Source organism: Dysidea avara, chromosome 4 (assembly GCF_963678975.1).
Source record: "Dysidea avara chromosome 4, odDysAvar1.4, whole genome shotgun sequence".
Classification (NCBI taxonomy): domain Eukaryota; kingdom Metazoa; phylum Porifera; class Demospongiae; order Dictyoceratida; family Dysideidae; genus Dysidea; species Dysidea avara.
In genome coordinates this window covers 5,688,567-5,822,571 of record NC_089275.1, presented here as the reverse complement: position 1 = coordinate 5,822,571, position 134,005 = coordinate 5,688,567, and the positions used below count along the sequence as shown (strand labels likewise).

At 38.2% G+C, this 134,005-nt stretch overlaps 10 protein-coding genes and 1 long non-coding RNA gene across 14 annotated transcripts; 3 read left to right on the top strand and 8 right to left on the bottom strand.

Moving 5' to 3' along the window:
• Positions 1 to 7,298: 7,298 nt before the first annotated feature.
• LOC136253357 (uncharacterized) lies at positions 7,299 to 10,619 on the bottom strand. Its single transcript, XR_010700089.1, has 2 exons — positions 9,700 to 10,619; positions 7,299 to 7,869 (listed from the first exon to the last, which is right to left on the bottom strand). It is a non-coding gene; the product is annotated as an uncharacterized lncRNA (long non-coding RNA).
• Positions 10,620 to 12,851: 2,232 nt separating this feature from the next.
• Positions 12,852 to 14,235, top strand: LOC136253158 (TNF receptor-associated factor 4-like). Its single transcript, XM_066045789.1, has one exon. It carries the CDS (start codon positions 13,089 to 13,091, stop codon positions 14,148 to 14,150), a length of 1,062 nt encoding a protein of 353 aa, XP_065901861.1. The 5' UTR covers positions 12,852 to 13,088; the 3' UTR covers positions 14,151 to 14,235.
• Positions 14,236 to 17,466: 3,231 nt separating this feature from the next.
• LOC136253014 (TNF receptor-associated factor 4-like) lies at positions 17,467 to 27,258 on the bottom strand. The gene is made up of 2 exons (XM_066045601.1): positions 27,107 to 27,258; positions 17,467 to 18,960 (listed from the first exon to the last, which is right to left on the bottom strand). The coding sequence occupies exon 2, from the start codon at positions 18,943 to 18,945 to the stop codon at positions 17,617 to 17,619; it is 1,329 nt and encodes a 442-aa protein (XP_065901673.1). The 5' UTR covers positions 18,946 to 18,960; positions 27,107 to 27,258; the 3' UTR covers positions 17,467 to 17,616.
• A 13,664-nt stretch (positions 27,259 to 40,922) lies between these two features.
• On the bottom strand, positions 40,923 to 41,666 carry LOC136252857 (ryncolin-4-like). Its single transcript, XM_066045432.1, has 2 exons — positions 41,271 to 41,666; positions 40,923 to 41,213 (listed from the first exon to the last, which is right to left on the bottom strand). The coding sequence occupies exons 1-2, from the start codon at positions 41,664 to 41,666 to the stop codon at positions 40,923 to 40,925; spliced, it is 687 nt and encodes a 228-aa protein (XP_065901504.1).
• Positions 41,667 to 50,522: 8,856 nt separating this feature from the next.
• Positions 50,523 to 51,422, bottom strand: LOC136252969 (fibrinogen-like protein A). The gene has a single exon (XM_066045552.1). The coding sequence runs from the start codon at positions 51,379 to 51,381 to the stop codon at positions 50,644 to 50,646; it is 738 nt and encodes a 245-aa protein (XP_065901624.1). The 5' UTR covers positions 51,382 to 51,422; the 3' UTR covers positions 50,523 to 50,643.
• Positions 51,423 to 53,298: 1,876 nt separating this feature from the next.
• On the bottom strand, positions 53,299 to 72,351 carry LOC136253191 (TNF receptor-associated factor 4-like). The gene is made up of 2 exons (XM_066045819.1): positions 71,888 to 72,351; positions 53,299 to 55,182 (listed from the first exon to the last, which is right to left on the bottom strand). The coding sequence occupies exons 1-2, from the start codon at positions 71,890 to 71,892 to the stop codon at positions 54,507 to 54,509; spliced, it is 681 nt and encodes a 226-aa protein (XP_065901891.1). The 5' UTR covers positions 71,893 to 72,351; the 3' UTR covers positions 53,299 to 54,506.
• LOC136252856 (TNF receptor-associated factor 4-like) lies at positions 53,595 to 54,491 on the bottom strand. The gene is made up of 3 exons (XM_066045431.1): positions 54,488 to 54,491; positions 54,205 to 54,443; positions 53,595 to 54,128 (listed from the first exon to the last, which is right to left on the bottom strand). The coding sequence occupies exons 1-3, from the start codon at positions 54,489 to 54,491 to the stop codon at positions 53,595 to 53,597; spliced, it is 777 nt and encodes a 258-aa protein (XP_065901503.1).
• Positions 62,930 to 65,958, top strand: LOC136252695 (uncharacterized). The gene is made up of 2 exons (XM_066045265.1): positions 62,930 to 63,091; positions 63,167 to 65,958. Exon 2 carries the CDS (start codon positions 63,184 to 63,186, stop codon positions 65,956 to 65,958), a length of 2,775 nt encoding a protein of 924 aa, XP_065901337.1. The 5' UTR covers positions 62,930 to 63,091; positions 63,167 to 63,183.
• Positions 72,352 to 78,378: 6,027 nt separating the features above from the next.
• LOC136253081 (uncharacterized) lies at positions 78,379 to 97,783 on the bottom strand. Of its 4 annotated transcripts, none has more exons than XM_066045683.1 (8): positions 97,506 to 97,783; positions 97,223 to 97,307; positions 95,465 to 95,567; positions 87,964 to 88,270; positions 85,488 to 85,648; positions 79,399 to 79,482; positions 79,201 to 79,288; positions 78,379 to 78,544 (listed from the first exon to the last, which is right to left on the bottom strand). In XM_066045683.1, exons 2-7 carry the CDS (start codon positions 97,285 to 97,287, stop codon positions 79,202 to 79,204), a joined length of 807 nt encoding a protein of 268 aa, XP_065901755.1. In that variant the 5' UTR covers positions 97,288 to 97,307; positions 97,506 to 97,783; the 3' UTR covers positions 78,379 to 78,544; position 79,201. The 4 variants fall into 4 exon arrangements, with proteins under 4 accessions (XP_065901755.1, XP_065901754.1, XP_065901753.1 ...); XM_066045682.1 differs by having other exon boundaries at positions 78,379 to 78,541; positions 97,223 to 97,386; positions 97,451 to 97,782; XM_066045681.1 differs by having other exon boundaries at positions 78,379 to 78,541; positions 97,451 to 97,782.
• An 8,595-nt stretch (positions 97,784 to 106,378) lies between these two features.
• Positions 106,379 to 108,283, top strand: LOC136252770 (TNF receptor-associated factor 4-like). The gene has a single exon (XM_066045335.1). It carries the CDS (start codon positions 106,414 to 106,416, stop codon positions 107,995 to 107,997), a length of 1,584 nt encoding a protein of 527 aa, XP_065901407.1. The 5' UTR covers positions 106,379 to 106,413; the 3' UTR covers positions 107,998 to 108,283.
• Positions 108,284 to 115,268: 6,985 nt separating this feature from the next.
• Positions 115,269 to 115,938, bottom strand: LOC136252855 (angiopoietin-related protein 2-like). The gene is made up of 2 exons (XM_066045430.1): positions 115,755 to 115,938; positions 115,269 to 115,708 (listed from the first exon to the last, which is right to left on the bottom strand). The coding sequence occupies exons 1-2, from the start codon at positions 115,936 to 115,938 to the stop codon at positions 115,269 to 115,271; spliced, it is 624 nt and encodes a 207-aa protein (XP_065901502.1).
• Positions 115,939 to 134,005: the final 18,067 nt, after the last annotated feature.

Genomic DNA, 134,005 nt, shown 5'->3' with positions numbered 1-134,005 from the left:
GAATGGGAGATGCCCTACCCTGAGGAAGCTTCCACTGCAGAAATGGTTAATTATATCATTTCAAGCACTATGAAGTTATAAATACATGAAAAAATTTTAATTTTGATATTTTATTATTCCCAGGGTTACCATCACCCCTTGCCACTACCCTGACATCGCAGAACTATATGACATTACTCCTTCTAAAGAGAGATTAGGAGAACAAGTCTGTAAAATACAGCACTGAGCAGCATGACCCATACACCCTTTAATGTTGAAAACACAAGTGGGTAAAAGAACCTATCTCAATTTCGTTGTTCATACTTTCATTGTTTCTCACATTAAAAACGTTGATAAACTACGGTGAGGATAACTACTTGGGTAGCTACCATGATATGAAGGTGCAATAGCTTTAACTTTGACATAAAAAATTCCTTCGGATGTTTGCTTACCTCCCCAGAATCCTGAAGCATAAATGTCTACACGAGTTTCATCCTCATTATTAGCTGTTGCATATTGAAGGCTGGGTCTCACCTGTAAAGAGGCTGCAACAGTTGCATGAAAACGGCATTTTCTGGTTCCATAAAACAAGTATGTTGCCCACCCACACTGGCTGTACTTGGCCGCACGACATGGCTGTATCCTTCCATAATTTTTGTAGAATGTTCTAGAAAAATCTAGATTTTCCATAGGTAGATCTATGAAATTATGAACTTGACTGTTGAGTAGATTTTAGCTAGAAATTTCATTTATAAAGTAGAAATAAAGTGAGATAATCAGCTGTGATAGCAGCGGTTCAGTGGTTAAGGATTTGGTATGGAGGTTCTTGGTTCGAATGCTGGTCACTAACTTTAGAGTATTTTGACTCCACGATTTCACAGTTGTTTGGTTTTTGCCTTGTAACTCTGTAACTGTCAATGCGATTTCTTTTTAACCACAAAAGGTTTGAGCTATTATGGTTAACCTATATGCATACCAATTTTTAAGTTATTTCCATAAGTGGTTTACCCTGTAGGCATGACAACAAGTTGTCCTTTTTTAATGCAAATAATTGTCCATAGCTCTATGAATATTAATTAGATTTGCACCAAACTTGATATATGATTGTGCTGCAATACGCTCTTAAAGTGTAACAAAGCTCAAGACAATTGAGCTACACATTTGCATTTTACAATAGCTTTGCAAAGTGTGTGAAAAGAATAATCTAAGCCCCCCCCTCCCCCGAGCTCCCTAAACAAAGAAAGAAAAAAAAATGAAGAAAGTAAGCCAAATTTTGAAGGCTTATATTTCATGATTGTGTTAAACAATCTTGCTCAAATTTGGTATGTTGGGTCCTGAAGGTGGAGGGCGTTTGCAGTATAAAAATGATTCCAATTCGAGAAGAGAGCACGGAGCTACATATGCAAGAAAATCGCATTTTGTTTCTTCCTGTAAATATACTCATGGTGTGGCTCCAGCTTTCTTGGCTGCACAACACACTACCATGTGTCTTGATTAAGACTGGTGGACCCACGCATACCGTTACACAGCAGTACAAATCAAGAACTGTTTGAAAAGCACCTCTGAAATCAAAGTAGTCACTATGAAAAATACAGATGATTTCCGTTACGAAGAGAAGCCATCACATGCTACTGCCAAATCAACACTTTTCGCTGTCAAGGAGGACACTGGTAAGTACATGAAGAATGTATTGTACATACTGCAATATGTCAAAAGGCACCTCTCAGGCCGAAGCAACGTCAAACAACGAAAAAATCAAGCACATAGCCTTAGCCATTAACAAGTTATGCTTGTCTGAAGACATCAGTCAGTCAGTTACTCAGTCAGTCAGTCAGTTACTCAGTCAGCCAGTAGAAAATTCCATTGAAAATTAAAAAAAAAAATTCGGTAGCAACTTAATGAAAGCATTTTGGGTCGATCTGAAGACTTGCTTACGCTTAGTTTTATCTACCTCATCGTCATCAGGGAAAAGTGAGGATGGTTTTTGGGTGATGTTTTTCATGGGCCACACCCACTCCTTTGTGATTCCTACTATACAGTACTATCATACTGTATGATGAGTACAGAAAACTAAACGGCACACTCTCAGCATAAAATTTTGGCTATAATCAGATGAAAAAATGGCTAAATCTTTAATAATGGGGAAATACTGTACATGCAGCAGTAAAAATACACGCAAGCACTGATGATCATTAAATCTTGGCCTAAATAACATAACAAGTATTTTTATTCTGTATTCTCACGGAACACTTACTCTCTACCAGCCTTTAAGTCATATGCCATCTACATACTTGCTTCTCTCTAGTTAACATCTCAGCCAGAAGAAGTATATTATGCTTTGACTAGTCTAGACCCCAACAAGGCTTCTGGTATTGACGGCATCAGCCCTGCACTTTTGAAACACTGTGTCAAAGTGGTAATGAAACCTTATTTATTCTCTTACTGTGTTTACCATTGTACTCTCCCTTAATTCTGAGTGGAAGGCTCACTGTATTATTCTGTCTTCAAACCCGGCAACAAAGCTAGTGTGATAAATTACCAACCTATTTCTCTACTATAATTATGTGTGCCTTAAGATACTTGAGAGAATCATGTACGAGAACATTATATTATAGCATCTGTTTGTAATCAAATTCCTATATACTCATTATTTTGGTTTTATGAAAGGGTGATCAACTTTACAACAACTATTGACTTTTGTTAATGATATCTATGAAAGCACTAAAGCACAGACAAATGTCATCTATCTTGACTTTGCCAAAGCTTTTGATCGAGTCCCCCACAATGAACTATTTATTACTCAAATGTTTATTACTGGAGATCTCTTCAATGACTTCTTCAATGACTTCTCTTTACACTGACTTCTATCTTACCAACAGAAGTCAGTGTGTGCTCCTCAACGGCTCAGTTTCAAGTTTTTTACTGGTTTTATCAGGCATACCACAAGAAAGTATCCTACGTTAGTCCTCAGTTATTTCTAGTAAAATTAATGATCTGTTCTCCTCAATACATTGTTCTAATGTCTTTTCTATTGTTGATGATACAAAATGCTACAAACTTATCCTGCAACGTGGTCAAATTCTGCTAAAACCTACAAAACTTTTGGTCTACTTTGGCGTGCTTTTTCACATACTGCAAACATTATGACTAAAAAGTCCCTTCACGTAGCTTTAGTAACACAACTTCTTAACTATTTCCCACTATGGCATACCTTACTTGAAAGAATATAATACCGTGCAACTAAATATAATTATGCTGAATGATTTTACAAACTCATCTTATAAATCTCAACCTGTTACTGCTACTGTGCACACTTGATCTATGTGACATTATCTTTTTTGTAAAATCTATCTAAACCCTTTAGAATCCTTCTACATCAGGAACTATGTAACTTCTGTCAGCTCTCTACTAGTTGGATTATCTGCCAACAACAAACTAAAACATGTATTATTCTCATCTACCAACAGGCAAAGTAATTTTTACTTTAACAGATTTTCAAGAATCTACAATGCCTTATGTGTCTTAGATCTGAACCAATCTTTTATCACTAACAAAGCACACCTGAAGTCGTCTCTTTGGAGTCATTGTACAACCCACTTTACACGTACTTTAAACAACCCACACAACTTTCACTTTGTTTGTCTTTGTTCCCTCTGTTCAAAGTATCCATGTGCACCCAACTTCACTTCCTTCAACTTATCTTAATCAAATAATACTTGTAATATGTATGTAACAGTGGTGGATGTAGGTGGATTTCTGTGGGTTAAACAGAAACCTCCTTTAGCTCTAACGTACTTTTGTATTGACATGCATTGTAGCAAAATGCTATTGTACTGCAGTGTTTCAGTAGCATGCATGCATGCAAATGTATTGAAGTAGCATTCATTATAGCTGTTAAACCCTCAACAACTCTTCAGTTTCACCTCCCACTGATTGAGATACTTTAATAGAGCAGTCAAGTAACTACTGTAGTAGAATAGTCAAAGCTATGGCTTGCTCATGATGTTTGCCCTACAGTTAGTTTGCTCATTTCATAGTTTAAAGCATTGGATTTACTGGGATTATTTAATTAGCTTAAATCCAACCTCAGTGCTTTATCAAATTTTCTTGGCTATGCTCTTGGACACCTTATTCCATGGCTACTATATTATTTTTCAGAAACACTCTTTTCAAAATGCTAGATCCGCCACTGTAGTTAATTTTAATGTTGTTGTAAATAATTATAGTTTGGTAGTTAATTTGAAATATAGCAGGTGCTGGTACAAGTTACCAATTACCTTAAAGGTGTAAGTGTGACTTCTAACTACTCACTTCAAGCGCAACATAATCTTGTATCTGTATAGGCTATATTGTATGTTGCACTATAAAGCCTATTAATAATTTTAATAATATTTTAATAAAAGTTTACATGCTTTAAATTGTATAGGAGATTTCTAGGAATTTATGAGAAGCTGCATACTAATCCATACACACACGCAAAGCATTTTTCCACTTGAAGAGACTGGGAATCTATACAGCTCACATTAATCTTACAGGAAAGTAACCACAAACAGATTTGTGGCTTTCTATGAAAAGCTAAATTATTAACATAATTTGTAAGTCGCTCTACCCCGCCTGCACCATTGCTTTCCTTACCGTGCATCAAGGGTAAAAGTGTACTAGATATTATTGTGCTTAATTAAACCAATAACCTGCATAACTAATTTAAAATCAATGTAACTTTTATGTACTAATGGTTACATGTATTTGTGGTCAAAATATTCATCATTAAACTGTCTTTATAAACCATATAGAATATTCTACAGAACAAAACACTTTATAAGCATTTGATTAATCATTAATAAGTATGCATAGTAGTGAAGTCTTGCAGAGTACATTTTCAGAGAGTTTTGCTACCCCCTAAAACTCAAGATTCATGACTTTGTAGGGCAGGAATCATCCCTTTGCCTTACGGAATGGATGGCTCAAATATTACACTATAACATACTTGCCATATTAAGAAATGAAGATAGCTAGCATGCTAAGACTAAGCGAAATGTTTGTCACCTGCCATTAGCTGTATACAATACATTTCTTGACTTACAAAACTCAAAGTGTGTCAAGGAAAGGTTACAGTTGCAATGACCATGCCTTAGGCAACCCATCTATAGGGGCCTACTTTCTTAATTTGTTTCAGGCTTCCTAAATTCTCTCAACATGCAGCCATGACTAAAATGGTGACATCAGCCATTTGTTGGCTGCCACCTTTGATTTCACAACTTTTTCACGCAGGCTTTTAAGGCTGCACTTTTTTTCACAATTTGGCAGTTTTTGTGTGGATATCACTTCTTTTCGTAATTGCAAATTCCAAAGCCAGCCTACGGTTGGCCTTGATAATTCCTTTAACTTTTTTCCCTTTACTACAGGGATTGTTGAAGACTGCGTGGCTATATGAAGAACTGAATTAAGACAAATTTTGAAGGAATGTATAACTCAATGATAGCTGGGCAGATTTTACTCAAATTATAAATGGTAGATTCCCTACCCTGAGGAAGCTTTCACAGCAGAAATGGTTGATTGTGACTGTGTCTGGGGAAACCAGTCTTATCGCCCATGTCAGTGGATTTGATTTTTCCCTATTAACACAAAGCTACATGAATTAACTAAAATTTCATTACCAAAATTAGCCAGACTTGAGTGGTCTGCTTTTTCTAGCTGCTTTTCCCAAGCACAGTGGCAATCTGTATGAGCATTCTGGGGCTCCAATGGAGCTCTGGCCATTTGGCTGCATGTGGCTGTATAGCACCGTGGTGTTCAATAAAGACCAGTGCTGTGAATGTGCTATCATTTTAGGAAGTTTTGAGACCTGAATGACCCATAACGTGGCAGAATTAATTCATACCTATGCCTTCCTTTTCAAATGTTTAAACAGCCTCTTGCCCTTCTTCCGGGCTCCCGCCTCCCTCCCTTTTTGGAGCTCACCTAATACAGTCAACCTCAGTTTAAAAAATTATCTAAAATGGCAGGAAACTTAGCTGTTGGCTACTTGCACAGTGGATACTCTGAAAGGTAAGGAATTGGTGTAAAATGTGTGAAAATTTGGTACACATAGCTTCAACCATTAGACCATATCTATTTGATCTTATTTTGCATGGGCAAAATTATTTTAAATTGGGTAGGCAGGTCGGTTTGAAAATGAAAACGATAAAAAAGTTTAAACAAAAGCATACAAAATGTAAACAATTAATGTAGCGATAATAGTACAATATTTTACATACACATGTACAGTTAAAAATCTAGGTTCATATTATTAGACTGCCTGGCTACAAGGCTCTAATATATTAGTAGAATTACTTATTACTAATTTAATGAGCATTCAAAGTCTGTGAAATCTCCACTTCTAGTATAGTATCAGATTTGAAAATAAATCTCTGAAAGAGCTTTCCCATCATAATAATTATCTGTACAATTTTAGAGTGTTGGACGATCTTCAATGGTCTGTTTTAGACTATAACACAACAATGTTGACACCGTGTTGTCTTTAATTAAGAACACGTGGTCCGTACACATGATTTTCAAAATTATTTCATTTGAAGAAAAATGCAGTCGTCAGGCCCGCGCAACATAAGATCAAATTGGTATAGCCTTAGCGAGTTACAACACACTAAATACCTAAAACTGGTACTTTATAAATTGGCGATAAGACCAGTTTTCCCAGACTGGGTCACAATTGTATTATTCAAGCACTATGGACCAACGGATACATGATTTTTTTAGATTTATTATTATTCCTGAGGTTACCAGCACCCCTAGTACTAAAGATGTTAAAAGTGCTAGACAAATATTAAGATCAAATTTCAATCAATGAGCTGGAGCCACCTGACCCTCAGCTAGTGCAAGGTCAAGTGCTCCTAGTGAAAGTGGACAGCCATCTAGCTCCTCTCAAACATACGTATATAGTGGAGCGTATCAAAGAATAACTAATCTTGCAATGCAGCTATGATATCACAGAACTATATGTACTTTTGAGCTAATTATGCTTTGAAAATTGCCTATTATGCTTTTGAGCAGTGCTCAAAAATCCAGCCTATTATGCTCAAAATTATGCTTTCAAAATCAAGATTATGCTCTAGAGTTGGCTGTTTTATTAGAGTACTAGCTGTAGTACCTGCCCTATCGTGCAGGGCAGTATGTACAATGACATGGAAATTAAATGAAATTACAGTTGGTAATATACTATTATAGATACTTTATAAAAGACTAAGGAAACAATGTGGTGTAAGGATTGCATGAATGCAATAATTGTGGAGAAGTGCACTCTTATTGGAATATTTTGTGACTTAAGTTGCTCAAATTCTACCATCAACCAAACATACCATGAATTACTGTAATCTGCACTACAACGATTCTGTTATGACAAAATATAACGGCTTTATAAAATATAACAGCATGGGCACAGAGTGGGGGCTAGCAAGAAATAATAATAAATGAAAACAAAAAATTTTGAGTCATCCAGCTCATGGAAAAAACCTGCCAGCCTTTTCTTTTGTTTTGCTGCACAGGAAAAACCGAAAAATGCTCCACTCTGCTTTGTATGCATGTGTAGAAAGAGTTCAAATCATTGCTGCAAAGTCTATAAATAGCTCCCATTTTCACAACGTGCCCCACGTTGTGAAGAACAGTCTGCCACGGGACCGTGTCATTTCACTGTGTAGCTGCAGTCATCCCTCCTCCGAGCAAACCATCCAGGATATGCATAAAGACAAAAGAATAGAAAAGATAAATAGTTTCACACATACATAAATATACAAAGCAACCATCTGATACATTTTTTTATCACAATACCTTCCTTACCACCATCCACAGGTGCTGATCCACAATATCACAAAGCAGCAGTAGCAGCAGACAAACCTAACTAAAGTGCATGTGTTTGCCTATCTAAAAACCTCACTATAGACTACATTACGTGTTTTGCAATCCCCTCTAACTAAAAGTGTCAATCTATCTGCTGAACCTACCCTAGATAGTGCCACATAAAGCATGCCGTGTGTGAAGCTTTCGTCCGTCAAATCTAATCCTACAGCCTTAAAAGTTTGGCCCTGGCTTTTGTTAATGGTCATGGAAAAGCAAAGTGCAATTAGAAATTGAAGCCGTCTAAATTCAAAAGGCAAAACCGAGTTACTCGCATGCAGGGTGAGTCAGGGTTGATGCTCCCACAGGCCCATGTACCATGTTGGAAATCACGATCTGATGCAGCTCAGGATCAACCATTGGATCAGGGATCTCAGCACAGATGACGTCATCAATCTTATCTGGAGTGATCTTGTGCTCTGGAATAAGCCATTGCAGCAAATGGCAATGTGGCAAACCGCGCTTTTGCCATTCTGTTGAGTAGAGCCAAGCCCGTGGTTTCCCAAAAATCATCTCCTTTGTGAGCATCGCTAACAATTTCTTCACCTTAAGCCTAAACACACGGGCCACTAAGTCTGGACGGTCCAGAGGTTCTTGACCTGGTAGTAGATTGTTCCTAATCTCTGGCCAATTAGGATTGGTGGTCATGGTGATAAAGAGGTTGGGGTGGCCATACTTCCTAACATAGGTCATTGCATCCTGCTGACGCTCATGCATGTAGCGTGGTCCACCAGTAAATGACGACGGTAGGATCACCCTACGACCAACATTCCTGGGGTCACCATCCCCATCTACCATTGCATCCCGCAAATCCTGGTAGCAATCAGCACGTAGTGCCTTTTGCTCACGCCTGAGAAACTGTAAGCGCTCAGTTTCAATCTTACAGTAGGCGTCAACCAGGAATTGCTGGAAAAGCCTTTTAGCCTTAAGCAATACAGGCACTTGCTGCCTGACCATGATGTGGTAGCGGTAATACACCATGGCTGTCAATTTCCTACCATCAGCCAATTTCAGGTTGATGTGCCATCCATCGGTGCCATAAGAAAAGAGTAAAGGATACTGTAAAGGATCATACCCCCTATGAAGTTCAGAAATGCGCTGCAAAGACCCATCCCTATAGTGCAAAACTATGTCCCTATTATTTACATTATCATTAGGCATTAGCACTCCTACCTCGTCACACATCGGGCTATTGTACCTCCTAGCATGCTCTCCTACAGGCCGTTTGTTCTCATTAATCACTACCCTAATATTTGCTGGCTCATCATGCTGCTCAAATATTTCTTTAGCTACCTTAATAAGTTGAACATAGTGATTATCGTCATGCAAAAGCTCAGTAATACCCCTAACTATGTCAAGCCTTAACCCATCAACTATCCCACATCTTGTAGCTACTTCAGTTTGCTGGTTGTCGATAAAATAAATTAGGGAAAATTTAGGAGACTCACCTGTTGATGGAACTAAACTACCTATACGATGATAGACTTGACCCTGTACTCTAAAAGAAGGATTGAAGCCAGCCATAGTTATCTCATTACAGCCAAAGCTTGTCATTTGAAATGCACTATTATACTTACGTATGCTAGCTAGAAAATGTTTACCTGCTGTGTTTGTACCTTCATACAGGTGTCTCAAGAATGACTGGGGCTGTGGAAATGCCTCTAACTGGACATTACCCTTCAAGCAACAAAGGGATTCGGTCTCCTGGGGAAATTTTAATGCGCCGCAGTGTGTGCATTCTACACTAAGTGTGCCTACATCTGTAGTGTTGAAGAAGTTGTGTGGCTGATAGTTAAGCCCCCTAAGGCTTGGGTGTGTGCTTGCACGTACCTGTTGTCTGCGTGCTGTGTTAGCCTGCTGCTCCAGAGCTCTGTAGAGTGGATCAGCTCGAGCTTGTTGATGGGAAGCTGTATCTTGTTGTTGCTCCTCCCTCCTTGTTACTGGGTCTTCACGCGCAAGTCGACGGGCAGCTGTTTCACGCTGCTATTCTTCTTCTCTGGTGGCCTGGTCCGCACGCACAAGTCGACGGGCAGCTGTTTCACGCTGCTGTTCTTCTCTGGTGGCCTGGTCCGCACGCGCAAGTCGACGGGCAGCTGTATCACGCTGCTGTTCTTCTCTGGCCGGGTTCGCACGCGCAAGTCGACGGGCAGCTGCATCGTGGATCCGTTCCTGTGATCTTCTTTCTTCGTCCTGGCGGGCCACACGATGGGCTTCTGCGTCACGTTGTCGTCGTCTCTGTTTTGAGTCCAGTTCACACCTAGCACTGGATGAGGTGGTAGCTCCAGTTGAAGCCTCCTGGCGGCGCAGTATTTGTCGTTCTGCTTCTTCCCGTCTCTTCTCTGGATCCAATCTTTGGTTCTACTTGCGTCTCTTTGCTTGAAACGCACAAAAAGTAGACGATCGTTTTCGCTTAGGTGGCATGCTCGGGCATGCTTACACAGCACATCAAATGAATTTGAATTAGAAATATCACGTGTGTACAGTTGGCAAAAACACATGCAGTACAGTGCGAAAAAAGGTGTACTGAAAAGGTGCCCAAAACGAAAAAAAAAATTAACACCAGCTGGACTCGAACCCACAACCTCGCGCACGTAAGACAGGCACCTAAACCATTAACCTATCTACTTCACCACATTGTTACAGCAATATTTTTGTCTTATAAAGACTTGTACAAATGGACTGAGATAGGTGTTTGCATGCGGTTTATAGAAAGAATTCAAACGAATTTTAGTCTACACACCTGCCTTCAACGGCCCCTAGACGACTAACGATAGCTCGCACGAACTTTTCGAAAGCGTCATTGTTGAGCTCAATAATCAGCGCTTCCGTCACGCCAAAGACGCTTCCAAACGCGCAGCGGTTCGAGAGTACAATGCGTGACATCAAATGGAATGCAGACAGACAGACAGACGGACAGACGGCTTTTCACTCTTATAATATAGATAATACATTGACTGCTCTATTAGAATAAGTGACTGCTCTATTAGAGTATCTAGATATTCCGTGAAGTGCGAATAATAATAATAATAGCCAAGAAACAATAATATTACCACATTTCTTGATATGAAATGTAGTATTAAGGTGTAGTATCTACTAGTATCTTTATGTTTTGTGTTTATTGGTGCGTGCATTGTGTTAATCTTGAAAATCGTCCTATTATGCTGGCATAATGCTTCATGTTTTTGTTAGACTATTATGCTTGAAATTATGCCGGCATAATTGGTGCAAGCCTAACTATAAAGTACACAAAAAATTAGAATTTTCAACTAGAGTAGGGACCATAGCACATCGATAAACAAGTTGGAGTAGTCATGATATTAAGAAGTGTTATATCCCTACTGTGCTCAAGATAGCTACCATAATGGAAATGCACAGTAGGGATATATATAACACTTCTTATTGTTTTACTGTGGTTTAATATCATGGACTATAGTATGTTCACGTTGAGCTGAATCCTGAAAAACAGCTAAAAATTAAAAGTGGATTTTTCTCTCAACAGAGTTAACATTTCAGCCAACCAGATGATTATTGGTAACAGCAAAGGTGGCAACAACAGACACGTACGGTTTGGCTCCATTACAAGTTCAGGAAAGGGCTGTAATGGACACTGTAGTTATATGGCTTCCCCATAGGAAATGTATTGTGAAAAATTTGATTGACTGTAAATACTATGTCAAACATTTGAACAAAAACATTTTGAATATTTTTAGCGGGTCAAGCAGTACTACAAATGAGCCAAATTTCAAGATCATGTGTAATTGCATCCATGAGTTATTAAATGTTTTTGAGGGTTCAGCTCAACGTGAACATACTATACTTCAACTTGTTTCAGTACTTTTTATTGATGTGCTATGGTCCCTACTCGAAAATTCTAATTTTTTTGTGTACTTGTTTGTTAAACTTTTTTTGTAAATAATTATTATGGCTGGTGAACCCACGCATACTGCATCTGAAATGGCGCTGCATGTTCCAGCTGTATCAATTATCATCTGAAAAGTGAAGTATTCATTGCGCTTCGTTGTCAGCTATGTTCAACCCGTTACACAGCACTACGAATCAAGAGCTGTTTGAAAAGCACCTCTGCAATCCATGCAAATAACTTGAAAATTGGTGTGTACATAGACTAATAATCATAGCAGTGCCTTTTGATGGTTTTAAATGCAATTCAGTTACAGTTACAAAATTATAAGCAAAAAACCAAACTAGTGTAAACTTGCAGGATCGAGATACTCTAATAGAGCAGTCACCATGGGGTATATTTTTAAAAACTTACCAGAGTTTGAACCAGGGACCCCCATACCTAACACCCACATCCTTAGCCAGTGAACCACTGCTATGCTATCTTGGCTGATCACCATTCTAGTTTAAATCTGCTTATAAAAGATCTACCTAATACAGTAGAAGTACTAGATTGTTCTAGAACATTTTATGTATGTTCTATTAGAAGTCCTCAAAACTGTGCACTCTATCAGAGTATTACAATAATATTAAAGTAAATCATGCAATAGATCTACCAATGGAAATTCTAGATTAGAAGTCCTCAAAAAATGTGCTCCCTATTAGAGATATTACCAAAATAATGTTGAACTAGCTAAAGTACAGGTAGCAGCCTTTTAATGTATACTGTATTATTTTATATTTATTTGCCTTATATAATGGTGACCAGATTTGTGAAAAGGGGTCTTCCACACACATCCAATTTACCAACTTTGACAATTCATAACTTCAGTTTGGGAAATGTTATTGCCTTCAAATTTGGTCAATAGTGTGCACCAACATAAGTTAATGGATGGTGAAAACTTCAGGCTTGTATCTTTTTTGAACACATGTACAACGTTATGGTCTTCCAAATTCATAGAATTGGATGTGTGTAGAAGACCCCTTTTCACTAATCCAGTCACATTATTATTATTATATACACAATACTATTAGTGTTGTTGTTGTTTAGCTACATTATGGAGCCCGGTGGGTATCATGACTACACAGAGCCCGGTGGATATAATGAGTACACATTCATGGACACCCCAGATGATTGTCATGTCTGCAAAATAATGTCAATTTCCTAGCAGATATCCACTCTTAGTTTATGTTGCGGTCATACGTTTTGCAAAAAATGCCTGCAAAATGCTGCAAGTAGTGTCTGCCCATTATGCCGCTGTGAATATTTTTCTTCTTGTGTAAACAAACAAATTCAGAAAGAGATAGGGACACTTCGTGTGATGTGCTTCAATAAGGAGGAGGGTTGTAAGTGGAAAGGTAAATTGGAAGACCATTGTTATCACATAGAGACTCATTGCATGTATCAAGAAATTAACTGCGATAAGTGTTACAATATGTTACAACGACAATGTATGCTTGATCATGTTGAGAATGAGTGTCCACGTCATGAAATTAACTGTCGGTACTGCAATGTTTCAGGATTGCGTCAATTTATTGAAGGAGAGCATACAAAAAAATGCCTTAAGCTTCCCCTACCCTGTCCCAACAAGTGTGAGATAGGGAGTGTCCCTCGTGAAGACACAGAAGCACACAGGAAGGAGTGTCCTCTTGAGATGATCCAGTGTGACTATGGATGCTTAGATTATATACCTCGCCAGGAGCTGGAGAAACACACTGAAGGTAATATTAAACAACATCTTGCATTAACTAAGATGAAACTTGACAATGTTTTAAAGCAGATCAACATGCTGATGACCCTGGTGTACCAGAAACAAGAACATCATACCAACCACACAGTTACCAGAGATTCTGCATCAATTATTTCAGCTGCAAAATGGACCACCAGTTTGGAAGCCATGGCATTGGTTATTCAACCAGGTGATCAAGTATGTCCTGTAACAATGAAGATAACTGGATATAGTAATAAAGTAAAGGAGTCAGCTCTATGGTACAGTGCACCCTTCTATTCCCACAGAAGGGGATATAAAATGTACTTGAATGTTTATCCAGCTGGCATTGATGATGGTAAAGGGACTCATTTGTCGGTGTACCTGTCCCTCATGAAGGGTCCTTATGATGATGAGCTAAAATGGCCATTGCCGGAAGAGTTTAATGTGAAATTGTTGAACCAAATCAGTGACTCTGAGCATCGTTTTGCTAGAGTGATGATTGGTCAAAAGGAAAGGCATAGAATTACCAATACTGACACACACAAACATATGTCTGTTGTTATAACTCCAAAGTTTGTTTCCAATGAAGATCTCCATATTGTCACTCCAGCATGCCACTACCTCAAGGATGATTGTGTTTTCTTACAAGTAATTTGTAAGAAATGTAATTGACCAACATTGTTGTTTTAGAACACATTGAATTTCAAACGTTATTTATAATAGACTTAATGTGATGTACCATGCTATTAAATTAATTTTTTTTAAACCTTAACTTTGGTTGGTCCAGGGATCTTTCTGTCATTCAAATATATACATATATATGTGACCCAGCCTGAGAAAACCGGTCTTATCACCCATGTCATCAGATTCACCCAGAACACAGAGCTACATGAAAAAACTATCTAATTTCACAATCAAAATCAGCTAGACTTTAGTGGTCTGGTTTTGCTGGCTGTTATCCCAAGCCCAGTGGTAATTCATAAGTGTGGTGTGGGGCCTTAATAGAGCTCTGGTCAGGCTGGGGCGTGTGTGTGGCTGTACAGCTCCGTGGTGTTGAATAAATACATCTGCTGTGAATTTCTTTTTAATTTAGCTGATTTTGAGACCTGAATGGCCCATAGCTTGGCCTAGTTCATCCCTATGCCTTCCTTTTCAATTTTTTGAACAGCTTCTTGCCCTCCATCTGCCCCCCTTCCCTCCCCTTTTGGAGCTCTCCTGATACAGTCAACCTTGGTTAAAAAACTATCTAAAATGGCAGGAAACCTAGTCATTGGCTACTTACACACTGGATGCTCTGGAAAGGTAAGGAATTGGCATAAAACATGTGAAAATTTGCTACACATAGCTTCAACCATTGGCGAGCTACAACACACTAAATACTTAAAACCACTATTTCTCGATACTTTTAAATAGGCAATAAGACCGGTTTTTTCAGACTGCGTCACATATTATTAATGTGTCAACTAAATGACACACAAAAATTTGACTGTTCTATTAGGGTGAGTATTTCAACTTAAACATTGAATTATCTTTGCAAATCTCAATAATTCAATTTTTTGAATATACTCGTCTGTTTCTGGAAACCTTAGAAACTCTCCTGGAACTGTCCCTGCATTTAATGACATCAACTTAAAAATTTCATGAATTTTGCATTATATTTTACTGGTAAGACAAGCAACTAATAAGGTACATATACTATTTCTAGGAAAATGTTACCAATTGTGCAAGCTCATGGTATACTTCAGTTTGAGCTTTTTTATGCAGTGTTTATTCTAGTTATAAGCTAAGACCAATGACAGCTGTAGGAGTACTTGAAACCTGTGTACAATAATATTATGTAAGGATGAAGCCAGACAAGAATCTAATAAGCCACTGGTAGCATTTTCAGTAATATTTCAGTGTATTTTTAAAGTTATATATCTTACAGTTTCTGACTGTTGCACTCCAGATCCCTCAATGTTTAGTTTCGAATCTTAAACCATGCTGTAGTAATTATGCTGTACCACATAGAGTGCCACTGCTAGAGACTGATGCTGATCAACATGAAGTAACTCACAATGCATATGCTTATAATTATACTTGCTTATCTAACAAATAGGTGAACTTACTACTTCAGTGTTGAGAGACTCAAGGAGAATCTACAACTGATGAGTCCAAGGCAGACTCGGCTTGATATCCAAGTTATCAAACATTCTCTCCACCAAGCTCGATGCCAGGCCACTAGAGTAGTAACTTGGCTGGTCTAAAAGCCACTATGTCATTATTCAAGCATCCTTGTACAGACGCTGCCTTTTGGTGCCACCTCAAGTTAGTGTTAGGGTGAATTTGTTATTGAACCGACCAATGTATCACATGATCCGGGAAGCTGCTCCACATCTTATATGCTTTCTCAGAAATGGGCCTCGTAAGTGGTCTTGGGGACATTAAGTTGTTTTACATCTGTATTTTTTCTCTCTCTCTAATTAAAAAAACAACAAAAAACTGCCAATTTTTTTAAAAATGTATCACATAGGGCTGTGCCGATACCGATATTATATCAATATTGGTACTGATATTACAAGTATCGGTATCAGTCAATTGCAAGTCTATAGTACAGATACTTCAGTGGAGTAATGTAAGTACTAGTAAAAGTACTATAAGTATTATTAAAAGCTCTCATTTTGCACAAGCGACTTTGTAGACAAGTGGTACGATCCTGGATTACACTGTGAGTTGACCTGGGTTTAATTCTCTTAAGTGGCTATATGCTTTTTTTTAGGGTTTTTGTACCACTTTTTTGGTAATACAATTTTGTTGTATGATACTACTCTGACATTACACCGACCAAAAATAGACAATGTGGATGAAAACACTGTGAACAATGAATTTTAGTAAATTCAACACGGCCATAGTGTTTATGCTATGTAATCTTATTATGCTAAATCTCACAATAATACATATCAGTTACTATTGGCTGAATATTTAATATCGGTTTATTAGTAAACTTGCATCAGAAATAGACAATAAATATCGGATATCAGTATCGGCTGTAAAATGTGGTATTGATACAGCCTTAGTATCACGTGATTGTTTCATGACTATATACAATCGATTTCTAGTTGGTCGTACAAGTACTGTAAATCTAAATGCAAAAATACCAGGTGGACAGTGCTGGTTTAAAATAAAGGATGGCTATATATACTTTCAAGCACTGTTAAATATTTATTATTTGTTTCCTGGGAAACCAACAGGAATCGACTGTATGTTTCAACCCCACCAATCACAACATTAACCAATAGGCTATTTATTGGTGTGCCACAAGATTCAATGCGGAAGACAAATCTCCCACCTCCCCCCCTTCTGGAGGACCCAAATCTCTTTTGATACTAAACCTTATAAGGCCAAAAATCGATTTATAACTCATGAAAACTTCACCTAAAACCAAAGTAAAAAGCAGCTGTTAAGTAAGATCCAAGAATCAGCATCTTCAGGTGAACTATAGCAAAGCACCTCTAAAACAATTATAGTCTGGTATTCAAGACATTCATACAAGTTGCATTCATAACCTAAACAGTTATTAAATTCACAAGCCAATAATGACAAAACATCAACAGTGATACACGTACTAAGAGGTGGCTATTTACTGCTTAAAAACTAACAAGAGAATCTGTTCTTCCACTCACCTACAACACTTAGCCTGTTTGTGCCCATCCCTGGATCCACCCCTGCAGATTAAACTATTTCCTAGTTAGAAACTGAATGGATTGCTATAATGGTGATAAATGAAATGGATAATCATGTGCATAGTTTGCGTAAAGGAGGAAATTTCAAAAAAAGTTGAATTGTTTATCACGGAGTGCGAAGCCGATGACCTTGCATTGAGATTGGCAAATTGTTGTGGAATAGCTATGCTGGCATAATGCTTTGCCAGCCTGGAAAATATACCGGTGCAATGGCTGGATTATAGCAAATGTGAACCCGTTACACTTGATTGTATGCTACAAAACAATTAAATTAAGGAAGGGAATACAATATGTCCACTGAGTACATCCCAGCAATATTCTAAATAGCAATTTTGTTTTACAGTTAATTCTATACTAATTTCTAATAAAGCTACACTGTATACGCATGTACGTTATACTTCAAAATGTAACTCTGTCTACAGTTTGCTAACTTGGAAGAAGATACAATCATTTTTGAGATACTGACATGTAGGAGTGACCATGTGGAGGTCTTCATTAGAAATGAAATCTGTAATGCGTATACCACGTACAGATTTTTCATGATCAACAATCCTATTACCATAACTAGCATCATCTGGGTTGCTATCATTGAAACTCACAGTAGGGAAATCTAAATAATGCTCATAGTTGTTGATTTGGTTTAATAATTTAACTTCAAAGTTTTCCCTCAGTGGCCATGGTAGCTCATCATCATAAGGACCTTTCATGTAACCCAGTGCTACCGTAAGGTGAGTACCTATATATTCACTATCACCAGCAGGACAAACACACAAAATCATTTTGTATCCTTTGGTGCTACTGTAGAAGGGTGCACTACACCAGTCCGAGCAATTGCGTTTATATTTCAAGAAATGTGACATCTTCACTGTGACCGGACAAGCCATTGTTGATGCTGCAGACAAATGAAATGATGAATGACCAGGTGCAATTGTTCTGTCACTATCAACTTTGTTGCTCAACTGATTTACCACTATCTCTAAAGCATTTAACCTCTCTTCATTTTTAACAAGTTTGTCTTCGGTTTTAGCTAATTTAAGTTTAGTCATCAGCAAATGTTCCTCCATATTCTCTTCGTCGTGACTCCTCTTACTTTTACACATCATCCTCACCTCACACCCCACATTGTGATACTCACATTGGACCATATCAAAAGGACAATCCTTCCTGTGTGCTTCCATGTCTTCACGGAGAAGCTTTCCTATTCCACATTTGTTGGGACAGGTTATGTGAAGCTTGGGACACTGCTCCATGTGTTTTTTCTTTATAAAGAAATGCTGACCTAAAATGTGGCATAACTTACATCTAACAATACGATGTGGACACTGAGTCTCAACATGACTTGTCAGATATTGTCGTTGTAACATCTCTCCACACTCATTGGAACACTTCACATCCTCAAACTGACAACCATCACTGTTTCCAAGGTGATTGTAGATGTCATTCAGCTCACCCTGCCACTCACAACCTCTCTCCTTGTTAGCACACATCACATGAAGACTCCTAATCTCTCGATCAGCTTGTTTGTTGGGAAATGTAACAAATTCTTTATCACGGCAAAATGGACATGAATTATTAGCTCTCCTGGCACCATCTAGACAAGACTTGCAGAACACTTGTCCACAACACACACTCAGGTAAGGATCTCGACTGGGGAAATGACAAACTTTGCAGATAAGACGATCTGGTGGTGTATCAATAAACTTGTGATCATAACCACCAACATTAGAATAAGTAGTTACGGTCATACTTGACAACAAACCCTGGGAAAAATATACAACAAATGATTCACACACTCTATAAACCTCCAAAGAGATATTACATGTAAGTGACCGGATCTGTGAAAAGGGATCTTATAGCCTTTCCAATTGTGTGTACTTGGCAACCCATAACTGGAATTGTGAATATGGTATCACCCTGACATTACGTCACATTACACTCCTCACATAGCACTATTTCATATTGTAATATGAAGGTGACAGGATAAAAACTCAAGGAGTTATGAGTAATCAAACTTAGGATTTGGAAAGGCTATAAGACCGCCTTTCGCAGATCCGGTCACATTTGTGACTTTATCAATAGAAAACTGTCTGTAGGATTACTTGACCATGTGGTATTACTTGTGAATATACTTGATCCCACTTCTGACACCACGTGGTGTTACTAATGAATATACGTGCGACTATACTTCATATCATATGCCAAAACATACATGCTTTTATACTATAAGAGATCCAGGTGTGTTTACACAGGAATGTGCATTGTCATCATTCCAAAAATGCACCATTTTGCTGGGTTTTCGCAGATCTAGTTACAAATGCAGTACAACTATAACATCTTTATACAAACTGCATACAAAGCCACACACATCAAAGAACCTACAGTCCTTACTTGGATATAATTGAGGCAGTTATATCACAGCAGGTATTACGTGTAAAATATCTAATTATTGACGCTTGTCCTCGACTTTGCTTCAGACTCGTGTCAATAAACGAGATATTCTACACCTGCTGTGATATAACATATAGGTAATTTAGGTATAGGTTTCATTGATATTAGCTTCACGAACAGAATAGATATAACATTATAGCTGCATCTGTTATTTCACACATACCATTTTTCAAAGGTGGTGTGACCAAATAGGGAACTTGTCAAAGTGATATTGTACAGGCTGAGCTGAGAGTTGGGTATTCTCCTTCGTATATATATATATATATAATATTATGAACTCTTTCAGTGAGTGACAAAGATAAGATGACTATCACATGACAATGCACAATAAGGAGGACTCTTCACTGGATGCAGTAAGGAAGCCAGTGACCAGAAGAAAGTTACCACTTCTTTCTCCAACATCAAGCCGATCAGCAACCCGAGTAATGCCACCTCTACCCTCAACAGCCAGGCCACTACCCCGAACATTCTCACCCCAAAAATGTAGACATTGTGGGAAAGGGTCATACCCTTACCAATCCTGTCCAGCGAGAGATGCTGTTTGTTTCTGCTGCAATTTGAAGAGGCCATTTAATCACACAATGCTTATCTACCACGAGAAGTGAATGAACTCACAATGGATGAGCCCTTGGACATGAAAACGACAAGTACCTGGATACTGTGGACAGTGCACAGAAAGAAATATGGGTAGAGATGAGAGGACAACAAGTTCCAGGAACTGCTGTTTGTCCCCCAGACTGTTTGCGCTATTGAACAGAGCTGAAGGGGAGAGAATCTGAGAGATGTGATGTAAAGATAAGATGACTATCATATGTTTAAATATTCACAATCTACATAACTAAATGCATGCTCTGGGGAAGTTTTTGGCCTTCTATGCCAATAACTTTGGGAGTTACAGCCCTACAAAGTAGCAACAACAGAAAGATTGATTTGAACCAAAAAAATTGTACAGTAAATATTGCATGGGAAAATAAATTCAGACGCTTACAAAAACAAGTACACAAAAAGGTTTGGAATTTTCAACTAGAGTAGGGACCATCTAAAAAAATAATTATTTACAATATCATCTAAAGAGCATACAACACACATACAAATAAACAGAAAGATGTCTCTGTAACAGTTTCAAAACAGTAGACCATCCCTCTTCAGAACCTCTCAGCCTGATGTCTAAAGGAGTAGCATAGCACATCGAAAAAAAGTACTGAAACAAGCTAGCTTGAGTAGTGCATGATATTAAATCACAGTAAAACAATAAGAAGTGTTACATCCCTACTGTGCTCAAGATACCATAATGGAAATGCACAGTAGGGATATAACACTTCTTATTGTTTTACTGTCATGCACTATTCCAGCTGGCTAGTTTCAGTACTTTTTATCGATGTGCTATGGTACTTACTCTAGTTGAAAATTCCAAATTTTTATGTGTGCTTGTTTGTTAACATTATTTTTTTTGACTGATGAAGCCACTCATACCACATCAAAAGAAAGAAATGGTGCCACGTGTCCCAGCTATATCAATTATCATCTGAAAAGTGAAGTATACATTACATTTCGTTGTCAGCTATGGTCAACCCGTTACACAGCATTACGAATTAAGAACTGGTCGAAAAGCACCTCTGCAATCCACGCATACCATATCAAAAGAAAGAAATGGTGCCGCACGCCCCAGCTATCAATTATTGTCTGAAAAGTGAAGTATCCATTACGCTTTGTTGTCAGCTATGTTCTACCTGTTACACAGCATTATGAATCAAGAACTGATTGAAAAGCACCCCAGCAATCAAAGTAGCCACTATGAAAAATACGGACGATTTCCATTACAAAGGGAAGCCATCATGTGCTACTGCCAAATCAACACCTTTTGCTGTCAGCAAAGATGAATGGGACACAAAAAGGACTCTGGTAAGTCTGCATTGTACATACTGTGGTATGCCAAAAGGCACCTGTCCGGCTGAAGCAACATTGAACAGTGAAAAAATCAAGCCTGTAGCCTTAGCCGCTATTGAGTTACGCTTGTCTGAAGGCATCAGTTACTCAGTCAGTTAGTCAATAAAAACAAGTACACAAAAAAATTTGCAATTTTCAACTAGAGTAGGAACCATAGCACATCGATAAAAAGTACTGAAACAAGTTGGAGTAGTCCATGATATTAAATCACAGTAAAACAATAAGAAGTGTTATATTGTGCATTTCTATTATGGTATCTTGAGCACAATGGGGATATAACACTTCTTATTGTTTTACTGTGATTTAATATCATGGACTACTCCAACTTGTTTCAGTACTTTTTATCGATGCGCTATGGTCCCTACTCTAGTTGAAAATTCCAAAACTTTTGTGTACTTGTTCGTTAACTTTTTTTTGCAAATAATTATTATTATGACTGGTAAACCCACACAAACCACATCTGAAATGGCACTGCACGCCCAATTATTATCTGGAAAGTGAAGTATCTATCACGCTTCGTTGTCGGCCATTTTCAACCCGTTACACAGCAGTACAAATCGAGAACTGTTCGAAAAGCACCTCTGCAATCAAAATATCCACTAAGAAAAATACGGATGATTTCCGTTATGAAGGGAAGCCATCACGTGCTACTGCCAAATCAACACTTTTTGCTGTCAGAAAAGATGAATGGGACACAAAGGAGGACACTGGTATGTCCATGAAGAATGTATTGTATGTACTGTGGTATGCCAAAAGGCACCTCTCGGGCAGAAGCGATGTCAAACAGTGAAAAAATCAAGCCCATAGCTTTAGCCATTATTGAGTTACGCTTGTCTGAAGGAATCAGTCAGTCAGTTAGTCAGTAGAAAACTCTATAGCAACTTGTCGAAAGCATTTCGAGTCGATCTGAAGGCTTGTTTGGGCTTAGTTTTACCTAACCAATACTGCCTCATCGTCATCTGGGAAAAGTGAGGCTGGGTTTTGGGTGCTTTTTTCATGGGATATGACCACACCTTTGTGGTCCCTACTATACAGTACTATGTACTGTATGATGGTTGTAACTTATGAATGAAATGGTATACAGAGTTGCAACTTGCATGGGCAAATACAAAACAGTTATGCGGAAATTTTTCATAAGGAATTTTATGAAAACAACCCCATTCAGACAGCACAATTGATCATATGCATGGCACTGTAAATCGCTAAAATTAGCCTAACTGTTACTACCAGTTTGTTCTATAACTAGAAATAGAGATGGCCTGCTTGCCAAAAGTTGAAGCCAATCCCACACATGCACAGACGGCAAGATTGATCACATGCGTGACATGGAGTGATATTTTTGGCCAGAAAAGCCCAATTCTTTATGATCCCTAATAAAATTATACAGTACAATTGTACTGTATGTTAATAGTACTGTATGATTAGTTAAAACACTGCCATCTGTGTGTACAGAAAATACAGCATGTCGTGGGATGTTTTGAGGCAAATACAGCACTCAGCTATGCCTCGTGCTGTATTTGAGACACCCCACAAGTGCTGTATTTTTGTACACACAAGCATTGGCAGTTCTTTAAGTGATATACTGTACTTCCATGCGGTCATCTTCCTCGAAGCGATTACCTTGAGTACCAGATTTGCTCACATAATACCTTCATGGTGTCTTGGTAATCAAGCCCAAAAGTGTCTTCAGAGTGACTAAACACTTTTCTGATAAGTCGCTACAAAATTGTACCATTAACAGAATGCCTGCCTACCTGCAGACAAGATAAGGATCAAGCCTGATTTTTTCACCGTTTGCCAGCAATTCAGCCCAACAAAATTATAAGATTTGTACTTAACAGAATTTTCCATATACTGACTGCCTACCTGCCTTTAGACAAGTGTAACTCGATAACTGCTAAGGAAACAGCCTGATTTTTTCACTGTTTTCCAGCACTTCAGCCCGACTAGTGCCTTTTGACATACCGCAATACCTAGAATGCACGCATTATTGACTTACCTTTCTGTCCCATTTCTTTTCACTGATGGTGCGAGGTGTCTGTTTGAGGTAGCGTGTATGGTTTTCTCTGCTGACTATTGTATTTATTATGAAAATAGTCCATATTTTCTGCAGTGGCTAGATTCACTGCAGAGGTATTTTGTGTACTGCTCTTCATCTGTAATGCTGTGTAACAAAGTTTAATGGGATTTCGCTTTTCCACAATAATTGATAGTTGGAGAGTGCATTAAGACGTGTATGGTATGTCAGGCATTCTCCCTTTTGATGTGGTATGCACGTGTTCACCAGTCATACATAACTGTGTTACAAAAAAAGTTAAAAAAAAAAAAAAACAAGTGGAAGGAAAAATTAGGAATTTTGAGTAGATCAACGAAAAGAAGTATGTAATGAAACAAGGGATTTATAAAGGGGGGGCTAACTCAAGGTACTAATCTATTGATTGCAACTAGGGGGTCTTGGGGCATACCCCCTCAGGAAAATGTTGAAAAATGGATGCTAAAATACTGCAATTTGGAGACATTTCCACATAAAATGCATATTTCTGCCTGTAGATATTTTATATACTGCCTTTAGATTATAGGTATGACTCTCTGCAGCATTTGCTAATGGAAAGGTTTGGGTAGACAACCAATTAAGCACATGATACACCTTCTCACAATTGCAAGCATGATAGAATAATAATTTCGAAACTGGAAAATTTCAATGATACGAGATTGAATCTGAGAGCATTTTCAATGGAAATTGTGTACCTGAATTAAGTATACCGGTACCGGTAATAACTACACAAGTAGATGAATCAAGCCTTTTAAACAGACCAATGCACTTCATTGTATGCATAGGTGCAAGCAGATTTGGAAAATTCCATAACAGAATTAATTTTTATGCTCACACTGAATGTTCTATTAGAGTGGTTAGGTGACTGTTCTATTAGAGTATCTCGATCTTGTACACCTCCAATGCTGATCTGGGTCCTTGTTGCATAATGATAATGCCTGGGAAAGATGTTTATAAGGTGGGTTTATGAGTATTTGTATTATTAGTGATCATATAGTTATGATTAGACAAAATTTCATTATAATCCTCAGCATATTGATCAAGTAAAGCCTAAAAGTGAAAGATGGGCTTCGGCCACCAAAGTCCCCCCCAGATCTGCCCCTGCTAGTCTAAGAGCTGATTTACATGCACATCATTTTGTTATTGGGTCATGAAGAAATGATAACTCAATGACAAAACTTGCGTTGCCAGACAAAGTTCAGCTACATAGAATAGCTTTAAACTACTCTAATAAAACAGTCACAAAGAGTGAAGGTGTTTCCTTGACAAGTCAACCCACACTGCTTGCCTTACAATGTCTCACTAGGCAAACATATACACTTATGCAAGTCATAGATAGGTATATATTTCCCCTACTTTGTGCTACTGCACAATTTTGAAAATTTTGGATGTTCAATTAGAAAACGGGCCAACACATTTTGTTACTATAAACGTGGAAGAGCGTAGCATATATTGAATCCAGATTTTACTCCACTCCAGTCTACTTTGTTTCCAAGCATTGAGCCTATGATTTATCATCAAATATTATAGACCATATTTTTACTAAATGTGCACCCCAACACTAATAAAATTACTGGCAAGGCAAGCAGCAATTTATTGTGATTGCACAACAAATTCAGCTACATTCTACCTGTTATTAAAACATGGTGCTGAAATACAATAGAATACAATAGAGTATACAATAGATTACTAGTTACTATTGTTACTAACTGTAATGCAGACCACACATACATACACTTGTATGGGAAAATACTTTTTGACCACACAAAGGTGATCAAGTGACCATTACCACAGATTCTGTTGTGTATGACATTAGTCATATCATGACAAAGCCATTATACTAAATTTTAATACCGCCACACCCTATGGCCGTACTGCGTGCCTGTTGTTTCTACTATGGTTGTCTGTTTAATTTTAAACAACAAAAATATTGTATACCACCAACATCCTAGTTTGTTGGCTACAATTTGACACCAAGCATGTCAGAATCCATTCTCTTGTTATCACAGAGAAATGAGCACATTTCTAATACAAATGCAAACTTTCTCTGGAAACAGACATCCCTACCTTATCTACTTAATTAATTAACCAGTTGAGCACTGGGTGACAACACTGCAGGTAGGCATGCACTGGAGGAATGACGAATGAATCATGGAGGATTTCGATGAAATAATAATTGACAACCTTTGGTACCAACTGTCCAGGGACATCTTTTGCCATCGTTCCAGTCCATCATTGATGGATATATTGTGGCTGCAGAAGCATTGAAAATGGCTAGAAGGCACAAAATAATTCCCAAATGTTACAGAAAGTTTTGATGCTCGTCACCCAGATGGTGAGAAGTCTCAGATCCTTTCCAGACTTACAGCATATGTAGGCAGACATGCACCCAACCTTATCACAATACTGTGAAGAATATTAGGTATTTCTAGTGTTGGCTGGTATGGCAGCTTGAATTCGAAAGTTCGTGTTTCGTTTTGTAAGAAAGCAGCCCTGTGCCGCAAATGTAGCAAATTATTTGCTTACTGCTGTGTGTATTTTAACTACAACAACTCTAGATAAGATCTGGCTAAGTAACAAGTTTCATCCGGTCCTTTGTGTGGAGCACGAAATTTAAAAAATAAATTTTGCATCTCGTGAGATACTAAAAGCGATATTCCTGTGAAGACAACAATCGTGCATCCGGTTTCACGGTGCATCTAGCAATGGTATACTACGATGAACATCCCACATTGGTAAGGGGATTGATTTGTAAAAGTTGATTTTTCGGTTTGCGGACCCTACCTATGCAAGTCCTTTTGACACCCTCTTGATCCCAATTGCAAGGGGGTGACACACAGGCACTCACTGTAGGCAGGGCCGCCCAGAGAAATTAAGGGGCCCAGGGCAATGAGTTAAAGTGGGGCCCTTGACCCAAGTTGTAAGGTGAAGACCAAAAAAAAAAAAAAGGTCACAACCTACTGGCAATGACAATAACTACCCATCACCAACCATATCTCCTTATCTATAAGCTTGCTACACTGCTCCTCTGAAGAATACTGTGACTGCTCTATTAGAGTATATCGATCTTTTAAACAGGTATTCAGGGGGCCCTTCGTGGGGCCTCCTGGGGCCCCTTTCAGGCTGGGGCCCGGGGCAAAATGTCCCAGTTGCACCCCCCCCCCCCCCCCCCCTGTGGGCGGCCCTGACTGTAGGTAGACCATGGTCAAAGGATTGACTGGCCGAAATTTTGCTTTGACCTGTGACTAAGAGCATTTTCCGATCTTTGACCGGTGACTTAGCGACGATATTTCAGTACTTTTCGATTGTGGGTTGGAAATTTTTACCCTTGACTTTGGTGGCCTTGACCTTTGATTTAGAGTTTGACCGCGGTCGCAGATCTACCTACAGTGAGTGCCTGTGTGTCACCCCCTAGCTACATGCCAATACAAAAATCGTGATGAAAAGTGACACTTACCAAAGTGTATCTATTCCCTAGACCCAGTAACTTCCTCAAGGTTAAAATTCTAATAACAGCAACAGTGTCTTCAGCATAGGATGGGTTGAGTCCGAGCCTCCGAGGAGTAATCTTCTTTGTCGCAAGCAATACACGTGCTACAAGTGAGCATTAATTAATAAAAATTGATTATTCACGTGCGCACGAAGTTCCGGCGAATTCTTGATGTGAAAAAGAGTCGGTAGCAAGAGTAGTTTCTCTGGAAGATAGCCATTGTTTCAAGCATAACTTATATACGGTTAATGATTTAATGGTAGTGGGTAACTGCATCAGCTCTAAGAGCTGTTTTTCAGCAGTGCCTTACAAAAACATATATATTAGGTAGCTAGCTAGCTATACGCAACAACAAAACCAGGGGCGGAGGAAGTAGTTGATACGAGGGGGGGGCTGGGCTGACCCAGACTTATTTCTATAGTTTGGTAAGGTGAGACCAAAAAAAAAGGTCACAACCAACTGACAAAACCTTTCCACCTCACCAGCTACCATTTCTAGCTGATAAACAACATAAAAATCCTTACATAGCTCGCTACGCACTGACTACTTTATTAGAATGACTGCTCTATTAGAGTATCTCGATCTTTATCACGGTTTTCAGCCCCACTCCAAGAAAGATAATTTCGGTGTGATATCATTTTGAGGGGGGGGGGGGGGGGCTTTAGCCCCCTAGCCCCCCCCCCCTTTCCGCCGCCTATGAACAAAACAACACAAGTGACAAGCTGAGTAACAAAACAAAGAACAAGAAAAACAACAAAAGCAATTAACAATACAATTGCTTAAAAGCAGATTTAAAAAGTGATACATGATCAACGAGTGTAGGGGGTAAATTGTTCCAGATTACTGCTCCACGATAATAAAAACTACTTTTCCCAATAGAGCTGTTGATCCGAGGGACAAACAATCGATGCTTATTGCGTCCATTGTGTCCTGTAAATGCTTCTACATAAATAAACTCTTAAATATGTTGGAGAAAGTTTGTGGAGAGCACTAAACACTTGAACAGCAGTGTGAAAATGCTTCCGTTCCATCAAAGGTTAGCAGACTGCAAATTTTTATAAGGGAATCCACAACTTATCTGGCCTATATCAATACCATCATACTGACTTCTTAACCGCACAACGTAACGTTCAACTAGACACCACCACCCAAACCACTTTACCCCGGCATCCAGGTACTCAAACCAGTTGCTATCAGCACTCCTTTCCAAGAACAATTGTCGACTGGAAGTCTTAGTTGGAGTAACATGACTGCTCTATTAGAACATCTCAATGTTACCAAGCATTTGGTCCTCTGATTGCTCTTAGTGCTCTAGCCACTTTACTGCTAACCTCAAACAGAACTCCAGTAACAGCTATTTTGGTGCTATTTCAACAATTTAATTCATACATACACACAGACTACTGTCTACTAGTGATAAGGTAAAGGAGATAGCTAAGGCCATGCCAAATCAAAGGAGTATACGTAAGTTGTAAATTTGTAGTAAATTCCATGGTAACATATTGAGGAACTCAACTAATATTGAATGGGCTCCAAAATTGGATGCAATTACTCAGGCTGTGGGACATTGCACACCAAGTATCAGCTTTCTCGGCTTCTTTGTCTGGTGGCAGCAGCTCTGCAAAGTCATGTCCGATTAATACGTATAGTCCGGAAAAAACGATCGATTCACAGACACCCACAGTTTACAAATCACACTTACATCCAATCAACAGTTTTATATCTTCATGTTATGAGCAATTCATCTACTTTCTAAATATGATTATTATGATTATGATTAAATACAGGTAAAGGCACAGCCTGTATTCCCAATCAGAACATACTTATACAAAAATAAATCTTGAATCAAGTATAATAAATTATTATCTACCAACGATTATTAATAGAGTTACTATTCACAACAGTTGCAGTTGTTAATTATTCTATTAAAGAAATAGCTTGATCTACACAGTAGTCTGGAATGATGTTTAAATAATTTGAATTGGTGGCCCCTAGTAGGAATGGATAAAAAGGCGTATAAATCAGTGAAAACAGGATTAAAGTAATTGTTGAGGATTTTGTACAACTGGATTAGATCTCCTCTTAAGCGTCTATGTGATAACGATGCATGCAGGGTAATGATAATCTTTCTTCATTATGACTTATCCTGTAAGGGTAATAACATTCTAGTGGTTCTATGTTGAACTTTCTCCACCTTTTGTTGATCCAGAACAAAGTGGGGACCCCAAATGGCATTGCTATATTCAAGTATTGGTCTAACTAGAGTGGTAAAATAAATAGTTTTGATACCATATAAGCAAGAGTTCATAAACACAGTAGTAAGAGAGAGTATCTAACTGAGGTAGATTCAGCAAATGCACTGCCACTAGTAGACCATCAACACCTTCTTTACAATAGTGGCTTCATCATATTCAACACCAATCAACAGTTCTATTTTAATACCAGAGTTGTATTAAATGCCAACAATACCTCTGAGGCATTAATTTCATCAAAGGTGTACTTGTGGCAGTGCGTTTATATTGGGCGTTTGATATTCTCCCTTACTTACTAGTATAATGAACTCTTGATAATAGGAATCATGATATTCAAAAGATCTTTTAACCATTCCAGTAACCATTCCAGTACTCTGTTGGCCTTTGCAGTGACTTCATTTGTATGGTTTTAAATTTAAGGTGTTCATCAAATAGCTAGTATACCAAGTTTTTTATGGGTTGTTGTGGTGTCAATTTTTGTACTCAGTGTTTAAGGTAGTAAAATCCAAATGATAAACTGGCCCAAGATGTAAATGTTTGCATTTTAATAATTATATTAAATGTCAGTTGCCAAGTGAGGGACCATCTATAAAGTGAGTTTAGATCATTTTGAAGGGCCAAGTAATCATCTCTGTTCCTTATTACATGAAATATCTTAGTATCGGTGAACATGAATACAGAACTTGAAACTATTGACGGTATATCATTGACAAACATTGTAAAGAGCACAGGACCCAACATAGACCCCTGTGGTATGCCACTGGTTACTGGAATGGAGTGAGATGTGTCCATTAAGCACAACTCGCTACTCTATATTTGATAAAAAATCCTTTATCCACATTAAAGTCTTACCGTGAATTCCAAAGGAGGAAAGCTTTTGCAATAGACGCTGATGAGGTACAGAATCAAAAAGTCCAAATATAGTACATCAATAGCATGACCATTGTCTAGGTGGTGTGTGAAGTAGTCTGAAATGTGCAGTAGTTGGGTGGTGCAAGATCTACCTACCAAATTGCTGGGGGGAGACCAAGTTGTTATTTAGTAAGTGGTGATTCAAATTGAATGTGTGATCTTTAATGATAGATTCCATTTGCAAAAAATAGAAGTTAAATAACCGGTCAATAGTTTGACACAAGATTGCGTGCATGCACCCTTTTTATGAATTGGGTGGTACATGAGCAGACTTCCAGTCTTGTGGTAAAGTGCCACTATTAAATGACTTATTAGATATGATGGATAATGGAACAGAGATGAATTCACCTACTAATTTTATTATTTGAATAGGTAAACCATCAGGTCCAGGGTATTTACTACCTTGTAAATTCATCACTTTGCTGAAAACCATGTCAGATGTAATGTCAATTGAATCAACACCAGGAGAAGTTGTTGTATGAGCTGTAGGAATAATGGTGGTATCCTCAATAGTAAAAACACTGGAAAATAGTCATTAAAATGAGTAGCTATTTCAGAATTGGAGCACACTGTGGAGCCGTCAGGACTGAGCAATTCAGAAATGCTGGGGCATGTCTTTAATCTTGAGTTGATGTATTACCAGAATCTTTGGGTCTAGAATTAACATTGTGTACTAACTGTTTTTCACAGTCCTTTGTAAGATTATGTGTGAGAATTTTTAAATTTTTGATTGTTGTCTTCAGTGGAATGCTCAGGTGGTCACAAGTGCTCTTACTATTTATATTTCATTGGATGCAGTCACAAACATCTACCCATTTCCTTTCTTAAGTTGCTAATGGAGTCCCTCATTTCATCGTGCTTCATGTATGCTCTACCAGTGTGGGGACCCCCTCTTCTCAATCGCCAAGTTGGCCACTTACAGCGTATACAGAATAGGGCAGTGAGGGTAGTCTTCTCCCTTAACAAGTTTGATCATGTGTCTGTACCACGTGAACAGCTAGGTTGGCCTAACATATCAGAAGAAATTGAGATCCGTAGCTTGGCAGCATTTCATCGTCACTGTTTTAGTCGCCAGTGCCTGCAACTGCAACCTCCAATAACATTTGGTTGCTCTCACTGCACCTATAACACTCGGTGTAAGGCCTATTTTGCTAACAGCACTTACCATCATCTGGCTAGAACACAGCAATATTTTCGACATCGTGCCACTTGCTGGTGGAATAAGCTACTATTTGAAGTGCCCCACAAGCATGGAGAATTTGTCACTTTAACGAATGACTAATAATAGTTAATTTGTGTATTATTTAAATGTATTGCTTTGTATGTGTCATGTCTTGTATGTTTTTCAGTTTTGTACTTGTGTATTTGTATGTGTCTCAGTGTACTCTGACGTGGAAGAACGGCTATGCCGAACGTCATGAGTTTAAACAAAAAATCAAATTTTTAGTTCATTATTAACTGACTTGAAGTTAGATAAGTCAGTTGAAGAATGGGTTGAGCGATACTTCTTCCATAGTTTATTTTTCTTTTCAAAATTGAACACTTCAGTAGTAGTATACAAAATTTTTCTTTCTTTTGGTGTATATGTAGGAACATATCTATTAGAAAAGTACAGTAGACTTAAATGACAACCAAGTATCATTGATGTCCAGTGGGTCTAAAATAGATGCCCAGTAAAAATTACTAAGAGCATCTTTCATCATATCTATATCGAATGTTGTCTGCCTTCTTATACTCAGAGTAACATAACACATCAAATTGAATGCAAATATGGACTCACTATTACCTAAAGGCAATAGATAGGACAGGTTAGTCACCATAACCTTTTCATTTGTAAACACTAGATCTAATAAACTTGGCGTAAATATCCCCAGTTTATTTAATCAATTGTTTTAATCACAAATTACAAATCAAATAGGATGAGATGTCATTGTGCATGCATGGAGTAATAATCGCACCATAAATTTAAGCATACAGAAACTTGATAAGTATACGTTGTTTGAGATAAGTTTACGGGAAATGTGTACTGTATACTTTTACAAACACCGTATACTTCCGTACACTTAAATTTATGGTGCGGTTATTACTCCAGTGACGTCTCATTTTATGTGATTTGTAATTTGTGATTAAAAGGATTTGATCAGGCCATCATTTATTCCTTGTTTCCCATCACTGACCACATCAATTTTTAAGTACCCACATCAAATTTTAATTATTTGATTATAGATCACATGAATGCACTATTTCATGACAGAGGAAGGCACAGGATGACCAAGTGTTAAGGTAAATGTATTAGCTGTGCATATAAAGAGTACTAACTAAAGGATTGGAGACCTTTCACTCTTGTTCAACAGGGTGCATGGGTACACAGCCTTTGCATAGATTTATAAACCCTATGGTCTTTGCACTTTTCAAGATCGAAATACTCTGCAGTCACATACTCAAACAACAAGAGTCAACCATATAATTAATAATAATTAGTAATCACTTCCGCCTACATCAGTTTTGCTCTACTAAGTGACGGGATACAAGCAATATAAAAATGATGGCTTTAATAAACTGGGGTTATTTAGAGAGTAGCTAGATGAGTTAACTGTTGATTGAATGTAAGTGTGATTTGTAGACGGTGGATGTCTGTGAATCAACTTTTTTCCCATTGTTTTACTAACAATTGCAAACATTGGTACATTCAGAAACTAATAACTGACCATTTACAATCTCGAATCCTGATAAGATGCTAGATTGGATCAAAGACAGAATCTATTATTATGCTAACAGCAGGATGATTTTTGGTCACCATTTTTGACTACAATTTTTAACCCAAATGTTTTGAAAGCAGCACCTTTTTTGTAGTCTGGCTGTTTTCCATGGATTATCAATGCTGGACTTATTAATTTTTATTAGTTGTACAATAACTGATCATGAGTTACTAATATTATTATTTAGCTTCAGTGAAATATGTAGTTATGCATACACTACTACCACACAATATCACAATGAAGCCATACTGGGCTACATAATAGTTATTGCTCAACTACTAATATACAGACCAGTCCTGTAAGGTGTCAAAGTCTCACCTTTGACATTATAAATTTAATGCAGCAGATAATATTATGTAGGTAATGTACAGTACATATTATCTAATCCAAAACAGCCAAGCTGTAAAAAAAGAGTGCGGCCCTGAGAAAGGCTATGGTGAAAAAAGATGTGAAATCCAAGGTGGCGGCCAAGAAATGGCTGTGATGGTAGGTTAATGGTAAAAATTTTAATAACGACAATTCAAGTGAATTTTGTGCCAAGACCAAGCGGCACCAAATTCACTGAATTGTTGTTATTAAAATTTTTACCATTAACCTACCATCACAGCCATTTCTTGGCCGCCACCTTGGATTTCACATCTTTTTTCACCATAGCCTTTCTCAGGGCCGCACTCTTTTTTTACAGCTTGGCTGTTTTGGATTAGATTTCACTTCTTTTTGCATTTGTATACCCCAAAGCCGGCCTATGGCCGGCTTTAGGGCTTTTTAACCTGTCATTTTTTTCTTTACTACAGGAAGAAGAAAAGATGAAGCAGGGTGATTTCTTTGTAGCTGACCTCTCTGCAAGGTGATCCTTCTAACTGATCACTCTACCGGATAACTTGTTTGTAGCTGAACTCTCTACAGGGTGATTTGTTTGTAGCTGAACTCTCTACAAGGTAACTTCTTCTAGCTGATCTTTCTACAGGGTGATTTGTTTGTAGCTGAATTCTCTACAGGGTGATTTGTTTGCAGCTAAACTGCTGAACTCTCTACAATGTAACTTCTTCTAGCTAAACTCTCTACGGGTGGCTTGTTTCTAGCTGATCTCTCTACAGGGTGACTTGTTTGTAGCTGAACTCTCTACAAGGTGATTTGTTTGTAGCTGAACTCTCTACAAGGTAACTTCTTCTAGCTGATCTTTCTACAGGGTGATTTGTTTGTAGCTGAATTCTCTACAGGGTGATTTGTTTGCAGCTAAACTGCTGAACTCTCTACAATGTAACTTCTAGCTGAACTCTCTACATGGTGACTTGTTTGTAGCTGAACTCTCTACAGGGTGGTTTCTTTGTAGCTGAACTCTCTACAAAGTGACTTCTTCTAGCTGATCTATCTACAGGATGACTTGTTTCTAACTGAACTCTCTACAGTGTGATCTGTTAATAGCAGAACTTTCTATTAGGTGATTTGTTTGCAGCTAAACTCTTTGCATGATTGCTTCTTTGTAACTGAACTCTCTACAAGGTGACTTCTTCTAGCTGATCTCTCTACAGGATGACTTGTTTCTAACTGAACTCTCTACAGTGTGATCTGTTCGTAGCAGAACTTTTTACTGGGTGATTTGTTTGTAGCTAAACTCTTTGCATGATTGTTTCTTTGTAACTGAACTCTCTACAAGGTAACTTCTTCTAGCTGATCTCTCTACAGGGAAATTTGTTTGTAGCTGAATTCTCTACAAGGTGATTTGTTTGTAGCTGAACTCTCTACAAGGTAACTTATTCTAGCTGATCTTTCTACAGGGTGATTTGTTTGTAGCTGAATTCTCTACAGGGCAATTTGTTTGCAGCTAAACTCTCTACATGGTAGTTTCATTGTAGCTGAACTCTCTACAATGTAACTTCTTCTAGCTGAACTCTCTACATGGTGACTTGTTTGTAGCTGAACTCTCTACAGGGTGATTTGTTTGTAGCTGAACTCTCTACAAGGTAACTTCTTCTAGCTGACCTTTCTACAGGGTGATTTGTTTGTAGCTAAATTCTCTACAGGGTGATTTGTTTGCAGCTGAACTCTCTACAAGGTAGCTTCTTTGTAGCTGAACTCTCTACAATGTAACTTCTTCTAGCTGAATTCTCTACGGGTGGCTTGTTTCTAGCTGATCTCTCTACAGGGTGACTTGTTTCTAGCTGAACTCTCTACAGGGTGATTTGTTTGTAGCTGAACTCTCTACAAGGTAACTTCTTCTAGCTGACCTTTCTACAGGGTGATTTGTTTGTAGCTGAATTCTCTACATGGTAGTTTCTTTGTAGCTGAACTCTCTACGGGTGGCTTGTTTCTAGCTGATCTCTCTACAGGGTGACTTGTTTGTAGCTGAACTCTCTACAGGGTGATTTGTTTGTAGCTGAACTCTCTACAAGGTAACTTCTTCTAGTTGAACTCTCTACATGGTGACTTGTTTCTAGCTGAACTCTCTACAATGTAACTTCTTCTAGCTGAACTCTCTACGGGTGGCTTGTTTCTAGCTGATCTCTCTACAGGGTGACTTGTTTCTAGCTGAACTCTCTACAGGGTGATTTGTTTGTAGCTGAACTCTCTACAAGGTAACTTCTTCTAGCTGACCTTTCTACAGGGTGATTTGTTTGTAGCTGAACTCTCTACAAGGTAACTTCTTCTAGCTGATCTTTCTACAGGGTGATTTGTTTGTAGCTGAACTCTCTACAGGGCGATTTATTTGCAGCTGAACTCTGTACATGGTAGTTTCTTTGTAGCTGAACTCTGTACAACGTAACTTCTTCTAGCTGAACTCTCTACAGGATGACTTGTTTCTAGCTGATCTCTCTACAGGGTGACTTGTTTGTAACTGAACTTTCTACAGGGTGATTTGTTTGTAGCTGAACTCTCTACAAGGTAACTTCTTCTAGCTGATCTTTCTACAGGGTGATTTGTTTGTAGTTGAATTCTCTACAGGTGATTTGTTTGCAGCTGAACTCTTTTACATGGTGGTTTCTTTGTAGCTGAACTCTCTACAAAGTGACTTCTTCTAGCTGATCTATCTACAGGATGACTTGTTTCTAACTGAACTCTCTACAGTGTGATCTGTTAATAGCAGAACTTTCTACTAGGTGATTTGTTTGCAGCTAAACTCTTTGCATGATTGTTTCTTTGTAACTGAACTCTCTACAAGGTGACTTCTTCTAGCTGATCTCTCTACAGGATGACTTGTTTCTAACTGAACTCTCTACAGTGTGATCTGTTCGTAGCAGAACTTTTTACTGGGTGATTTGTTTGTAGCTAAACTCTTTGCATGATTGTTTCTTTGTAACTGAATTCTCTACAAGGTAACTTCTTCTAGCTGATCTCTCTACAGGGCAATTTGTTTGTAGCTGAATTCTCTACAGGGTGATTTATTTGAGCTGAACTCTCTACATGATGGCTTATTTGTAGCTGAACTCTCTATTAGGTACCTTCTTCTAGCTGATCTGACTACAGGGTGACTTGTTTGTAGCTGAATTCCCTACAGAATAACTTAAAATGTAATATAACTGAGTAAATTATAAATGCAGCTGAATGCTTTATTAGGGTGACTGTTCTATTAGAGTATCTCGATCTCGCATTTGCTGCACCTAGTTGCCTTTCGAATCATAACTCAGTGATTTGTAATCCGATTCTTCTGTACTACTACAAGGACTTTCTATGATGATTATTCCAGCTATATACTAATTTTCAGCTCGTTGCTCTAAGCGGTTTGCCTGGTAGATACGAAAACTAATAGTTTTTTTATTCATAAAATCGATCGCGTAATTTTGACACAGGTTGGGTTTCGTGTCATATCTCCATGGTCTTTATCCCGATTCCTTTCAAACCACAAAAAGGCACTCCTACGATGGTTGCTCCATCTACATATCAATTTTCAACTGATTCCTCCAAGGCGTTTACCCTGTAGGCGTGACAGACCTTCGACCTTATTTTACGCAAATAATCGGTCATAACTCCGTGAATGTGCATCGGATTCCTACCAAAGTTGGTACGGAGATCCGCCTTAATGAGCCCTTTAAGTGTGCCAAATTTCAGCGAAATCCGAGCACGAATTCGTGTTTTATGGCGAATTTTGCGAAGTGTGCGAAATGAAGATGAAGAAAAAAACGAAGAAATTAAAACGGAAATTTTGTTCGCTCGTATCTCGGAAATGGCTGGAGCGATGTTCTTCAAATTTGGTATGTAGACTACCCTAACTGGGCGGCATGTCTCCAGCAAATTTGGTTCCAATCGGATAAGGGATCACAGAGCTACATAGGTGTGAAAATTGCGTTTTCTTTCTTCCTGTTAATATACTCACGGTGTGGCGCGCCGGCTTCTTGGGCCGCACGACACACTATCGTGTGTCTTGATTATTATATTGTGGTCAGTATTATGGTTCACAGTCAGTACTTTAAATGCAAAAGCAGCACACCAAACATGTGTAGGTGTAGTGTCATCAACTCATCATTGTGGTACACATGCCATATATATTTTATGTGACTGTGAATGTATAAGGCTTTACAGCACAGGTGCTGAAGGCCTATAGGACACCTGGTCCTAAAACCTGCTTAAAGATATTGATGTTATATTAAGTGTGTTTGAAAAGTTGGAGAAAGGAGAAAAAAATCCATGACTGGACCTAGGCAGCCCAGGCTGGGTTCTGTAGCTATGTAGTACCAACCTAACACAGGTGAGGAGTTAAAATAATATTTGGGTTCTAAATATACAGATCAGAAATTACAATTGTTGGTAGGCAAAATAATTATTTTCGCAAGCTGTTCTTGGTGGAGTGGTAGACATTAAAATTAATATTTGTTCAATAGCTGCTGTATAATAATTTTTACTGTCAATAAATGTGTTGGAAGAAGGCCTCTTGTACCAACCGTGCACATTGCTCTAACAAATACATGCTCATTGATATTGCAGCTACAACTATATGTCAGAACACCAATGCAATAATATATACACATAGTACTGCTGAGGGACAGGATTAGCTATAATAATACAGGTGTAATTGAGCATGTTTACAATGCAATGATCACTTCAGTTTGTTTACCAGGACTATATTGTAGATGTTCCAACAGTTGACCAAGGACAAACCTGGCAAATTGCAGCTGATCTTTGTGTAGATATGTGTTTGTAATGATCTGCACATTTGACAGAATGATATTTTTTGGCATTCATTGGAATCTAATAATTAGCTCTCTCTATCGACAGTTGAATCAAAATGTAAGGGAGAGTATATATCCTCAGGGGCGGATCCAGAGTTTGGAAAGAGGGGGGGCACCTTTCTGAAAAACAGTTGAAGACCAAAAAAACTTGCTGAAAACCAGTTGAAGACCAAAAAAAAAAAAAAAAAAAAAAAAAGGTCACAACAATAATAGCTAGTTATACTTACCAACTATATCACGTCTGTTATGTAAAATAAAATCCTATTTATAGCTTCATAGGTAAGCTACACTGCCTCATGAACATTGTGACTGCTTTATTAGAGTAATTGACTGCTCTATTAGAGTATCTCGATCTTGTATGCAATTTCTTGAAGGGGGGGGGGGGCATTTGCCCCAAATGCCCCATCCTGGATCCGCCACTGATCCTACTGTCAATGTGTCTGTACAAACACTGAGTCAAGTTCAGATCAAATGATATACATACCTCATAAGATCATTACAGAGAAAGTAATGATAAGGTTGAACCATTTTCTTTATGAGAACAGTCTGAGATGTTGCTTAACTCAGACCTTTTCCTAATGCATTTCCTGCTTTGTATATAAACTTTGAAAATAGAATGGGTATATATTCCTTAACAGTAGTATATATTATAATGGCAGGTATGTGTTCTATACTGAAACAGCATAATATTATGTACATGCATGGTTTCCCACATACATTCATAGCTATGCATTTTCTGCATCAACTTGTTTGTCTTTAAATTGACACCCATTGTAAACTAATTGTACAAGTATTATATAAATATATACTTACAGTACAGTCTATATAATGTGGAAATTTATCATGAAGTGCCTGCGTAAACTAGTGTTGCTTGTATGCTGTATACAGTTGAGTACTTGTTTCAGAAAACTGGCCATAATCAGCTACTCTGTATGTCAGCACAAAACCATCACAAAATGTGTAGGCACATTGTACACTGTTATTATTGTGGTGCACAGGTGTGACTATGAATATAGTGTTGTCATGTCAAACATTGATGACCATATCCTTTGCACTAACCTATGAACAAAGTATTATTTGCAGGTATAACTAAGTATACATGGGACAAAATGCTGGCCAGGTGTGGAATGGCAGATGTAATGGAGACTGGGAGAGGACTGGAATATGCTAGTAACCTAGCTAGCATAGTACCTATTAATATTCATAAAAATTGAAGACTGATAATTGTGATAAACATTTACTACATCTAACATGTTAATACGTTGCTCTCAACCACAAGACAAATTCTTTGTGTTTATAAATCCATTATGGTGCTGATATTTTCAATGAAGAATCATGCAGAAAATCAGTTATCTCGTACACACTGCAGTGCATAGCCATTTGTATAAATTTACTCTATCAAAGGCAGCTTTAGGGAAGGGGGGAGGGGGGAAGGGAAATGCATGGGTGGGCTGAAGCACCCCCCTCAAAAATTTTACTATGTGCTATACATCTAGAAAGATGGTAGAAGCTACAGTACAGGTTAAATTGCAACTAAAGCATACATACATGGGCAATGAAAAGATGGAAGGAATGATAAGAGAAGGGCTAATATCTTCTAAGAATCGGGAATCAAATTTATATTTCAAGAGTAAAATTGCTAATAAATAAAGGTAAATTGATAATTAATAAACAAACAAATAAATAAGCTGCTAAACATTGAAATACTGTAATAGAACAGTCAACGGTTCTGATAGCTGAACATCCAACAATAAAAAATATTCTTTAACCTATAAGACCAACTCCTAGACCTCCTGAACTTCCAACTTTAAACTCAAACCATACTGCAGCATTTATGCTGTACATGTTTTATATGACACTGCTATAAAATAATAGTTTAAGTGGCTCACAATGCTTATTCAATGCAGTTCAGTCAAAACTATTGCCAAATTCAATTTCAGCTTAATTTGCAAAATTTTTCTGTGAGGAGATGCCTCCAGACCCCCTAGATCAAGCATGCGTTGCATGATGGGTGTGCTTTACAGACTGTACTACTAGTTGTACTGTATAACCAATTGCCACATTTTAAAAGTTCCCATTATAGTTGCCCCTAGCTTAGCCCTTCCCCCCTTGGGAAATCCTAGATCTGCCCTTGTCTATTGTTTGGAGATTGGCACACATGTAAAATATTACTGATAATGTATTTTTGCAAATGCTCCTATGGTAGAACTACCATCTAACAATTGTAAGCATTGGCACATTATCAATAACCATACAATCTCAGATCAGCCTGATAAGATGCTTCACTTACAAAGTTATTATACAGGATGTATTGTTGTAATATAGCTAACAGCAGGATGATGTGTAGTTTTGCAATTGACCAGTCTTAGGATGCTAAGTATCAAGGGGGTATGCCCCTAACCCCCTAGATAGAACATGCAGAATGTGCATGCCTTCACACATTGTACTAGTTAAATCAGCTATTTATCACCACTTAAATGTTTGTTCTGCTAGCACCCTCTTGTGAAATCCTAGATCCACCCTTGCATCAAACATAGTAACATTTTAAGAAATTAGTTTCAAACTGTGAAATTGTGAGGAACAAAATACAATCATATATCTCATAATTGCAATAATTATAATTATACATACACTGTCAACCAAAATTTTTAATTGTATTTATGTACGTGTCTATAAAATAAGATTTATAAGTGACATCACCTCACAATACAGTTATTAGGGCGTATCTTCACTTCTATGTTGATTGCAACATTGGGATAATTATAACGAGGTGGCTGAGTATTTGGGTTGATATCATAACAACTGTGGAACCACCATCCACTCTTCCAGCTAACTGCACAGTTCCTCTCATTCCATACATCATTGTCATTGTCCAGAGTTTTAAACATCCTACCATTTGCTGGTTCACTTCCTGTAGTAAAATAATCATCATCTCCTCCAGTGTATCCTCCAACTGTTAACTTGTATTCTTCATTGGCACTTCCCACCTTAAACCGATTGTAGAGGATGTAAGACTAAGATTCATCTCCTTTTTTAAAATCCACTCTCATCTCCCATTGGTCATTTTGTGTTAAAGTGTGCATTGCTTCAAGTCCATACCAAAAATCTGTGCTGAAATCTCCAAATCCATCTTCATATTCTCTCCAGTTCCTATTAAAGCTTACAGAACTATCTTTTCTATTTCTTTGTATCACAATCCATCCTCCATCAGCAGTGGTCATGTCACAGTAGACATTAGCAGTACCAAATGTTCCCATACTCATCTTGTATACTCCAGATGATACTCTAGCAGATGAGTAGATCCTGAGGTCACAACAGCTCTTGATTGGTGTTGTGTAATTGGGTGTACAGCTGTCGCCATTGTAGCAGTGATCATTGCAATCATTAGCATTGACCAGCAGCAGTGACAGAGCTAGTATAATCAGCTGAAGGAACTTCATGGCCAGTGATACTTGATACAGTGTAAAATAGTTGGTGTGTTTGACGCAAACTGATTCAGTTGAGCTCTTATATAATAACTATACTATGTGATGACAAAGCTATTGTGGTCAGTATTCACAGTCAGCACTTTAAATGCAAAAGCAGCACACCAAACATGTGTAGGTATATAGTTGTAATGTGTCATCATTTACGATGTACATATTATAGTAATAATAATATTATTATATTTATTACTGTGCAGTAATAAAAAAATTATAATGCACAGGTGTGATCATAAAAGTTACTTAAGTTATTACAAAACTCATTAGGGGTAGAGGAATTAATTAATAACTAACATACGTCAATATTTTACAGGAAGACCTTAATTTTATCTCGAACTGGTCAAGACTTTGGTTACTGAAGTTTAATACTTTAAAGTGCACCGTGATACACTTAGGTAGAGGAAACCACAACACCTACACCCTGTACGATCAGGCCTCAGGAGCTCATAGTCAGCTAGAATTAACAACAGAACAAAGAGATTTAGGTGTATGGATCACACCAGACATGGGCTCAAGTCTTCATTGTCACAAAACTGCAAGTAATGCTAACCAAGTATTGGGAAGACTGAAGCGTAGTTTCAAGAATAGATCAGCACCATCATTTACACTGCTGTACAAAACTTTAGTAGTTCGACCGCACCTAGAGTATTGTGCCCCAATCTGGAGCCCTCATTTAGCAAAGGACATTGACGTACTAGAAAAGGTTCAAAGAAGGGCTACTAAGCTGATACCATCTATCTCTACACTATCTTATGAAGGTAGACTTCAAGAACTAGATTTGCACTCACTTTTTTGTAGACGACAAAGAGGAGATCTAATTGAAGTGTTTAAGATACTAAACTCATACTATCAAATTGACCCAAAAGATATCTTTACATTACAACAAGACAGTGTTACCAGGGGCCATCCAATGAAACTTTTTAAACAAAGAATTTGCAGAAGCATTGGTCAACACTTTTTCAACTTTAGAATAATCCAACAATGGAATGACTTATCTGACGAAGTAGTTCTGGCAAAAACAATATCTTCTTTCAAACACTCACTAGACCAATATTGGAGAGAAACTGGACATGGACATTGTCAAAGGCCTTTGGGCTATTAATCAATTTTGTATTTTAGAACGTGACGTCATAAATAATTAATTAATTAATTAATGTCCAGACGAAACTGCGTAGTGCACACAAGAACACTCACCGGAATTGAGTTAGACGAAACCCGAACGTCAAATTGAAGTGAGCGTTTTTTCTCCGTTGCCTTCGTTAAGCAGGACACTTTTCTAAATAGTGCCTTTCTTCTACCAGTAACTCGTTAGTTACCACCCGTAAAACTTGTTAGCGTGCCCCAGTAACTAGTAAGGCCGGTTTGTAGCTCATAGCAACCAATTTAAATGCGCTGCGCCGCCTGCGCGTTAAACCTGGAACTTGTCTCCTATGAGGGAAAGAACTATTATTGGTGGAAACAACGATATTTTCTTACTTGGAGGTTAGTTCTGTGTAATGTACTGCAACTATTACTTTACTGCAGATAGTTTTTAGGGTATTCCATTTGAGTATTAAAATGCGCAAAAGCATTAGAATACACTTACGAGATTTTAGCCTATAGTCAGTAGCGGCATAGATAATAGACACTCCATATGTAGGGGTGTCTATTATCTTTGGTAGAGGCAAGTCTTATTATTGGACCATATTTACAAGTCTGTGCTATTGTCCACTGATACTACGCTGTGTGGTCTGTTATTTAGTGACTAGTCCATAAGTGGCGACTTACTATTTATTGCTACTGTACAAGCATTGTTTAGCTAAAAGGTAGCAAAACAAAATTTCTATGGTAAAAGACTCTGTTTACTGTGCTCAGGATTGAGTAAGGGGCACCAAGAAATAGTTTATTATAGAGCAGTTGTTCTCATAAGACTTGTTTATGTTTCATGTTCTGTAGACATGTCAGTACTGTGCATATTGTACACTAATGATGCAGTCACATGTGTCATAAGATAAATAATATGCTTTGAACATTTGCTTTTACCATACCTTTGCAGCACTGGATGTGCAACTATTGTACATAACATGGCTTATAGCTATTATAGCAATCAAACCAAGCACTGTAATACTGTTAACACTGAGTAATAATGATTACAATAGCAGTGCAAATGTAAGCTATTCAATTTGTGGATGGTAGCAGTGTTAGTGGAGTATGTACTAAGATTCTGTCTTAGAACAGTGCTGCCTGTTCACGTCTCGAAACTATCCCAAAGATTCACTTGCAAACAACTATAAACTTGTTACTAACTACTCACGTAACACTAGTCTATATATCGCATACATACAGTATGCTATAGGATACTAATATAGTAATGTTCTGGTTAAATGTCTGTTGTTGCATATAGCTTGTAATGTATGACTGTGTACAGTGCGTATGTATGATAACTTACAATATGTGACTGTCTCAGCGAAAACCTGTCTAGTTTGCACAAGCATGTGCATTGAGAAAATTGAAACTTAAAAAATATTTTTCGTTACATTATGCATGCTACAAGAAAATTATGCAAGTTTTTATCGGGCCAGTACACGAAGAAGGAAAATTTAAATCGATTAAACTATACACCATCTTACTCATGGAGAGTTCAAAAACATTTGTTTCATTTCTGTAGCTCCAATGGTTTGCGTGTCACGTGAGTTTGTTTACGAAGCGGTAGACGCAAACAAAATTATTGCTATTCTTCAACAAAGCCGCCTTCATACGCCTACACAAAAATGAATGCAAGGCTAAAACTATATCTTGGTTGATCTGCCAATCCATGATGAACATTGTAAGCCAAATTTCAACTTTGTAGACTAATCCAAACGGAAGTTATGGCTACGAATGCAAGCGCCTGTAGTTTATTTTTAGTAGTCACTGTACAAATCAATTTCCTTGTTCTTCCTACTTTCTAGCACTGTAATTCCAAAACTACTCACCACAGAAAGCTGAAACTTTGGTGAATCATTCCTTGGACAATGCAGATAATGCTGAGAAATTAAAAGGATATTCAGAGGTTGTGCGAACTAGATGGGTTTTCGCTGAGATGGTCACATATGTGACTATTGTATATACATTCAGTGAAATCAAGTAATGGATAACTCTCAATCTTTCTTTAATATTGCTGCTTCTGTGTTGTGTTGGCTGGTCCATCTGTAATTCTATAATTTTTATAGCATACTGTAGCATTGTTACAAAGTTGTACTGAGAATAAATTAGATGGGGCTGATGATGGTCCTATTCAGTGACACACATGGTACTGGGGGCATTAGCTTTATATAAGTTGACCATATAATATTATTATGTATGTACACTGTGCAGGGTTGACGCTTGTTATCTGTATAGTAGTGTTGTAAACTGGTATGGAAAAACTGATTATAACTGGTATTGTCTTTTGCCCACTCACTTGGTAAACTTCTGCTGACAAGTGATAATGTCATAGCATAACCTCAAAGCATGTGTAAATGTCGTGTAACAACAAAATAATATTTAGGAAATTTGTAGTTGGCAAAATTTTAATTTGGCGACATACGCACTATTTAATTTTTATTAAATTTACTGATAAATTGGCACTACACTATTGCACATGTTGTAGGCTGACAGAAGGATGAATTTGTATCCTGAACGTTTCTTGTGCTGAAATGTCTGCCTTGTAAATTTAGTGCTCAGTCACAGTAGGCTGTCCACTGATAGCTTTCACAGGGTTAGATCATCCGACGCATGATCAAATATCTGAGTCTGACCTGGATTGGATCACGTGTGCAATGGATCAATTAGTTCACGTTGAAGTGTTTTAACCTAGTCCTGCCACAACCTAGTTTTTTTGTGAGCCACAACTACTTATCATGATCATGTATCTAAGTAATACAGTAAACCTTTGATTTCTTTAGGATGTCATGTCAAGTTACATATACAGTGTTAAGGAGTGTTGACAATGTCATCAGTGGACTGTTTATTGAAGCCAATCTACAAGGGTCATTGAAACTTACTACTGAGTAGAGACCTGACCAACTAACACATTGCAAGTGACTATAGGTATCGCATCATAACTTGGAGATATGCATTTGTACAGGCTATACCGAAGTAGGATACTCTCCTCTCTTTTTATATTATGAACTCTCGCTAGTTAGTGGGCTTGGCTCCATGTAAGCTTACAGACAGCATCAAACATAAGATTCATGCAGACTGTAATACTCTAATTGATAAATGAGCACAAGCAGTCTTATAATTAGAGCGAATTTGCTAGTTAGTGCATAGAATCACTGATATGAGCAGTTGTTCTTATAGATAAGACTTGTTCGTGTTTTATGTATACAGCTTCCCTAGACATATCAGTACTATCCATTTGGTGCATATAGACACACATGTCAGAGAATAATAGTATAGCTTTGAGCATCTTATTTAAAGATCACTTTCACCATACCTTGCAGCAGTTTGGATGTGTGACTACTGGTTAAGACAAATCTATTGTAGGTACACTTCTGTACACCTCGTAGAATGAAATTTGTGTGTATATACATGGCTTATAGCAACTGTAGCAATTAAACCAAGCACTTTATAATTAAATCAGAGTACTGATAACTACAATAGCAGTGCTAATATAAATGTAATGAGCTAGTCATTTTGGGAGTGGGTAGCCATGTTAGTAGTGTGCATACTAAGATTCTGTCATATAAACCATTGGCATATAGCTTATAATGTATGCGAACAGTATAGATCCTTGCTAATCCAAACTCCAATAATATGAACACTTGCTAATCCCAACAGTAGAAATGACTGTTCTATTAGGGTATTTTGTGAACAAGTGTTTGTTCTATTAGAGTATTTGAATAGGGTTCTGTATATAGCCATTATTCTGAACAATTTCACTACATTGAGAACAGAGCTGTTCAGATTATTGAGGATCCACTGTTTAATAAATTGGTATAATATCCATTTTATTGTATTATTAGCTTACAATGTGTGACTGTTGTGCACACGTACAATGAAATTAAGTGATGGATAACTCTTAATCATTCTATGATAGTTCTTCTCTGTGTTGGCTGGTCCATCTGTTGCCCTATAATTTTGATAGCATACTTTAACATTGTTAGGAAGTTGTACTGAGCTTTCATGTCTTTGTATTGGTTGGTACTGGTGACATCAGCTTTATAATATTACCATGTATTTTGTGTATGTATACTGTGCACATGGCTTTCCCCTTGTTATCATTTAAACTGGAAAGTTAAAACCCATTGATTTATCAGAATTCCATTCAAATGCTCTAATAGAACATACACACTTAAACAAAATAATCTAATAGAACTGTCACTTTAGTTTGAATAATAGAGCATTTGTGTATCGATAGCTGAACATTAAAGGGACCACTGTACTAGGGTATGTGTGACCTATTAGAGTATTTTGTTATTACATGAACATTGAATTATAGTAAGTGTATGTTCTATTAGAGTAGTTGAACGTAACTCTATTATAAACAAATGGGCTTCATTTATTTGAACAAATGCACTTAACTGAACACTTTTAAGATTGAATTGAAACAGATGTTCAGATAGTGGAGGTCCTACTATATTTATTATACATCACAGTTAGACAAAGCAAATACAAATTGTTTACACGTTAACAAATTTACTTGGTTATGTGTGACCCGGTCCTAGATAATAATAATAGTAATAATAATACGTGACTGTGAGTGTAGTATACAACAGGTAAGGAGTTACAAAACATTTTCAAGGGAGAGAGAACATATTAAATTTGATGAAGCAAATGCAACTATGGATACAATAATCCCTATATACAATAATTTTTGCTGTCATATATGAATGTATAATAATTGTTGGAGTAGGTGGCAGAGGGCCTCTGGTACCTACCATGCACATGACTCCAATGATTACACACTCATTGATATTGCAGCCATTATGCTAGAGGCACTCAGCACTGATTTAAACAATCAGTATTGCTGAGGGATAGGATAGCTACAATAAAATACAGGTGTGATTATGTGGCATGCATGTCTTAGACAGTGTGCTCACTTCAGTCTGTTTAACAGGTTGGTTTCACCATTCTAGTTGTATTAAGGGGATTATCTCAAGCTTGTGTAGCTATATGTTTGGAGTGATCTACATGCTTGACAAAATGATAATTCTTTGAGCAGTCACTGTAGTCTACATAATCTCTAATAATTTAACTACAGTAACTTTATCAACAGGTAATTTAAAAGGTGCAAGGAGAGTATCCTACTGTCAGTCTAGCCCAAGGGGTCACCAATGCCCACGCAAACTTCTAAATTGTGTACGAGACTCCCAATATTTAAGTATTTCAAAATGTATTTCTGGATTATTTTGATAAATATTTATATGGATTTATAATTGGATTTCTCAGATAGTGTACGAGAGTCTCAAGATGTTAGCTACCCCTCAATTTAGCCTGTACAAACACACTGAATCAAGTTCAGCTGTGATCACATGATAACTGTTGTGTACTTCATGAGATCATGATAGAGGAAGTAATCATAAGGTCAAACATTTATGAGAACAGTCTGAGACATGGCCCTTTCCTTACTGTATTTGGCTTGCTCTATTATGTAAACATTGAAAATAGAATAGGGATTCCTTGAAAGTGTGTACTATCAACCAAGTGTGTATTCTAATGAAACAGCATATATATGTACATGCATGGTTTCTCACATACTTTCACTCACATACTTTCATGGTCATTTTTTGTAAGCACGAAATTTGTTTGTCTTGAAATTAATTTCTACATGGATTGATGTTACTAATTTGAGCATGAAAAGATCCGTGAGGACACCAAATTCGGCAATGAAAATACACTTGGTGGCTTCAAATTTCCTGTTACAAGTATTATATCCACGTGTACCAATACAAATGTGGAAATTTATATTATCATAGTGCCTGTGCAGTGTTGCTTGTATACTGTATGTGTATCATTTACAGTATACTTCTTTCAGCATGATCGGTTGTTCTGGTCCATATGTCAGCACAAAACCATCATGAAAACATTCTTGTTTGAGCCTGACTTGTGCCAGTTCTTTGCTGAACAATCATCCATCGACCTCACCAGCAATAGTAAGGCAGAAGGTGTAGCATCTCCATACATAAAATCAATTATAATTATGCAGCCACACTGATGTGCATATACTACAGTATTATAGTTTATTACTAAAAGAAAAATTTGTATATTTGGAAGTTAAGTTGACATAGAATAAAGAGCTGCATGTATTATATTATGCAGTCACTATAATTAAAGAGATGGTTATAATTATATTTCCATATGAGGTATATATACTTGTATAGTTATAATATCAATTGTGATTGTCTAAGTATAGTACATATGTGAACACCTTTGCTATTTGATGCTGTGTATATTTTAATGCCTCTTCATATGTGACCATGAACAGCTATCCCTACCATAGAAGTATGCCATGAAACATCTATGATTTTTCCATGAAATGTTAAATCTCTCCTATGAAATGTACCATGAAAGTTGATTCATGTTATACCATGCATGGGTTGTTTCATGGGCCATGAAATACATCTAGTAATCAGATTATCATGGTAATTCCATGGCGTTGTAGAGATTTCATGGGTGCAGTACCCATGAAACGTTAAAATGCATGGGATAAACCATACGTACTTTCATGGGCATTTCATGGTTATTTTCATGGAAATTTCATGCACTGTATCTGGTAGTGTATGAGACCAGCCTGGTATGTTAGAATATAATATCTGGCAGAATAGAATAGCTGTTACCATTGAGGCAGCCAAGTCAGCTAGCTACCCTTGACAAAAAAAAGGAAAACTGACTTTGCATGAAAAAAGATTGAGATTGAGGCTCTCTATAATAGACCTCTAATGAGCACCATCAAATTATAATTCCAAATGTGCATGCCTTTTGCTAATTCAGAAGTACACAGTTTCTGTTGACTTCTACTATGAGCTTGCAATGCTATAATTTATAAGAATCTGAAGAACATACAGTGAAAATACATAAAAGTCTTGTATCTCAGTAGCTATGTATAGTCAAAGAACACAGGAAGGAGGTTGAGGACTTGAGGTTCCAACCATCACATAATAATATACATAATACTTGATGGGGCACAGCTTAACTTCACAGATTTTCCTGGAAGATACATAAAAAATGACAGAGGTAGTGCTACATTACATAATAGCATGCAATGTACACGTGCACATATTAAATACTGAATCATCTGAACCTTACTGTTGTACATGTATGCAAATTAAATGTTGATGGACAATGTTCATCTATCTTAACTTTGCTACATATACAAATAGAATATTTTGGACTACCGTATATGACCCATCCAGATTTTATGGGTTACAAATGTGCTAGAGCCCTAAAGAAATATATTTACAATTTTGACTCAAGACTACTGACAAGCAGTTAAAAAAAAAAAACCAGATTGGACCAGGCCATGAATTATCCACCTCATGCAATGTTTGAATCATAGATTTACACTAGTAGTTATAAGATGATGATAGCATGTGCATTTTATTTGTATCATCAAGAGATCATAATATATATATTTAAACTCCAACACATGGCTTCGCCATGAAAGACTTGTTGATAGGCGTTGATATACCAAAGCGAAGACTTGCAAGCACTTCAAGGCCCTTATAGCTCTTGAAGCAAGTTAACACTTTGGTGATGATGACTATTGTGTAACATTATTATGCAGTGCATTTTGAAGGGGTAATACAGTGTTGGATGCAAATTTCCCGCCATCAAGAACATCTTAATGTATCATATAGAAATTTTTCAAACTGAAATAGCGAAGAGCAAAATGCACATGTTATTATGTATAGCTACAGCATGTAATATCAAAATTTATTGCAACCATAAACTGTATGTATTAAAAGCTACACAATACTTCAGAAAGGTGAAATTACTCTACAACACAGTTTTTAGGGCGTATCTTTACTTCAATATTGATGGCAATATTGGGGTAGTTATAATGAGGTGGCTGAGCATTTGGATTGATATTGTAGCAACTGTGAAACCACCATCCACCTCCATAGACGTCTGCACAGTTCCTACCCCATAAATCGTTGTCATTGTCCAGAGTTGAAAACATCCTGCCATTTGGTGGCGCAATACCGGAAAAATAATCTCCACCTCCTCCAATGTACCCTCCAACCGTTAACTTATATTCTTCACTGGCACTTCCCACCTTGAACTGGTTGTAGTGGATGTAAGATAAAGACCCATCTTCTTTTTTAAAGTCCACTCTCATTTCCCATTGGCCATATTTTGTGAAGTCATGGATTGCTTCAAGACCATACCAAAAATCTCCACAAAGGTCTCCAAATCCATTTTCATATTCTCTCCAGTTCCTATTGAAACTAACAAGACTATCTTTACTGTTTCTTTGTATCACAATCCATCCTCCATCAGCAGTGGTCATGTCACAGTAGATATTAGCAGTACAAAATGGCCCTGTGTTCATCTTGTACACTCCAGATTGTACTCTAGCAGGTGGGTAGATCCTGACATCACAGCAGTTCTTAATTGGTATAGCACACTTAGGTGTGCAACTGTCATCATTGTAGCAGTGATCGTTGCGGTCATCAGCTTTGACCAGCAGCAGTGACAGAGCCAGTATAATGAGCTGAAGGAACTTCATGGTTGGTGCTGTTTAACACAAACTGTAATGCTGATTCAGTTGTGCTCTTATTTATAACTATACCATGTGATGACAAAGCTATTGTGGTCAGTATTGTGGTTCACAGTCAGCACTTTTAGCACACCAAACATGTGTAGATATTTTATAATATAGTTGTAATGTGTCATCATTATATTTATTAAGGCTTTACAGCACAAGTGCTAAAGGTCTGTAGGACATCTGGTCCTACAGCCTGTTTAGAGTTGTTACATAAAGTGTGTTTGAAAAGGAGGAGAAAGGAGAAAAAAAATCCATGGCTGGACCAAGGCAACCCCGAACCCGCAGCCATCTAATCAACTCCCAAACATGCACGGGAGATCAAGATGTTTTCTCTTTGTCAATTTCATGTGTATGTATCCATAGGAACTCTAGGGAGTGTCATTATAACTTGATCGGATTTTGGAAAATCAGTCTTATTATCACATGTGAAATAAATAGAAATCTTCACTTATATGTGTAGCCACTGAAACACTTATGCACCTGTTGAAATATTTCACAGAATTTCTTACTACTGATCTAATCACTGTGAAGCTGAGTGGCTAAAGTTTGTAATACTTTATAATATTCTCATTGTAAAATGTAAAGTCTGGTCACATAATTATTATGATATACATATTAATAACTAACATATATGACTGTGAATGTAGTACCACAAGTAAGGAGTTACAAAACATTTTCAAGAGAGAGTGGAGAACCACCATTATTAAATTTGATGAAACAAGTACAATAGATACAATAATTGCTGTATGTATGTATTTGCTGTCATTGTATGAAATAGACCAGGGTCACATTTCCGGTCACATAATTTCTGTAGGTATCAACTTGTTCATCTTGAAATTGGCACCCAGCTGCAGTTTGAACTCATTGGTTTCTACTGAATTTGATGTTACTAATTTGACACAAAAAGATCTGTGGACACCAATGGAAAAACCTTTGGCTTCAAATTTCATGTTACAAGTATTATACTTACGTACATGCACAAAATAGCCTATACCATTATAATGTGGAGATTTATCACAAAAGTGCCTGTGCAGCATAGTTCGTATGCTGTATTTGTATCATTTTCAGTACTTATTTCTGCAAACTGACCATAATCAGTTGCTCTGGTCCATATGTCAGTATTTTTAAAGGGACACACTATCACAAAATGTGTAGGCACATTGTTATTATTGTGGTGCACAGGTGTGATTGTGAATATAGTGTTGTCATGTCAACCGGTACCATATCCTTCTTTGAACATAATATTATTTGCGCTGCACACTTGACAGGTATATAGCTATGCATGAGAAAAACTGAGATGTGGAATGTAATGGAGACTCAGAGAGGAATGGAATAAGATAGTGACCACACTTAGTCTATTGAAGACTGACTAAATATGCATGGCTGATCTAACATGTTAAGTTGTTTTCTACCACTAGGACAAGTTACATAGCATTGATATGTATGAATCCATTAATAGCACTGATCATGTATTATATTTTTGATGAAGAGTTATACATAAATCAGTTAACTCATATACACACAGCAGTGCAGTACAAAAAATTATCTTGTTTGGAAATTAGCACATGAAAAAATTTTACTGATAATATATTTTTACAAATGCTCCTATAGTAGATTAACTTTAGGTTGTAAACTACCAGCCTGTCATTATTTTACCACCAAATGCAGACATTGGTAGATTGAGAAACTAATTATGCCAACAGCAGGTAAGTTTGACATAATAATCACTGCAATCATTTCTTGAGTCACCATGTAGCTTAAGTTACTCGGTATTATTTATCACCAGTGAAATTATAACTGTCCAAATGAAGCCATACTGGGACTACATAATAGTTATTGTTCAACTACAATACAGTCCTGTAAGGTGCCGTCGAAGTCTCACTTTTGACATATTATCATAAAATATTTACAAACAGCCAATGTGGCATATAAGGATAATGTACGATCAGCAACTGTAAACAAAGCCCTTTTATTATCAATCCATATCAATATAAGGTCACTCCCAGTATCAATCCACTGTCATGCTGCCATGAAGTCATTCATTGTTTCACCTACTGTCTCTACTACTACAGGTCAAAATTACACACAATACTCACTAATAATAATAATATTGCAAAAATTAAAATAAGAAATGGCTAAGGCTACGCAGTATGTGTTCTAAAATGTAGCTATGTCTACAGTTTACTAACTTGGAAGAAGATACAATCATCTTTGAGATACTGACATGTGGGAGTGACCTTGTGGAGGTCTTCATTGGAAATGAACTGTCGCTTTCCCCAACAATCACTGGATTTGCCAAATCTACTAGCAGAGCTATCTGGAATACGATCATCGTTGCTAACTGTCACTGTATGGTGCTTACAATTACTGATCTGGTTCAACAGTGTCACTTGAAACTTTCCTTTTAGTGGCCATGCTAGTTTATCATCATGTGGACCCTTCACGAGGTACAGAAACACTGACAGGTGAGTGTCTTTACCACCACCATTACCAGCAGCATCAACACGTAGCCACATCTCATACCCCTTACTTTCAGAGTGGAAGATATCACTATACCATTCAAATTCATTTTCCTTCTTCTTATTAAATCCACAGATATTGATGGTCACTGGACATATCCGAATATTATCTGATTTGCTCAAAACTGCCATGGCTGTTAACTGAACCGACCATTTCGCCACTGATAACTGATGATGATGTTCCCTGCACTTGAGGAATAACCATGTGATTTAGTATTATAGTTAATGCGTTGATCTGCTTTAAAGCACTATCGAGTTTTGATACAGCCAATGATAAGTGTTCTTCCGTGTTGTCTTTGTTGTGACCATCTAGGTACTTGCGTATCATCCTCTCCTCACACCCCACATTGTGATACCCACACTGGACCATCTCAAGAGGACACTCCTTCCTGTGTATTTTCATGTCTTCACGAGGGACACTCCCTATCTCACACTTGTTGGGACAGGGTAGGGGAAGCTTGGGACACTGTTCATTGTGTTCTCCCTCAATAAACTGATGTTCTCCTGTAATGTGGCAGTACTGACAGTCAACATTGCGACGTGGACACTCATAATCAACATGGTCAGTCAGGTATTGACGCTGTAAAATCTTCCCACACTCAGCAAAGCATTCAATTTCTTGTGTGCTTCCATGTCCTGACGAGGGACACTGCCTACGTCACAATCATTTGGACAGGGTAGGGGAAGTTTGGGACACTGTTCCTTGTGTTCTCCCTCAATAAACTCATATTCTCTTGTAATTGGGCAGTATTGACAGTCAACCTTACGACGTGGACACTCAGTCTCAACATGACTGGTCAGATATCGTCGTTGTAACATCTTCCCACACTTATTGGAACACGCCACATTTACGAACTGACAACCATTACTATTTTCAAGGTGATTGTTGATGTCATTCAGTTCACCCTGCCACTCACAATCTCTCTCCTTGTTAGTACACATCACATGAAGACTTCTTATTTCTCGATCTAGTTGCTTGTTGGGAAATGTATTGAATTCTGTAACATTACGACAAGTTGGACAAGCATTACCGATATCAGGATTTAGCTTGGCAGTTTCCAAACAAGACTTACAGAAGACATTTCCACAACACACCGTCAATAGAGGATCTCGACTGGGAGAGTGGCATATTTTGCAGATATAACGATCCGGTACATTGTCAATGAATACATATTCATATCTGCCCCTATCAGTGAGTGCAAGTGGTTTTTCAGCAGGACGCTTAAATAAGATGTTGAGCAAGCTAAAAAAAGCATATAAATGGAGTCACAACATAAAATGCTGCACAATTTGAGGCATAATGGACTGATAATATGTTGAGTACATATAGGCACATGGCTACTTTTATCCCTCTATTTCTTTGCTACTCACAATGTTTTTTTTTACATTTATTCATTTATTTGTTAATCATCAACTACCAGTTAGGCATGCATTGAAATAAGCAGGTGGAAATAGTGGCTTATAGTGCAACCAGGCATAAACTTTCAAAAGTTTTACTCGCCTGTCCATATATGCATTCATTCTATATCCCACTAGATGCATTCTACAATGTCCATTATGCTTTCATGCAGTGCCCTGTTCATTAGTATTTTAGGGAAAGAAGTTATGTAGTCAAATTCCACTTTCACTTGTACGATATCATGTTATCAACACCTCAGTCTTGGTTTTTCCTCAGCAAACAACAATATCCTAGTTGTAATGAGGTTCAACTAATAATCAGATATTCTAAACGTAAACAAAAATTTTGACCTCCATAATACATGTAGATATTAATTAATATTAATTGCAGGAAGCAGGGAAAAGTACAACAGGTTCAACCCTAAAACAAACTTTTTGTTTATAATCATGTTACAGTTTCATTGAAAATTTTTATTACATATAACACATACAGGATGCATTAAATGATGTGCATTGTATGAGTTGCTCTTTCTCAATGTTCTTGTGAATACATAATTTGAATCAAAGTATGAAATTTCAGTACATTAGAAAATTGTAGTGAACAAATCGGTGCACCTGGAACAAAACTTTCTGCAAATTTCTTCCAGGTGATACCCTTTTTGGATCAGCTTCATGTAAGCCTGATTATAAGGAAGAATTTAATACTACATGTGCTCATAAATTGAACATAATATAATGTTTTAAAGGAGCAGTATGCCAGGCCATAGAAGTACTGAAGCCACACAAGCATAAAAGACAGTACTTCAGTCCATAGAAGTGCTGAAGCCACACAAGCATAAAAGACAGTACTTCAGTCCATAGAAGTGCTGAAGCCACACAAGCATAAAAGACAGTACTTCAGGCCATAGAAGTACTGAAGCCACACAAGCATAAAAGACAGTACTTCAGTCCATAGAAGTGCTGAAGCCACACAAGTGTGATAAGCATTTTACTTGGTTTTTAAGTAATATTACTCATTTGGCAGTGAACAAGGATTCTCATTTCCATACAGCCAGCTACAGCAATCTGGAATCATTTTGTTATGGAATCACAAGTCTAGACAGGTTATTTAAGACAAGTAGAAGATTATAAATGGTGTGAATGTTCGAAGGTAATGCAACGACATGGAACACTTGGAAATGTAGCCACAAGAACAGCAGCACTAGCCCATAGGGCTTGTTTACTACTAGTGATGCATTCGTGACATTGATTCTATTCCCGGTGAGTGCGAAGCCTTAGGTCTTACAGTTTTCTCAAACATGATTTATTTATTTAATCATTCATTATTATTTATGATGTAATTTTAACCGCATTTCTTATTATCTTTAGTACTTTCAAAGGACCTCTACCAAGTAATAGTTTACCTTCCACCATGATCAACAACCACATAATGGGAGGAGAAATTATTGAAGAGCAACTGGTAAAGTTAATTTTATTAGGCTTTATTTTCAAATGCTCAAATTTTGTGCATAGCACTAACAAAAATTATTTTGTTTTGTGCTGTGTGTTTAGGGATGCGGTGATTATGCCAGCATCATTTCGGGAATAATAGGTATGTGTGGGAATCAGGAATTATGCTAGTATTTTGAGGTGATTATAAAGCTTTAACAGTAGGAAAATCTGCAGATTGCACAATTCTGTTAAAAAGATCGAGATACTCTAATAGAGCAGTCAGAAACTCTAATAGAACAGTCACTGAATCAAGACACACGATAGTGTGTCGTGCGGCCCAAGAAGCCGGCGCGCCACACCGTGAGTATATTAACAGGAAGAAAGAAAACGCAATTTTCACACCTATGTAGCTCTGTGATCCCTTATCCGATTGGAACCAAATTTGCTGGAGACATGCCGCCCAGCTAGGGGAGTCTACATACCAAATTTGAAGAAAATCGCTCTAGCCATTTCCGAGATACGAGCGAACAAAATTTCGTTTTAATTTCTTCGTTTTTTTCTTCTTCATCTTCATTTCGCACACTTCGCAAAATTCGCCATAAAACACGAATGCGTGCTCGGATTTGGCTGAAATTTGGCACACTTAAAGGGCTCATTAAGGCGGATCTCCGTACCAACTTTGGTAGGAATCCGATGAACATTCACGGAGTTATGACCGATTATTTGCGTAAAATAAGGTCGAAGGTCTGTCACGCATACAGGGTAAACGCCTTGGAGGAATCAGTTGAAAATTGATACGTAGATGGAGCAACCATCGTAGGAGTGCCTTTTTGTGGTTTGAAAGGAATCGGGATAAGGACCATGGAGATATGACACGAAACCCAACCTGTGTCAAAATTACGCGATGGATTTTTATGAATAAAAAAACTATTAGTTTTCGTATCTACCAGGCAAACCGCTTAGAGCAACGAGCTGAAAATCAGTATGTAGCTGGAATAATCATCATAGAAAGTCCTTGCAGTAGTACAGAAGAATCGGATTACAAATCACTGAGTTATGATTCGAAAGGCAACTAGGTGCAGCAAATGGGAGATCGAGATACTCTAATAGAACAGTCACCCTAATAAAGCATTCAGCTGCATTTATAATTTACTCAGTTATATTACATTGTAAGTTATTCTGTAGGAAATTCAGCTACAAACAAGTCACCCTGTAGTCAGATCAGCTAGAAGAAGGTACCAAATAGACAGTTCAGCTACAAATAAGCCATCATGTAGAGAGTTCAGCTCAAATAAATCACCCTGTAGAGAATTCAGCTACAAACAAATTGCCCTGTAGAGAGATCAGCTAGAAGAAGTTACCTTGTAGAGAGTTCAGTTACAAAGAAACAATCATGCAAAGAGTTTAGCTACAAACAAATCACCCAGTAAAAAGTTCTGCTACGAACAGATCACACTGTAGAGAGTTCAGTTAGAAACAAGTCATCCTGTAGAGAGATCAGCTAGAAGAAGTCACCTTGTAGAGAGTTCAGTTACAAAGAAACAATCATGCAAAGAGTTTAGCTGCAAACAAATCACCTAGTAGAAAGTTCTGCTATTAACAGATCACACTGTAGAGAGTTCAGTTAGAAACAAGTCATCCTGTAGATAGATCAGCTAGAAGAAATCACTTTGTAGAGAGTTCAGCTACAAAGAAACCACCATGTAAAAGAGTTCAGCTGCAAACAAATCACGTGTAGAGAATTCAACTACAAACAAATCACCCTGTAGAAAGATCAGCTAGAAGAAGTTACCTTGTAGAGAGTTCAGCTACAAACAAATTACCCTGTAGAAAGTTCAGTTACAAACAAGTCACCCTGTAGAGAGATCAGCTAGAAACAAGCCACCCGTAGAGAATTCAGCTAGAAGAAGTTACATTGTAGAGAGTTCAGCTATAAAGAAGCTACCTTGTAGAGAGTTCAGCTGCAAACAAATCGCCCTGTAGAGAATTTAGCTACAAACAAATCACCCTGTAGAAAGGTCAGCTAGAAGAAGTTACCTTGTAGAGAGTTCAGCTACAAACAAATCACCCTGTAGAGAGTTCAGCTACAAACAAATCACCCTGTAGAGAATTCAGCTACAAACAAATTACCCTTTAGATAGATCAGCTAGAAGAAGTTACCTTGTAGAGAGTTCAGTTACAAAGAAACAATCATGCAAAGAGTTTAGCTACAAACAAATCACCCAGTAAAAAGTTCTGCTATGAACAGATCACACTGTAGAGAGTTCAGTTAGAAACAAGTCATCCTGTAGAGAGATCAGCTAGAAGAAGTTACCTTGTAGAGAGTTCAGTTACAAAGAAACAATCATGCAAAGAGTTTAGCTGCAAACAAATCACCTAGTAGAAAGTTCTGCTATTAACAGATCACACTGTAGAGAGTTCAGTTAGAAACAGGTCATCCTGTAGATAGATCAGCTAGAAGAAGTCACTTTGTAGAGAGTTCAGCTACAAAGAAACCACCATGTAAAAGAGTTCAGCTGCAAACAAATCACCTGTAGAGAATTCAACTACAAACAAATCACCCTGTAGAAAGATCAGCTAGAAGAAGTTACCTTGTAGAGAGTTCAGCTACAAACAAATCACCCTGTAGAAAGTTCAGTTACAAACAAGTCACCCTGTAGAGAGATCAGCTAGAAACAAGTCATCCTGTAGAGAGTTCAGCTAGAAGAAGTTACGTTGTACAGAGTTCAGCTACAAAGAAACTACCATGTAGAGAGTTCAGCTGCAAATAAATCGCCCTGTAGAGAGTTCAGCTACAAACAAATCACCCTGTAGAAAGATCAGCTAGAAGAAGTTACCTTGTAGAGAGTTCAGCTACAAACAAATCACCCTGTACAAAGGTCAGCTAGAAGAAGTTACCTTGTAGAGAGTTCAGCTACAAACAAATCACCCTGTAGAGAGTTCAGCTAGAAACAAGTCACCCTGTAGAGAGATCAGCTAGAAACAAGCCACCCGTAGAGAGTTCAGCTAGAAGAAGTTACATTGTAGAGAGTTCAGCTAGAAACAAGTCACCATGTAGAGAGTTCAGCTAGAAAAAGTTACCTTGTAGAGAGTTCAGCTACAAACAAATCACCCTGTAGAGAGTTCAACTACAAACAAGTCACCCTGTAGAGAGATCAGCTAGAAACAAGTCATCCTGTAGAGAGTTCAGCTAGAAGAAGTTACCTTGTAGAGAGTTCAGCTACAAATAAATCACCCTGTAGACAGTTCAGCTACAAACAAGTCACCCTGTAGAGAGATCAGCTAGAAACAAGTCATCCTGTAGAGAGTTCAGCTAGAAGAAGTTACATTGTAGAGAGTTCAGCTACAAAGAAACTACCATGTAGAGAATTCAGCTACAAACAAATCACCCTGTAGAGAGTTCAGCTAGAAACAAGTCACCCTGTAGAGAGATCAGCTAGAAACAAGCCACCCGTAGAGAGTTTAGCTAGAAGAAGTTACATTGTAGAGAGTTCAACAGTTTAGCTGCAAACAAATCGCCCTGTAGAGAATTCAGCTACAAACAAATCACCCTGTAGAAAGATCAGCTAGAAGAAGTTACCTTGTAGAGAGTTCAGCTACAAACAAATCACCTTGTAGAGAGTTCAGCTACAAACAAGTCACCCTGTAGAGAGATCAGCTAGAAACAAGCCACCCATAGAGAGTTTAGCTAGAAGAAGTTACATTGTAGAGAGTTCAGCAGTTTAGCTGCAAACAAATCACCCTGTAGAGAATTCAGCTACAAACAAATCACCCTGTAGAAAGATCAGCTAGAAGAAGTTACCTTGTAGAGAGTTCAGCTACAAACAAATCACCTTGTAGAGAGTTCAGCTACAAACAAGTCACCCTGTAGAGAGATCAGCTAGAAACAAGCCACCCGTAGAGAGTTTAGCTAGAAGAAGTTACATTGTAGAGAGTTCAGCAGTTTAGCTGCAAACAAATCACCCTGTAGAGAATTCAGCTACAAACAAATCACCCTGTAGAAAGATCAGCTAGAAGAAGTTACCTTGTAGAGAGTTCAGCTACAAACAAATCACCTTGTAGAGAGTTCAGCTACAAACAAGTCACCCTGTAGAGAGATCAGCTAGAAACAAGCCACCCGTAGAGAGTTTAGCTAGAAGAAGTTACATTGTAGAGAGTTCAGCAGTTTAGCTGCAAACAAATCGCCCTGTAGAGAATTCAGCTACAAACAAATCACCCTGTAGAAAGATCAGCTAGAAGAAGTTACCTTGTAGAAAGTTCAGCTACAAACAAATCACCTTGTAGAGAGTTCAGCTACAAACAAGTTATCCGGTAGAGGGATCAGCTAGAAGGATCACCTTGCAGAGAGGTCAGCTACAAAGAAATCACCCTGCTTCATCTTTTCTTCTTCATGTAGTAAAGAAAAAATGACAGGTTAAAAAGCCCTAAAGCCGGCCATAGGCTGGCTTTGGGGTATACAAATGCAAAAAGAAGTGAAATCTAATCCAAAACAGCCAAGCTGTAAAAAAAGAGTGCGGCCCTGAGAAAGGCTATGGTGAAAAAAGATGTGAAATCCAAGGTGGCGGCCAAGAAATGGCTGTGATGGTAGGTTAATGGTAAAAATTTTAATAACAACAATTCAGTGAATTTGGTGCCGCTTGGTCTTGGCACAAAATTCACTTGAATTGTCGTTATTAAATTTTTTACCATTAACCTACCATCACAGCCATTTCTTGGCCGCCACCTTGGATTTCACATCTTTTTTCACCATAGCCTTTCTCAGGGCCGCACTCTTTTTTTACAGCTTGGCTGTTTTGGATTAGATATTATTTACTCTAATAAAGCAATCATATTGAAATGAAATACTCTAATACAGCAACCAGCTAAAGAATTCAAGACTATTTGAAGCTTAAACATCAATGAAAATGGTCTGATACAGCAATAAACTGGCCAATTATGGTGGCACAAGTTTGGGAATGGACGATTCTCAAAAGCATAATAGGTGGTTTTTTGAGCACTGCTCAAAAGCATAATGCTCAGTTTTTGGAGCATAATAGCCTCATGCCTATGTGTGTTTAACTGAGTGAATTGTTATTGAAATGGTAAATATATCAACCAGTACAATCATACTGTATATTAGGGATCATGGAGGTTAGCAACTATTCACAAAACAATACTGACCAGAAATCAGCTTCACAATTAGTGCATAAACGAATGCTAGAATTGAGCATTCGAATGTTTGAATGAAAAACTACAGATTATTCGATTGTTTCTAATATTTAAAACCCACAATCAAAAATTTTAATATATTGAATCTAAGGAGTAAGACCTATTGTTGCAAGGCCAGAGGAAGCGGTCCGGCCAGTCAGGCCATAGCCTGACCACTTTTTCAGCATTGATTATAAAAGTATATATCTGAGTTGCTGATAGGCACTGGTTGCTTATGCTGGCGTGTGTTTATGAATGATTGGTGCTTAAAGCATCATGCAAGCATTGTGCATAATACCAGTAGAATACTTACATCATATTGTTAAACCCTTCCCTGTGACAATCAGTCACGGAAAAGATCAAAATACTCTAATAGAACAGTCACCCTAATAGAGCACTCAGGTATTTACTGATTTATTAGTCAAATGCTTTATGAAGCTGGCAAATACGAAATAATAAATAGTTTTGCAAGGAAATGTACATAATTGGATGAATATTTGAGCACTGCAGCATAGCATGATAGGGTAAAATTAAGGAAATAGCTTAGTGCCTAGCTAGCTATTCACTGAGTTGAGACTTCATCACCGGCTCGTTCTATAAATGTGACCGGATTTGTGAAAAGGGGTCTTCCACACACATCCAATTCTATACATTTGGAAGATCATAACTTAGTTGACAAGGCACATAAAAACCTCAATTTTTCTCCATCCATTAACCAATCATGGTTGTTACCACAGCCCAACTTTCAAGCCAATAGCTTATTGTAATCTGAAGTTATGAATCATCAAAGTTGGTATATTGGATGTGTGTGGAAGACCCCTTTTTGCAAATCCGGTCACAAATTATTATTATAGCTATATATATATATCAGTTTCAAATGCTAGATTCATGCTGTATGCATATAGTTGTGGAAAATGTTGTAGTATTGTAGGCTAATTATGGTAGTATTATGTAATGTAATGTATGAATCACGTGAGGAACTGTTGGGCAGCGTGTGAGGAACGAGTCGCAGAGTCGATCGAATAGTGAGACGAAACTCCTGTAACAAGTGGCGCCCAACGTGGGGCTCGACAGCAAGACGATTCATCGACCTAAACCCGAATTCCTTGGTGCCGGGTTGACAGGCACCTGTAGAGGTACATTAATTAGAATTCACGAGAGCGTTTGTTTGCCGTTGGTTTGCCTCCCTCCCCCCCCCCCCCCCCCTGTAGAGTTGTATTTCGAATCGATGTCGCAGAAGAAGGACCTGGAGCGGCTCAGAGCCATTCGCGGAGGCCACCGAGGGATGATCACCAAGCTCACCAAAGAACTAGACAGTCTTCTGGCACTACCAGAACCAGGTGAAAGTGTTGGTAGATTAAATGTTATTCAACAACAATTACAATCAAAATTGTCTGTATTACAAGCGAGTGATAACGATATTTTGGCGCTCTGTGACCTCTCTGAAATAGACCATGAAATCGAGGAATCTGAGCAAATTAATGCTAAGGTGTTAGACTATGATCGCCGAATTAAACTATTCTTAAACCCGACAGTTGCAGTAGCTGCTACCTCTGCTTCAATGACAGGCTCACTTGTGCTTCCTCCTACATTGCCGGCTGCGAAAGCTCAATTACCCAAGTTAGAATTGCACAAATTCAAGGGTAATATAATGCAATGGCCAGCCTTTTGGGACTCGTTTAAATCTTCAGTGCATGATAACGATGCCTTATCATCAGTTGACAAGTTCAATTATCTTCAGTCTTTACTGGAGGGGCCTGCTAGTAAGGCAATACAAGGTTTACCCCTGACCGAAGGTAATTATAATGATGCGGTGGAACTGCTGAAGGCGAGATTTGGCAATACTCGAGTCATTATCGCAGCTCACATGGACGAGCTTGTTAAGTTGCCTGACTGTTCTCAAGACCGTCACACTTCATTGAGGTCGATTTATGATAAGATAACTATCCATACTCGTGGACTAAGCTCTCTAGGCATAAACTTGAGTGAGTACGGCAGTCTTCTGATACCTATCCTTATGCCTAAGCTGCCAGAGGATATGCGTTTACGTATAGCACGAGCCCACCCTGGGGAAGTATGGAAGATGGAGGATATATTGACTACGATAAGAATCGAGGTAGAAGCCAGAGAAGCCAGTAGTCTGAGTAAGGTAACAGCACCTCGAAACACCGGTTCCAAGCCTGTTAACTCTGCCGCCAGTTCCCTTGTTGCCAACGGACAGTTACCAAAATGTGTTTACTGTCAAGGGGAACATTATTCGGCTTTCTGTACTGTAGTCAAGACAGCGAAGGACCGAAGGTCAATGCTTATTCAAGGAGGTAGGTGCTTTATTTGTTTAAGAACACACCATCGAGCCAAGGACTGCGATGTTTGTAAGAAATGTCGCCATTGTAATGGTCGACATCATCAATCCCTATGTGAGAAGGCACGACCTGTTGACGAACAACCCCCAGTTGATAAGCCAGCTACTGAGACTACCTCTAATAGCTGCAACAACTCTGAGTGTGATCAGTTGGTTTTGTTACAAACTGCACGAGCACTTGCCTCCGACGAGGGAACTGGAAGAGCCGTAGCAGCTCGTATTCTGTTCGATACTGGCAGTCAACGGTCCTATATCACAGACAATTTGGCTAACCGATTGAGGCTGAAATCCCTAGGCAAGGAACGATTGCATCTGAATACATTTGGGGACCATAACTTTAGACGCAAAACTTGTAATGTTGTTGCTGTTCATTTGCGCAAACTCAATGGAACAGAAGGAGTAACCATACAAGCTCTTAGTTTTCCTACCATTTGCTCGACACTCCCCAGTTTGGTAAAATTGGATGACTTTCCTGGCCTTTGTGAATTAGATTTGGATTTAGCCGATCCCCCTTCCAGTGGACCAGAGGCAATTGATATACTGATTGGTTCGGATTGGTACTGGAATATCGTAGGAGGAGAGGTAATACGCACTCAGGGTGGACCCACAGCCATCTGTAGTAAGTTAGGTTGGCTACTCTCCGGGACTGTATCGTCTGACACATCCTTGCATCATGTTTCTTCAAATCTGGCTTTGTGCCAAGGGGTTACTGTCTTCAGCCCCCCAGAACCAGTGAATCACCTCAGGACTGCACTCGAATCATTCTGGGAAACGGAAACCATAGGCATCAAGGAACCAAGTGATAGTGAATGTGCTGGAGGCTTGTTTCTCCAGGATGTCAAGTTTACTAATAACCGGTACGAAGTGAGCCTTCCGTGGAATCGAGATCGATTGGAAGTCCCTGATCATTTTGACCTATGCAAAAATAGGCTCAAGTATCTGCAAAGAAGACTCAAGTCTCGGCCTACAGTAATGTTGGAGTATCATCGCATAATAAAGGATCAACTGAGAAATGGTATATTAGAACCGGTTTCCAAGGAAAACGAGGCTGATAAGGCCACGGTGGGGTGTGCTCATTACATGCCACATCACCCAGTGATCAGACAGGACAAGAGCACAACCAAGATCCGTATCGTGTATGATGGCTCAGCCACATCCAAGGATGGTGTCTTGTCACTGAATGACTGCTTGCAGGTTGGGCCTAATTTAATTCCCAAGTTGTTCAATGTCCTCATCCGATTTCGATGTCACCCCATTGCCTTGGTCGGTGATATTGAAAAGGCTTTCCTTATGATAAGTATTAAGGACCTTGATCGAGACATGCTTCGCTTTCTTTGGCTCAAGGAACCCTTCAACGAACACAGTGATATAATACAATTACGTTTTACACGCTTAGTCTTTGGTCTTAAGCCATCACCAGCTATATTGGGGGCTGTCCTGGCTCATCATATACAGGAGTTTCAAGCTACTTATCCAAAGACAGTGGATACTATGAGACAATCTCTGTACGTTGATGACTTGGTGGCAGGTGGATCTGGCGTTGTAGAGGTGTTTGAACTGTATCAAAATGCTAAGGCCATCATGGCACGAGGAGGATTTAACTTGAGGAAATGGAACTCTAATTCCCGAAGAGTTTTGTAGATGATAGAAGAGGCAAAATCTCATCAATCTCATAGCCTTGATTGCTCAGTTGAGACTCCAGTGAATAGCCAGACGGAAAATGAGAGTTCGCTAAAACTTTTAGGAGTTGACTGGGATAACTGTAGAGATGAACTCACATTCAGCAAGTAGACTGCCACGAACTAAGAGGTCCCTTCTGAAATTTAGTTTGACCCATTAGGGTTCTTAAGTCCATTTGTCATCACCTTGAAGGTGCTGTTCCAAAAACTGTGCACTGATAAGGTGAACTGGGATGAACCTTTACCACTTGAAATCCAGGGTAAGTGGGATTCTATTTTACATGGCCTGACATTATTCTCTAGCATAAGAATTCCACGGTGTCTGATTGTGCGTACCATGCCTAGGAGTACATACTTACATGGATTCTGCGACGCATCAGAACGAGCTTATGCTACGGTCCTGTATCTCAGTTCAGTTTATGAGAATGAAGTTGTTGATGTCAAGCTCGTTTGCTCCAAGACTCGAGTGTCGCCAACCAAACCTCAAAGTATACCTCGCCTAGAGTTGTTAGGGGCGGTGATTCTGTCTAGGCTTGTTCATACTGTAACACCTCTATTGCCTCCACTGTCAGGTGTATCTCTTTGGACAGACTCCATGACCGTGCTGCATTGGATAAGAAATCGCAAGAATTGGAAGCAATACATACAGCACCGTGTTAGTGAGATAAGGAAGTTGACAAACCCGGATAGCTGGAGTCATTGCCCTGGAATACAAAACCCTGCTGATCTTCCCTCTAGGGGTTTGTCTGCCACTGAACTGCTGCAAAGTAACTTGTGGTGGAATGGGCCTCCATTCATAGCGCAAGTCCATGTTGAACCACCTAGCTTCAATGATGCCATTTCAGAGGAAGCCGAGGCTGAGCTGGCAAAGTCACCAACCAATTTAACGCAAGTTTTGACCAATCAGGGGACTGTTATAGAAGATGGGGTGCATCAATTGATTGATAGTACTATGTATAGTTGTCTAGAAAGGCTGTTACGTGTGACCGCCTATGTAGTCCGTTTTGTCAACAGACTTAGGAGTAGAATAAATGGCACGGGGAGTTTGTTGAAGGCAGAGGAAATCGCCCACGCTGAAATACTGTGGATACGAGGCATTCAAAAATTGGCGTTTCCCCAAGAAATCCACTACCTGAGAAAACCTGGAAGTGCTCGCCCGCCACTGATTAGTCAGTTCAATTTGTTTGTTGACACCAAGGGACTGCTTAGATGTCGTGGACGACTCAATCTATCAAACCTTCCCGTATCTGGCAAACAGCCAATCCTTCTACCAACTAACCACCATTTTGTTTCACTGCTAGTACTGCAGGCCCATGATGACTGTAAGCATAGTGGTGTGAATGATATTGATTTGCCTACGAGAGCGGTTTTGGATATTGAAGGGGCGTCAAGTGACAAGGAAGATAATTCGAGCCTGTGTAACCTGTAGAAGAATTGAAGGACCACCGTACCAATGCTCTTCAGCACCAGACCTGCCTTTGGAATGAGTATCAGAGGACCCACCGTTCTCCCATACTGGTGTTGACTTCGCCGGCCCACTTCACATTGTCACAGGGAACAGATATGGAGGAGAAAGTCTATGTTTGTTTGTTAACCTGTGCCTCAACCAGGGCAGTACACTTAGAATTAATCAGGGATTTAAGTGTTGAGACTTTTCTCCTGGCCCTGCGTAGGTTTGCTAGTAGACGAGGATTGCCGGCTACGATCATCTCTGACAATGCCAAAACCTTCAAGGCGTCATCCAAGGAAGTGTCAAAAATCATTCGATCAGATGAAGTTCAGAAGTACTTTACCAGAAACCAGATAAGATGGAGGTTTATTGTTGAGAGGGCCCCTTGGTGGGGGGGTTTCTGGGAGCGTTTAATTCAAATGGTAAAGAGATGTCTCAGGAAAACCTTGGGCCGGACCACCGTCATGTTTGATGAGCTTGCTACTCTAGTAACCGAGATAGAATCTGTGATCAACTCAAGGCCACTCACCCATGTGCAGGACGATTTAGACGGAATCAGTTATACCCTGTCACCTTCTCATTTGATTTATGGTAGAAGAGCCACAACCAATCCTAATGACAGTTACTTTGAAGTCATCAGTACTAGTGAGACTTTGGCTCGTAGATCCAAGGCTCATCGACACCTGCTAACTCAGTTTTCCCGACAGTGGCGATGGGAGTACCTGTTAAAACTACGAGAGACTCATGCCTGTAAGATTAGGACTCAGGGTGGCTCACAGATTTCTGTGGGTGATATCGTGGTGGTGAAAGACAATCGGACTAAGAGGTTATTCTGGAAATTAGCTAAAGTTGAGGAATTGCTTACTGGGAAGGATGGGAAAATTCGAGCAGCTGTTGTTCATGTGTCCACCCCCAAGGGAACCACTCAGTTACTCCGGAGAAGTGTAAAGCATCTTTTTCCTATTGAGGTGCCATCTCAGTACAAGGAGAACACCACTGCGGAACAACAAGTCAATGATCCCAATAACGGGCAGAACAATTGTAACCAGAGTCTGGATGACCACAATCACGATGGACTAAGTCAAGGATTGAGGCGCAGTTCAAGGATTGCTGCAAGGGCTGGAACTGAACACTCTAATTAGTATATGATATTGTGTGGATTTATTGTATGTAATAATTTTAGAACTGTTTGTTGTTCCCACTTCCAAACCCTGGGGAGTGTGGAAAATGTTGTAGTATTGTAGGCTAATTATGGTAGTATTATGTAATGTAATGTATGAATCACGTGAGAAACTGTTTGGCAGCGTGTGAGGAACGAGTCGCAGAGTCGATCGAATAGTGAGACGAAAGTCCTGTAACAATAGTAGCTACAACAAAGGAAATAATACAGTATTTACATGTGTTACAACTGTATAATGTATGAAAACACATGATGTAGCTACATGCAGTGACAAGTGTTAGTCAATAATTTGCTAGGGAATTTACAGCTGAAAATAGTCTCAGATTTAATCTCAGAGCACGCAATTTTGAAAATTTTCCTGGGGGAGCATGCCCCCAGAGCCCCCTACCACTCACACAACAAAGTGTTCAACATTTCATAGTGCCTACCCCTTGGCCTGACCACTTTATAATTGCTTCCTCCGGCCCTGTGTCTATGCACTTTGATATAGACAGTAAAGTGAGTGTTAACAGCAGCAAAGTAGTAGTTTTATCACTGTAATCAACCTCACACCTGGTGGCTTCACATGCACCTGACTGTAGAGAACAGGCTGTTAACTAAGTGTGAACAATAGCAAAAGTACATTTTAACAACTTGACGCAACACATCTTGTACCATTTTCAGCTGCAGGTGACCTAATTGTATACATTGGGCGCCCATCCACAGGATTATAATGTGATGAATTTGTATTCGAAAGCTCCCAAATGAACGAACATTCGAATTTCAGAACATTCGTTTATGCACTATTCACAATAGCTTTATGGTGTCTTGGCGGTATTGGTCAGGTAAAATCAAGCCCAAGAGTGTTTTCAAAACAGCCAAAAATGCTTCAGATAGGTTGCTACAGAATTAAAAAAAAAATTCAGTGGAATTTTCTGCTGACTGACTGACTGACTAATGCTTTCAGGCAAGCGTAAGTCAATAACAACTAAGGCTACGGGTTTGACTTTTCACTGTTGAATGTTGCTTCAGCCCGAGAAGACACCTTTTGGCATAATGCATGTGCAGTACGTACAGTGCACACATCATGGACTTTTCTTTTTATTGACAGCCCGAGATGTCGATTTGCAGTAGCTTGATGGTTTCCCTGCATTTGTAAATGGGAATCGTCTGTGTTTCCATGGTAACTGGATTGATTGTAGAGGCACTTCTCCCTGTGTAATAGGCTGAACATTGATAGCTGAAAGCGTAGCATAATGGCAACTTCACTTTAGAGTCAGTAATTGATGGCTGTGGTGCATGAATTGCCCATATTTCTGTGGTTGATTGCAAAGGCCCTTCTCATGTTGTTCTTTGCTTGTATTGCTGTGTAACAGGCTGAACATAGTTGAAAGTGAGGTGTAATGGCCACTTCACTTTTGAGTTAGTATATAATGATAGTTGGGGCACGTTCAGATGAAAACACTGATATACTCAGGTGCCATTCTTTCTTGTGATGCGGTATGCGCCGGTTCACCAGTCACACTAATGTTACAAAAAGTAGACAAACGAGTATAAGGAAAGATTATCAATTTTAAGTTTGATTAGGGAGCATAGAAAAAAGAAGGGAAACAAGGGAGGTCACCTACACCTGCAGATATACTAGTGGACATTTAATCCTTAATTCAGTCATGGGTATCGACTGAATTAGGGATAAAACATCAACTAATATATCTGCAAGTGTAGGTGACCTCCCTTGTTTCCCTACCTTTTCTAATATAAATTTCACAATTTTTTGGATAACTTGAAATAAGGACTGCTACGCTAGGAGAAATTTTACGATTATACAGATGACAAACAACCAATCGTCATGAGATTGATATATGCAGAGGAAGATCATTTGTAGCTTTAGGGTCTGGTAGTTTACTAGCAAAATAGCTATGCAAAGCCATGCCATGCCATTCAACAATTCTGCAGTACAAGTTCACACACAGTAGTAAGCATGTGGGAGTTCTGCTGTAAAAGGTTTACTAGTTTGGCCTAATTTGTTCACTGCCCTTTGAAAATTAACTAACCCACAGTGGTTAGGTGGTTTCTTTGACATTAAACACATAGGTCCCATCAACATAATATGTTTTTAAAGTCAAAGTAACCACAACATAAATATTATTTTTAACCAGACATACTAATGAGATTAATGAATATCATATTTTACTGTAGGTGGTTTAACAGTGTAAGGAAAAATATATTGCAAAACACACAATGTGGACAAAGTATAGTAACTTTCAGTATCTATTGTCATACAAGTACTGGAGCACTATTGTTTGAATGGATAGTAAGTTTGGGATCACGTGCAAACAAGAGCAGTGGAGTTGAGTGAACTTTATAGCAAAAGTAGCTAACAATGAATATAATTACTGTGTGTGGGATCCCATTAATTTTGTTATTTTCAAGTAATAGCGATTCTCAGTAAGCAACCAAGAAATTCAATGGTATGGCTTCTGTAAGGTTGTATTACAATCAGGTACTGCTCAACATCAAAGGTTATTGGATGATGATTTAATTATGGTCTGCGTAATTATGTTAAAGCATACAACATCACATTATGTAACGTAGTTACTATAAGCTACATAGTACTATAGGTACCCAATCATACTAGAATTACTGCAATACCATAAAGCTGGAATGTTTGGTGAAATAGGCGAGTTAGCATTATTTCACTAAACTAAAATCTGCCAAATTGTTTGTCCAATGCAAGTCTGTATTAGCAATAACAAATTCACCAAACTTTTTTTTTTTTTGCCAAAATTCTATCATGGCAAATTCACAATGTTTCCTCCCACCTAACTTTCTGGCTATATGGTATACTATATCTACCCAGTATGGGTCTGATCTGTATATCTACACAGACCTACTTGTAACCAGCAAATTGGTGCTTGTTGTTTACAGCTGGGCTATATAGTTTCCAGTCAGTGCCAGGGCGTTGGTGGCAAGGGCGGTCTAGCTCGGGGAAAAATATCATCAGTAACTTTTAACTGCAAAGATCCCGGCCAAAAGGGGTTTTCAGGGAATGAAATAGCATTGGAGACCCTTTTCTTCTAACCCAAAACACAAAACAAAAAGTGGCCTGTATGGGCATGACTATACGTTACCGCTGATCGCTGTTTTACGTAGCTACACTGACGGGCCAGAAGCTGGCCATATTTCATTGTAAGGATTACATTTTAAAAGACGACATGAACACATACAAAGCACAGATTAAATCTATAGTCACATGCCGGTTACAGCTAGCTATTAGTTTACTTCATTAACTCCGCCGGCGATATTACTTCTCACGGTCTTTGGTGAGTCGTGTAGAGGTAGGTCAAGGGGGTGTCACGTCGGTCACGCTGTAGATAGATCTGCGACCGCGGTCAAAGTCTTGACCGGGGAAAATTTCACCTTGACCCTTGACTTGCAGCGTTTATCGTCTTTGACCTGTGACTTGAGCGTTTCTTGTCGAACTCTTGACTTGCACTTATTTCTCTATTTTCCTATACGCACCTGCGCTTGTAACCTAGTATAATATTTTCTTAGTGCGTGCTACCAGCGGCTGGGAGAGAAAGATCATTATAATTACGGCGAAATGCCTGTTGGAGCTTTAAAACATCTTCTTAGAAATCCTTACTTCTTGTGAGTTACGTATAATCCCGTAAACTTGATAATAGCTACGTATAGTTTTCGATTGTGGGTTTCGAACCTTCCTTATCGTCTTGACCCTTGACCCACTGTAAGAGCTATTTAGTGGCCTAGACCGTTGACTTGGAGTTTGACCGCGGTCGCAGATCGACCTACAGCAAGAGCCTGAGTGACACCCCCTTGTAGGTTACTTGGGCGAGTATGCCGCTGAAGTAGGCTCGCGATGACGCGATTGCGTGCCAGATGGTTCAGTGTCTTTTAATTTAAAAAGTAAGTGGTTACTTGAATGAAACGTTTTTAATTTTGCGTCTAGTAGTTGCACGACCATTCGACTTTAGGGACCGCGAAAAGTAGTATTAGCGTTAGGTTTAGGGTCGGGTTTGGTTTCTACTTTAGGCCAGGCCAAGTTGCTTGACGGTTTATCGTCCGGGATATTTGAAAAAGTCATGCGGGCGGGAGGTCATTTTTCGTATTTCATAATTTTATTAACATGAAAAAACATTTAAAAAATAGCTTCACACAGTTGCTAGCTACTTTAACAATGATTGCAAAGCTTACGTCATTGTTAATACTTAGCTATTCGTTTATGCAATCTCTCTTTAGAAATCCATTTATTGAAGGTACTAACGAGTCCAGGCTGGGGATAGTCGTCACGTTTGTTGCACACACCATGTTTTAATGTATAAAAACTAGTTCGGAAGCATCAGCAATGATTATCACGTGAGAAATAATGAATTATGAAATTATATCCCTATTAATAAAAACCCATGCGGGCGGTGACGATAAACTGTGAATTAATTTGGCCTGGCCTTACCTTTACGTGTTTCTTACTATGTACTGAATGAGATGGCTACTATACTTGAGTTATATTTATAGGATAAAAGTAGGGGAGGTGCATGGGTAGCTAGCCCCAGCAGTCCAGGGATTGAGCCCGGGCTGAGTTTTCCTGTAAGTTCAATAACCAGTATGGCTTATTGAAACGACTTTTGGTTCAGTATATTAATGCAGGGGCAGATCCAGGAGGGGTTCAAAGGGTTCCATGTAACCCCCCTTTTGAAAGAGCCTCTCTTACTCAAGATACTCTAATAGAGCAGTTACAGTATTCTTAAGGGGAGCAGGCTATGTGTGGAGTTATAAATAAGGAAATATAGTTGGTGTGAGTATCTATGGTGAGAGTAGCGATTCCGGAATTCCGTAAATTCTGCATAAAATTTTCTCCGTGAATCTTCCATTGGAGAGTTGGCACAATCATTTCGCTGCCATACGAGCGATTGTGGATTGTTTCTAGGATTTCTGGGGACAAGGAATACGATGATGCAGTTAGTTTTCTGCTATAAATATGTTTGTGTGGAGTTTTGTGCCAATTATAAAATTATTTTGCAATATAGCCACCACAATGTTATGTTCTCTTTGTAAGAAATGACCCAGCACATGTTAGTTGCATCAAGGTGAGCATTTTTGTCCATGTAGTTTTCAATATTACTATGCTAAAAAGTCAGCAAATTTGCACCACAAATAGCTTATCTCTTTGATGCACCATTTTGGTAGCTGTCAAGGAGCTGTACATTAAGAGACAAAATCATATAAGTAGCTATAAATCAACAATACAACTCCTTGCTTTGCATGCACATTATCTTTTTGAGTGGAGGTGACTGGTACAGAGTGTTTGCACTTCACCATGTGTATGTTGTTTTGCCATCCGCAAGATGCTAAATGCATGCAACTATTTAGTGGCTTTCTATGGAGGTGACCTTTATTCAGAGGGTCTTACAAGTAAGGTTACACTGTGGTCCATGTATTAAGGTATTTATAGCAGAAAACAGAAGTTCAAAAGTTATTGCAAAGCTTAGTTATAAGCATTTGTTCAATTGTGCCATTTTTGGGACTTTTTTCAATGGAAAGATATGGAGAAAATTTAGCCTGTTTTAAAAGACAAAATTGCTTATAACTCCACCATCCTATAATGGAATTTTAAAACTAAGTGTTTATGAGATCCTCAGGGAGTACTGCACAAAGCTATGCTAAATAAAAATAATTCCCATTAATTTTAAAATTCTCCCGGAATCGCTAGTGAGAGGCAGCCATTGTCAGCAGGTGACGGCCTTCTTTCTTTTTTTTTTTTGGTCTTTGACTTACAGTTAGGCTGAAGTTGCAATTCCAGAGTGGAACCCCCCTTTTAAAAAGTCTGGATCTACCCTGTGATCTATCCACATAATATATAATATAGATATATTCCCTTTTGGTGTGGGTGCGACGAAAAACTAACTGTCTGGCACGCGCCACTGTGAAAATAAAGTGTGTCCTGCACACCAAGATGTCGCAATATACGCCAATTGTATAGCCATTATTGTGACATATTGGTATGCAGGACACACCAATATGTCACTATAATAGAGTGCGTGGGTGTCACAAATACACACACTCAATAAAAATGGCTCATGAGTGTGTCACATATTGGACACTCATTTTTTTACAACATGCAGTGGCGGATCCAGGGGGGACACATGCCCCCCTCATCCTTTTCAGAAAATAATTGCATACGTGATCGAGACACTCTAATAGAGCAGTCACTCTAATAAAGCAGTCACAGTGTTCATGAGGCAGTGTAGCTTAACTATGAAGCTATATGAATAAGGATCTTTATATACTTTATAGTAAATACATTTGGTAAAGGGCAGCCATTATTGCTGTGACCTTTTTTCCTTTTTTTGCTCTTCAACTTTTCAGCAAAGTGCACCCCCTTTTCAAACTCTGGATCCGCCCCTGTACAATGTATATATTATTAGGGTAGCTATCTCAATCTTTGATACTTTGATACACAAGTATTTCAAAAAATTTGGAATTTTCAACTAGAGTAGGGACCATAGCACATTGATAAAAGGTACTGAAACAAGCTGGAGTAGTGCACGATATTAAATCATAGTAAAACAATAAGAAGCGTTATATCCCTACTGTACTCCAAGATACCATAATGGAAATGCACAGTAGGGATATGACACTTTTATTGTTTTACTGTGATTTAATATCATGCACTACTCCAGCTTGTTTCAGTACTTTTTATCGATGTGCTATGGTCCCTACTCTAGTTGAAAATTCCAAATTTTTGAAATACTTGTTTCTGTACATAATATTATTATGATTGGTGAACCCATGCATACAGCATTAGAAATGGCGCCGCACGCCCCAGCTATATCGTCTGAAAAGTGAAGTTTCCATTACGCTTCGTTATCAGCTATGTTCAACCTGTTACATAGCAGTACGAATCAAGAACTGTTCAAAAAGCACCTCTGCAACCCAAAAGAAAGGGTTGCGTTGGTTATGCGCGCCCCAGTTATATAAATTATCGTCTGAAAAGGAAGTATCCATTACACTTTGTTGTTGGCTATGTTCAATCCGTTACACAGTAGTACGAATCAAAAACTGTTCGAAAAGCACCTCTGCAATTGAAGTAGCCACTATGAAAAATATACGGACGATTTCCATTACGAAAGGAAGCCATCACGTGCTACCACCAAATCGACACTTCGCTACCAGCGAAGATGAATGAGACACAAAAGAGGACACTGGTAAGTCCATAAAGAATGCATTGTGCGTACTGCGGTATGCCAAAAGGCACCTGTCTGGCCAAAGCGACGTCGAACAGTGAAAAAATCAACCCGTAGCCATAGCGCTGTTATCGAGTTACGCTTGTCTGAAGGCATCAGTCAGTCAATTACTCAGTCAGTAGAAAATTCCTTTAAATAAATTATTTTTAAAATTCCATAGCAACTTGTTGAAAGCGTTTCGGGTCAATCTGAAAGCTTTTTTGGGCTTAGTTTTACCTAACTAATACTGCCTCATTGTTGTCAGGGAAAATTGAGGCTGTTTTTTGGGTGATTATATTTCGTGGGCCACGCCTACTCCTTTGTGGTCCCTACTATACACTACTATTGTAGTGTATGATAGGTTGACTAGCAAAGTTGCTATAATTGTCCAACTAAATAGCTACATGCCACTCAAGGAATTTCTGGACATTATAATTAGACCGCAGTAAATGCATGTGTGATAGCTGCATGCATGTGGATGGTTTCAGCAGTTTATTAGAATTATATAGTTAGTGAATATTTGCTGGTGACACAGTGCTGTATATTTGTGACTATGTACTATAATAGAGTATAGCTATCTCACTTGACTAAAGTGTACCATTGGTGATATGGGCTAGTTAGGGTTTCCAGCTACCCTCCTGCTGAACTATTTCATACAGCCTGTACAGTGCATGTTCTGCACAGTACCTATGTGCACTCAAATACAATGATAGTAGCCTTGGAATATTGAAAAGTTTAGAGCAAGCTACATTTAACAGATTTTAGTGTATAGCTATGTTTAGACAATGATCAAAGGAAAGTTACTGTTTGTGTTAAAGAAATTTTCTTTGATTATATACCTACACTGTCACTCACATATGCATGCACAACTAGTTGTGTACTTCTACAGCTAGCCGTCTAACACTCAAATAATTTGATTGTGGGTTTTAATTAGCATGTAGGCTGGCCATTCGGAGTTTTGGCAGTATAACATTTCTGTATTATGATAGACTGGTGGTAGCTATTTAAGTCACAAATAGATGGATAAAACATCACTGGATGAAACATAATACAGCACAATTTGACATGTACTAAAAAAATTTAGAGGGGGTCAAGAACCCTGCCTTTGGAGTGAAGTGCTTTAATTTAGAATCTCACTGTAATTGAAGCATACAGCACCTGTTGAAATGGAATTTAAGCAATTAGTCTGGGCAGTTGGCACTAGCTTGTTGCCGATTGTAACATACACAGAATAAAACTATTGCCGGTGAGAAGTCGATATTTAAATACAGGTTGAATACAGATCTCAGCTGTTGTAGCTCCTTTGGTGCATGCCTATACTGCATGTTGCTGGGGATCAAGTCAACACTGGGACTGCATTCTTCATGTTTTAGTTACACGTTTCTGACTCCCTGTATATTCATGGTCTTTAAGTCTTCTCACATGCAGGTCCCTAGTGGGATAGCATTGTTTTACAGAATACCTCCACACTATTTTGTACCCACTATCTGCAATTTTGCAAACATGCATTGGTGGTATAAAGTTAATTGGCTTCATAATACTTTTACAGTTTGTAGATATTCTATTCCAGCATTGAAATATCTGTTATGTGATGAGGTGTAGCTATAGTTTGCACCAATGTGGCCCGCTAATTGTGCATGGTGAACATTTGGTAGATCTATAGAGGCTAGGTCACTTTCTTGTTTGTTCTTACCTTACTCACTGTTCACTATTACAAGCAGAGCCACCCACTTGGGGGGGCAACTGGGGCATTTTGCTCCGGGCTCCATGAATACCTGTTTAAAAGATCGATATACTCTAGTAGAGCAGTCAGATCTAGATACTCTAATAGAGCAGTCACAGTATTCTTGAGAGCAGTGTAGCAGCTAATAAATAAGGAAATATGGTTGGTGAGGGGTAGCTATTGTCATTGTGCACATGTAATGACCTTTTTTTTTTGTCTTCAACTTACAGCTTGGGTGAATTTGTGATTCAGAATGGAAACCTCCTTGCCCCTGGGGCCCCACTTTAATTCTTTGCCCTGGGCCCCTTAATTTCTCTGGGTGGCCCTGATTACAGGTACATATTGTTTGACACATTTCCATAAGTTTTCCATCTGATCGTAGTTTATTTACGAAGATTTACTGTTATCTTGATAAGCAAATTTGTTATCATATTTACAATAGGTGAATTAGGTATCAAGATAATCTTTTTACATAAACTATCTCCCAGCCCTATAATTATGATACAAACATCTTTGTGGTATCTTTAAAGCATCCAAAGACTAGATCAGCTACAATTGCTTCACAGCAATTATTGTTCTCAAAATAACAAATTTCAATTGGTAACACTATTTCAATTGACTCCATAGTTGTATAATGCCCATCCCCCTATCAACATTGGTTTACACAATAAGTCAGTTATTTATGAACACCTTTAAATTTGGAATCATTTTATGGAACACTTGAACCCAATATAATTCATGCATGTATTAATATTTTCCCTTATGTTCAAATTTTATACTTTAACTTAGTGCAGGTTTACTAGCAGGCCTTCAGTGCAACATAAGAGATCTACCATTATCGTTTTGCATTCGTGCTGTACTGTGATATACTACTAATATTGATATTCCAAGTCAACTAGCTAGCTATAACTACACAAAAAATGGCCTATTTAGTTTATCACTTTCCAGCCTGTCCGGTAGTTATGTCAGCTTCTGCTAGAGAAACACACATTACGATAATTATAACCTTAGCACAGTTTATAGTAGGGGTCTAAAGGTTTGGGGTTTCCTGCCTAAAAAATATCACCCGATAACCACCAATGGCTCTCTGCACAAAGAGCCCCCACATTTTCGCCATTTTTGTGTTGTGACGTAATTGCGGAAAGGCTCATTAACTACGTAGCTATAAAGCTGAAACAGGGATACAAACAGGTATATAGGCGATCTCCTTTGTTTCTCAATACTTTTCATTTTATCCCTATTCAAAGCCTTGTAGTTGTGTATCATAAGTTTGTGAATTGAAGCACTTATAAGCTCATGCATGCATGGTAATTCTAATTTTCCTTTTTGGTACTTCACCTACAACCCCTAAATACAGAACATAAATTATATAGATGCATTTAGCTATCAGCTAAGTGCAACTAACACTCCTTAAACTGACTGCATGTCACCTGTACAAAAGCTACTCAAAATATTTGTGATGCTTTCCACTACATGAACTGTAGCTATTTCCTATGCAATGGTACAAAGCTATATATACAACCTTAAAAGTTCTTTTCATCACAATGTGTGGAAAAACTGGACATGAATGTCCATCACATCAGGATTTCTCTTACATACAATAATTGCACATACAGTACTAAATATTTTACCTTATATTAGTTGAAGTAGTTGAAGTAATTCAACTATCTCCAAAAGGGGTGTCCAGTAATCGAAATGCTCCAGTAATTTATCCAATGACTACATGAAATATATGAAGTTACATTATTGAATTTACAATGATTTTTATGCAACATGTGTATGTAATATCTAATTACTTAACCACACCCACTACACACAGTATGGCTCACTCCGCCAGTATTCCCCATCAGTATCATTGGAATCATATCTATTAGTGACTTCAACATTGAGATACCTTCATGCCTTGAAGGGACCTTAACAGCAAAAGATAATACATAGTCATAATTACTCATAATTACTATATACTGAGTAGTACTGTGTTTATTGCAATAACGGAAAATACAGCGTGAGGGCGAGGTCAAGAGACTAATGTAGCATGAGGCAATATCAAGTATTATATTATGCTTGATGTATGAATTCAGAGTTGTAATTGAGGAAAAAGTTTGTGATTAACATTAATTATGTCCCTAGTTGTTTGGGTGACTGCTGTATTAGAGTATCTTGAGTCAAGTCTTTCACCTACCAGAGGGCAACTAGACCAATAATAAGGAGTGTGGTCATCGTGACTGAGTAAATAGATTGTCAAGAGGTGTGGTCTCCATATTAATCAATCAAAATCACTAATGGGTGTGGTCTTGAACCTATCATGAAGTTACAGGTATCTACCACTTTTATTTGTGGCATCAAAATTATGTTGCTCAAGGAAAGTGTTGATACGAAAAATTAATGCCTTGATATGCTTCATTGCATGAAGATGATGACCAGCTGATTAAAAATAAAAGGCAGAGAGGGCACACACTCTTTGGAATCCCAAAAGGCGCATGCCACTGATGAGTTTGTTATTGTGGCATAAAATGGTGGCCGTGTTGTTTGGCCTCCAACCTTGCAACTGGCTGGCTGGCTGGGTGGCTGGCTGGCTGGCTGGCTGGCTGGCTGGCTGGCTGGCTGGCTCTGGCTGGCTGGCTGGCTGGCTGGCTGCTGGCTGGCTGGCTGGCTGGCTGGCTGGCTGGCTGGCTGGCTGGCTGGCTGGCTGGCTGGCTGGCTGGCTGGCTGGCTGGCTGGCTGGCTGGCTGGCTGGCTGGCTGGCTGGCTGGCTGGCTGGCTGGCTGGCTGGCTGGCTGGCTGGCTGGCTGGCTGGCTGGCTGGCTGGCTGGCTGGCTGGCTGGCTGGCTGGCTGGCTGGCTGGCTGGCTGGCTGGCTGGCTGGCTGGCTGGCTGGCTGGCTGGCTGGCTGGCTGGCTGGCTGGCTGGCTGGCTGGCTGGCTGGCTGGCTGGCTGGCTGGCTGGCTGGCTGGCTGGCTGGCTGGCTGGCTGGCTGGCTGGCTGGCTGGCTGGCTGGCTGGCTGGCTGGCTGGCTGGCTGGCTGGCTGGCTGGCTGGCTGGCTGGCTGGCTGGCTGGCTGGCTGGCTGGCTGGCTGGCTGGCTGGCTGGCTGGCTGGCTGGCTGGCTGGCTGGCTGGCTGGCTGGCTGGCTGGCTGGCTGGCTGGCTGGCTGGCTGGCTGGCTGGCTGGCTGGCTGGCTGGCTGGCTGGCTGGCTGGCTGGCTGGCTGGCTGGCTGGCTGGCTGGCTGGCTGGCTGGCTGGCTGGCTGGCTGGCTGGCTGGCTGGCTGGCTGGCTGGCTGGCTGGCTGGCTGGCTGGCTGGCTGGCTGGCTGGCTGGCTGGCTGGCTGGCTGGCTGGCTGGCTGGCTGGCTGGCTGGCTGGCTGGCTGGCTGGCTGGCTGGCTGGCTGGCTGGCTGGCTGGCTGGCTGCTGGCTGGCTGGCTGGCTGGCTGGCTGGCTGGCTGGCTGGCTGGCTGGCTGGCTGGCTGGCTGGCTGGCTGGCTGGCTGGCTGGCTGGCTGGCTGGCTGGCTGGCTGGCTGCTGGCTGGCTGGCTGGCTGGCTGGCTGGCTGGCTGGCTGGCTGGCTGGCTGGCTGGCTGGCTGGCTGGCTGGCTGGCTGGCTGGCTGGCTGGCTGGCTGGCTGGCTGGCTGGCTGGCTGGCTGGCTGGCTGGCTGGCTGGCTGGCTGGCTGGCTGGCTGGCTGGCTGGCTGGCTGGCTGGCTGGCTGGCTGGCTGGCTGGCTGGCTGGCTGGCTGGCTGGCTGGCTGGCTGGCTGGCTGGCTGGCTGGCTGGCTGGCTGGCTGGCTGGCTGGCTGGCTGGCTGGCTGGCTGGCTGGCTGGCTGGCTGGCTGGCTGGCTGGCTGGCTGGCTGGCTGGCTGGCTGGCTGGCTGGCTGGCTGGCTGGCTGGCTGGCTGGCTGGCTGGCTGGCTGGCTGGCTGGCTGGCTGGCTGGCTGGCTGGCTGGCTGGCTGGCTGGCTGGCTGGCTGGCTGGCTGGCTGGCTGGCTGGCTGGCTGGCTGGCTGGCTGGCTGGCTGGCTGGCTGGCTGGCTGGCTGGCTGGCTGGCTGGCTGGCTGGCTGGCTGGCTGGCTGGCTGGCTGGCTGGCTGGCTGGCTGGCTGGCTGGCTGGCTGGCTGGCTGGCTGGCTGGCTGGCTGGCTGGCTGGCTGGCTGGCTGGCTGGCTGGCTGGCTGGCTGGCTGGCTGGCTGGCTGGCTGGCTGGCTGGCTGGCTGGCTGGCTGGCTGCTGGCTGGCTGGCTGGCTGGCTGGCTGGCTGGCTGGCTGGCTGGCTGGCTGGCTGGCTGGCTGGCTGGCTGGCTGGCTGGCTGGCTGGCTGGCTGGCTGGCTGGCTGGCTGGCTGGCTGGCTGGCTGGCTGGCTGGCTGGCTGGCTGGCTGGCTGGCTGGCTGGCTGGCTGGCTGGCTGGCTGGCTGGCTGGCTGGCTGGCTGGCTGGCTGCTGGCTGGCTGGCTGGCTGGCTGGCTGGCTGGCTGGCTGGCTGGCTGGCTGGCTGGCTGGCTGGCTGGCTGGCTGGCTGGCTGGCTGGCTGGCTGGCTGGCTGGCTGGCTGGCTGGCTGGCTGGCTGGCTGGCTGGCTGGCTGGCTGGCTGGCTGGCTGGCTGGCTGGCTGGCTGGCTGGCTGGCTGGCTGGCTGGCTGGCTGGCTGGCTGGCTGGCTGGCTGGCTGGCTGGCTGCTGGCTGGCTGGCTGGCTGGCTGGCTGGCTGGCTGGCTGGCTGGCTGGCTGGCTGGCTGGCTGGCTGGCTGGCTGGCTGCTGGCTGGCTGGCTGGCTGGCTGGCTGGCTGGCTGGCTGGCTGGCTGGCTGGCTGGCTGGCTGGCTGGCTGGCTGGCTGGCTGGCTGGCTGGCTGGCTGGCTGGCTGGCTGGCTGGCTGGCTGGCTGGCTGGCTGGCTGGCTGGCTGGCTGGCTGGCTGGCTGGCTGGCTGGCTGGCTGGCTGGCTGGCTGGCTGGCTGGCTGGCTGGCTGGCTGGCTGGCTGGCTGGCTGGCTGGCTGGCTGGCTGGCTGGCTGGCTGGCTGGCTGGCTGGCTGGCTGGCTGGCTGGCTGGCTGGCTGGCTGGCTGGCTGGCTGGCTGGCTGGCTGGCTGGCTGGCTGGCTGGCTGGCTGGCTGGCTGGCTGGCTGGCTGGCTGGCTGGCTGGCTGGCTGGCTGGCTGGCTGGCTGGCTGGCTGGCTGGCTGGCTGGCTGGCTGGCTGGCTGGCTGGCTGGCTGGCTGGCTGGCTGGCTGGCTGGCTGGCTGGCTGGCTGGCTGGCTGGCTGGCTGGCTGGCTGGCTGGCTGGCTGGCTGGCTGGCTGGCTGGCTGGCTGGCTGGCTGGCTGGCTGGCTGGCTGGCTGGCTGGCTGGCTGGCTGGCTGGCTGGCTGGCTGGCTGGCTGGCAAGGGAAGGGCAGGCGGGCAAAAAAAATCCAGCTTTCTGTATTTTTAATGTTGTATTTGATGTTAGATGGACTAATATAATTCTGTAAAGATGATTTTCATCATGTAAGAAAGATATCTCTAGGATGATTTTAACCCTTCGAACCAGGTAAACCTATATTTAGGCTTTGTACAAATTAAAATAATTTTGCAAGTGTTAATGATAGAAAGATCCCACAGCCACAACATTACTCATCATGAACGCCACTATAAAACGGCACCAAGCATCAATGTAGTCGGGTACAATGCCTTTCATCACACTACTTAGAAAACAGCCTTCTTCTTAAAATGTCTGCCATGGCTGTATACTAGCTGCTTCATTAAATAAGGAATATATTCAGCATACTTGGTGCTATGGGCACCATTAGAATTCTCATGTGCTATAGAATCCAATGGTATACAATAGATCATAATATGATCTTGTAACGGACGCTTGACATATCATTAAACACGCTACCAAGTTCCACATCTGCTGTTCATCACTTCATTCTTTAGTGTTGTACAGTATAAAGCTGTTTACATGTTATTGTACAGTTCATGAAATTATGTTTCATTTCATGTATAGGAATATTGTGTTGTACAGTAATAGATACCCGATGCTCGGTCTATAGTTCACACTTGCACATTGTTTCATATTCAAAATTATAATTCCGGGTTCGAAGGGTTAATTAATCAATTAATTAAAGGCAGCATTTTAAGTGGCACATGTCATTTTAGGGGTGATCCCCAGTACTACTACCATACCTAAACAATAGTACTATTTAATAACTGAGTTATATGATGGTACTAGAATTACACATATTTGTGAGTATAGCCATTTATTTCATTGTTGACAGCTCTTGTACATAATACCATAGTGGGGCCAATAACATGGTATGTCATCCAGCGTTTAGGTGGGTTGTGTCACACACATGCAGAGTGCATGTGCTCTATCGCTATGCAAAGCAATTATAAATAGAAATTAAAGCACAATTTATAGAAAACAGAACACACTTTTTAAAGTTTGAAATTAGATGGAAGCAGCACACATAAAAGAAAGTAGTGGGATTATGTGCGCTCCTACAAGTACAGTATAAGTACAGAGAATTGTGCAAGGAAGGAAGCATCGGCCATAACTTTCAGTAATGATAGGAAAGATTTTATCACAGCATGTGTCATCACTTACGTGATTTGATTATCCATTACATGCTCTATCATTATAGGTTTTGCAATTGAATTTGTCACCTTTGCAGTAGAGTTTATCGCTTTTGCAGTAGAATTCATCCTGTTTGCAATTAAATTTGTCACTTTTGCAATTGAATCTGTTGCTTTTGCATTAGAATTTGTTGCGTTTGCACAAGAATTCATCATAATTATATCGACTGCCATAAACCAGCCCGTTCACCTGGATCATTTTTGACATGGAGAATACCACTTGAGACGCTATAGGGTAACTGGAGCTGGTTATACATGAAGCCATTTGAGTTAATTAGTTTGTTTGCGAGTGACCACACCCATTTCCAATAGTGAAGCACACTTGTGAATGCTGTTGAAGAAGCTGCAGCAGAAGTATTGCCTTATATAGTTGTACTGCAACAAGATCATGAAACAGCTGCTAGATCTTGTTTTCGTGTTTACTGCAGCTTCTTGTACAAACACAATGAGCGGTGAATTCAATATAGCAAAACCAACTAATTCAATTGCAAAAGCGACAAACTCTACTGCAGTCAATTGCAAAGGTGACAAAAACCTGAAATGTAATACAAAATCAACTACAAGTGTTATTATAAATTATTGCTAATAACCATTCTTTTACAGTTAATGTTAATTATGTACATTGAACTTTTGGCAAATTTGTTGCAGCTATAACCCATGCATTAATTCACCATGAATGCTACCCTTCTGTAGGTCATGATCATCAGTTTTATGACCATGTCATATCTGATAATAAAGTACAACACAGTGTGCATGTATAGGAGAATATATATTAGGGCTGAGCAATAGTATCGATAGTGCGATATATAGCGATAGTAAATCACTATCGTTATCGCGATAGTAGGGATATCACTATCGTGATAGTTATGATAAGCTCAGATCTGCATTAAAATGGTATTAACAACCCTTCTATACTGTTTTACAGTTGGTATTACCAACTTTCTTACAAAGGAGTGGCCTATAAAAACTATGCCAAAGTCCATATTCACCGGCCGCCCACGCAGTTAATTAACAAATGTCCTGTGCATGCAAAATAACTTTCTGTATGACTGCAAATCATAGCTATACAACTAAGACTTTGTTAAGAGCAAAGTGTTTCATAAACTATCGGGATAGTATTCACTATCGCGATATTTAATGAGTAACTATCGTGATAGTAAAATTTTTACTATCGCTCAGCACTAATATATATATATAACTGTTCCCAAATAGATATTATTCTTGATTATTAAAATTTGGTGATCAAACAGTTACTAAACTTTCCATACAAAAGAAAATTAGCGCAATAAATTATTGAACACTTAAGACAATTGCTTACCTCCAAACCACCAAACACCAGTTCGGCTTTTTGTGTTACCACAGAATACAGGACATGTATACGTGTGTGAGACAGGTCTAACTGGACAAAGCAATCATGACTGCAATGCACATTCAGGAAATGATCACACTGACAACTTTGCTGTATCATCACTATATCAGCTATATGAAGTATAACAACAACTAATGCCATATACTAGGGGCTGCAGTAATGATCCTCATATGTGAACATGGTACAGTGTAATAATTATAATAAAATGATTCTCAATTACCGTATGTCAATTAAATTTGGCGGTGAACTAAATTTGGCGAATTGGCGATTCGTCACTAATCCGCCAAATTTAAATTTCGTCAATATATATATATATATATTTAACTCGTTGATGATTTTTTTTCACATAAACAAACACATTAAACAGGTACAAATAAACCTTGGGCCAAGCAGTTGTTGAAGTATGTCTTTTTACAAACCTTCATGGATACTGCTGAAACTGGTAAATTAGCGTGTTTCCACGCATGCAAATGGGTGTGGCTTACTGACTAGACTAAAAATCATACTCGATTAGTGGACGTGGCCCCACGTAAGGTTGCAGACAGCAGCAGACATGAATTCGTGTGCAGCCATTGATAAATGGGCGAGTATGCCTACAGACAGCAAATAATCCTGCAAGTGGGTGCGGCTACGAAAGAAATTGGAGCAGTACACTAATACGGCATCAAAGCGAGCCAGTACAGCATCGTACTTACGCAATTCGCCAATTTTTCAGTGAGAGCATTTCGCCAAATTAAAATTTCGCCAACTGCAATTTTATAGCAAATCGCCAAATATTAGCTTCACCAATATTTGTTGTCATACGGTATGTGATTATATTTTAGAAAACCAATTAATATTACACGTCAGTAGTTTAATTTAAGCTAGAGTACATAAGAACATCTCCTATACTAGTAGTTGTCTTTGAGGGTTTCCCGCCAAACAACTGAAGGAGTTTAATGGAGTGTAGCAGTATTACAAGTGCTCACACTAGCTGGGATGGAGAGTAGGGTGGGAACCTCCTAGTGGTCAAGATAGCTGTGATTAAAATTCGTAGACAAACTTTTAGGGCTCTGTAATAGTGATAAAGTAACAGAATCAATATGGAAATCATCTGGAACTGTATAAGGTCACCCCATTTGTACTGCTTCCTGTTAAACCAGATCTTTTTACTCATCGACGAGGCCAGAAATTACCATTTGAGGTTGTTACAACACCCACAACAGGCAACTCTGAAAACCAACCTCATGCAGTTTGGGACTTAAAAAGCCAATAGTCCGGTGGTGTAGCTACTCAGTGATGGGATTAGTTGGCCTTTACCCACTATGCAATTGAAATCAGTTTTGTAAAATCTGGTCGCATCACTACGACACAACTCAGTAATACGATTGAATAACAGTATATTGCACACAAATGCTGCATAATAAAATACTGTAGTATATATCCACACAAAAACAACCAAGCTGTGAAAAAATGGTGTGGCCTGAAAAAGCCTGGGTGAAAAAAGTTGTGAAATCAAAGGTGGCAGCCAAGAAATGGCTGCAATGACGTTAATGCTAAAAATATTTTAATGGCAGTTTAAGGCCGCACCATTTTTTCATAGCTTGTGCAGATACAATGATGACTATTGAAGACAGACTTATAAATGTATTTCATTGTATGATTTAATTCAACATTATTTTGATAATATTGCTGTAATACTCTAACAGAGTGCACATTTTTGTTGAGGACTTCTAATAGAACATACGTACATAGAACAATCTAGTACTTCTAATGACTGACCCAGAACTCTCACTATAAATTTATCATTGTCACTAAAAGCAAGAGTTCATGAACACAGTAGTAAGAGAGTATCTAACTAAGTAGATTCAGCAAATGCACTCAACATCTTACTCTGTCCTTTACAATAGTGGCTTCATCATATTCAACACCAATCAACAGTTCTATTTTAATACCAGAGTTGTATTAAATGCCAACAATACCTCTGAGGCATTAATTTCATCAAAGGTGTACTTGTGGTAGTGCATTTGTACTGGGTATATTGGGCATTTGATACTCTCCCTTATACTTGCTATTATTATGAACTCTTGCTAAAACAGTCATAGATCTACTATAGATCTCTTAATTTCAGATTGGCCTCAGGAGTAATACAATTAATTACTATGGCAGAAATTTATCATAGATAAGATGTACCATAGTGAACTGCACACTAAAGTACCCTATACAAAAACTTTCGCTCCAATTCCCAAATTCAAAAAACACGGTTGCTAATAGTTACATTGCTACTAAGCACCCTGGGTACAGAGACAATTCCTAATACTACATATAAACTATTTTCATATCATAGTACATATCACATCTTAAAAAGTTACACTCTAAAGTTTCCCGTTTCTTGGATTATACCAAACAGTACACACACTATACTAAACACTAGCAAAACACTAACCATGTAATTTCACTGCCACATTGATAGAAGACAAGTATATCACCAAAGTCTTCAACTGCCGAATGATATTCAACAGCTTGCCCAGGATATGGACACAATGCTCATGACAGCCTTCTTGTCTATTACACCTCACAATGACATCATAGAGATTGTGTCTATCCAGGGAATGCTCTAAATTTTGGCCCATGGCCAAGATTGTGTTTGGTTGCACATCATGGTTGGTACATGACAGCAATAACAGGTGGCAAATATGTGATTTCTGAGAGTGATCCGTGATGATCTGAGTCTGAAGGCATTTAAGCAGTATCTGTAAAAAAAAGTATTGATGATTGAGCACATATGATTTAACTTTCCAAATAGTGTATACAAATAAACTTCAAATTAACAGTGAGCTATGGGATGGAATTTTCTTATTGGTAAATACTCTCATGAGTAAGAACATACAAAGCCAGCAAGAATAAAAATATATGAAATATTTTTAATTTGGATTTGCATAAGCAGGCAAGTTATATTTTACAAATTTGTATTCAAAAAAAAAATCATTCATAAATGGAGGTGTTTTATCAATGAAGATAACAGGTTATCTAATAATGTAACCACATCTGCAAAAACCCGATATAATTGTGCAAGCCTAAATTTTACGGTATAAAGCATTGATTTTAATGGCTATATACTTGCATGTTATTACAAAATTCCATAAATGTTTTGACCGCTCTGTACTTAGTGAAGAAAGGGTCTAAGTCTTATCCGCCTATTCAAGAGAAATTCCCATAGACAAATCAATGTGTAAGTTATGGGTGTTTGTTACGTTCAGTCGAAGTAATATTACGCAATCAATCTTTTTCACTGAATTCGCCTTTGCATGTAGTGAAGAAAGGTGATACAAAGAAAAACTTTCCAGCAATCAATCCTACTACACAGTGAACATGTTTCTCCTCTGTATGTCACTGTGTTTGTAATTTACAACCATTTTAGTAAGTGCCTGTAATTTATTTTCCCTTTTCTGTTTTTGCTACTTTGTAGAGTTTGAGCATACACTTGCGTAAGTAGATTATAAATAATTAATTATCAAGAATTCGAAAAGTATATGATCATGTCATGTTCTTTTAGCTACTACTGGGAACCTCACATAGCATAGAAGCCATTAGTCTTGTAACATACTACTCATGACAATATTTATGGGAATTATAGCAAGTACTTTGCCAAAGTTCTGTGCTTAATTGCTTATCCTATGAACCCACAATTGTAGTTTTTTGTATGCTTTGTTACATTACATATGTATAGCCTTGAGGCATTGCCAAAATTTTATCTTTGATGATATCTTGGTATTAGTAGTGTGTACAAATGTAATGCTTGTATCTACCCATTGAATACATACTGTGCAAAGAAATATTTATCTATATTAGCTAAAAATCCATCTGTCTGACCGTCTACAATGATGGTGTCCAGCAATTTACTCACCAGCTGATGCATGTATTGAAGCGGTTTTTTTTGTGCCAAACAAAGCGCTCATCATCTAAGAATAACTCGCTTTTAAATGAAGCGACTAACTGCCGTCATTTGTCATTCACAGTGCGATTTGTGCAAAGGTGTAGCTGTTATGTGTTCTTTTAATACTATTTTCTCACTCTACAGTAAAAGCTCTGTATTAGGGACTGACCAAAAGTGTCCTGATTATCAAGGTTTCCTGAATTTTCAGGTCAGTTGCATGCTAAGGGATACTTTAGGAGTGTTACCAAGTGTCCAGATTATGCAGGTGTCCTCATTTTCAAGTGTCCTGATTAACAGGTTCCACTGTGTTGGTTGATAATAGTTAGTATTAGCTGATTTTACTGTACAAAGGTGATGACAATAGGTGATAATAGTCAGTAGTAGCTTACTCATACAGTATTGTAAAGGAAGGGATCATGGAGGTTAGAGGTTATGACAATACATATAGGTTGTAACAAGAGTATACAATAGAAACCAAGAGTATCGAATGGTGTATTAGCCCGTGATTAACGATTGCATAAAGTGTAACACGGATATTTCAGTAATTGTTCGTTTACGTGAAATGGTAATTTGAAATGTGTACATGGCAATGGGTCTTTGTACGCCGTGTTATTCAACCAAGTATTCCACAGTTATTGTACAAAGAAAGTGTAGTAAGGACCCAAGATAACCCCAGCTCACTAAAACGACAATTGCACAAATGAGCGTGTTGCCATGCCATCAGGGATCCACTTGGCAGTGCGAAAACTTTAACATTAGCCAATTCCCTTTAATGCTATCGTGTTTCCACTTGGTTTAGTGACTGAATTGGGCTAAATGCAGCAACCCATAATGGTACTATAAACGAACAATTACTGAAATATTTGTGTTACTTTACACAATCATTAATCATGGGCTAACATGCCATTAGACACTCTTGGTTTCTATTATATATACTCTTGGTTGTAGTGTAGAAAAAGGGACAAGAGGGAGTGTTGTAGTATTGTTAACATACAAAGCTCAGCCTGCACCGTAGACATGTACTGCACCCTGCATTAGTTTCTTTTTGCTGTCAATAAGTTAAATGTCATATGTATGGCATACGCGCCTGTGTGGTATACATAATATTACAGGTATGTACAGTAGTACAATATTACAGTTGTGCTTATGTAGCTACACACAGCTCCACTGTTTAAAATTATCTGCATGCTCACATCATTTCAGTGTACTTGCAGGATGGGCTGATGGTCTTTAAAAGTGACATTCATTATACATGCAACATAGTTACATGAATTTTAATACATGGGGGATTCCATTGTGCCCACAATATACGCAATGTGGCAACTTCTGCATTGTAGGGCAGGTACCAATAAATCAATGTCTTTTGTGGTCAATGATGCTACATGTATAGCCTGCATAATAGGACAGGTACTACTAGAACCATCCACATTGTTCATACCTATGTGCATATTATAAGCATACACCTTACTACGTGTATGTTAGATATCCACTGAAGATTTTTTAGTAGGGTTGACAACCTGAGGGCGCAAGTTTGGTCACCGAGGTATGGCATTAATTGCACCAAGGTCACTAATTAATGCCTGCCGAGGTGCCAAATTAAGCACGAGGGTTTCAACCTACTAAAAAATGACAGTGGGTAGCTAACCTATTTAGAAAGCAGCTTGCTACCAGCACTCACAAAAGACACAGAGTCATGCTGGGTAAGGTCCTTTTCAGTGGCGCCAGCTCAGTGGCTAGTTTAGTGTTGTTTTAGCAGCTGTTATTAAGTTCCAAGGCTTGTATACTAGCTAATACTAAGAAGCGACAAGCTGGCCACAAAGCAAGGAACTTTGTAACAACTGGCCATGAAGTGACAAGCCTTATTGCACCTGAAGTGACAAGCCTTATTGCACCTGAAGTGACAAGCTTTACTAAACAACTGGCCATGAAGTGACAAGCTTTATAACAATTGGCCACAAAGCGACAAACTTCATAACAGCCGGCCATGCACAAAGCAACTAGCTTTATAAGGCCACTCCAAATGAGACTGTAGTTTCCTGTCCTCTACCCGCATCACGTCTAGGTACCCACATTGCATGTCAATATTGTCATTATTTTTACAAAACCACTTCCTGTGCTGCTTTCTGGAAACTTTTCATATAGCCTTTTATTTTGCATTGCTAAAAAGCACAATGGAACCTAAAAATGAATGGTTCTGGTGGTTGCTAACTTGCAAAGAAGCCATTTTCATGACCTTGAAGTCCTCTCAAGATTGAGATACTCTAATAGAGCAGTCATACCTTTAATAATGAAAAATGATAATAAGCCTTCCGCCTGCATCGAATAACGAAAACATCAGGACGGGAAACTACAATCTCATTTGGAGTGGCCGAACAGCTGGTTACGAAGTGACAAGCTTTATAACTAGCCACACAGTGACAAATGTTACAAACAGGTGCAATAGCACAGCTAAAGTGTGTTGATGGTTTAATGGAGACAGTGCTGACAAGCAGACAGAACACAAATGTGCTTGCTGTAAACTCGGCAACACTAGCAGTTTCACTGATGGCTTGCTAGTTGTGAATGTGGAACATTGTTGGGGTAGCTGTAATGTGCATCGAGCAGCTGGCTCACTCGGTTTGATAGCTAGATTGGTCAAGAGCTGGTATGGCTGATGAAGGTAAAACCCAAATCTCACCATACAACCACTAATTAAATCAGTGACATAGAAAACCCTTTGAAGTGTTGTTGAATTTTACCATAACAGTCTCACACGACAACAGGTCTCTAAATGAAGCTTAGAGCCCTAACCTCAGGTCTCTAAGTGGTATTACTAACCTCATTAACTGTGTCAACATCAAGATTAACTGTGTCAACATCAAAGAGAACTTTCATGCTGCTTTCTAAAGTAGTTTAGCTATCTGCAGGTTCTGGAGTACCTGCATACTTCCCATGATTTTGGTATACGTTGGTATTGAAAATGATATCACCATGCATGCTGAAGGGCATGAATGGCAATGATGTTTTAATGCTTGGTTGTTATTATAATGTGGTCCCTGCACGTAGCAATGTTAGTCACAAATAAATGACAACTTTAAGGCATGGCATAAAATTGTTGGTACTCAGCTATACCTTTAGAGCTGGACGATATACTGGTATTGTTAGGATATTTAAGTCATACTGGTTTTGATACTGCCTGTTTTTTCTTTTAATACTGCCATACCATCTGTGCACTATGGTCTACCTGTGGGCTTGCTTCATCCCATATCGTACTTTGCGTGGGAGGATCAAAGCGATGCTACATATCGTATTGTTCATACAGTACTAATCAACTGCATGTACTGTATGAGTCATACAGTACAGTTATGCAGCTAATTGGGCAAATACAGTACAGTTATGCGGAGAATTTATTTAAGGAATGTTACGTAAACAACACACTGTAAATTGCTAAAACCAGCCAATCCCACGAGTTTGTTCTATGGCTAGGAATAGACTGTATAAACACTTACTGATTGTCTGATCACAAAGCTTTTTAAACATGACTCCACTAAGACAGCACGTTTGATCATGTGCGTGGCATTGTAAATCACTAGAACTAGCCAAACTAATCCTATTAGTTCGTTCTATGACTAGAAATAGATTAGTTAAGCACTTACTGATATCCTGATCACCGAAAGTCACAGTGGTTTGAAAATCGCTACTAGCCAGATGACCAGGAAGTACAATATAGCAGTTAAAGCACTGCCTATGCTTGTGTGTATGAAAAATACAGCACTTTGGGGGTATCTCGAGGCAAATACAGCACTCGGCTTTGCCTCGTGCTGTATTAGCCTCTTGACATGCCCCCTTGTGCTGTATTTTCCATACACACGTGCAGGCGGTGCTTTAACTATAACATATTTAGAAGGTAACCAGACATGTGACAATGCTTGTAGGCAGGTGCTGATGTAGTCAGCTAACCAAACTAAGTTTGTTTGTGGTAATTTGTATCTGAGGGTTGCTGAGCTACCATGGGTATTTTGTGCTTTTGTTGAGGTAAATGGCAGTTACTTTAACACCAATGGAATACCACGATATTTAGTAATACCATGATACTTTTTATGGAAGGTATACCGTTTGCTATTTTTCAATGCCTCCCAGCACTAGTGAATATGTGGTTTACTTTGATGTCACAACTTGTATTTTACTATTAACCACAACATAGTACATTTTGATAATTATATCGTGGCTTTGGTAGGGGTGGGCAATATTTCAATGATATTGAGAAATTCAATGTTTTACTGATATTGATGTTCAAAAATGATATAGAGATACACTGTAACAAGCACAATGTGTTATAGTTGCTGTTACCTTGGTAAGTATGATGCAACCTCTTGTACAAACAAGTTGATGTTATGCTACTTCTAAAAACAAGGCGGCCATGCAGTCAATACTTTCCCATTCTAACTAAATAGGCAATTAATCAACTATGTATACTTTATTCATACTATTGCTAATATTAATTCAGCTAGATAATTGGATTTGTAAACACTGTCATTTAGCATATTTTATATTTCTGTAATTACGTTGCTATGCGCTGCTAACAAAGCGCGACTATAACAAACCACATTAAATTGCAAATTACGCACAGAAGGATCTTATCAACTGTTTTATAGCATATCTATCATGTTTTCTCACGCAAATTGTTTAGAGAAAGCCTTGAGGCTGCCCTTCATTTTCTTTCGCACAAGTCCAGGTAATGCCCCCCCCTTTCAACTCAAAGGATACGCTATCTCTGGTAGCCTAAGAGGCCTTTAACATTGTTTTGAAGTTTTTAAACGTCTATTAAACCGAAAGGGAAGACCGTTCATGAAGAGTCGCCATACCCGTATTTCAGACCACCAAGAAGAAACCACAAGTTTATGTGTGTGGAAGTTTAACGTAAATTTAATTTAGCTTTCAATTCTTACATCCTGGTTGCTTTTTACCATTTAACAATTTTGCTCATGTGGGTGCGTACAGACAAACATAGGTAGGTAGGTAGGTAGGTAGGTAGATAGGTAGATACACACACACACACACACACACACACACACACACACACACACACACACACACACACACACACACACACACACACACACACACACACACTTTTACGAAAACAATTTCAGTAAACCAGGCACCTGCCCTTGGCTGGCTGTGGGTGTGCGCCTTGTTAAAAAACAAAAACATCATGGTTCAGGCATACAATACTAGGTATTTACTACACACTATATATGCAATAAATCAGCATTCTTGGAAATTGATAACAAATTGGGACAGGCAGGTCAGTTGATATGGACTAGTAGGTTATGAGGTACTCAGGAGACACTTTGCAATATTATTAATTATCGAGATAATGTGCCAAAAAATTATTGATATTTGTTTTTGAAGATATCACCCACCCCTAGGCTTTGGTATTCTCAACAACACATATATATGCCTCATTGGTATGACATATAGTACAGCCAATATGGGGAACCCCCACTTTGTGGGTCCTCATATGTTGACTGGAGTTTGACATCCAGATATCATTCTACACCTGGGTCATTAAGAATTACTGCTATTTGGATAGTAAAATTTGTATTCAAGTAGTCTTTAAGATCACATGATCTGTTTTTATCAGATGTGCCTGTGATCAAGAAGTAACATCATGAAGGTGGTTGACATTTGCATAGTGTGTACCATACTACTGTTACTTGAAAAGGCAGTGAACTGCTATTACATGTAGGTATGGATATGTAGCTAGGAGAAGTGGCTAGCTAGAATTTTGACTATACATAGGCACATCTTAACAATGGTAGCTAAGGTTTCAACCTCTTCATTAGACAGGACTTTGTGGTATGTTTGTTTATTAGTTTGCTGTAGTTGATAAATAATATTTTGGAGTGATTAATTGATGTTTAAATATAATTTTAAAAGCTATTCTAGTTACTGCCAGTACAGGAGTACATACAGTACATAATTTAACAAGGTGCCAGTCAAATGACACGATGTTATGTATACTTACGCCATAGTTGTTTCTGCCTGGATTAGTCGCTTGCTTGAAATAGTAAACAATGACTCCATTCAAGTTAGCACAACTAGAAGAGTTTCCAACCACCATTTCATCCCTATGTACAAGGATATACCACACATGCTTTATCTTATCCACTTATCTGCAGAAGTATGTACACAGTGACAAATATAACGTTTTGTAGTTGACCCACCATATAATGTCCTACTGTGCAACTATGGTTGTAAACATGATTGTTAACAGGCTGAAACATGGAATGAATGTGAAATGGAAAAATTGGCTATGCTTAATCGTATTCATGTGAGGTCCACAAATAACACCATCTGTTTTTAATTAATATATTATAATTTGTGGCTTCTGTGCAAAGTTTGTACAACTAATCAGCATACAAGTGCTACCAGTGTGCCTATGAGTGGGCAACTGGAGCCATATTGTAAGGGTACAACTTTTACACTTGTCCCAGATGGTCCTGCCATTGCACTCAACCACTGTGGTTTGTGGGATAAGGTGAGATAACAACTAGGTATATTTTATTTCATCAGATCATTCAGTCTTCTATCTCAGAGCACAATGGCAGAGCCACAGGACAGAAGATTAAAGTGGGACCCTTACAGTATAGTACACCAAATACTTCTTTACTGGACAACTTGCTCCAGTTTTACTCCCGCTCATCCTTTTGTAGGTAGCCTTCCACACTGATAAACACATTCTCATTATTTATGGTGAGTAGCTTTTCAGAGATGCATGGAAGATTTTTGCACTTGTATATAGAAAGACCACCTCTCTATAAGGGTCAATGATAAATTCCCCAAATGAGACATCCACCTGTAAAACGCAGCCACCTATCTAGGCTCCTTTGATGGCTAGGACATCATGTCTGACCAAACTACATTCTGGTCTGACATTCTGGTGTCCAACCATTACTAATTTTGTCACATAAACTGAACTTTAACCAGTGTGGAGATTGACATTTCACAAACTTTTGAAGTACTAATTTTTATTTATTTATAAAGTTGTGTTGTTAGAACATAAGAAATATGCTTGGCAATCAATTGCCCACACGTATCACTTAACTATAACCAAGGCAACATTAAGGTCTAGCACAAGGCAACTGCAAAGGTAGGGAACATACACTACCGGACAATATATTCATGCTATTACCATGGAATTCCCATAATCACCTTGAAATACCCATAAAAGTTTTAGTTAGTATTTTTCAAATACTTATGAAATGCATGGAACAAAATAATGTACCAATGAAAAACCCATGAATGAGTGAGTTTTCATGGGCTTGTATGTATGTACAACCCATGACAAACTCGTGAAATCACACCAATGAAAAATGTGTGGCAAGCATATGAAACACCTTACCTAAGTAATATAGTTACTAGCTGTAACGAGTCTAAATTATTACAAGTAATGAAGTTACTAATCTCGTTAGTTATCCTCTGAGTAACGCCTAGCCACAACGAAGCCTACTGAATGAAGCTGATTCAGCTTCATACTTATAACCAAGATTTGCATTGTCCAACAATGCAATCACGTCACGTGATAAGGTGGTAGTTTCACACATGACAGCTTAAGGCTGTGGACATCAAGTAATATAATATGTAATATTGCTACAGTTACTTTATTTTATGGGTAATGTGTAACTGTAACTAAATAGTTCAGTTGCAAGTAATATGTAATATGTAACTAGTTACTTTTACAAAGCAACTTGTCCAACACTGTCCAGTAGTGATATACACTAACCTGGAATCATGAAATCTCCCTCTGTAGAATGTAGCATTGCCGTCACGAGTCCTCTCTTGTATCATGGTTCACAATAAGTAGTAAACTAGACGAAGTGCAACACTCCAGATTAAAGAAGACACGTTAAAATACTGAAAATATGGCCATGGGAATGCCCACACTGTCTAGGTCACGGTATACAAACCATCTGATTTTAATACAAAACAATAACATTTATTAACAACATACCCTAGAACATTATTCAACAAACAATACACTGAACTACGTGTTCAACATATCTCACTCTTTATGCCACGTGGAATGGCGTCGAATTGTTGTCGCCTGGTAGGCGCGGGTTTTCGTTAATAAAAGTCGGCGGATGTCACAGCGAGATCTGCCAGCTCTCACAACCGTATATTTTACAGTAGAGCTCAGCTGAAACCTCGAAGTTAAGTCTGTCAGCCCTACAGTTTCGTGAATGCCGCAAATATTATTCTATCGCCGGAACAAACCGCAAGGACAATCCCGGACTGAAACAACTTGAACATTGAGGACTTAAGTAATTGTGACTTAGATTCCTGTAAAGGTTATTTATCTCATTGTTAGTTAACCACTATATACATGATTTTTGTACATTAGCGTTATACCCTTGATGGGTTTTCAATAAAATAAATAAAAATATTATATTCTACTCTCGTTCTACTCTAATAGAGCAGTCAGTAATGGAACATGCTTCAAAATGGTAAATTATACTGATGTAATTTGTGTGCGATGAAATTTACCCTCCATAAACACTAGTGTGGTGTGGTTCAATGTTAAATCACCTTCTGGCCCTCCTCCAACTCTACAAGGTGACTCTGGGTGGGCAATTCATTGCGATAAGCAGATCTTGGAGGTAGTTAACTTGTGACAGAGGCCGAATTGTTCTTCAAACATTTCAAGGATTTGTGGGGACACAAAAACCGATTAATTGTTACGTTAAGTATCTACCTACAAAAATGTTGATCAGTAGAATCCTTGGCCTTGGTGCAAGTTTTTCATCGTACATATAGCTAGCTATTATACCTTACCTAGCAAGCTATATGTGGGTGACCTGCTATTCAAGTAACAATGACTCTATATCTCTCATTTACATAATAGAGCTGTGCATCTAATTTGTGTGGTTAGCGAAAGTATGACCACATGTCACAGTGTAGCGGAGCAACCCTGCTTATTTTAATTTACTGGACAGACTAATGGTGTCTGGTGCATCCAGGAAACCAGCTCAAAAGAATACAATCATAATACATACTACATGCAGTGTTATCTGCTTTCTGTGTCGCACTGAAGTGTTCTTACCATGATTGGCCAATATTGGTGAGGGTATCAGTTTTGCTTTGCCCACCAATTGCAAACTGACCATCAACATTCTGACAAAACCAGCTATAAATAATAATGTTCACTATACGCATGGTTTGCTGATCAACATTGTTAATGCTTTACAGCACAAGTGCTGAAGGCCTCGAACCTGCAGCCATCCGATTTACACTTGAACGCTTACAGGAGTTTACCAGGTGGTCAGGATGTTTTCTCCTTGTTATTGTCATCAAGAGTTCATAATATTAGAAGGGGGAGAGTATCAAACGCTCAATATACCCTGTACAAACGCACTGCTACAAGTTCACCTTTTGATGAAGTCAATGCCTCTCCTAGTATGGAAAGGCATTGATTGGTGTTTAATACAACTCTACTGGTATGAGAGACCTGTTGATAGGTGTTGAAGCCTCTATTCTACAGAACAGGGTGAGGTGTTGATACCGTACTACTGGCAGTGCGTTTGATAAATGCATCTCAGTTAGATAGTCTCTCTTACTACTATATTATGAACTCTTGTTTTCATGTAATTATATCCACAGGAATTCTAGAGAGTAACTCATTATCTCTAAGTATCCCAAGTATTGTTATTAATAATGAAAAGATAAATAGCATATGCTCTTTTGGCACTAGGCTACAGTGTGGTGGAATTCATTGCCATCAAGTTTATTTGATGATATCACTTTTTTTTTGTAATGATTTGCTGTAGCACCTATTGAATTTCTCTTGATTAATTTTAGTAATGGTTGTTATAGTTCATATACATGTATGCATGTATTATGTACATATGCACGCTAAGTAAGGAATGATCTATTATTTTAAGCATTTTCATAAGAGTACTAGTACAGAGAGTATAATACGCTAGGGGGAGGAGGGGGTAAATTCACCTGTATGTTTTTAACAATGTCTTAATTAGTAGCATAAAGTAATAGTTAGTACTACTGTAGAGTTTAGTTAGAGTGGTGAAAGCTGAGTTGCAGCTGGACTCTGAATGACTGTTTCAGGTACTGCACAGCCAAGCGGTGTACACAAGGCTATATTTATAAACGATCAATCAGCATTCTACATTCTGACAAGTCAGAGACTGAGTATTAGCAGGCTGATGTGTTGAAGAAAACCATATTAACACTGATCATACAGTAGCTATCACATCAACATTTTTATAGTATGCTTTTAGGGAGGGTGTAAAAAAAAAGAGTACTCTCTGTATGCACTTGTGAAAATGCTGAAAATTGTGGATAATCCCTAAGTATGTATAGTTACTGTATGTGTATTCCAGGGAAAGTGGCTCAGCTGAGTACTGTGAATAATCAATCAATCATTTAATCTGTACTTATCACGTCATGCAGTCTTATACATATAGTTATTATGTTGTGTAGCTATTAAAATTGCCACTGGATTGTCAATTATCTTCATGCACACGTATAACTATGCTCGTGTTGTTACTCTACCCGTACTGTTGGAAGTACCATAGCTGATGACCAGCTGTTATTTTAAACTCTAAAGTCCAGTATGTAGTTTGTAAACCTCCCAAGTTACTATTTATTTATTTCTGTATTGAGCTAGAGCTGCTGACCCAATTGGTATATGGCTAAATAAAAGGGGTGCTGCAACAAGGACTTATAGAAATATAATATAGCATCTGAAGACATGATCAGCATTGCAAAGTCTATACATGTATATGGTGACCGTGTTTGCAACTAAGGGTCCTCCACACACATCCAATGACAATTAATAACTTTAGATAGGAAAAAGCTATTACCTTGCCTGTAGTGAGTGTCAACATAGCTTAATAAGCTAAAAAAAATGTTGGTCTTATATTTTTCTTTAACACTAAGTTATGGCTTTCCAGGTTCATGGAATTGGATGTGTGTGGAAGACCCCTTTTTGTAAATCCGGTTACAAATAATACTCTAATAAACCAGTCAGTGTATCTAAGGGTGTGTAGGTGTGTAATTACGTCTTGAAGCCTACAATTATACGGAATAACAAAGTATTTTGTCACATATGTAACTTAACTGAAGCATCGATCTCTTTAATTTTTGTTAATGGTGCACTTTGATTGCTCATATTTGCCCTTTTAGAGTAGTTGACTGCTATATACTCGATATCTACAAAAGTGTAGGAACTAAATGACCTGTACAATAAAAGTGGGAAGACTCTATCTAGCCCACCTAGCTCCACCTCCTCTTCTGCCATGCTTATTATGGGTCTAAATTTTTTATCCTTACTAAGGTTGCTTTAAAGAAGAAAATTTTGTTATACAGTATGTGTAGAGAATGATCACAAATATTCAACCAAGCTATAAAAAGGTGTGGCATTCAAAAGCCTAGGGAAAAGTTAGCTAAGAAATGGTTGTAATGATGATGTTAATGCCAATCAGCTGTTGAAAATTTACTGGTCATTATTACATAATAATTATTACAACCAATTGGTATTGCCACCATTTCTTGGCAACCACCTTCTACTTTTCACCCAGAGTTTTGAAGGCCACACCTTTTTTACAGCTAAGCTTTTTGCATGAATAATATATATATAACCGATAAAGCTCCACACATACCAAAAGCTGAATGGTTTTAACATTATTGCAACCATTTCTTGGCCACACTGTGACAACCGTTGATTTCACTTTTTCCGAAGGCACCCAGGCTTTTGAAGACCACATCTACATAGGCCTGCTAAAAACATTTGCCCAAAATTAAAGGTGCTCAGGAACGTCACTACATTTCGACCTATTATGTTCTTCAGTGTTCCCACTATGCTCCAACATTTCTTACAAGAATATTTAATCATTGAATACTCCATTAGAGTATTTCACTATAAAGTGACTGCTCTATTAGAGAGTAAACTATCTGATCTAATGATTTATGTACAATGCATTGAGTATTCTATTGCAGTTTTTACTGACTGCTACATTAGGGTGTATCAATTTATCTTGCTTTTTGAGCTCCATAGTTTGAAATATCTAAATGCTAGCATTATGGCCTATTATGCTTTTTATTATGCTGGCATATTTGATGCAGTCCTATATACATGTATTACAGTTTAGCTATTTTTGCATGGATTCACTTCTTATATACCTCAAAGTCTACAAACTGGCTTTGGGACATTAGAAACCAAATTTAATCTTCTTGCACAGTGATGATTATGGAAGACAGGAGTTACAATTGTAATAAGTACTTTTTGTAATACTTCTGCTACATATATATTAAATATCCCAAACCACTGGTTTACTAAATTTCTTCGTATTCCGAACAGGCACAATTACCATGATGACAGAAATTACAATGGTAGATTTTAACTTCTAATAGCACACAGCTAGAATGTTCTAGAATTTTCATAGACTTTTGACTGCTCTGTTTCATATTTTGCAACTGTGTGGTTACTTGTCTTGTGTGTTACTGTATGTTGTCTTTATGTGTGTGGGGAGCATGTTTGCAGGCGATGACATCCATGCATATAGCTGGTTTTGAACTTTCTTAAAAACAGTTATTTATATTGACTGAAATGCCATCTTTTGTACCTATTTTCCTGGGGGGGGGTGCCCCCAGACCCTACTAGTTTCAGCATGGTACTTCACACATCATAACGTAATCTGCATCATACCATACAAAAAAGGTCCACTTTTCTTCTAAAAGAACATGCCCATATAAAAGTCTGGCTACGGCTCTGTATTGTTACCATCCACTGAATACTGCTCAGCTGTCTGGGACCCTTATCAACAATCAACAAACTAGCAATTATGTAATGATACAACATCAAGCCGCAAAATTACAATAAATTATGGAATAGGTCTAGTTGACAGGCATGTTAACCCAACTATTTATTCACACTTAATCGATGGTTTTAACTTCAGGTATTTTCTTTCATAACGATACTAATTGTTTGTGTTAGCAAATAAAAACATTAATTTCATAGATGATCTGCCATCTTTATCATCATTCCAGCAGTAGGCGCTTTCAAGTTGCATTTGGTAAAAAGTCCAAGTTGGAGCACCTGAAACAGAAATGGTGGGGCAAGCAGGATAAAAACTGTGTGGAAACTTTGAAATGTCAATTATAACAGTAATAAAGTTATGAAATAATGTACTAGCAGCTCTTAAATTATAGGATTGATTTCCATCATCATCATCATCATCTTCATCAGTAGGCACTTTCAAGTTTGGTGACAAGTTTCACTCCACCAAGTTTGAACCTCTGAAACAGAAATATAAAATGGTGGGGCTAGCTAGGCAAACACTGGGTGGAAGGGCAATGAAGGATACACATGCAGTAGAACAGTAGGCTGGATATCAAATGCAGAATAGATATATGTACCCTCCCTATTAGATGGTAGACTAGCTATTTTCATTGTGTAACTGCTGTTGCAGAGAAATTAACTAGCAACTTACAAACCATGTGGTATACGTACTTCATTAAAATCTGTTATCTTTATCTCTAACAATTAGTACTCTGGTTGACTGCTCTATTAGAGCAGTTGACTGCTTTATCAAAGTAACCACATTAAGAATAATTCTAAACCATACAATCATCATAATTTATTTTCTTGAAACTTTGCAGTTCATTTATATGATGGTGTCAGTTGTGTTCAAGTAATTTTGTTCAATATAATTTTGAATTGTCAACTTTATGGAAAATCAATCAAATGCCTGTAATTTCCAATGTATGTAACTAACTGTGGGACAATTTAATGCAAAATCAATAGATTGAGTATTTGAAAATTTTCTATCATAATAGACAAAGCATTACTGAGAGATAAGTAATGTCTAGAGATATCTTTAGTAGTTGATCAGTTGCCTATCTAACCAATGAAATTCATACAACTGCAAATTAATATTCATATCATATAATTATGTGACATGCAACAAGCCTTTTCTATGTTGTGATTTTCTTTAACATGATTCATTATTGAAAGGAACTCATTAGCTCATAAAGTGCACATAATGATTATCTTCAATGCAAACTTTCATCGAGCAATTTCTATTCACCGCAAAAAAAGATTAAATCCAAATCTGGCTGATTGCTTTATTAGAGAATTGCAAAATAATTGTTATCATAAATCAGAAGCAATTGCACTTAAAATCATTACATTTTGTTCTATATTGCTATCTTTAGTGGTCAGCTGGTTGCTTATTCAGGGAACGAAGTCTCTACAACTGCAAAGTATGTTCATACCACTTAATGAGACAGGTATGATGTGTTTGGTTTCTTAAATGTTTTTCATTAGTAAGGCAAATTCATTGGTCTATATGATTTATATAGCACTTCACTAAGTGTCTGTGAATCCAAGCATTCTGAAGGTGTTATGTATATCAATGAAATCCTTGAAGACTGTATGACATACTCTAATAGAACATTCACTGATGTCACAAAATTGAAATAAGCAATTATTGCAACAATACATTGATAACATTAGGAGGAAACAAGAAAAAAGAGCATAATTGGTATGGCTTCACAATGCAAAATTTAGGGAAGAGGAAATGGTGGTTACTGACTGACTTAATATTGGCCAATTTCCTTATCTCATATTAGGTGAGAGACGTAGTGTGGATACAAGTATTGTTTGCATCTGATATTGAGTTAAAATAGCATTTGCAAAAGCAGTACTATATGTAAATAACTCACAGTACTTATATTTGAGGTGTGTTACTTCTATTATTTTCTTGGCTGTGTCACTAGTCTTCATATGTACAAGGGAAAAGGACCACAACAAGGAAAGTCACCTGCTACACTTGCATGCTGTAAAGTGGACATCCTTCAGTAAAGAATTTTCCTTGTATTTGCTAATTGTTTACCTTTTTGTGACTAGTAAACACATATTATATCAATGCCATAAAATGACTCGAATGAAATTTTGGATCTAAAAACCTCCCCTTGCTGACTATTAATTGGGCCAGTGAAAATAAATGGGACCTTAAATGTGTTGAATTCATTGTGGAAATCTATTCAAATAAAATAATTTAGGTATTGAAATTTGACCACTCCCCCAAATATTTATAACATGTTGGCCAGATCAAAAGTTGAGTGACAATTCCTCTTTGTTTCAGCTATGTTCCACTCATTGCACAGCACTACAAACAGAGAATACAAGAAATGTCTCTATAAATCAATCTGGTTATGTTGCTACAGAAATTCAGTGCACGGTATACCCTAGGAGTGGGCCTGTGCCTACCAGGCACCATACCAGAGGTATTTGTATGTGAGATCGAGATACTATACTAGAGCAGTTAATTACTCTAATAAAGCAGTCACGCTGTTCAAAAAGAAGCAGTGTAGCAAACCACCGGCATGCATGCAGTTATAAATAAGAATTTTTATGCAGTAATATAATTTATAGTTGGTGGAGGACTGCCATCAGGAACAGACTGTAACTTTTTTTTGCTCTTGTCCCCTACCAACCCAGAGAGTCTAGATTTACTTAACACCACTGCAGAAATTTCAGACATGCAGTTTCTCCTATAAATTAATATGATACCAATAGTCAGTACAAGAAAGCTATTATGAAATATCCAAGAATCAACACCTGTGTAGAAAGAAATGGGACACAAAATAGGACAAGGAACATACAGTAGGTACCTCATGGTGCAATGGCGGATCCAGGATGGGGCATTTGGGGCAAATGCCCCCCCTCCCCTCACCTTGAGCCAGGCATATAGTTTTGATTAAAATAGTTAGCTATAAACTTTATGTCAGGCCAAGATCAGTTTATAAACTCATGAAAGTGAGCACATTTAGCATTTATTACAAATTCACTTGAAACTAAAGCGAACCAGTCAAAATAACTCTGAAATTGTTACACAGCAAATTCGTGCGTACTAAGCGCCTCTAAAAACAATTATCGTGTTGTTGTTTCAAAAGACATTCAGAGCCTTTAAACGGTATTTAAGACTTCACTAACCATCTGAAAAGACCAAAAGTGGCAAAAACAACAGTGGGACACTACTAAGAGGTGATCATTTGCTGCTTCAAAAATGCAGCACTGAACTAGAGAAACTGGCTCTCCCCAACCGCCTACAACTTGGCCTGTTTGTGCCCCTCCCCTTGCCAGCTCCTGGATCCGCCCCTGTGGTGCATCCAATGTAGCTGCTGCAGTAGGTAAAAAGACACACCTCAGGCCTAAGCAATGGTGAACACTGCAGAAATTGATTTAGTCTGTATTGTTGTCTGTAGTCAAGTTATGGTTGGCTGAAGTCGAACGGGTATCAGTCAGTTAATGGAAAACATTCACAAGTAAATATTGAGAATTTCATAGCTTGTTGGGAGTGTCTGAGATCATTCTGAAAACATTATTGAGTCTAATAATTACTACTGCCAAGCCATCATGATGGAAAAGCTACCAATCTGCTCACCTTTGAAAAAATAAAATCCGGTATTGAGCTCAATACGAGGCTCAATATCATGAGTGCAATGTAGTGCTTCAAATTTAAAGCCTCCCACAGTCCACACTTGAAGCGCTGGGCGAGTCTAGCCCGGCCAGGGACGAGAGTCACTGTCACCGCAGTGATCTTGGTAAACTTGTGTTTGCTTTTTGTGGCTCACAAACACAGCCTCTGCTTAGCTAATTTTACATGGTCGTGCAGCTAAAACTAGAATCTGTGTTAACATGTGGTTTCGTCTGTGTTCCCAACCAAATGACAAAATAAAAAATAGAGTTGGTGTTGACGTGACTAACACGCTGACGTGACTAACACGCTGACGTGACAATGAGATCCTTTCCCGTTTTATTCCGGATTTTATTGTAGATTATAACTCTCGTAAGGACTCACATCGACAAAAGCTGCTTCACCAATACTTCATCTGTTAAAGATTGTAAAGGAGCACAGATTGAGTAGCTACTATGTTTGTGTCACTCGAACGAAAATGACCACGCCCAGTGATTTTGGCGGATACGAGTACAGATTCGTCAATGATCCACCAGATGCTCTTTTATGTAAAATATGTCACCACCCTTGTAAAGAACCTTACCTGAGTGGATGTTGTGGTCACAACTTTTGCAAGACTTGTCTGGAAGCTGCCAGAAGGAATGCTACAAATTGTCCATATTGTCGAAATCAAAAAGACTTTGCTACTTTATGCAATAAGCTAAGTGATCGAGAGATTAGGAGTCTTCATGTGATGTGTACTAACAAGGAGAGAGGTTGTGAGTGGCAGGGTGAACTGAATGACATCAGCAATCACCTTGGAAACACTGACAGTTGTCAGTTTGAGGATGCAAAATGTTCTGGGTGTGGGAAGGTGTTACAACGACGACATCTGACCAGTCATGTTGCGACTGAGTGTCCACATCGTAAAGTTGACTGTCAGTACTGCCACATTACAGGAGAACATCGGTTTATTAAGGGAGAACACAAGGAACAATGTCCCAAACTTCCCCTACCCTGTCCCAACAAATGTGAAGTAGGGAGTGTCCCTCGTGAAGACATGCAAGCACACAAAATTGAGTGTCCACTTGAAGAGATTAAATGCTCCATTGAATGTGGGAAAGTACTAATACGACAGGATCTAGCGAGGCATGTTGAGATTGAGTGTCCACGACGTAAGGTTGTCTGTAAGTTTTGTCAAATCACAGATGAACATCAGGTCATTTATGGTCAACACTACAAGGAAGAATGTCCTATGCTTCCCCTACCCTGTCCTAATAAGTGTGAGGTAGTCACTGTCCCCCGTGAAGACATGGAAGCACACAGGAAGGAGTGTCCTCTTGAGATAGTCCAGTGTGAGTATCACAATGTGGGGTGTGAGGAGAGGATGATGCGTAAGGACTTGGAGAAACACAAAAAAGATAAAATGGAGAAACATTTATTTCTGACCGCATCTGAACTTACTAATATTAAATCACAACTAGCCACTTCAAACAAGCAGATGAATGCAATGATAGTTGCTCTTCATGAGATTGCTGTAACACAAGGGCACACTAAGAGTGCAGCATTGATATTATCGGTTGCAGGATGGTCTGTCAAGTTAACAGCCATGGCAGCTATTAGTAAACCAGGTAAACAGGTATGTCCAGTAATTGTGAGTATCACTGAATATAGTAAACAAAAAAATGATAACATCGGATGGTACAGTGATAGTTTCTACACTCATGATAAGGGATACAAGATGTGTTTGAATATTTGTGCTGCTGGTGAAGGTGTTGGTGAAAGTACTCACCTGTCACTGTTCCTGTTTCTCATGAAGGGTCCACATGATGATAAGCTAACGTGGCCACTAAGGGAAAAGTTTGAAATTAAGCTGTTTAACCAAATCAATGACTCTGACCATCACTCATTGATGTTGACATATAGTAAAGCAGTTGGTAGTGCTAGCAGAGTCTATAGTGGAAGGGCTGTTCATGGTCGAGGATATTTAAAGTTCATTTCCAACAAAGACCTCCACATTGTCACTCCCACATGTCAGTATCTTAAAGATGATTGTATTTTCCTCCAAGTTAGTAAACTGTAGACATTATGATAGTTACACTTTGGAACTGCAACATACAGTGTAACTTGATGTAATGTGCTGTATTTAATTATTGATTGGACTTACTGACAAGACTCAAGGACTAAGCTAGAAACAGCTATACAGTAGATATTATTTAGCTCTATATAGCAATGCTGATACACCAGTATTGAGCTATAATTGCATGATACTCCTCTTCCTTACAAATCACCAAGGTTACACATGCACTAATTAATATTTATGAAACAAATGCACTTGTGCATGCTAGTAGTGATTTTGTAATGTATAGAATTATTCATTTATTTCTCCAATGCTTAACACTAGCATGTAAGCAGGCAGAAAGTATTCTTAGTTGTGTAGCCAGATTATCTTGTGCTGCACACCCATTCAACCCACCTGCAGATGTGAATTCATGTATTATGACTAACCCATGTAGGAATAACCATGTACTAGTCTACAAAACTCACATAGAGTCATTCTCTGGCATTTTCTGCTTTTCTTGTACTCTAACATGTAATTCTCTATCATTATAATTAAGATGGCAAGTAGGAAGCATATATATAGCTTCTAATAAGCTATTGCATGCGTGACAGTGATTTATGACAAACTACTGTATACAAGCACTTGTAGCTCCATAATAGTGTCTCCAGAATTACAAGAATTAGATAATGTCTGGATTAGTAGTGTCATAAAGATAGACTTCAAAATGGAGGCAGACCACGATTGGAGTCCAGACACGAGATTACAGGGCTGTGCTGGCTCCTTAGTGGCTGATATGTAGCAAAATCTACAGAGAATACGTCTGGCCAACATTATAAGGCTGTCCACCAGTAAACCACTGATTCTTGCCAAGCCAGGTCCTTCACAAGGCCTGAAACCGCCATTTGAGCACTCCACACCACCCAGAAAAGACGTCTGTTAAAACCAGCCTCGTGTAGTTTGAGTAGTGCTGAGGGTCAAAACTTGTAGTACGATAGTGTAGCTATCCACTAGTGGTGTTAGTTTGATTTTGCCTGATGTGCGATTTGGTTCAGTTCTGTAAAATCTGGTCACATATAATTATGTGATCAGGGCTGCAAAAATGGGCACAAATTGCACTCCATCATACAGGGCCGCCCACAGGGGGGCAACTGGGGAATTTCTCCCCAGGCGCCAGCCTGAAAGGGGCCCCAGGAGGCCCCATGAAGGGCCCCTTGAATACCTGTTTAAAAGACCGATATACTCTAATAGAGCAGTTAGATCTAAATACTCAAATAGAGCGGTCACAGTATTCTTCAGAGCAGTGTAGCAAACTTATAGATAAGGAGATATGGTTGGTGAGGGATAGCTATTGTCATTGTTAGAGGTGATGACTTTTTCTTTTGGCCTTCAACTTACAGCTTGGGTGAAGTTGTGATGCAGAATTGAAACCTCCTTGCATCTGGGGCCTCACTGTAACTCTTTGCCCTGGGCCCCTTAGTTTCTCTGGGTGGCCCTGCCATCACATTATTCAGCTATCAGCAACGGAATAAATGCAATGGTCCCTCCATTGTCCAGCCATCAATTATCTAAACATTGTATTATGGGCTTGAGTTTTTCTATTATACAAACACACATAGGTCCAATGAGTTGGGAAAATGGATAGAGTTATTAGTCATGAAAGTTTGAAAAAGTAGGCAAATTTTATGTGCCTATGTGCCCTATTGTTGCAGGCCGAGTCACATATATATGTGATCATACAAATTGTTATGGAAGGAAGTCAAGAGCTTATTTGGGTGAGGGAACTCCATCAGAAGGTACTGTAAAATATCAGAAAAATAGGCAGTTATCAGTGTTGGGAGTAACGCGTTACTTATGTAATGCGTTATGTAATATTATTACTTTTGTGGTAATTAAGTAATATAATGAAATTCACTATAAAAACAGGTAATATAACTCAAGTTACTTTGCTTACAAATGTAACAGGTTACCTACAGTAAGTTATATAGTTACTGTAACGAATCTAATATTACGTTATATTATTACTACAACTACAAGTAACACAGTTACTAATCTCGTTAATAATCCAATGAGTAACGCTTAACCACAATGAAGTAATGAAGCCCACTGAATGAAGCTTATTCACCAGCCTCTTACTTATAACCAAGATTTGCACATTGTCCAACAATGCAATCATGTCACGTGATAAGGTACGTGACAGCTTAAGGCTGTGGACACAAAGTAATATAATATGTAATATTATTATAGTTACTTTATTTTATGGGTAATATGTAACTGTAACTAAATAGTTCAGTTGCGATAAGGCAATATGTCACCTCTTTTATCATTATTACTGGGGTTACAGGTAAGAAGGCAAAAGTGCCCTGTAAAAACTGAGGGTAACAACCTGCAAAAATCACTCTACAAATATCATTTATTAGTATCAAAAATACTCTTATGTGTTAGTCCAGCAGACAGTAGGGTGAAGTTTTCAAAATGGTCTATAGTTTATTTTAATGCACTTTTGGATTGTACATGTCCTGTACACCTAAAACAATATTCCACCTGCTGGACAGGTGTCAGCCTTGGTCATTTTGCCATAGCAATGAAAGTTTTATTAACTGCATAGCAACCATACAAATTTTACAAAATAGCTTCTATGGGTTTCAGTTTTACCCAAAATTGTTTGATAACCTGACTATTTAACAAATCTGAGGTATTACAGTTAATGTCAGAAAACAACTGAATAATTAAATAGTCCCATAAACCCCTGAAGGCATCATTATCCATACCATAGTTACGTACGTCTCAATAACCATCATAGGGCCTGCAGGCACAAACTATACCCTGTCACACTACAGAATGTATCTTGGAACTGGAGTAAAGTATTTGCATTCTGTTACTTTCTGTTACTCGTATTACAAAGCCAATCAATTGCTTACTACCAGCGTTGGGAGTAACGTGTTACTTATGTAACATGTTATGTAATATTATTACTTTTGTGGTAACAAAATAATATAACGAAATATGCTATAGAAACAGGTAACATAACTCAAGTTGCTTTACTTACAAATGTAATGCGTTACCTAAGTAATGTAGTTACTGTAACGAGTCTAATAGTAAGTAATATTATTACTACAACTAAAAAAGTTACTAATCTCGTTAGTTATCCTCTGAGTAACGGCTAGCCACAACGAAGTAACGAGGCCTATTGAATGAAGCTTATTCACCAGCTTCTTCCTTATAACCAAGATTTGCACATTCAAGTTGTCCAACAATGCAATCATGTCACATTATAGGTGGTAGTTTCACACGTGATAGCTTAAAGCTGTGGACACAAAGTAACATAATATGTAATATTATTACAGTTACTTTATTTTATGGGTAATATGTAACTGTAACTAAATAGTTCAGTTGCAAGTAATATGTAATATGTAACTAGTTACTTTTACAAAGTAATTTGCCCAACATTGCTTACTACTTGCTTAAATTTACAAAGCCATAGCACATTGGTACATAAAATTATTAGCAGTTAAAGTTCAAAAGTAGGCAAATTTTATGTGCCCACATGCCCTATATTCACAGGCTTGGTCACATTTGCTCTCTTGACTTTCTTTAATTTGGTTATTTAAATAAAATGTTTAAGCCATACTATAATGGTTACCATTGCTTTTAGGTTTGAGAGAATACACACAGTTTTCTGGTAGGAAATTTAATTCCAGCCTTTTCCTTTGAATGGTTCTAAATCATTATGATAGTATCTGGTAATAATGGTTTGCCTCTTTTTGGCATTGCTGGTGTGGCAAAGCTCAGTTAATACACCCTTTCTCCAGCTAAAGTCCATGAAGTGCAAACAGTTTATCAGGTGCAGTATTACAATATGTTCAAAATCTAACCATAACATTGGTGTTAAAAATAGAACTTGAGTTAAAGTTGACGTACATGTATGTAGATCATCAAATGTAAGCTCAAAACTAGTACTTGCTATATAGTTGCCACAAATAGGAGTATGTCACAAAGTACTCACTATACAGCAAATAGCATATGTGTGTTCTTCATCTACGCTTATTAAATGCCTTCTTCACACCCCTTCCACTATCATCTAATTTAGCAAGAAATAATGAAAGTTATGCCTTATTTGGGGTATCATACATATGTGGTATCCATGCAATAATACAATACAACACAGGGGCGGATCCAGAGTTTCGAAAGAGGGGGGGCACCTTTCTGAAAAACAGTTGAAGACCAAAAAAAACTTGCTGAAAACCAGTTGAAGACCAAAAAAAAAAAAAAAAAAAAAGGTCACAACAATAATAGCTAGTTATCCTTACCAACTATATCACGTCTGTTATGTAAAATAAAATCCTATTTGTAGCTTCATAGGTAAGCTACACTGCCTCATGAACATTGTGACTGCTTTATTAGAGTAATTGACTGCTCTATTAGAGTATCTCGATCTTGTATGCAATTTCTTGAAGGGAGGGGGGGGGGCATTTGCCCCAAATGCCCCATCCTGGATCCGCCACTGCAACAGTAGCTTCCTTTTGTACTCCCCTATGCAAGTTAAACCATCCTAAAATGTGGACACCATGATATCAGAATATTTGTCTAAGGTCCCATTTGTATTGAATACACATACAATTAAGCCTCTGAGATCAGGACAACTTTCCAATAAGAACAGTATAGTGGAGTCTTAAGGTGTCCGAATAGTGTTGTGAGAGCCTCTAGCTATGTTTTATATACGATACACACACATATGTATGACTGTGTGCTACCTCTTCATCAATATTTTTTATGTAAATCATGACATGCCCTTTGTACTGAAGTTACAGTGTTATGTCTGTTCTCAATCACTTCTGCTGAATCACTTCTGTCTATACCTTTTTTTTAGGATAACCATGTGCAAATCAACTTCTTTAAAGTGCAGGGGTGTATGTTATTCTCTTACACTTGCATGCTGCTCCTCTTGCATGAGAATTTTGGTAACCTTACAATTAATTCTAGCACGCAAGAGAGAACTTTAAGTGCTACGTATCAGTTTTGTTGTGACCAAATTTGCAAGAAAGATCATCCACGCACCAAATTTTACCACTTTAATGATTCATAACTTAATTTAGATTTGAAATAAGTTATTGATTGAAAGTTTGTCAGCTGTGAGCCGTAACATAGAACATTGGATGAAGAAATTTCATATTTGTTTGAAACAAAATTATTCATGTGGAAGATGCAAATCCAGCCTTTAACAGCATCCATTGCATTATATTGCATAAACAAAATTAGACTTAAAAATCTTTCCTGCTGCCACCTATTTGTTCCACAAATGTTTTCCTCAGTTGGCATTTATCAACAGCATATATTGTGGTCAGCAATAGCATGCCATATGAATATGTGTGGCACACAGTGTGTTGGGTGCAAATTTGGTTCTACAAATAATTCATAGTAGTGCATGCTAAATGTACTGTTTGTACAGTATTTGTACATGTATATTGCATGCGTATACGTATACAGCCGGTGTTCTATGAAATGCAGTGGTAGATAGGGACAGTGTTCAGTTACAACAAATCCATGACAGTCAAGCTGTGAAAAGGGTGCATGTAGTGGCACTACAACTGTATCATTCAGAGTTAGCTGTAAACTAAAAGTAAAGATTGGTCTAGCTGAAATTTAATCATTGGAGCAATTCTTGGTTGCTGATTTTGATTTACTTCATAGTTGGCTATTCCGTCTGCAGTTTGGCTATTTTGGCATGGATACCATCATTAACTACTTTACATGTGCTCTATTCAAAGCAGAAAGTCAAGCTAATGTTCAAAACACAACTTATACAATTACTTATATCTAAAACCATTTAGTTGATGAGATTACATTAGTTTAACTTCCATAAATTTACTTAATTGCTCAGCATAAAAATAATAGTCAACTTGTCCATTCCGGTCACCTGTCTTACTAAGGAGATGGCTGCATTAAACATGTTAATGCCACTGTGTACACAAATGACACAACTAGGAGACTTACAATGGTCAGTTAAATCAGATGACCTTTATACAGTGATTTAGACAGGTTTTACTGTATAGTTCAATATTAGAAGTATTGCACAATCACAAATACAGTAAAACACATACAGTAAAGTAGACAGGCGTAACATGGATGTGATCAAAGGAATCTAATGAAACTTGGTGCTCATGATGCACTGTCTTTGTGCCTATTTTGGAGAAATTTGAAAAAAGTGGGTTAACATTTGAATTTCTCTGATACTTTAGCATGGAATGACCAAAATACTAGAGTTTCCTGAGGTAATATCCCAATTTGCCCAATGCTGATGGAGGTCCAGCAGGTGATTTTGAGTAGTCCATAATATGGAGAAATATTTTGTGGCATAAAATAAACTATAGACCATATTGCAAGGTTCAGCCAAAAAAGCCCCTTCTTCTGCTGGACTACTGTATATTATCTAATTGTTGAGTGAAACTAATCCCATAGTTTCCCACAATGCAGTGTTACAATTGTGAATCAGGTTTTAAATACATTTTGGGAACACTCTTACTAAATTGAAATAATTATTTTTGTGGACTGTAGCAACATTACTGCAACAATCATATCAATTGTATAGTTTATTACACTATTGAGATTTCTAGCTACTAGCTAAGAGTGCTGTACTAATTTCTAACATCAGGCTGTTTAATCTAGGAAGTTGTAGTCTTAGAGTAGCTAACATAAATGCTTGCTGTACAGTCTAATTTTAAGACTTGCTTCTGATTTTTTTGTAAATTCGAGATGTTACTGCTTATAGTCAATACAGTGATCATTCTTACCCCAGTGAACCTCAATATAAAAAAGACGCTTAAAACCAGATAACCTTTGTACCATTTGCTTCAGCCACAAGTCTCTTCATACTGTTGTTGGAATCATTTTGTAGAGATTTTTTTAAACAAATTAATGTCCAGTGGTATTTCTCCTATGGCAATCTGCTCAGATGTTGTGTTCTCAAGCTGGGTTTCCAAATTATACAAGATACATATCATTCCATAGTCCTCGTAAAGTGTTGGTTACCATGCAATACCTAGCTAATAAGTATTTCAAACTGCATGTAAATTAGCTAAGAACAAAAATTCACCACACATACAATATTATATAGCTATGTATACAGTATGTAGGATCAAAATTTGTTGCAGCTACTGTCAAGAACAGCTATCACAGTGTATAAAATAATGTGTCAATCAGCAAAGCAGTTTGTGTCATTGACTATACATTACTACACCATAATACAGTCTTTAGGACGTATTTTTACTTCAATGTATAGCGCAATATTAGGATAGTTAATAATGAGGTGGCTGAATATTTGGGTTGATATCAAAACAGCTGTAGAACCACCATCCACTCTTCCAGCTAACTGCACAGTTACCACTGTATACATCATTGTCATTGTCTAGAGTTGTAAGCATCCTGCCATTAGCTGGTTCGTCTCCTGTAGTAAAATAATCACCATCTCCTCCAGTGTACCCTCCAACTGTTAGCTTGTATTCTTCACTGGCACTTCCCACTTTGAACTGGTTGTAGTGGATGTAAGACAAGGAGCCATCTTCTTTTGTAAAGTCTACTCTCATTTCCCATTGGCCACTTCTTGTTAAGGCATAAATTGATCCAAGACCATACCAAAAATCTGTGCTAAGATCTCCAAATCCATTTTCATATTCTCTCCAGTTCCTTACAAAGCTAACAGGACTATCTTTTCTATTTCTTTGTATCACAGTCCATCCTCCATCAGCAGTGCAAGGTCACGTCACAATAGACATTAGCAGTACCAAATGTTCCCATACTCATCTTGTACACTCCAGATGGTACTCTAGCAGGTGGGTAGATCCTGAGGTCACAGCAGCTCTTGATTGTTACAATGGATGGATTAGTAGTGTATAGGTTAGGTAGTGTATCCTGACAATGTACCAGTAGCAGTGGCAACATCAGCATAACAAGTTGAATAAACCCCATGACCAGATTACTTCTTAGAGCTTGTCACATACTGATTGCACATTCACATGTGTTCTTATTTATACAGGGTAGGTGAGCAGGTACCTACCCTATCATGAGGTCAGTACTATAGCCCACAGGTCAACAGTTTAATGTGCTACCAACATGAAAATAATTATACCTGTCAAAACTGCATTACAACTACAGTATGAATACTGCTACAGTTTTGAAGGTTATACTATGACCCCTAATGAAAATTTCCTAGCATAAAATAATTTTTCTGCTGTGGGAAGCCACAGATGTGTTGACTTGTTTTATTTGTTACTGTACATGTGTTCCCAGAGTATCCCTATAACTTTATGTAAAATGTACTATGTACTCAGACCATTGAGACCAATAAATACTGTTACACTCTATACTATACCTGATCTACAACAATTTTGATCAGTGGAATCACTGGCATCTCTCCTTCTTGGAGGGAACAGCATTGACCAGTTACCAGGTGGGTTCTATAGCATTATTTTGTTTTCCATGAAGAGACAGCTGCTGCTCCCTTCCTATCAACTTCTCAACATGTGTTCATCGGACCAGAGCATACTCCTATTCCAAAGAAAAGATGGAAATGAATTCTCCCTCTTCTCAGTAAGTACTGTATAAGGAGATCATTGCAGACCAGGAACATCATGGCTTCATTAAGAAATAGGTTCTACAACAGACTCTAAACAATGCCGCTACCAGTATACATTGCACGTCATGAAGTCCTGAAACACTCACCAACCACTCCACTTTGCATAGTGTGCAACTGCAGCCACCAACAATCCAAGGAACATCCCAGCTTGGTTCAGTGTCTTCACAAAATGTGAACCTTAGTTGAAGGACCTTACCTCCACCCAGCTCCATCACTTCACACTACTGTCTACATCCTATTGGATTCTGTGAAGACATTGAGAAAGTGTTTTTACATATCTGGCTCCAGGACGTAATAAAATTGTGTTGTTTGGTCTGTTTGCTCACTGTTCATGTTGAATGTCACCTTTCATTACCATTTATCCAAGTACAGGCATACTGTAGCACATGATTTGCTAACAAATGTATGTATCTAGGTGGACTGTGTAGCCATGTGAAAAACAGTAGAAGTACTATGTGGGATAGCTGTCCTCAATGATCCTTCTACATCCTAATAATGATCTGCTCCAATAAGTAATAGCAAGAGTCCATAATGGACTCTTGGTAATAGAGAACACCATGCAGTATAATAATTAATTGAACAAAGCATTTCATCAGAGTATTATGTACAAAGTTTAAGATGTCAACAATTTTATATGTATACACTGCAGAACATCACAAACACTGTAGGTCCAGTGGTATTACACATATAGCTAATACCCTATCATTGTAATCCACAGGTCAGTACTTTAAATGCAAAAGCAATTGTACAGTTTCTGCTATCATTGTTATCATGCACATGTGTACATGACTGTGAATGAATTATGGTAGTTACCACACTAATGTACTATGATTTAATGTTTACATTAGTCCACTCAGGACAGTTGTACATGTAAAGATCAGAGATTATGCTATCACAAACTGTTATTAGAAAGGAATGGTGCTGTATTAGTTCTAGCATATTGCTATAACTTTAATTTCAATTTGTGGTTCATATGAATGTGTATGCAACTATAATCATAATTGAAGTTGTGACAGGTTAGAATAAGCTCTGAAAGCATGCTTCAAGGAAAATTAATTGTATAGCAGGCACATGCAGTATAATAGGATTTCACAAAGGGGGTAAGGGTGGAGCCCACTGTAGCGTCATGGAATATATAGTTAACAGTCTTTATTAGCAATATAACAATGGCAATGAATACAGGTACAATACAACTCTATTTATACTACAACTTAAACACATGTTTACAAAAGTGTAAGTAAGTAGGTAGGTATATTTCAAAAACAATTGTGTTTACCTATTACAAAACAATTGTGTTTACCTATTACAAGATTACCATAATATAATGTGTTAATGCATGTGTAAATTACAACCAATGACAGTGTACATGTGTGTTGCAGGCTACTATCTAATTAGTGTGTGTATTATGTCACATCCACCACAAGTTACTGTGCGGTAAATGTTAGTGAAAATTAGCTTCCTCAGATTAAATTTATCTGGTTCCAATTTTGATGACAGAATAAGCATATGCATTGTGAGTTACTTCATGCTTATCATTAACAGTCTTCAGGGGTGGATCTAGGGGGTATAGGCTTTGGGGGCTGAAGCCCCCCCCTTCACTTTTAGGCTTTGCTTGATCAATATGCTGATGATTATAATGAAAGTTTGTCTTAGCATAATTATATGATCGCTAATAATACAAATATTCATAAACCCACCTTATAAACATCTTTCCAAGACATTATCAGTGGATTTATGCTAAAGGTTATGCAACAAGGACCCGGATCAGCATTGGAGGTGTACAAGATTGAGATACTCTAATAGAGCAGTCACCTAACTACTCTAATAGAACATTCAATGTACAGTAAGCATAAACATTGATTCTGTTATGCAATTTTTCCAAATCTGCCTGCACCTATACATACAATGAAGTGCATTAGTCTGTTTAAAAGGCTTGTTCATTTACTTGTGTAGTATTACCAGTACTGATATACTTCAGGTACACAATTCCATTGAAAATGCACTCAGATTCTATCTCGTATTATTCAAATTTCAAATTTTTCCAGTTTCAATACTATTATTCTATCATGCACACAATTGTGAGAGGGTGCATCATGTGCTTGGTTGTCTGAACCTACCCAAACCTTTCCATTAGCAAATGCTTCAGAGAGCCATATATATCTAAAGGCAGTATATAAAATATATACAGGCAGAAATATGTATTTTTTAATGTGGAAATGTCTCCAAATTGCAATATTTAGCATCTATTTTTCAAACTTTCCTGGGGGGGGCATGCCCCCAGACCCCTAGCTCCAGCATGCTTCGCATGCTGGGAGGTGAACTTACAAAACCTCCACCCAAGAAACTGTAATACTTTAAGTATACACTGAAAATGCTACTGAAAGATAACAATGACAATCCATATTACAACTGTACTTTCATGTTACTCATAGATTTTTGTCTGGCTTCATACTATAACAGGTTTAAGGCTCTCCTACAGCTATCAGTAGTTTTAGCTATTTTCTCTCAAAACTACTGCAATCAAAGCTCAAATTGAAGGTATACGGGAGTGTACGAAGTATACTAGGCCTGAGCCTAATATGCTCAAAATTTTACTTATTATTCTTTCCAGAATTTCCCAAAATTTTCACCTATTATTCTTTGTTTATTCTTTTATCTAGCCTATTATTCCATAATAATGCTCACTTAGTTTCTGTAGCTATAGTCACTTAATTCTCAAAATGCTGATATAAGTAGTTTTGTCAGAATTAATGAAACATTCCACCTTACATACAATGGTTATAGCCATTACAGTAGCCGTAAAATAGCTACCGGGAGTATAGCAAAAGAGTTTTCAATTATCAGTGTATTACGCTGTAGCTAAAATTACATGTTTAGTGGACAATGATATCAATATGTTTGTTGAAAGACTTAAAGAAGATGCACTAGTATAAGATGTACAAGGTTCAGAATTGCAGATAATCATGCACTTAAATCCCTGATTCTGTCTGCAGATTGTTAACATGAAACGATCTGACTGCTCTATTAGAGTATTTGAGCGTTCTATTAGAGTATATCGATCTTTTTAGAGGTTTTTCAGCTCTTTCCAGCCAGCACTCATATAATAATGCCAGCTATCTATCATTCTTAGTAGTTTAGTACTTTCTTCTAGCTAATCAAGAATGGGCACACCCTTTACTTCCACTGATTAGGGACCCGCCGATTATGCTGGCATAATTTTGAGCATAATAGGTAAAAGCATTGAGTATAATGCCAGCATAATAGGTTAAATATTTGTACTATAGTATAAATTCTTGTTGGAAAAATGACAATTGCAAAATAAGATCGATATACTCTAATAGAACAGTCAGTAACTCTAATAGAACAATCATCAAACTGACTGTTCTATTAGAGTATATCGATCTTTTCTCTTACATGCAGCAAGAATTTATTATTTGTGTTCCAGCCACTCATTTTTTTCTTTCTATACAGTGTTAAACTAATAGCAAAGCATATGAACTAAGGCATGAACATTGACTTGATTGAGCATAATCGAGCATAATAGGTAAATATTGAGCATTAATTTAAGCATAATAGGTGAATTTTTGAGCAGTGCAGCATAGCATAATAGGTAAAATTATGAGCATAATCGGCGGGTCCCTACCACTGATTATTCCCGTGGACGTCCGATAATACTAAAATTATGCCTATAACCATCCTATTATTCCGGAATTATTCTCACAAAATTGGTGACCTATTATTCTCAAAATTATGTCGGTATATTAGGCGCATGCCTAACGTATACCATAAGCTTGTACAATTGGTGATAAATAGTATACAGGGACAGATCCAGATGGTTTAGGAAACTAGTACATTCAGGCAAAGATTTTGCAACGATTTACAAAGGTATCAAAGGTTCAAGTTGAAACACTCTAATAGAGCAGTCAACTACTTTAATAGGACAGTCAAATGTTAAAAGTTACTTAGATTACATGTACCAGCATGTTTAAAAATAGTCTAAAAGGGTATTTAAGAGATGATTTTTTTTCCTGGGGCATGTCCCCAACCCTTATGCTTTACACATTACGTAGCTTCACCTCTTAATTTACTCTTTAGATACTATGCCAGCAGAAGGAATTCAAGGAAACACAAGCAACCAGTATCATTCCTAAGATATGTTTAAAATGTCAGCTTTAAAGATTTGTTTTTGGTATAAATTGTTATTAGAGCACATCGATGTGGTGAAGGTCCTGCACTCCTACATACACTGGTGAGAGAGTTTGAAATGGTTCACTTTTCATATTCATTGCAAGGGCGGCTCCAGGAATTTTAGTGACAGGTTTCAAATTTTCTATTGCATGCACACTTTAATCTATTATTACATCATTCTTATAGCTTGTGAATATTCTATAAGAGTGGTTGATTGTTCTATTACAGTGTAATTATATCTGCTTATTTTTGTTAATAAATTAATTATTTCTCAAGTTCCATTGGTTTTTCTTTGTCTATGCTTAGCATGTAATTACACCCATAGCTTCTACAAATAAATTTAGCATCCCAAGCGCCCCCTGCCACCAAATCTTTCCTTGATATGTATCACACACAGTAGGTGAGATAGCAAAACAGTATTGCCCAAAGTAATAGCAATCCTGTTTATCAGATTGTCTAAGGCTTTGGTATCGTGCATGTAGAACACTGTAAATGGAACAGTTTCAGTAGATTTATTTTCATCTGGTATGCTTATGACAACAATTAAAAGAATTACAGTTTGTCCATGCAAGACTATGGTATCGTGAGCATGCATTCATCATGTACTTTAAGTATAGAACACTGTAAACAGAGTAGTTTCAGTAGACTTAATGTCACCTGGTTACTCCTGGTGTGCTTATGATAGTAAGAATTACAGGCTCTGTTCATCAGTAAGATATGTACATCTTTTATTCCAAATAATGGCTTGTTGTCAATAGATGCATCACACTGAGGATGTAAGCAACATAGCTTCTGCATAGATTTTATTTTTTTCAAAAAAATTTTGCCGCTTTTTGCTGTGATACAAGGTGTAGCTACTTGCAAAAAAAAACACAACAGAAAAAAGACGTGAAATATGCATTTAACAGCTGTTTCATAACCAGTGGCAAATAATATTAGAGATTGCAAAGATGTGGCAAGCTTTTAATTGTTTTGGTCTCTGAACGTTCTATTCATGAAGTCACTGATACGTATATTAACATTACAATTCCAAGTAATCTTATAATGTATATGGCCATGTATGCTTCATTTACACTAAACGTTGGTACCTATTAAGAAGTTATATTGGCAAGTTGGTGCTGATCTGTACACTTGGCAAAAGGACTATTATTTCAGCGATCAGTCGGATTCAGTCCTACTGGAAAGTGTCCTACTGACAATAATGTGTACTAACACAGTGGCTCTGTAGTCACATGATATTACCTCAGCTTACTACTAATAGAAGAAGTTTAGACAAGGCTTTATTCTGAGAATGTGCTCACTCAAAGGTGCAAAAATTTCTCTGCTTGACATGCTCCCAGACCAAGGTGATTGCATGCTAGTGTCATTTCTTCATAATTTTAGTATTAACTGATGTGAAAAGTATTAGGTACTGGCGTCACTAAAAAATCAGGAGTGGAAACCTGTCAACTACCCATCATATTGAGCTTATATTAGTAGCTAAACTTACAGTACCTTTGAAACATTTTTGTACAAGACCTTGTCTACCTTAAGGTGACTAACACACTAAATCTAGTGATTTTGTATATTGGAAAAATTAGTGCATACAAAATTTAGCGATTTCATGAATTTGTGAATTCATGTAATTAATTGACAAACATTTTGCAGGTTTAGCGTGTACTAAATTTAGCAAAACAAAACCAAAATCGCTAAATTTAGTATGTTGCTATATTTAGTCACTTTAAGGTACATTACGAATATCATTAAATGCCTGTTTTTGCTTTTTTGCTTTCAATAATAACAATGTCGTATAATATAACAAAATCTGTAGGTATAATTGACCTCTATTTACTATTGAACATATTATTATATTATTTGAAACTGAAACCATGTTATAGTAGCTAACACTATGTTGCTTATATACACATAGCTAGCTACAGAAACTTGTTCATGTTTATTAGTACACAGCTGCTGTTGTTGTTTTAGCTGATAATTATTTGCAATAACAGCATACATGTAAGTTACAATTATTAACCTGCCATAACTATACTAACTGGATCACATCAATTGTTTGTAGTTGATTAATACAGTATGTACTGTACTTTGTGTGTTTTGTATAACTATTTAGTATACATTAGACTTTTTACCACACAATGACATATATATTTATAACAGTGTATTAATAAATAAATACTTTCTGGACTGAGGAGAATATTTGATTCAAAAGAAAGTTGCAACATGAATAATAGCTTAAATTCTCTATTTTGTACATACTTTGCAGTATCATCACATGACATATGATGTGTGCTAGGACCCCCAATGTTGTCGTTTTGGCATGTAAAAAGTAGATACTATTATAATGATGTATTATTATTTTGTTACAGCCAATTACATTTGGCAACAATGTTATTGCTTCTACTGTTGATAAAGCTGAACACTACAACTGGTAGTGCCTACAATGTGACACCAGATGATCACTACTCTCCTAACACTACATTTCATCATTGTCATAACCTACAACACTACCTGCTCGATACCACCAAATACTTCATCTCTAGCACTCAACTACTCTTCCTACCAGGACTACATCACCTTCACACTGATCTCATCATACAAAATGTTCACAACATTTCACTCATTGGTAGTACAACTAATGGTACAACACCAGACACAGCCATCCAGTGTAACTCATCAGTTGGTATTGTAATGACTAATATTACTAACTTGATAGTAACTAATATAACAGTTAGGAGCTGCTTGGGTAATGAATATAACAATGTTACAGTCTTGATCAAGCAATGTACAAATGTTCAACTGAGACATGTAGTGATAGAGAAGAGTCATAACTCATATGGTTTAGTTGGTATCAACATTTTGGGTGACTCACACTTCTCCTATGTTACAAACAATGTCTTAAGTATTATTTACAATGACGCTATAGTGGATATGGAGAATCACAGTCACTATAGCTCATTTATATTATAGACCACTATCATATAAATGATGTTGATAGATGCTTTGAACAAAAAGTGAAATTTGAACTCAAACAGCATACCTACAGAGTAAAGATACAAAATATTCTATTCATCTTTTCAACGGCTCAAAAATAGCATTGCAATTTCCAACAATTTTAGTAGTAAGAGCATAGGGCAAAACATTCTGTTGGTGAAACATTGTCAGTTTTCCAACAGTAACATGCCTTTTATTAATAGCACACTTATAAATATGTGAGTCTACAAAGGACAGCAAGATGACAGTGTATGGCTTCAGAATTGTGAGTTTTTTAATAATCAAATACCAGAAGGAATTGTTCATGTAATAGCAGGCCCAGCTCTACATGTAAGTCATTGTAGATTTCATCACAATGACTATTCTCAAGTTCGGAGGAGAAGAAGATACGATTGTAATTTAATAATAAAAATTATCATTAGCAATACAACATTTTCATCTTCTACACATCGTATTGATCATGACTTTGTAATGTAATACTCAGTGAATTTGTACTTGCAAGGTCCAGTAATATTTTATAACATTAGCAATGTTGAAAACATTATTAGATTACACAATGGTACTATAACACTCTCAAACCACATTGAATTTGTGAACATCACAGCAGGAAGAGCTATCCTTCACAACGCGTTCTTTTTAAGTGGCTATGAAACTATTCATGTATTTGTAATGGAAGGTACTATTATCAATATTACTCATTGTAAGTTTCAAACTTTTGCGCACAGCGAAGAAAGTGCAATGTCATATGGGACACGTGATTACCCATATTGTTATTTTCAATATTTGAGTGATACAAAATCCAGTTCTAAAGGGAAATATGGCAACTACTCCATAAGATTTGATAACAATTCTGAATGTTTAACACCGAAATTTGCATACAAAAATCTTCCTCTTATTCACTGCAGATGGTTACCACAGTCAGTATTCAATACTACAATGCCACTGGAGGTAAACAAGAAATACATTAAATATATAAACAAATCAGGTACATTTGATATGTTACCAAAACACATTCGACCAAAGACCTTGTGCTATTGTGATACAAACAATCATTATGATTGTAATAAGGAGCTACTTGATCCTATATATCCTGGACAAACAATGATACTCAATATTTACACAAATGTGATAGACTTCAAGTCATTTGGTACAATAATCACAGTTATAAATGATATTACTTGGTTACCACCTACTGCTTGTGTTATCACTAATTTTTCTGAAATGGTACAGATTGTCAAAACCAAAAATTGCAGCGCAACTGTAAATTACACTATTGCATTTCCTGCAGAAAAGTGGTGTGAACTGTTTTCTCGTGATGGTATTGAAAAAATAGACATTTATTACATCAAAGAAAGGCCTTGTCCATCTGGTTTCACTAAGATTAATGGAATATGTCAATGTTACCAGTTTCTCAGACAGTTTGGTATTAACTGTAATATTAATGGTCAAATTATACTACGTCCTGCTAATTATTGGATTTCTCCATTACTTCAGAACAAATCGTATGCCTACAGTATTTCACTACATTGTCCATTCCACTACTGTCTACCTGACTCATCACATCTTAACTTCTCCACTCCTAATTCTCAATGTGATCTTAACAGATCTGGTATATTGTGTGGACATTGTCAACAAGGTCTCAGTACTGTATTTGGTTCCTCTCAATGTCAAATATGTTCAAATATCTATCTGTTTCTAATTGTACCCATTGCAATAGCAGGTCTTGTGTTGGTCTTATTACTCTTTATTCTCAACCTCACAGTAACTGATGGAACTGTCAATGCATTTATACTATATGTTAACATAGTTAGTATTAACACTCCAGTGTTCTTTCCTAAACTTACACCAACTTACACTTTCATTTCACTAGCTAATCTTGATTTGGGTATTCCAACATGTTTCTACAATGGTATGGATGACTATGCTAAGATGTGGTTACAATTAGCATTTCCCTTCTACCTCATCTTCATTGCTACATCACTCATCATAACAAGTCGTTACTCCACTACAATTCAGAGGCTCACTGCACGTAGAGCACTACCAGTACTTGCTACACTCTTCCTATTGTCCTATACTAAAATACTTCTAATAGTATCCAGTGTCTTGTTCTCTTACTCTGTCATTGTTCATCTACCAAGTAGGGATACTACAATTGTGTGGTCCATTGATGCTAATGTCTCTTTACTTGGGGTAAGATTTATCACTTTGTTCATAGTGTGTTTCATCCTATTTCTTGTACTAGTCCCATTTAATTTCATCCTTTTGTTTACACGATCATTATTAAGATTTAATATAATTACAAAATTTAAGCCACTACTAGATGCTTATCAAGGACCCTACAAGGACAAAATGTATTACTGGGTTGGATTACAACTTGTGTTAAGGGTTGTACTGTTTGCGGTGTCATCATTGGATAGGAACATCAACCTTCTTATTGGTATTGTACTGTTTAGTTTAATGGAAGGAATTCATGGAGCTGTCAGACCTTTCAAGGAAAAGCTCAAGAACTACCATGAACAAATACTTATCAAAAACATCCTGATTTTGTTTGTAATAGCTCTGTACAGTCAAGATGCTCCTAACATGATTGCTGTCAATGTAATGATTGGATTGGCTATGGTTCACTACAGTGTAATCATTTTTTATCACATAATTAAATATGTGTTAAGTGGAGTGACTAGAAACACATTACAGCTACACATTATACATTCATTGGATGGATAACGAGAAGAAAACACAAAGTTATAGATCAGCAGATTGAGATGTAAAATTATTTAATACCAGAAGCCACTGAACATGATGGGTACCGAGAACCTTTAATATTCAGAGATTAAATCATTATTGTATAGTTTCACATACAAAGTAAAATTATACAGTAGATACACACACAATAACATACATACATAATAATGAACATGTAATACACACACGCACGCACGCACGCACGCACGCACGCACGCACGCACGCACGCACGCACGCACGCACACACACACACTGTTTAGTATGTATTATATTGAGTAGATTGTCATGTTATAAATGGATTACAAATTTGTCTAACTTCTGCACATAAAGTAATAAGCCTTGAAGAAGAGTATAAAGGTAACTACCATTTTGTTTCATATGGTCTTTAGTACATACAGGGCTGTTTGTACGTATGTGCAAAGCTTGCACACAGAGCAGAGTCTAGTATGTACATTCTTATTGCTATTCCATATGTATGCCTATATTAGTTAATATGACCACAGCTGCATGAGCATTATGTGACAAATAAACAATGCCATTTTAATCCAAATTTCAAGGGAAAATTTTCTCCTGAGAAAAACCCACCATACTGCATACACTTAGTGATGTAGACAAGCTAGTATAACAGTCAGTGGTATAATATGTAACTAACTTAAAAATTAGTTAGTGTTTGTGTGTGTGTGTGTGTGCGTGTGTGTGTGTGTGTGTGTGTGTGTGTGTGTGTGTGTGTGTGTGTGTGTGTGTGTCTACATTGTATTATTGTTCCAAATGAACTTCTGTGACATCCAGCAAGAGCACACACATTTTCAACACTATGCCATCATAGACTCTTGCCATCTCATAACGCAGTTCTTTGTTTGCTGTTTCTACACTTTCCCACAGTATACACAATGATAGCTCTTGTTCACATGTTCCATTATCCATTCATCTTTCCACTCACTTTTCATGATTTCGAAATGCTGTATAGATGGTCTTTTTTCAACTACTCTTCTCTCATATGACATAATGGTCTTACCATAAATTTCCAAAATCAAATCTCCATTTTTAAAATCCTACATCACTCTGATCGAAAGTGCTAGCTATTAGCATATAATTTTCAGGAAATATATCTAAATCAATTGATAAAATCACTTAACATGTGCACCAAATTGCAAGTGTTTTCAAACATTTAAGAGGTGGGGGACTGCTGTCTTATCACCTCAATAAACTCATTTTTACAAAAAAAATTGTCAAGTCAATAGCAGGATATCCTACACTATTATTAGTATGTTCACATGTGGTCAGGCTTGTTGTAATTGTAATCGTAATTGTAATTAATTACTAATCATTAACAATTTTCAAGTAATTGTAATTATAATTGTAATTGCTCACTGAGCATAAAAGTAATGGTAATTATAATTGTAATTGCTCACTGAGCATAAAAGTAATGGTTATTGTAATTAGCTGTTCAGTCAATAATCATTATGTAATTAAATTTAAGTAATCAAAGTTAATATGCTATATAAAAGTACTACTCCATAACTTGACTATACTATGTACACAATCCCATGTGTATATCATGTGGCCCATTTAGCTACAGTAAATTATTGAAATTATGTGTCATGTATTTGTTGACCATATAGTTAAACATTTTATGTACAGTATGGGATACCCATGGGGTACATAATGTTTAATAGTAGAGAAACATTTAAATGTATCTGGATGACACAGAGTTTACAAAGGATGAAAGCCCTTTAAAATTTTGGAAGATAAAAGCAAATAAATACCCCATTTTAAGTACAATAGCAAAGAATAGCAGCAACATTTGCACCATTTGAGTGCGTATTCAACCATAGTGGCAATGTTCTCAGACCAAAATATATGTAGACTATTACCAAAAAAAGTTTGAAGAGTTAATAGACGTACCTTAAGATTAATGCTGGAGAACTGTAAGTAAGTTATTGTTGTACCCCAATTAGTGCTGGGCGGTATTGAAAAATAGCAAACGGTATACCTTCCATAAAAAGTATCACAGTATTAATGTAAAAGCTATTGGTATTAAAGTAACTGCCATTTACCACAACAAAAGCACCAAATACCCATGGTGGTTCAGCAAGCCTCAGGTACAAACTATACCACTAACAAACTTGTTGACATATAGTTTGGTTAGCTGACTACATCAGCACCTGCCTACAAACATTAATTGTCACATGTCTGGTTACCTTCTAAATATGGGATGAAACAAGCCCACAGGGAGGCCATGGTGCCCAGATGGTATGGCGGTATTAAAAAAAGCAGGCAGTATTAAAACCAGTATGACTTAAATATCCCAGATTACTAACAATACCAGTATATCACCCAGCTCTAACCCCACACGTACAGTAGTAATTGAAAGGTAATTGTAATTATTAATCATACTGAAGTAATTGTAATTTTAATCATTAGATTGGCTTCAAAAAGTAATTGTAATTGTACTGATTACTTTCGGTGGGTAATTACAACAAGCCTGCATGTGGTAAAAGGGAAAAGTTACACAGGCAGTTTTTGATTGCTGCTTTAGTAACTATGAGTTATAAACCAGGCGATTTATGTAGAACCACTAAAAAAAGTGGAATCAATCGCCACACAAATGCATGGATCCATAATATTCTATATTATACAAAAAGTGTGTGGGTTTCTGAAAGACTGTTAACAAGTTTAAAATGTTCTTAAAGTTTTAATGTATAGTACAGTGTATATAAGAAAACCATGGCCAGCATCATGACTTTTTGTCACACGATAATGGTCCAGCCATGGATTTTTCTCTTTTCTACAACTTTTCAAGCTTACTCAATATATATTTATAACATCTTTAGCCAAGTTAGGTTGGACCAAGTGTCCTACAGACCTTCAGTATGCACTTCTGGTGTAAAGCCTTAATAAACAAAATTTAGTTAATGCTTTGCCACCACACATACCATTACTGTGTTTAATGAGTCTCAAATTATAAACACAAGATGGAATATTTATTATGCGCAGTGCAGTTCATCTACTGGATACAAATATTAAACTGTATATAACTACAATTACCTAATATGCTTACTGATACAAAAGCTGTGGTGTATTGTGCAAATTAAATATTCATAATGAGGTGGTTGAACATTTGGGTTGATTCCATAACAGCTGAAAACCATTTACATCTATAGATACTATATATAGACGCATAATTCTCACTCTATACATCATTGTAGAGCTGTGCAATACTATTGATACTACCCAGTATCGTGATACCAAGTGACAATATTCTACTCTAAGTTTTGATATAGTAGGTATCGATTTTGCAATATAACTAGATTGTTGATGATGTTGGGTCACATTTTCAATTGATTCAAGTTAAAGTTTTTTTATAAGATCCTATTAATTTGATACATGGTTTGCATCAAATTATGAAAAGGCCAAAGTTTATGTACACATGGTTATCTCATTTAAGTCACACACATCATGTATAATATTACTACCTAATGGTGATACCCCAAATATTGTATCATGAATTTCGTGATACATAAATCTAAGGTGTTATCCCACAGCTCTACATCATTGTAATTATCTATAAAGGTGAGCACAGTCTGATTCATTTCCTCAGGTAAATCTCCTCTTATCTGTATGCCCTGTAGCTATGATATAGTGACACTGTTGTTTATTATTTGTATCACAATCCACCCTCCATCAGCAGTGGTCATGTCACAGTAGACATTAGCAGTACCAAATGTTCCCATACTCTTCTTGTACACTCCAGATGGTACTCTAGCAGGTGGGTAGATCCTGAGGTCACAACAGCTTTAGATTGGTACAATGGATGTAATGGATTAGAGGTATTTTGGTTATGATGGACATTGCATTAACCAAGTGTCATTAAAAATAATACATTTTACTCAAGTTGTACAATCTTATCTACTACTGTACTTCTTGCCCTTGCATGGTGGCTAATAATATTATTTTACTAAAGCACAAAGTTCATGCTATAAAAATTGTGGCTGAGGTATATCATTTATACCATAAAAATGAAATAATGATATCATTGATGTGTCCAGGAAATGTGGTAGCATCATAACAAACATCAGCAAATTATTTAACATTACCATAAATATTGTTCAAGGAGCTTGTTGATCACATGATGCTTGCCCGTACATACAGTGTATTTAGTAACTATTTGTGTGACTTGACCATAGTGTTCCTTCAATTTATAACTGTAATCGTATGCTTATTACTATATACACTGTACGTTAAGTTGTAGTTTAATACATGTTTGGTCCAACAAAATTTTGTGTGCCCACCTACAGTATATGATACTTGCTTATGACACGCACGTTCTTGCACATGTATTATGGGGTAAGTTTTGTCTTCAGTTGCTTGGTTAAGTTACATAATACATTTTGTGTTTAATACATACTGTGTTTAAACCACCTAAGCAGAATGCTATCCATGCTACTTAAAGCCACCATAGCACTCATATAGCTACAGTACAATTAGTGCTTTCATATTTTCTACAATTAATTATACAAATAAACTTAAGGCAACTCAATCAAATTTACAACAATAATAATGCACTGTATAAACACAAAAACTAAATAGTATAGAGTTAGTATGGATCACACTAGCTAGACACAAGTGTTGCAGTCTTTAAGGCGAATCTTCATCTCCATTACTTCAGCAGTGTTAGGCCAATTATAATAAGGTTTTGGTGCATTAGGGTTAATATCAACACAGCTGTGGAACCACCACCCACTTCGGTAAGATGTTAGCACTGCACAATTATCACCCCAAAGGTCATTATCATTATCCAAAGTTGTAAACATTTTACTATTTGCAGGCTCATTTCCTCCAGCAAAATAATCACCAGCTCCACCAGTGTACTCCCCAACTGTTAATTTGTACTTTTCACTTGGACTTCCAACCTTGAACTGATTGTAGTGGATGTAAGACCAAGAACCATCTTGCTTTTTGAAGTCCACTCTCATCTCCCATTGGCCACTCAGTGTCAAAATATGCATTAGTTTAAGTCCAACCCAAAAATCTTTGCTAATATCTCCAAACCCATCTTCATACTCTCTCCAATTCCTGAAGAAGCTGACAGGACTATCCTTCATCTTTCTTTGTATCACAATCCATCCTCCATCAGCAGTGGTCATGTCACAATAGACATTAGCAGTACCAAATGTTCCCATACTCATCTTGTACACTCCAGATGGTACTCTAGCAGGTGGGTAGATCCTGAGGTCACAGCAGCTCTTGATCAGGACAATGGATGGATTAGTAGTGTAGTGATTGGGTAGACCATCAGTACCATTGACCAGTAGCAGTGACAGTGTCAGTATAGCAACTCCATAGATTATCCCCATGATTTCTACTCTGCTGTTGTATGAAACAGTCCAAATGCTGTATAGTGCCAACTGCACAGGTTAAAGATACATACAGCTTATACAGGCAGTCACACTCTGCTATGAAATAGCCTAGTCATTGTGGTCAGTACAATTTTCTGATAAACATTTCCCCCTCTGCTGATTCAGCACTACACACATCATACAGTGTAAGCAATTTTGTTGTTGGTCTGGTGACTACAATGATTGTTGATTGTAGTCATCATGTTTTACCATAGCAACAGATAAATCTGCACACTCATCAGTTGTAGTGATTAAATTTTTAGCCGTATGTCAGCAGTTCTATTTGCTACTAAAGTAGCATCATAATAGTATATTTTTGCATTACAGGTTCACATGATATCATAATAATAATAGCCAAAAATATGGTTTTCATGCAGCAGAAAGTAAAACCAGCTCTACAAACCATGTAGTGGGTACCTTATACTATTTTAATCAGTAATCCTTATGTGCATGAATTAGTAACATATGAAGTGAGTTGCTTAAATATCCAAATTTCTTATAGCCTTTCCAAATTTCCAAGTTTGACAAATCATAACTCATCATGTATTTAACCTATTGTCTTAAAATTACATCCAGGAATAGTGCTATGTTAGGAGTGTAAAGCAACCAAATTTCAGGCTGGTACTGTACTCACAAGTCAAGTTATGGATTGCCAAGTATATGCAATTGGAAAGGCTATAAGACCCCTTTCACAGATTTGGTTATATATAATAAGCTGCATGACAAAAGTGTTAGAATTTTTTGTCACATCCCTGCAGTGCTGGGGGTAATGTGTTACTTTTGTAATGTGTTATGTAACAATTATCTAAATAGTTCAGTTGCAAGTAATATGTAATATGTAATGAGCTAATTTTAAAAAGTAATTGCCCCAACACTGCATCCCTGATCAAAGCATTAAGGTTCACTTGTAAACTTCTAGAACCATTAGCTACATGGGTACAGTACAAAGTATAGTTGTTTGTAAAGTTAATTGAGATAATGGTATTACAGCAATAGAATCAATTGTTTGGATTTTTCCAATGAGGTAGCAAACATCAAACAATGAAATATGTATCTCATCATAGCTACATATTGTAGATTCCGGGATTATTGCACCTACACCATATAGCAGCAGGAACTATCACAGGCAAAATCATTTTTGAAAATATCATTGTCTGGGTCAATTTTCAGAGCAGTGGAGAATCCAGAGCCTCCCCTCCACGAAAGTTCTATACACAGGATTGAGATACTATGATAGAGCAGTCAGTAAAATACTCTAATATCAGTCACCACAGTGTAACACTAACAAGAATCCTACACTAATTTTAGATAGCACTTCATGTATCCCCATACTGAATTAAATTTTGAGGTGAGATTGTACATTTGTAGCTATTAATGCATAATCAAATTAAGCCAGACTTGTCAATGGAAAACTCTAGGATACTATTCTGCAACATGCAAAATGTTTAACTTCAGTGTATAGTGGAAGGAGTTTTCACTAGTGTGTTAAATATTTTTTTGTGAGAGCTGCGAGATGCTGTTTGCTATGTAGTATTTTCCTAGGCCGTTATATTGTTATTAAAGTTTGTAAATGACTGAGTCAGAGAAGCACCTGACTATGTGCTACCAGAGTCTGACTACTGTATCTTCAGCTATTGTTAGTTTTAAAGATGCTTCAAATTTCACCAGATTTGAAACTGCAGGAACATTTTAAACTGAAAATTAATTTGTAGCTGAAAAAACAGAAAAATGTGACTGGATCTTTGATAAAGGGTATTATAGCTTTTCCAATTGCATGTACTTGGCAATCCATAACTTGACTTGCGTGTATGGTACCAGCCTGAAATTTGGTCACTGTACACTCCTAATATAGCACTATTCACAGGATGTAATTTTAAGACAAAAGGTTAAACAAAAAATAAGTTATGACTCGTCAAACATGGACATTTGGAAAAATTTCAGTAAGAACCTTTCACAGATCCGGTCACAAATCAGTTTTTACTATCTAACCAAAATTACTTATTGCTTATATTCACTATTAGTTACTGTGAAAAGTTTGCAGGTGTCGGAAAAATGTAGGTTTTCAAGAACACATGTACATGC

Bases quoted from the DNA above. Each gene is read 5' to 3' on its own strand.
- LOC136253158 (XM_066045789.1), top strand. From the start codon at position 13,089: ATGTGCTTCAATAAGGAGGAGGGTTGTAAGTGGAAAGGTAAATTGGAA.
- LOC136253014 (XM_066045601.1), bottom strand. From the start codon at position 18,945: ATGACCGTAACTACTTATTCTAATGTTGGTGGTTATGATCACAAGTTT.
- LOC136252857 (XM_066045432.1), bottom strand. From the start codon at position 41,666: ATGAAGTTCCTTCAGCTGATTATACTAGCTCTGTCACTGCTGCTGGTC. The intron at 41,214-41,270 runs GTGGATTTTAAA...AATCGGTTTAAG, and splicing joins ATGACCAATGGGAGATGAGA to GTGGGAAGTGCCAATGAAGA.
- LOC136252969 (XM_066045552.1), bottom strand. From the start codon at position 51,381: ATGAAGTTCCTTCAGCTCATTATACTGGCTCTGTCACTGCTGCTGGTC.
- LOC136252856 (XM_066045431.1), bottom strand. The intron at 54,129-54,204 runs GTATCAAAACTC...TTATTCCTCAAG, and splicing joins AAGAACACTTATCATTGGCT to TGCAGGGAACATCATCATCA.
- LOC136252695 (XM_066045265.1), top strand. From the start codon at position 63,184: ATGTCGCAGAAGAAGGACCTGGAGCGGCTCAGAGCCATTCGCGGAGGC.
- LOC136253081 (XM_066045683.1), bottom strand. From the start codon at position 97,287: ATGATACAAGAGAGGACTCGTGACGGCAATGCTACATTCTACAGAGGG. The intron at 79,483-85,487 runs GTAAGCAATTGT...TTTGCTGTTAAG, and splicing joins TGGTGTTTGGTGGTTTGGAG to GTCCCTTCAAGGCATGAAGG. The intron at 79,289-79,398 runs GTGAGCCATACT...TATTTCATGTAG, and splicing joins TGATGGGGAATACTGGCGGA to TCATTGGATAAATTACTGGA.
- LOC136252770 (XM_066045335.1), top strand. From the start codon at position 106,414: ATGACCACGCCCAGTGATTTTGGCGGATACGAGTACAGATTCGTCAAT.
- LOC136252855 (XM_066045430.1), bottom strand. From the start codon at position 115,938: ATGGGGTTTATTCAACTTGTTATGCTGATGTTGCCACTGCTACTGGTA. The intron at 115,709-115,754 runs GTACTGCTAATG...CTGCTGATGGAG, and splicing joins GATGAGTATGGGAACATTTG to GATGGACTGTGATACAAAGA.